The 144,179-nt window shown below is 40.3% G+C and overlaps 1 protein-coding gene across 1 annotated transcript; it reads right to left on the bottom strand.

Annotated features, from left to right (window-relative positions):
* Positions 1-34,124: 34,124 nt before the first annotated feature.
* On the bottom strand, positions 34,125-113,187 carry LOC126956169 (uncharacterized). The gene is given in 15 exon segments (XM_050792998.1): positions 34,125-34,199; positions 34,472-34,512; positions 34,515-34,828; positions 34,830-35,037; positions 35,040-35,370; positions 35,372-35,822; positions 35,861-35,901; positions 35,904-36,628; positions 36,631-36,954; positions 36,957-37,377; positions 41,740-41,759; positions 50,746-50,856; positions 106,130-106,230; positions 110,744-110,867; positions 113,112-113,187. Coding segments are annotated over 15 exon segments (3,363 nt in total).
* Between the last annotated feature and the right edge of the window lie 30,992 nt (positions 113,188-144,179).

The following is a 144,179-nucleotide window of genomic DNA, read 5'->3' as shown; positions in this document are numbered from 1 at the left end:
AACATATATACTTGTCCTACCAGTTTCCTGTATTGTAAGTTTTTGCCATACAGTAAAATTCTTTCATTTTTATTTTTATTATTTATTTATTTTTTTTGAGACGGAGTCTTGCTCTGTAGCCCAGGCTGGAGTGCAGTGGCTGGATCTCAGCTCACTGCAAGCTCTGCCTCCCGGGTTTACGCCATTCTCCTGCCTCAGCCTCCCGAGTAGCTGGGACTACAGGCGCCCGCCACCTCGCCCGGCCAGTTTTTTGTAGTTTTTAGTAGAGACGGGGTTTCACCGTGTTAGCCAGGATGGTCTTGATCTCCTGACCTCGTGATCCGCCCATCTCGGCCTCCCAAAGTGCTGGGATTACAGGCTTGAGCCACCGAGTTCATCTATAATTTATTGTTTACCTGCTAACCTTGTGGCTATTCTGTAGGTCCAGGGTTTCAATGAACAAGATGGGTCTGCCTAAGCCCTGCGTATAGTTAGTGCCCCGAAAACATTTGCTGAATTAAGTTTCTAATGGGTTTTGTTCATATACATATATAAAGCAAATTTTTTGTTGAATTGAATTCTACTTTGTATTCTTTTAAATTGACTTTATGCTAGTCTGATATCTTCAAGAAGGGGGAACCCTGTCTTATTCGTTCTTTGTGATCCTCAGGTCATATGCTACATGTAGGTCTACAATGGATTTTTAATAAATCCATTTTGATTGAATGATGAATGCTTTGTTTCTTCCATATATGTGATGCAGTGTGACCTGAGCCCATCATGCATGATAGGCAAGTGTGACTGACTGTGGAAGTGGGGGAACCTGAGTTTATTATGCACTTTAATACAGGCAGAGCGTTTGATAGTATTTTATTTTTACTTGCTGTTTGAGTTTTCTGAAACCAAAGGAGTATTTAGAGTGAGTTAGCCTGTCACCTGATCCTTTAAATAGCTCAAATATTGGTTTAGTTCTTGTTTTGTTATCAAGACATCCAAATATTGGATGAAGACATATCTAAATGGAAGAAATTATTCCAAAATGCCTGTATACATTTGAATAATGTTCAATATTAACTTAGTTTTTATAAGATTCCTTTATATGATTGTGTATGAATAGAGATGAATTGATACAAATATTTAAAATTGAGATTATATATTCAAGCCAACAGCATTTACCAAGTAGCCAATATGTTAAAATGCTAGATTCAGTGGGAGAATACTGCCCACATGGAGGTCATGTATTAATGCACCAGTCGGGTGTTTTGTTCTTGTGCATTATTGTGAGTATATTCAGGGAAATGTAAATTAAACTGTCTGAAACCAAAGAAATTACAGATTTGTCATAACTGTTGCTAATCCCTACTCCAAATGAAATTATTCCTGTAAAGCACCTTACATGGTGACTACCTCATAGTACATACTGAATAAACATTCATTACCTTTCCCCTATGGGGTTAGAATAGAATTAATCAATTATTTATAATGGAGTGGAGTGCATGAGAAATTCACCATGGAAACTTGCATTTATCCAGAAGGACCCAAATTTTTACTGTGCTTTAATAGAATTTATCAGCTAGCTGTTTAATTCATTACTTCCTCTGCATGAACACAGAACTAGCTATATAATGTGAAAGAAATACAATGAAAGAGAAAGAAAGAAAACTTTAAAATATAAAGTGTTGAAACTATTGTGAAAATTGTAAGGCACCTAAAACAGAAAATAAAATGCTAAAAGAAAGAAGAAAACATAAATGGCCCTCTTCTGAAGATAAACTAAAGCTCCAACCTTGATGTAGACACAGCAGATTCACAGTAAATACGCAGAGGCTGCTCGATATTGTAGTGTAACTCGTTTGCCTACTGAACATGCCGGTAATATTTAATCATAAAGAAATTAGAATGTGCTAAAATTCTAGAAGAAAGCAGGATTGCACAGCATCTTTGCAAGATGACTTGAGCTTTGCCTGATGATCCATGGGGACTCTTCCATTCGGTGCCTTTCAGAGAGGTCGGTTTGTGGGGAGCAGGAGCACAGGCCACAAGCAGTGGTCTGAATGGCTGGAAAATCCACCCCGAGACCTGGCACTCCTGAGCTGCTCCATTCTGCCAGGAAACTGCCCAGCTGGATAGAAACAGACAGGGAGTTGTTCTTCTGGTCCTCAGAGGAAAGGAAGGACAGTGATGTCAGCAATGACCGCCACTGACATCTCTACCTGGTCAAATAGCCAAACTGTCCCACAGGAGAGCCTTGGTAAGCACCCATGGGGAGAAGAAAATTATGTTCAAGCAACAGGGTGGTCCTCAGAATGGTGAGAACACATCACACCGGACATACTCGATTGCTGTTTGTGTTAAAATTACAAAAACACGATCGGTTGTTGGTAAAACCGTAGATATGTGTCTAGATTTATCAAAGTAATAAGGAATCTGCTCTCTAGTCGCATGACATTTTATTGGCAAATTCTGCTGAAACTAGTTTGGATCTGATTGTAATCATTGTGTAGGCTGAAAACTGGCTGGAACATATTAAAAACAGAGCTTCCTGATCCTACAGAAATCAGGCAGGTGCCCTCAGGGTAAATAGCAGGTCTTAATGTGGCTTCTTTTCCAAATCTGCAGCCTCTAAAAGCAGTTCCATAATAACTACAGCTTGGGTTCCTCAACTAACTCTGACCAAGGTACTTAGACAATTACTCCACTAACCCTATATCTGTCCACCTTGATTTTGACAAGAAAGTTCTAGAAAGCAGACATTGTTTCTGTTTTTCCTGCATGTACCGTCTGGACCCTGGGATCTACTGGCAAGGTCTGAGAGGAGTGAGATGATGATGCTGCTTAATTGTTATCTACCAGGCCCTCTGTTAAACACTGTTTATACAGTATCTCATCATATTATCTCATCAGTTATATGTGGTGAGCATTATCCTTTATCATTTTATGAATGAGGAAACAGGTCCAGAGAGGCTTAGAATTTGCCTGAGTTCACAGCAAATGAGTTTGCCTCATTCCAGAACCCAAACTGTCCATCAATCCCATGTCCTGCTGCCTATATAGAACAACGAAGATGTTCTTTGTTGTAAACAGAGCTTTCTGTGTTCTAAACAGAGGAAGGTAATTGTTTTTGTCACCTCCCTAAAGAACTCAGAGTTGGAGTGCACCTAGAGGAGATGTTGCTGCTAATTTGAGAATGGGTTTGGTCTGATGGTGTCTGGGCCTTCCAGAGTTCTGAAACAGGTATAAAGTTTATCTTTCTTATCCCCTCCTATCTTTTTTTTCATTTTAATAAGCTTTAATTTTTAGAACAATTTTAGATTAACAAATTGGGAAAACCGTACAGAGAGTTTCTATAAACAAACCCACATGCAGTTTCCTGTATTATTATCATCAATATTAATGTGGTACGTTTGTCACTGATGAACCAGTGTTGACTTTAGTATTATTATTATTGTTATTATTATTATTATGAGACAGGGTCTTGCTCTGTCATCCAGGCTGGAGTGCAATGGCACAATCTTGGCTCACAGCAACCTCTGTCTCCCTGGTTCAAGTAATTCTTGTGCCTCAGCTTCCTGGGTAGCTGGGAATACAGGCAGGCGCCACTACACCCGGCTAATATTTGTATTTTTAGTAGAGATAGGGTTTCAACATGTTGGCCAGGCTGGTCTCAAACCTGACCTCAAGCGATCCGCCTGCCTCAGCCTCCCAAAGTGCTGGTATTAGAGGCATGAGTCACCACACCCGGCCTTCAATGTTGACATATTATTATTAACTAATGTCAATACTTTATTCAGATTTCCTTAGTTTGTATCTAATGTTCTTTTTTGTCCCAGAATGCCACATTACATTTAGTTATCATTTCTCCTTAGGTTCCTCTTGGCTGTGACAATTTATCAGACTTCTGGTTTTTTATGACCTTGACAGTTTTGAGGAGTATAAGTCAGGACCCAAGAAATACACAAGGTGAACCTTGATGTTCCCTCAATTTGGCTTTGTCTGATGTAATTCTCAAAATTACACTGGCATTATGAATTTTGGGGAGGAAGACCCCAGAAGTAAAGTACCATTTTTATCACATTGTATCAAGGGTACACACCATTAATATGAACTTTATTACTTACCAATTACACTGCTAACGTTGATCTTGATTATCTGGCAAAGGTAGTGTTTTTCATCTTTCTTCACTATAAAGCTACCATTTTTTTCCCTCTTATCATTACTGCTCACTTAGGAATTCACTATTCACAGCCCATACTCCCCTCTCCTTAAGGGTAAAATATCTACATAATTTATCTGGAATTCTTCTGCAGGAGAAATTTGTCTCTTCTCCTCTATTAATTTATTTATTCAATCATTTACTTATATCAGCATGAACTCGTGGAATTTATCTTGTACTTTGAGTTATAATCCAATACTACTTTATTTATTTTGTTGTTCAAATCGTTCCAGCTTTGGTCATTGGAAACTCTTTCAAGTTGGTTCCTGTGTCCCTTTGACATACCCCCATTATTGTAGCCTTTTTTTTTTTTTTTTTTTAGCATTTTATTACTTTCTAGCATTATAAGATGCTCCAGGTTCATCTTGTGTATGTCCCCAGTCCTGGAGTTAGCTATTCCTTCAAGGAGTTCTCCTATCCTTTTTAGGTAAGGAAATCCAAAAGATCTTGAGGGCAAAGGGATATTATGAATAATATTAGGCAGACAAGTAAAATTGTCTGATCAGATTTTCATTTTAGAAGGATCGTCTCTGGCTGGATAAGTCTGGAACTAAAGGCAGAAAGTCAGACCAGAGAGGAGGCTACTGTTGCAGTCCATGTAAAAAGGAAAAAAAAAAAAAAAAAGCAACAGAGAAGGACAGACATTTGGGAAGCACCTTAGCTTACATTCCTGACAGAGCCATGGTAGTCTGGTCCTGGGATTCAGTCTACCCTGCCACAAAGCGCACAGAAACTTTCTCAATGGAGGAGAAGGATAATTAGAGTAATAGCCAATGTTTATTGAGCACTTACTATATTCCAGGCACTGCTCTAAACACTTAATATGTAACAACTCATTTAGTCTTCACAACAACCCTTTATGCTAAGTACTATTATTATTCTAATTTTACAGTTGCAGAAATCGAGCAGTGAGAGAATAAGTGGCCCAGAGTTTCACAGTGAGTAGGCAGCAGCCGGAGACACCAGCCCAGGGGTGCCCAGCCCCACACTCTTTAATACGGTGCTATAGTGCCTCATGCTGAAAGGTGGCTTCGATGTTGAGAGCCCTCACTGCTAGAGCCTCAGCGTGGCTGCCTGGACCAACTGGCAGGATTCTAATCCTCAGCTGCCTGCAACACCTCTGTTCCCTCTGATTCCTAGCTTATCCTCCAAAGCCAATTCAGACTGGCCAACCTTCGTGCCTGGCTTGATGTCTGCATTTGGATCTTCCCAGGCCCTGCTGCCCATTTGATGTGACTCCCTTGCTAATTTTCAATGTCAAAAGCACCTCTATTGCCTGACACTGTCATAGGTGCTGGAATATGGATGGTGTAAGTGATATTCCCGTCTTCAAGGGGCTCACAGTGTGCACATGTGTGTGTGTGTAAAAATAGTGTCATATCTAGCTCTGCTTACTCTGTAACTCCTAACCATGGTGTCTGTGCCTCAGTGCTGAGCTGCCCACTTGACCTTAGACCATCTTCAGACTCACAGCATCCAGGTTTATGCCCAGTCCTATCCCCTCCTAGGTCTGTCACGACTCTGCTTGCTGCTTGTCTGTGGGGCTTCCAGTCCATGCTCTCGCTCACCCACACCTCCGCCACTAGGAGCCACGCGGCCAGCTTCCTCTCTCCCCTGCTGTGAATGGAGTCAGCTGGGGAATGTGCCCGGCCAACCCAGTCTTCCAGACTGCTCTGCTCTGACTCATGCTAATTTTGTTTCCAGAATTTGTTTTCATTCACAGCACTATGAGTGCTTCAGTCTCTTCTTTTGCTCCAGAAGAAGTAGGAGGTGAATTAGAGATGATTAGCAGTCAAATTTCTTCCACTACTCTCCTCAGGGCCATCTGGACTTTTCTATTTGACTATTTGCTGATTTGAGCCTGAGTCATTCTTGCACCAAATAGTGAGACCATTTAAATATTTTTCATTGTTTGATGCTTCAAGTTTCAAAATCCATCTCATACACATTAATGTCTCCCAAAGGGATACTGCTACTGCCTGCTTGGTTTGGGGAAACACCTTTACTAAGTCTGACCTAGTGAGACCATTGCCATGATGGTGCAGGGAGATGCACGAGATAGGTAGTCTCTTGTGAAACTTTTTTAAAAGGATGCTAACAGTTCTCTCTCCATTCTCTCCAAAGATTCCAAAAATATTATGCAGCTAAGTTATGTGACATAATGTTCAGTTAAGTAACACACTTAAGACTCATATTTTCTTCATCAGCTTATTTCTAGACATCTTAAAGACATCTTTTATTTTTATTTTCCCAGTTAGAAACAAAGAGCCTTCTTAATCCTTTCTCTGGCCTTTCTACATTTGTGGAAGGGAAAATCTAGATCAAAGAGTATGGGTGAGGGTGGAAAGGAAGGAAAAGTAGAAAAATTCTATCTTATTCTCTTGTTAGACACATGACTCTCCTTTCACCACCCCCCCACCATGTCACTCACTCTCTGGGACAGTTTCCTCATTGTGCTCCCATAATCCACTGTCAGAAGTTGCTTTGTGAATTATTTGCAGCAAATAAATACCAAAGTGAGAAAATAATGATTTTAATACATGATTGTGAATTCAAAGTTAAAGCTAAGATAGTGTGACTCACATTCTCTTACATAACGATCCACTTTCTTGAGTGGGAAGGAAGGTGGAGGAGTTTCAGTGTGTGCAGCGGTCGCACCTAACCCACTGCAGTGTGTGTCTTGTGCATGCTTCATGGAGACATGATTGACAAACACAGACCAGGGTATCTTTTTCACAAGGGGCATCTATTCACTCCTCCAGGGCAAGAGCTTTCTGATATTTTCAGTGGATTCTGCTGACAGCTGTGAGGTAAGTCCTGACCCCAAATAGAGACCCTCATCCACTTGTCCTGTCTGCAGGGTAGAAGCTCTGTTAGTAGCTTCTGGTCATTTCTGGCTACCCTAAGCCCCCACCAGAAAACTCTCAAAGCCATAGTAAGGTGAGAATTAGCAGGACACTGTGAAGATCAGCTGTGCAATGGGCAGTGAGTGGACAACCGCTGCTTGGACACATTCTGTGGACACGGTCTCTCTGATGGGCATCCCCATGCCTGGGAATGGCTGGATATGGCATGTAGCGAGTGACACATTCAGCTGCTTTGAATGAGTTGAGAAGGAGGAGAGGAAAGAAGAGTTCATTTTCTAATTGGAGGAAGTAGATCAGGTCCATAGCTGCCTGCAGGGACTGGAGATAGTCTTCTAAAGGTCTGTGTTTTTAGCGGTGGAGAGAAGAGTAGCCAAGAGTGTTGTGTTTGTTGCTTGTTTCCTTTTCCTTTCTTTGCTTTTTGAAGAGGAACCGCACCACCTGTTCTTCCCCTGCTTCTACCCATCAAACAAGCCCAAATGGACGTTTCCACGCAGATCCTTTCCATACAGACAATAAGCATCAAAGAAGACTTTGGAACAGCTGAAGCAGAGCCTTTGCAGAAGCCCCTTTGTACCTCAGGCCCTCTGTCGAGTCTCCCGCTCTGCAGTCAGGAAGCCTCTATGTTAGGCCAAAGTGTTCATCAAGAAAGCTGCAACCAGAGACTAAGGCTGGGGAGGACAACAGAATGTTTTTGGCAAATGCTTTGCCTCTGTCCTCCCTTTCTGCCAGTAGCCACAGGAGACCCACAGTCAAGCAAATTCTGCCATTAGTTCCTGTATCTGTTTCAGAAATCAATATTAGCCAGTTCTTCCTCCACACCTTGTAAACTGCAGGCGCGGCTGCCAGCTGCACTCTGTGCTCCCTGAGAGTGAGCCATCAGAGGGCTCCCCCAGGGCTGGGGAAGGGAAGGGAGGCCAGTTCTTCTGTCTTGCTTGCCTTCATTTTTTAAAGTGCATTTTCAAACAGTTTGAAAAGACTGCTGGCTGCTGCTGGGCTCTGTGTCTGGCTGGTTGCATCTGATCTGCTAGATAAATGTTGCCTCTAGCAGGAATCACGGTGTGTGTTCAGAAACATAAAGTTGTTGCTTAATGAGACCAAGGAGGTGGCAGGGCCAGCTTTAGCATGAAAGAATGCTGAGGAGGAATCACACCTATTGGGTGTGATTCAAGTCCCCTGGACAGGACTGGAAGTTCTCATCACCTTAATTCCATGGTGATACATTCTAGCTTCCTGAATGCAGCTCACACAGTAGCATGGAGGAAGTAATAATGATAATAATAACATTATAGTACTTTAAGGCTTAAAAAATGCTTTTATATCATTGTATTTTTGTGGGATGGTCCCCACTTGTTTTTCCTAGAAGCATCCACACAATTTTATCTGAAACTTGCCCTCCCCAGCCTTAGTCTCTGGCTGCAGCTTTCTTGATGAACACTTTGGCCTAACATAGAGGCTTCCTGACTGCAGAGCGGGAGACTCGACAGAGGGCCTGAGGTACAAAGGGGCTTCTGCAAAGGCTCTGCTTAGCTGTTCCAAATTCTTCTTTGATGCTTAGTGTCAAGCTTCAGATAAAATTGTGTGGGTGCTTCTAGGAAAACCTCTCCCTCATTGTCCTACTCTTAAAACTATTTCTCTGAGTGGTTTGCATGGTGAAAAAGGAGCCTATCAGGAGAAAGTATTTGTTATCAATGTCTCTGGGAGGCAAGGCAGGTGACATAGGAGAGGTCAAGATGTTAGAGACGCTGTGACCTGTCACCACCCAGCCCCACAAACCAGTCTTTGGGTCACTGATGGAGGAGATGGGAAGTTGCTATTTTTCTCTGGGGCTGGAACTGGTGGTCCACACAATGCTCTTTGAGATCCAAATGACTTTCCAAATAGCACAGAAGAACTCCAAATAAAACATGTAGATACCCCACTGCAGGGGGTGGAGCTTAACTCCCCTCCCACAGAATGTAGGCTGGACTTACTAAATTGTTTCCAAAACATAAAGTATGGAAAGGCAAAAGAGTGCAGAGTGGAGAAAGCTGGTTAGCACCAGCAGTGATACGCTATGTTGATATCAGGGACCCTCTGATCAGGCCATATCACCTCTAGGTTTTCTTCCCAGCATCTGAAAATCCTATCTTAATCATGAGAAAATATCAAACAAACATAAATTGAGGAACATTCTACAAAATCACTGAAGAGTAGTCTTTGAACTGAAAGGTCACACACACACACACAAATAAACACACACACACACACACACACACGAAAAGAATGAGAAACTGTCACAGATTGGAGAAGACTAAGGAAACATGACGACTAAAGGTAACGTATTATCCTGGACTGGATCTTGGAACAGAAAAATGACATTAGTGGAAAAACTGGTGAAATCCAAATAAAGTCTGTACTCCAGTTAATAGTATTTTACCAACATTAATTTCTTAGTTTTGACAAGGGTACTGTGGTTATGTAAGATGTTAATGTTAGGGAAAGCTGCGTGAAAAATATGCAGGAACACTCTGTTCTATCTTTATAACTTTTCTGAAAATCTAAATTAAAAGTTTTTTAATATTTTAAATTACTAGGAAGCCAGAATACAAAGACAACTGAATAATACACATGTATAATAAATAAGCTGAGAATAATGGAAAGTTGGATGAGAGAATTGACATTCCACAAAGGTTTGACTTCTCCAGACAGTTGTTCAGATCATCTCGGGTCATCTGGATTTTGGCCATTTCGTCACAGAAAAAGCGAGCAAAGAGTAACAGTGATCTGTGTGTGTGTGATGGGGTGGTGGCAGGGCAAAGGGGAGATCAGAAATTCCATCGAAAAGTTTGGTGTTGGGGAGATATGTTTATCCATGCATTGGGGAACTAAGTTTAAAACTAGTTCTTCGGGAATGTCTTAGAAGACCAATCTAGATCAATTTTTTAAAACTGAGTTAATGATGTTTTTATCTACCATTTTTCTCTAAGGTCCTGAGGCTTTGTTATCAGAGAGGTTTGGATTCTCATTTGTTGAAGGCATTTTGCTCTGGCATTGTGCCAACAGTATAGGAAAATCTAGGAACCTTCCTATATATTTTCAAAAGATGATACCCACTTGTACATTTCTGTTGGGGCCAAAGCTAGCCTTTCAAGTATATGTGGGTAATGGCTTAAAGGTTATCTCCATCCCACACTGATCTATTACTTTAAAATCCTCTATTAACAGTTTCTTTTTTATGTTAAGCATACCTCTTGCCAGCCTTTGTATCTTTTCCTCTGTATTTGACGGTGTGAATATGGTGGGTCATATATTGGATGCCCTAGAAAACAGACTTAAAGTCTCTTAGGTTTGCATGCAAAAGGTTTATTTTGGTGTGCTTTTGGAATTAACACCTTTGAGGGGTGAGGAAAGCAGAATTTAGCAGAGAGAAAAGTTGAACCATAATGCAGCTTCAGTAGAGGTCTCAGACAAACCTACTGATAATGTTGGAGCTGAGATAGCCCTTTATATCTGAACATACTGAGGAAAGAGTAGGGACCCAACCCACAACTAATTATTAGTTATATGCCAGGCAGTGGTGTAAACTTGGGTAAGGTATCTCCCTTTGGCAGAGGGAAATTGCTGGAGAGGTATTTGGGTATAAGCTGTCAACAAGCAACATTCTGCAGCTAGAAAAAATAAGTACCTTGATCCTGAAAGGGGATCTCAGAGGCATATCAAAGCATCCCCTACAGTCCTACCATTGCAACACTTGAGTATTCTTCCAGAGGGAGTTAAACACATGTGGAAATAGCCTCTCAGGATTTTGGTTGGTTTATCTTTAAGTGAAAACTTACCATATTAAGGTAATAGAGTGAACTATAGCCCCACCACTATAGCTGATCTCAAAGCCAAAACTAGTATACCTCATCTTCTGTCGTTACCCATTCTAGATCCTTTTCACTCTCTGTGATATCTCTGATAGTCTTGGTGGCTAAGCTGAGAGGGCAATCAGTCTTTATTCTTGAGGGTTGAATGAGGTACTGGTCACCATGCCCATCTCAGGCAATAGCTGCTATTTGAGTACATTTACTGAAGGTTGGCCAGAGGAATACCAAGAGATGCTCCAGTGAATCAACTGTGTGTCATAGTATTCCCTGTCCTCATTGTGTAACTTCCCCAAGATCTGGATCAATTACTACTGCCAACATGGTGACTCCTTTCCTTGCCTGCTAGTTTCTTGGTGTAAGAAGAACAAAGTGACTGGGTCACAATGATAGCTTACAGTTTAATAGGATTCTTGCTTTATCTCCTGGTGAAAATAATCACAACTTTTGGATCCAGCACCTTTAAACCTACAGAGCCTAGAGTTGCCGAAACAGAATGCAGAAATTCCTTCAATCACTGCAAGTAATGCTATCCCCAACCCTGGGTTCTTAGACTTGTTCCTGGGGAATATGTTATTGACTTTGGGTACAAGTTACATCCTGGAGGATGAAATCTGATTCTGTTAGGGTATCTTCTTTAAGATGTCAAAATCAAAAGTTCTTCCCTGTCAAAACGTTGTTACAGAAGTTCATTATATCTGGAAGGTGAGGAATATGATAACACTAGTGAATCCTAGGGTTACAAATTGGTGGCACAGAAGTAAGCTAGCTCCATGCCTCACAACAGAAAACCGAAAACAAATATACAACACTGAGATTATCACCTGCAATATCCCAGAGCTCAAATATGATAAGGGGAAATTTCCTGGGGCCACAGAGAAGTGAAAAAAGTCCAAGAAGATAGAAAAGGAATTGGATGTCCACAAGCCAGAAGAGAGTGGGGTCCACTCCTATTCAACATAGTGTTGGAAGTTCTGGCCAGGGCAATCAGGTAGGTGAAAGAAACAAAGTGCATTCAATTAGGAAAAGAGGAAGTCAAATTGTCCCTCTTTGCAAATGACATGATTGTATATTTAGAAAACCCCATCATCGTAGCCCAAAAGCTCCTTAAGCTGATAAGCAACTTCAGCAAAGTCTCAGGATACAAAATCAATGTGCAAAAATCACTGGCATTCCTATACACCATTAACAGACAAACAGAGAGCAAAATCAGGAGTGAACTCCCATTCACAATTACTTCAAAGAGAATAAAATACCTAGGAATGCAACTTACAAGGGAAGAGAAGGACCTTTTAAAGGAGAACTACAAACCACTGCTCAATGAAATAACAGAGGACACAAACAAATGGAAGAACATTCCATGCTCATGGATAGGTAGAATCAATATCGTGAAAATGGCCATACTGCCCAAGGTAATTTATAGATTCAATGTCATCCCCATCAAGCTACCAATGGGTTTCTTCACAGAATTGGAAAAAACTACTTTAAAGTTCATATGGAACCAAAAAAGAGCCCTCATTGCCAAGACAATGCTAAGCAAAAGAAAAAAGCTGGAGGCATCACACTACCTGACTTCAAACTATACTAGAAGGCTACATTAACCAAAACAGCATGGTACTGGTACCAGAACAGAGATATAGACCAATGGAACAGAACAGAGCCCTCAGAAATAATACCGCACATCTACAGCAATCTGATCTTTGACAAACCTGAGAAAAACAAGAAATGGGGAAAGGATTCTCTATTTAATAAATGGTGCTGGGAAAACTGGCTAGCCATATGTAGAAAGCTGAAACTCGATCCCTTCCTTATACCTTACATGAAAATTAATTCAAGATGGATTAGAGACTTAAATGTTAGACCTAAAACCATAAAAACCCTAGAAGAAAACCTAGGCAATGCCTTTCAGGACATAGGCATGGGCAAGGACTTCATGTCTAAAACACCAAAAGCAATGGCAACAAAAGCCAAAATTGACAAATGGGATCTACTTAAACTAAAGAGCTTCTGCACAGCAAAAGAAACTACCATCAGAGTGAACAGGCAACCCTACAGAATGGGAGAAAATTTTTACAATCTACCCATCTGACAAAGGGCTAATATCCAGAATCTACAAAGAACTTAAACAGATTTACAAGAAAAAATCAAAGAACCCCATCAAAAAGTGGGCAAAGGATATGAACAGACACTTCTCAAAAGATGGCGTTTATGCAGCCAACAGACACATGAAAAAATGTTCATCATCACTCACCATCAGAGAAATGCAAATCAAAACCACGATGAGATACTGCCTCACATTAGTTAGAATGGTGATCATTAAAAAGTCAGGAAGCAACAGATGCTGGACAGGATGTGGAGAAATAGGAACACTTTTACACTGTTGGTGGGACTGTAAACTAGTTCAACCATTGTGGAAGACAGTGTGGCGATTACTCAAGGATCTAGAACTAGAAATACCATTTGACCCAGCCATCCCATTACTGGGTATATACCCAAAGGATTATAAATCATGCTACTATAAAGACACATACACACATATGTTTATTGTGGCACTATTCACAATAGCAAAGACTTGGAACCAAGCCAAATGTCCATCAGTGATAGACTGGATTAAGAAATGTGGCACATATACACCATGAAATACTATGCAGCCATAAAAAAGGATGAGTTCTGAAGCTGGAAACCATCATTCTGAGCAAACTATCGCAAGGACAGAAAACCAAACACTGCATATTCTCACTCATAGGTGGAAATCGAACAATGAGAACACTTGGACATAGGGTGGGGAACTTCACACACCGGGGCCTGTCATGGGGTGGGGGGAGGAGGGAGAGGTAGCATTAGGAGAAATACCTAATGTAAATGACAAGTTAATGGTGCAGCACACCAACATGGCACATGTATACATATGTAACAAACCAGCACATTGTGCACATGTACCCTAGAACTTAAGGTACAATAAAAAAATGTTTTTGCAAGCTTTATATTAACTACAATACTAAAACCTGTAAAAGATTCACTAAAAACAAAAATAAATGAATTAAAACATACTACCAGAGAAAATCAATTAACCACAAAGAAGACAGTAAGAAAGGAAAAGACAGAGAAGTTACACAATAATCAGAAAACCAGCAATGAAATGGCGGTAGCAAGTCCTTACTTATCAATAATAACACTGAATGTAAATGGACTCAATTCTCAAATTAAAAGGCACAGAGTAGCCGAATGAACAAAAAAACAAAACCCAACTATACGCTGCCTACCAGAAATCCACTTTACCTATAAAAACACATAAACTGAAAGTTAAGGGTTAGAAAAAGATGCAACTGGAAACCAAAAATTAGCAGGTGTAGCTATAATTATTATATTAGATAAAATAGACTACAAATAAAAGATTGTAAAAAAATACAAAGAAGCTCACTATATAATAATAAAGGGGTTGTTCAGCAAAAGGACATAACAATTATAAATATCTATGCACCCAACCCTGGAGCTCCCAACAATGTAAAGTTAACGTTAATAGATCTAAATGGAGAGATAGACTGCAATACAATAATAGTAGAGGGCTTCAATATCCCACTCTCAGTAATGAACAGAACACACAGAAAATCAATAAAGGAACATCAGAATTAAACTATACATTAGATCAAACAGACCTGACTGATATTTATAAAACACTTCACCCAATGGTTGCAGGATGCACATTCTTTTCATTAGTACATGGAACAGTCTAGAACAGATGATATCTTAGGTCACAAAATAAGTCTCAATAAATTCAAAAGAGTAAAAATCATATAAAGTAACTTTTCTGATTTTAATGGAATAAAAGTAGAAATCAATAGCAAGAAGAACCTTGGAAAATATACAACACACGGAAATTAGACAACATGCTTCTGAATGACCAATGGGTCAATGAAGAAATTAAGAAAGAATTTTTTTAAAAAGCTCTTTAAACAAATGAAAACGGAAATACAACATACCAAAATCTATGGGATACAGCAAAAGTAATACTAAGAGGGAAGATTATAGCAATAAATGCATATATCAAAAAAAAATAGAAAAACCTCAAATAAACAATCTAATGATGCACCTCAAGGAACTTGAAAACCAAGAACAAACCAAACCCAAAATTAGTAGAAGAAATGAAACAATAAAGATTAGGGCAGAAATCAATGAAATTGATACTAAAAATCAATGAAGACAAAATTTGGTTTTTTGAAAGGATAAACAAAATCAAGAAAATTTTAGCTAGATTAAGACAAAAAAGAGAAAACCCAAATATAATCAGAAACCAAAAAAATAGACAAAACAGTTGAGACCACAGAAATGCGAAGAATCACTAAAGACTATTATGAACAACTATATGCCAACAAGTGGGAAAACCTGGAAGAATTGGATAAATTCCTGGCCGTGAATAACCTACTGAACCTTGAAGAAATAGTAAAACCTCAACAAACTAATAATGAACACTGAGACTGATACTGTAATAAAAAGTCTTCCATCAAAGAAAAGCCCAGGACCTCATGGCTTCATTGCTGAATTCTACCATACACTTAACGAACTAATGTTGCTGGGCGCAGTGGCTCCTGCCTGTAATCCCAGCACTTTGGGAGGCTGAGGTGGGTGGATCATGAGGTCAGGAGATCAAGACCATCCTGGCTAACAAGGTGAAACCCCGTCTCTACTAAAAATACAAAAATTAGCTGGGCATGGTGGTGGGCACCTGTAGTCCCAGCTACTCGGGAGGCTGAGGCAGGAGAATGGCATGAACCCAGGAGGCGGAGCTTGCAGTGAGCTGAGATTGTACCACTACACTCCAGCCTAGGCAACAGAGCAAAACTCCATCTCAAAAAAATAAATAAATAAAATAAAATAAAGTAAAATAAAATAAAATAAAATAAAAAGAACTAATGTCAATCTTACTCAAACTCTTCAAAACAATCGAAGAGGAGGAAATACTCCTAAACTCATGCTACAAGTCCAGCATTACCCTCATGCCAGAATCTGGAAAGGACACAACAACAAAAGAAAACTACAGGCTAATATCGCTGATAAACATAAATGCAAAAAATATCAACAAAATACTAGCAAACCGAATTCAACAATGTATTAAAAAGGTCATTCGCCATGATCAACTGGGATTTATTCCAGGGTGTGAGGAATGGTTCAACATATTCAAATCAATAAACATGATACCTCACATGAACAGAACCAAGAACAAAAACCATATAATCATTTCAATAGATGCTGAAGTTGCATTCAATAAAATTCAACACCCCTTTATGATACAAATCCTCAACAAACTGCATACAGAAGGAACATACCTCAAAATAATAAAGGCCATATATGACAAACACACAGCTAACATGGTACTGAACAGGGAGATATTTAAAGCCTTTCCTCTAAAATGTGGAACAAGACAAAAATGCCCACTTTCACCACTTTATTTGACGTATTTTGATGTTATGATGGAACTCCTGACTAGAGCAATTAAGCAAGAGAAAGAAATAAAGAGCACTGGAAGAAGAAAGGAAGTCAAATTAACCTTGTTTGCAGATGACCTGATCTTATACTTAGAAAATCCTGGCCGGGCGCGGTGGCTCAAGCCTGTAATCCCAGCACTTTGGGAGGCCGAGACGGGTGGATCACGAGGTCAGGAGATCGAGACCATCCTGGCCAACACCGTGAAACCCCGTCTCTACTAAAAAATACAAAAAAAAAACACTAGCCGGGCGAGGTGGCGGGCGCCTGTAGTCCCAGCTACTCGGGAGGCTGAGGCAGGAGAATGGCGTAAACCCGGGAGGCGGAGCTTGCAGTGAGCTGAGATCCGGCCACTGCACTCCAGCCTGGGCTACAGAGCGAGACTCCGTCTCAAAAAAAAAAAAAAAAAAAAAAAAAAAAAAAATAGAAAATCCTAAAGACTCCACCAAAAAACTGGTAGAACTGATAAACAAATTCAGTAAATTTACAGTATGCAAAACAACATACAAAAATCTGTAGCATTTATATACGTGAACAGTGAATAATCTGAGAAAGAAATAAAAAAAGCAATCCCATTTACAATAGCTACAAAAAATAGAAAATACCTAGGAATGAATTTAACCAAAGAAGTGGAAGATATACAAGGAAAACTATAAAACACTCATGAAACAAACAAAAGAGGACACAAAATATGGAAAGACACTACTTGCTCATAGATTAGAAGAATGAGTATTGTTAAAGTGACAATACTATCCAAAGCAATTTATATATTTAATACAATCCCTATCAAAATACCAATGACATTCTTCACAGAAATAGAAAAAATAATCCTAAAATTTACATGAAACAGCAAAAGGCTCCAAATAACCAAGGAAATAGTGAGCAAAAAGAACAAAACTGGAGGCATCACACTACCTGACTTCAAAAATATAATACAAAACCATAGTAACCAAATCAGCACGGTACTGGCATAACAACAGACACATAGACTAATGGAAAAGAATTGAGTACCCGAGTATAAATTCATGCATTTACAGTCAACTCATTTTTGACAAAAGTACCAAGAACATACAATGAGGATAGGACAGTCCCCTCAATAAATGGTGCTGGGAAAGCTGTATGACCAGAAAAAATGAAACTAGGCCCCTCTCTCTCAACACATACAAAAATCAAATAGAAATGGATTAAAAACTTAAATGTAATACCTGAAAATATGAAACTACTAGAAGAAAATACTGGGGAGATGCTCTAAGACATTGGTCTGGGCATAGACAATTTTTGTGTAAGACCTCAAAAGCACAGGCAACCAAGGCAAAAATAGAAAAATTGGATAACATCAAGCTAAGAATCTTCTGAATGGCAAAGGAAATAATCAGAATGAAAAGACTGCTCACAGAGTGGGAGAAAATACTTGCAAATGATCCACCTGACAAGGGATTAATAACCAGACTATATAAGGATCTCAAGCAGCTCAACAGAAACAAAAAGGAAATAAATCAATTAAAAGTTGACAAAAGGTCCGCATAGGCATTTCTTAAAAGAAGACATACAAATGGCCAAGAGGTACATGAAAAAAAAAAGCCCAATATCGCTAATTATCAGATAAATGCAAATTAAAACCACAATAAGAGAGCATCTCACTCCAGTTAAAATGGCTTTTATTTTAAAAAGTAGAAAATAGAGAAAGGGGAACCCTCCTGCACTTTTGGTGGGAACGTAAATTGGTATAACCACTATGGAAAACAGAATGGAGATTCCCCAAAAAACTAAAAATGAACTACCATATAATCCAGCAATTCCATTGCTATGTATATAGCCAAAAGAAAAGAAATCAATATATCAAAGAGATGTCTGCACTCCCGTGTTTATTGCAGCACTATTCACAATAGCCAAAATATGTAAGCAACCAAAGTGCCCATTAATGGATGAATGGATAAAGAAAATGTGATTATATGCACAATGGAATGTTGTACATTTAAATTTAAAAATAAAAAGGATAAAACTCTGTCATTTGCAGCAACATGGATGAAACTAGAGGTCTTTATATTAGGCAAAATAAAACAAGTACAGGAAGACAAATATTATGTATTCTCACTTATATGTGGAAACTAAAAAAGTGGATCTCATGATAGAGAGTAGATTGGTGGTTACCAGGGGCTGGAAAGGGTAGTGGGAAAAGAAGGATTAAGATAGGCTTATTAACAGGTACAAGTATACAGTTTGATAGAAGAAATAAGACCTAGTGTTTGATACATTTGTAGGTTGACTATAGTTCACAATTATATATTGTACATTTCAAAATAACTAAAAGAGAATAACTTGAATGTTTCTCACATAAAGAAGATGCAAATATTTAAGATAATGAATTTCACTGATTTTATCCTGCAAATTATATGAATGTATTAAGTTATTACATGTATCCCCAAAATATGTACAACAATCATGTATCATTTTTTAAAAATGCATCCTATGGTCATGTTCATACCATTGTATCTCCTTTGTAGGAAAGTGGGTCCCATGGTCAAATGTGATGTAATGTACAATCCTGTGTTGGTAAATCAAACACTCTATAAGGTAAACTGATACTCAGAATGTGTGCCAGTTTCAATCAAGATAAACAGTTGCCCCTTCCAAGTTAGAAGGGAGTTCAATTTAATCAACTGTGACCAAGTAGCTGGTTAATTTCTTCATGGCATGGTATCAGAGAATTGTATTATATATCTTAAAATTATCACAGTCTACCTTCAAATGATAGTATATCACTCCATGTATAGTATAAAAGTCTTTCAGCAGTATGCTTCCTTTCTCCCTTTCTGTCCACTGTACTATTGTTGTTATACATTTAATTTCTATAGATGCCATAAAGTGCACACTACACTGTTATTGTTTTTTGTTTAAGCAAGCAATTATGCTTCTAAGAAATTTAGATAAGAAAATGTCTATATTTACCCAATTACCATTCTCAAGTCTTAATTCCAAATTATCTTCTAATATCATTTTACTTCTGCCTTAAGAACTTTATTTACATTTCTTATAATGCAGATCTGCAGGGGATAGATTATTTAAACTTTTGTATATATGAAAAATCCTTTCTTTTGTCTTAATTTTTGAAATCTATTTTTGCTGGGTTATGAATTTCAGGTTTAAAGTTAGGTTTTTAAAAAAAGTTTCCTTTCAATGCATTTTAAATGTTGCTCCATTGTCTTCTTGCTCACATTGTTTCTAGGGAGAAATCTGCTGTCATGCCTGTATGTGTTCCTCTGGACTTACCTTTTTTATCTATCTGCTTTAAAATTTTTATCTTTGTCACTAGTTTTAAGAAATTTTATTATGATGTGCCTTAGAGTTGTTTTCTTTTTCTTTCTTTCTTTTTTTTCTTGGAGTTTTCTGAGCTTCTTGTAGCTGTGAATTTGTGGTGTTCATTAAATTTGGAAAAATTTTGGCCATTATTTACTCAAATGTTTTTTCCATATCTCCCTCACTCATCCAGAGACTCCAATGTGCCATTAATCTCATCCAGCATATTTTTCATCTCAGACATTTTAGAAGTTCTATTTGTGTCTTCTTAATATTTTGCCATGGGTCTATTCAACATGGTCAGTCTTTTCTCTAGCATTCTTCTAGATCTCACCTTATTTGTTTGTTGTCTCTTGGTAATCACCGTCCTTCATTCCCTGGTGTCAAATGTCATGAAAATCATTGGGTCACATTTTTTTCTGGGTTTTCAGATGAGAAAGTAAATCATGTCCCTGTTATTTCATCTTGGCAGCAAATTTAAGATAGTCTAGGTTCTTTTAAAAATCTCTATCTTTTAAATGTAAATTTTGTCATAAAGAATGACCAACTAAATTCCTAGCACCTCATGACAGATATTTATGGTTGCCCACTTAATAACTATTATCCCTCTTTCCTTGCTAACAGAGCCAATTTTGCTTCAATTTGATGATTCCAATCCTCAGGGAATGCAATAGTTTGTTCCATGCCACTGGAAAAAAAGGAGGCAGTTTTATTATTCCTTGTTGGTGATTTGGTCAAGGTGTAGGTATGTGACCCAGTCTGCTGGGGGATTTCTGGAAAAGATTTTCTTCCAGATAAAACTTAGAGCTGAAGATAAAACAAAGCTTTCTCTTGCCCCCTTTCATTCTTTCATTTGAAGATTTTTGTGAGAGGATTTGATGCTTGGATGTGTCAATCAACTTACATCCATATGGCAACAATCTAGAGTAATATTGTCAAACACAGAAAGTAAAGAGAGGAGAATCAGAGAGAGGCTAACCCCTACATTAAACCACAGAACTATCCCTGGGCTCACCTACTTTTAAATTTCCTATTAAGTGAGATAATACACATTCTCAATACGTAAGCCACTATTTTTTCAGGTTTTCTATGGCTTGCAGCCAAATACATCCCACTTGATGTATTTTATCATGGCTCAGTTTCTCAGATTTATCCAGCTGCTTTCTTTGTCCCACAATCAGAAAGATGATGTTCTGAGAATGAAGGCTGCCATCAGAGGAGGTGGAATCTCAATGGCATAAAAACTACTTCACAATTTTTTAAAGGAGTAGCATTGTGTAGCCATAATCCTAGGCAGTCAGAACCCTGTAGGCTTTGCCTCGTAATGTTAGAGTCATTTAACAGACAACGGCTATGCAGAAGTTGCAATGATAGGGAACTTGATGGTGATGTCCCCAGGAGACCTGTATTGATTCTTGAGTGGAATACCAACTTCTAATGACCAAAATCCACAAGAAAAAAAAGCCCTAGCCAAAGATACTTGAAATAATATATATTAATACGGTTCCATCATAAATAATACATACTATTAATATGGTTTTAAATAATGCATAATGCTAGATTTGCATAATAAATAATACATAAATATGTAATCAGCCCGTGAAGTCATATGAAATTAGTAATCATGAAGGAAACAACCTAGTAACATGCTATGAGAGGAAAGGAGGCCTTAATCAGTGCTGCTGTGTCATCTTGTGGCTAAGAGAAACACCAACCTTGTATAAAGAATTTGATCTATATATTTTACTAGTGAAGAACAGTAGCTAGTAACAGACTTCAGTTATAGCTAATAGACTTCCTTTTGGCCTGTAAAGATAACATCACTTTTTATTAGAAAAAAATATCTAATCTATCACTGATTGAAAGGGTATAGAAGAGTTGTTTCCGAAAATGGATGCAACACAAACCATTATCATTGACCCTTTCAAATCCTTCCATTTTTTTTTTCAGGAATTCACTTCTGTTATCTTATTTAATCTGTCTAGTAACCCTATGTGATGAACAATGTTTTTCTCATTTTCCAGCTCAGGAAATGATGGATGAGGGAGGTTAAGTAGTAAGTTACTTAACTTACCCAAGGTTACACAGCTAGTTGATGGCAGAGACAGGTACTCAGCTCTTCTGAAACTAAAGCCTATTGTTTTTCCACTATATTACCCTGTCTATCATTTTTAATGTATCTCTTCTCTGTGGATTAAGATCCTGGATATTTCATAATTCAAATTTAGCAAACCTTTGAAGAATCTCTTCTGTGTGCTTGACATGTTAGACATCTCATGTAGGTGACATCATTTGTCCCCCACAATAACCCTATTGGGTATTTGTATCTTCATGTTACAGAGTAGGAAATAGAGGATTAGAAAAATGAAGAGACTTGTCCAAAGCCTCAGAGTGTGAACCAAAAGTTGAGCCCTGTTTCTCCATACCACACGACACTAAATCTCTGGTGAAAGGTGATGAAATGTGACCCCTTGTTTTAACACCAGGTTCCCAAGGAATTCTCCAAAGAGCAGACCCAAGGTCCAGGCTCCTTTAGAGTGTTGACTCCTGCCCAGCAATATTAATTACTTTCTTCTGGAATAAGAAAGGTAATGTTCTAGGAGTGGAGGTTGCTGCCAAAAGATTGGTGGGGGTGGGTACCAACTGCAAACTTTCTTCACAGATTCATAAAGGGCTGACACTATGAGCAGCCTCAGTCAAGCCCACTCAAGGTACTTTAACAAACACTCAAATTCTTGAGTCCCTCATGTTCATGTTCCACTCCTCCACAATATGTAGTTGGCAAAAATTCCCTACTCTTCTGGTAATAGCATTCTTGGAAATTGTGCTTTGAGATCAGTTCTTCTGGGAAAGACATAACCTGCTGAAGAAGTACTGAGAAAGGTTGAAACTGTAAATGTCAAGTCTACTCAGGAGAGTAAATATAAACTGCTTGCATCTTTCTGGCTGACTTATAGCTTATCAAGCACACATTAAACCTTTAAACCCTTTTTTTTCTTAAGTAAGAATAAATCTAAGTTGACTATTCCAGCGTATGTATTTGTTTTCCCTACACTGTCTATAAACCACGTCCAAGGTGAGTATTTATAAGCCTGAACAAAACTAGACAAACAATTCTGAGAATAAGTGACAACTGTAACAGTTCATGATAAGACAGTCACAACAAAGGAAATGCTATGCATTAAGTGATTTTTCTTGCAAATCCTTTATACATATGTCAAGTTGTGTGCTGGCAGAGTGAAAGAATAAATCAAAGAGAATGCCCATGTAAGAAAGGATTTTTAGGCAAATGCTGTCTTGTATGCATAAATCAAATAGTGATTGTAAAAAATTGGAGGAATAGCATAGGTTTCTATGGAATTTTAAACAATGAAGTTATTTAGCAATTGTACAACAATTTATATTTATGGAGTAGCTTACAAGTATTTGCTTGTTAAATCTTATGCCATTTCTGGCAAGTACACCCACACCATTAGTTAATTTTATAGACAAGATAACTGAAGCAAGGAATTGTTAAGTAACTTTCCCAAGGTCACATACCAGGTATGGGCTGGGCAAGGACTTAACTTCAGAACTCTTGCCTTCACAATCCCAAGTTGCAGGTCAGGGTAGTGGTGCAGCTGCCTCTTAGCTCTCTCTTCAATGAGGGACAGGTCTTTGGAGCATGCCTAGACGTGTGGGGTTGGGTGATAAAGGCAAAGACTTCTGGCAGTAAATCTGGAAGTGCCAATGATTAGTGTTACCATTAGCATTTCAGCTGGACCATGAACCCCATCAGCATGCCTATGAGAGGCAAACACCCATCTATAATACAGCTTAGAGTGAGATGATCATGACAGCAGATCTACAGCTGTAGTTCTCAGTTCAGGCTGCAATACCAGGAGGGGCTTTAAAACCAATGCCCCAGGATCAATTAAATCCAAATCTCTGAGACTGGGGCTTGGACAGGGACATTTTCAAAAAGTTACCCAGGTTTTTCTGACATGTGGTCAGAGTTGAAAACCACTGGTGTAAAGATCCTTCCATGTTTGCTGGATGTGGTTGGGCAGGTTGTTCATTGCACAAGGACACCTAACTAAAGAAGCCAGAGAGGACCGAAATTCAGTCCATACACAGTGTGCCCTAATTTGGGGGTAGCATTTGTTTCAGAAAGATCACTTTTTATCTGATTCCCACAAAGAAGGCCCTGGATCACTCACTCCCTATTCTTAGGTATGCATTGCTGCATATGCTAAAAATTCTATTTTTAGTTTATTTATTATGCATTCATTAAAATTATATTAGCATCTATTATATGCTGGGCACTGGACACATATTGGGGGTGCAACTACAAAATGATCACAGCTCTAGTCTTATTGAATCCCCATTTTTAGGCAGGACAAGTGATTACACAGGGAGTTACACAACAATGTGGAAAGTGCTCCATTGCAGATGACTACAGGAAGCTGGAGAAGATCTAGAAAGGGTGCTCCACCCAGCCACTTTGGGGCTAAGCGACCTCATAGTGGAAGTGGTGTAAAAGCTGAGACTGGAGGAGTCATTGGCAAGATAAAAGGAAGAGGTGGCATTTGAAGCTGAGTGACAGCATTTGAAGAAACTTGGAGTCAAGAGAATGTGGGTTATTGGGGAACTGACAGTGGTTCAGCCTGTCTGCCTGGAGCATGGAGGGAATGAAGGTAGCGGGAAGGGGGCTGGGACTCTGCCCATCTTCCAAGGGTTGGATTGGCCACTTGCAAGCTTAATCTCTGTGCCTTGCTCCTCAGTCCTACAACCCTCATTCCATCTTACCATTCTCTTTCCCTCCCTCCCTTCTTCTTTTCAGATATGGTTATTTATTAAAGCAGAAAACACCTAAAACACTTGTAGTCAACTTCCTAGAATCTATAACTCTAAGCACTAGAAAGAAACAAAAAGTTTGGAAGCAGAAAAGGGACAAACAAGCACGAGATACAGATACAGATGCCACCTCTTTACTTGGTGCCAACTGGTACATCCTCACAATTGGCACAGATTCCTCCTTGCCCACTGCTCTCCTTCCTGGATATGGCTAATTTCACTTTCAAAATTACCATCTCAATCCCAGGCCAGTGGGGATGCAGCAGGGTGGGGAAATGGGGTGGTATAAGTGAAACGAGCTTGGTCATGAGCTAATAAAATTATTGAAGCTGGGTGATCAATCCCTCTATTTCTTATTATAATTGAGATTTTTCCATTATGAAAAGGAGAAAAACAAAAACAAACTTAAGATCCTCTGCTACTTCTTTTCTTCTTTCATTTTGCTTACCATTGCTTCCAGTGATACTCTGTTTTTTTGTTTGTTTGTTTTGTTTTGTCTTAATCTGGTTTGATTTGACTCAGGTTCCTTTTTTTTTTTTTTTTTTTTTTTTTTACTTTAAAATTGTATGTTTTGGTTTTATTCATAGGACTATTTTAATGAGCCAAATTTCCCAGTCCATTAAAATTATGATGTGGCTGATCGACATTCACTTCACTCCCTAAAGTTTAGGAGAGTATTGTACAATATGCTCATCCATTTGCCTCCTATTTGGCCCCTCACAATTCTGATAGATAGCTTTCCTTCCCTTCCTACTGGAGTCATGGCAACTTCCAGCATGAGAGATTCAGTCAGGCCAGTCCTCCGTTTATGTGTTCCTTGTGAGATCAGAAATGTTTCTCCACTTACAGGTGGATAACCTGCAGTGGGAATGGAGAAGATGGACATATTGAGCTTTTAAGGAATTTCAAACCCTGTACCTCCAAGACTCTTGGATCCCATTTCCATACATTAGCCTGCAGCAAATACAGAACACCCAAGTCTCTACTTACTAGAGGGTAAGAACTTATACTTGTAAACTAGAATGGAACTTTATGCAGCCCTCCAAGCCAAAAAGTCATTCACTTTGTTTTATAACATCTGTCCACAGCCACGTCCTAGAGTAATGTAAACATGTTTGCCAAGAACTGTGACCTCTTCTGGACAACTAAGTTACCTTGTACACACATCTACTATCCACAGGTATCACAGTGGGTTCTACACACTTTCTATATGTTCTTCCCCATAGATGGAGCTCCTTGAGGACAGGGCCAGACAGACTTTTCTAAATCCCCAGTACCTGGTGTTCTATTTGACCATAGGTGATCCATGTGTGTTTGCTAAGTGAATGAATTATGCTGAAATTTAAGCCTATTTCCTCTAATTCAGAAGAAAATTATTTGAAAATACTGTATTTGGAAATAAAGAATATGAACATCTCATATTCAAGTTCTGCAGGCAAACATGGCTATGTTATACCCATCTTCTGAGGGCCTCTGCTTCCTATACATGTGAGCTATGGCTTGGCTTCCTGAGGCTGAGTGTGTCTGACAGAACACAGTCATTCTGCCCCAGCTCCTACTTCCTCCAAATCAGTCACTTTAACCAAAAAGAGAGAAAGAAGAAAATCTAACTTTTTGTGCTTTTTTCAAAATTAAACAACCAGCTTATTGATGAAACATTTCTATTATTACAACTAGTGTCTATAGTTTCATATGGCTACAACTAAAGTCTTTATGGCTCTTGTGTATTTACAAAGGCCAGTTAATATCCCTCTGTGCTGTTATTGCCAAGGGACATGATATGTCTTACATCTGTGTCTCTGCCCAAATCTCATGTCAAATTGTAATTCCCAATGTTGGAGGTGGGGTCTGGTGGGAAGTGATTGGATCATGGGGGCAGTTTCTCATGGCTTAACACCATCCCCCTTGGTATTATCGTGGCAAGAGTGAGTTATCACAAGATCTGGTCCCTTAAAAGTATTTAGCCCCTCTCCCTGCTCTTGTTCCTGCTTTGGCCAGGTAAGACGTGCCTGTTTCTCCTTCACCTCTGCCATGATTATAAATTTCCTGAGGCTTTCCCAGAAGCGGAAGCCACTGTGCTTCCTGTATAGCCTGCAGAACCATGAGCTAATTAAACCTCTTTTCTTTATAAATTACCCCGTTTCAGGTATTTCTTTATAGCAGTGCAAAAATGCTATAGGACCCAAGAATGACGTTGATGAGAATATAAAGGAAGAACCTTCTCTACATCGGGGAAATGGGTGTAGGTTTGCTCCACCTCTGCTCATTGGTTTCATCGCCAGAACACATCAGAAATAAATGAAAAACTTGCAACCCATTAGGGAGGCACCCCTACGTTGCACTGCTGTGCACCTAGAGAGAAACAGGATGGAGAATCAGCAGGCTCCACCTTGCCATGCTATTGAAAAGTTACTAGATCACACAGTCATCCAGTTGTACATTTCCTTCCACCACCATAAAACACACAAATATGACAGAACTGAGCATGTGCTAAAGCCAAATGTGTATATTGTGATTCTTTTGTAATCTCCTCAGCCAAATCCTAAAATGAAAATTTCATAGTTTTTCCCCTCATTTGAAACCTTACTGGGCCTGAAAGGTGGGGGAGTCTTGGACAGCTGTAGCGGAAGCATCCCTCTTCTCATTTCCTCTCCCCTTCCTGTGTTCAGTGCCCTCTGACCTCCAGCCAGGTGGAAGGAGCCGCACAGACACTGGCTTTACCACTCCCCAGCCGCTCAGTGGAGTTCACTTTACAGCTGAGAAACTGAGGCATGCAGAAGTTGACACCACTTCCCTCACAGCATTACTTGAGTATCTGATGTGCTCACCAATAAAAAGGCCATTAGCCTAGGCTGCCGTGTGCAAGGCACTCAGTAAACGAGAGGCATTTCCTCCTCCAGGTTGCCCTCGCTGATGTGCTGCTTCTCCAGTATTTTGCAGACACATCTCCACTCTTTTCTCTGCCTCTGTCATTGCCCTAGCTGCTCCTCAAGGCCAGGGCCTGTATCTCCTCTTTGTCTCGTGGCACTCTCTCATTAGACACTCAATAAATGCTGTTGACAGACCGGCTGGCTGCCTGGCTAAGATGCCATCTTTCCACCAAGGGCAAGTGTCCTTCACTGCCTTTATTTATTGCTTGATGTCAAATCAGCATGAATTCATTTTCCTGAAATGCACATCAGGATTAATGAGAGAGTTAAAGAATTCAAAATTATTGGAGGGTATTGGCACTAATTAGTATCATAGCACTGGTAACAGGGCTTGAGTAATGTCTTCCAGGTGTAGAAAGCTTTAGGGTTAAACATGTCAATCTAACCCTGATTTTTATCTAAACATCCCCACTTTTTATGACATCATTTGTATGTATATCAGCAAATTTTCAACTGTGTGGTTACTTCCTATTACTTTAACTTTGGGAGACAAAAATTAAGTATAAGAACCACATTTTATGTTGTTTAACAGTTGTTAAGAATGAACACACCAAATCATTCCTTTTTTAAAAAAAAATTGAAGATCCTCTTTCCTTTCAGCACTTTGTCAGCAGGCCTTGGAATCAAAATGAAGGCATCTTGGTCCCAAGCCATATTCATCAACATTCTTGCTTATGTGATCTGCAAGAAGAGAGAGAAAACATATTGAAGTTCTATTAGGTTCTTGAACATTTTTTTCCTTAGTAAAACATAAAATAAACACTCTTCCCCCCAAGAACATAGAAAATCCAGTTTTATAAGGCTTATGAAATGGTTCTGAATTTTAAAATAGCTCATCCATTTGTCACTTCCCCTTACCTGACATTCTTTTAAAACCTCCATCGCCATTGCTTTCACAAACACTCTCCAAATGCTGTCAGATGGGTTATCATTGCCTTGCACTTTTGTTCTGTTGTTAATTTTGGAGAAAGTCCTAGAATGTAGCACTATTATTGAACTCATTTCTGCTTAGGTCTCAAGTTTCCATAGCTCCTCTGTTACCAAGTGGCAGTGCACCCTATAGGCACAATAAATAAATAATACAACACTGAAGCTATAACAAATCACAAAATGCATTATTAAAAAATTAAGAAATAAATATCCTCCTCTTACTTAAATAGAGATTGATTTTATAATGTGGAATGCTGAGGAGAGCTGCTCCAAGATATATTAAAGCCTGGGGATAGGGAGAATACACTGTAATGGGCATTTTGCTCCCTCAGCCAGAGGAAAAAAATCCTCAGAGTGAATGGATGTATTTGTGAAATGGAAGCTGCTATTCTCTGTTTGTTCACAAGCCAGGTATGATGCACTGCTAGCTTCGTCATGTGAGGGTAGAAAGACCTGCAGGACACATCTGTCTTTCCTAAGCACAAACTGTTAGTCTGGATGAGGGTGATGAAGACAAATGCTTTCCTGGAACTGAAGTTGGAGAAGCACTGTTTCTTTCCTTTAGCTTTAAATCACAATTCTGGCTTCCAAAAAGATGTTCTCAAACCAGGATTCTGCCAAGCATCCTCCAAGGTGTCTTATCTAACGGAGGATATGGCACAGATCTCTCCACAAGGTGTACCCTTCAAGAGGAAATATTACATAGGATCACTTCTCCAGAAACTTGAAGATTTTATTTTCCTTTTTTTCTTTTTCTTTTCTTTTTTTTTTTTTTTCTTTTGGCCACTCTGTGGCCCAGCCTGGACAGCAGTGGCATAATCATAGCTCACTGCAGCCTTGACTTTCTGGGCCCAAGCCATCCTCCCAATTCAGCCTTCCAAGTAGCTAGGAGTACAGGCATGTAACACCACTTCCAGAAAATTTTTATTTTTTGTACATATGGTGCCTCACTACATTACCCAGCCTGGTCTGGGACCCCTGGCCTCATTTCATCTAAATTTTTGACTGGGGAAGGATCTGCTTTCAAGCCCACTCATGTGGTTGTCAGCAGGATTCAGTTCCTCAAGGGCTATTGGACTTGCAGCCTCAATTCCTTGCTGCTGGTTGGCCAGGGGCTGCCCTTAGTTTCTTGCCATATTGGTCTTTCCAGCTTGCTTCACCAGAAACAGCACACATGAAGAACCAGACAGAGGCTAGCAGGATGGAGTCACAGTGACATACCATCACTTTTACATATTCTATTTGTTAGAAGCAAGTCACTTGATCCAGTCCACATCAAAAGTCAAGAGATTACAAAAGGACATGAATACCAGAAGACAAGGATCTTTGGGAGCCACGTCAGAAGCTCCCTACCAGTGTGATAAGAAGTAAACCTCTCTTGTATTAAGCTACGGAGCTTTCAGAGTTGATTTGCCACAGCAGCTAATACCTTGAGTAACACAAGGCAGAAGAGCAGCAGATGGTTCTGGTAAAGTGGAGTCATGGCAGGCCAGGTCCTGCAATGCCTTATAAGCTCTGATTAAAACAAAAACAAACAAACAAACAAAAAAGGGCATTTATTCCAAGTGCAATGAGAGGTCATCAAAAGATTTAAGCATAAGAGAATGAACTGGGGTTTTAGGATTATTCTGGCTACTGCTTTTAAATGCATTGAGAGGAAACAAGTAGAAGCAGAGAGACTTGTCAGGAGGCTATTTTCATCTCTTTCAGGATTGGGTAATAAAGAAAACAGAGGTTGGGTAGTTAATTTTATGTGTCAACTTGACTGGGCCATGGTGCCTAGATATGTTGTAAAACATTGTTGGAGGTGTTTCCATGAGAGTTTTTTTTTTTTTAAATGAGATCAGCATTTAAATATGTAGATTTTGAGTATAGCTGATTGCCTTTAAAGTGTTGATGGGCCTCATCCAATCAGTTGAAGGCCTGAATAGAATAAAAAGAATGATATTCCCCAAGCAAGAGTGATTTATACAGATAACCTTCAGACTTGAACTGCAACATTGGCCTGTCCTTGGGTCTCCAGCCTGATGACCAACCCTGCAGATTTTGCACTTACCAAGCTCCATAATTGTATGAGCCAATTTCTTAAAATAAATCTCCCTCTCTGTCTCCCTCTCCACACAAACACACAAACACACACACACACACACGCATGCACACATATGTGCACATGCACATACACGTACACCCTATTGGTTCCATTTCTCTGGGGAACCCTGACTAATGCAGCTGGCTTAAGCCCACCCAATACCCAGCAGTAGTAGCAGCTGTGCCAATAGATTCTGCTGTTTGTTAAGTACCTATTCTGTGTTCCAGGCACTCTGCTAGATATTTTGTATGCATCATCTCATCCAATCATCTGACAAATATAGATTTTTACCCCCATTTTACCAATGAGGAAATCAAGACTCAGAGAGCTAGGTGAATTACCCAAGGTCACAAACCTTGTGGCACAACTGCCAGATCAATTTGTCAGGAGCCCATTTTTTTCAAATGATTGAATGAAAAAAAATAAAAATAACAAATAAAAAGTTTTGTGCTTGAAATCTGAAATGTCATTTTGCTGATGGTCAAAGCAAATTCATTAAATCCAGTACAATTTCCTTATGTATTAAAATAATATTTGCAATCTGTGAGGGGCCTTTCTTTTCACTAATGCATGGCAATTATATTTTTACACTGCAACTGCAAATCTGGTTTTTAGTTTCCCCATTTGTTTCCATACGCATACTTTTACAGACAATTGTTAACGGATTAACAACTTTGGGTGAAATCCACCAGTCTGCTCTGGTTTGCCTCTATGGCTGGGAAAGTCTGTTGACAAGGACAGAGCACAGAGGAGCTGGCTCTAGCTTGAGCAGGCCAAATAGAACATTAGTTCCCTTGATAAACATTTGTGCTTCTGCTACGTTCCAGAAACTGTGCTGTGTATTCTGGACGCTGCCTCATAAGCAGCAAGGAGTCTTTCTGAATCTTCTGGGTTACCAGAATATAAAAAATGACCTCTTTAGGAAATCAGCACATCTAAATAGCAAAATGTTTAGTCTCAGAAATACACGCCATTTTATGTGTCCAAAATTTCTCCTTTCTATCAGTCTACCTAGTTATCTATCTAGCTATCCATTGAACCATCTACTCATTTATCTTAATAGTTTCTATGCAATGATCTCTCAATGGCTGTATTTTGAAATAATCAACAAAATGGTAACATCTAAAACCCATTCTCTGTAGAACTTTTTTCTGTAACCTATAGATTCCAAGAAAGTCACTCAAGAGCTGCAGTCATTTGAAAGGTGAGAATTGTTAATCCCCAGGATTTAACCCTCTGCCCCGCCAACCCACCTCCTGCATAGCTGCACTCCAGCTTCTGGGGCCAGGAAGTCAGAAACAAATATTCACATTTAGTTTTTTCCCAACTGGGAAGGATGGATGGAGAAAGTCAGATGGTATAAACACAGCAGGTTTTTATTCTTATAGTTCAAATAGATTTAAAAAGCAGAATGTATTGGAAGAAGGAAAACACAAAGACATTTCCCAAAATACAAAGTTAGAATCCTCCTTGAGACCATTAGACCTCCACTATGATACACGCAAGTCACCATCATGACCTAAAAGATGGCATAAAAGAATTCAGTAACAAAAGCCTAAGAAAGCAAAGAGCAAATCATGTTTAACTCCAGCTGCAGAAGCCAGGTAAGGTCGGAAGACTTAGAAAGGACTGAGATTGGATTATAGGAAGCTGCCATAGAGTAGAGGACTTTTGAGTAATCTAGAAGAGAGTACTCTGCAACATTGTTTTCTGTGCATAAAACCTTTCACCCTATACCGTGGTCAGAGTTTTACAGGAGGGTGTATTCACAGACAGTGGCATTTTGGAGGGAGCATGTGTCCCAAGTCATTGGCAGAATACATTTGTCATCTGAAGACAACACATGGAGAGTTTCACCTCCAGCTCTTCAGTGTTGTTAAGAATTGTGCAGTCGCCAACAGGAACAGAAAAGGCTAGAAAAGAAATGCCAATGATGCGGTCTGCATAGTTCAAAAGGGAACTCTTTATTCCAAGACTGAATTTCAAGAATTACAGACAGAAAGACTTGAGATATCCAGGCTAGTGCATCCTCTTTAGTACAAGAAGGTGGCCTTTCAGGTGGGGACCAACACAGATTGACATCAGAGGTAGGCAATGCAGATCAGCAGGCAGAAGTGGAGTCAAGGGCAATGGAGAACCTGGAGATGGCAAAGGCTTGCTTCATCTATAATAAGAGTGTTTGGGGGCATGGGAAACAGACAAGGAACAGAAAAAGTCACTCTACATAGATCTTGCAGGGTGAGCAGGATTTCACCAGACTGATGGAAGAAAGCAGGAAACATTCTAAGCAAAATGCAAAAGCACAGAAATAAAAAACAGTATGGTTCATTCACTAGTGAATAGGGATGAGGGATAGTAATAATAATAATTACACTTATTGAATACTTTTACATTCATTCAGTATCTCATTTAATTCTCCTAACAGATCTAGGAAATCAGCATAATTACTTTCATTTTACAAATGAGAAAACCAAGGCAGGGAAGCCAAGAACTTGTTAAAGGTAATATATTAGTCAGTGATTGAGCTAGAATTCAAACCTAATTCTACTCTATACTGCATATTGTTTCAGTTTACAATAAAAAATTTATGCTTAAACAAACTGTGTATGATCCATTTAATAAACCCTTCCTAGATTTCTCAAAGAACTAAAAATAGAACCACCATTCAACCCAGCAATCCTGCCACTGGGTATCTACCCAAAGGAAAAGAAATTGTTATATCAAAAAGACACCTGCACACATATCTTTATTGCAGCATTATTCACAATAGCAAAATCACAAAATCAACCTAAGTGTCCATCAACAGATGATTGGATAAACAAAATGGAATATATATGGGAGTGTATTAACTATTAACTTACACGATCACAAGGTCCCACAATAGGCTGTCTGCAAGCTTGAAGAGCAAGAAGAGCCAGTCTGAGTCTCAAAACTGAAGAATGTGGAGTCTGACGTTTGAAGGCAGGAAACATCCAGCACGGGAGAAAGATGTAGGCTGGGAGACTAGACCACTCTTTCTTCTTCACGTTTTTCTGCCTGCTTTATATTTGCTGGCAGCTGATTGTGCCCACCAGATTAAGGACGGGTATGCCTTCCCCCAAGCCCACTGACTCAAATGTTAATCTCCTTTGACAACATCCTCACAGACATACCCAGGAACAATAATTGCATCCTCCAATCAAGTTGACACTCAGTATTAGCTATCACAAGTCCACCGCTTGTCAGCTTGAACCCATATACAACTCCTGAGATGATACATAATCTTCAAATAAAGACAATAATGAGGTCATAATTATGCCTAACATAATATAACTATCCTTGGTACAACTGGAAACACAGCAACCCCCAACCCAAATACTATTACACAAAGTTAACAATACTTAAAGGCTGATATGAACTCAATAAATCTTATTTAATATGATAAAGGAAAAGGAAATAAAATGAAGATATTTTTTTCATACAGGTGTACACATACACAAACATGTTTTAAACAAAAGTGGAAGGAAATACTCATGACAGTTACAGTCCTCGTTTCTGCTGTTGGTCACATGGTCATAGCTGGTACTGATGACTACCTTCCTCTATTACCCATTCTGTATTCCCTTTGCCTTTGGCAAGCACCTCAGCAGGTCATGGTTTTATTACTGGTGGAGTGACCTAAGCTTTCATTCCTGAGGGGTCTGGACCATTTGTAGTCCTGCCTCGATTGTGCTGTTGTAGTTTCCCATTGACCTTAATCACAGGACATGGTAATATTAAGAGACGTCCTAATGGATCTCCTGTATTCCATGCATGCCCTTCCTTACCTCTGTCACGGAGTAGTAGACTGATTTCATCTTGATAGTTGGGTCAGTCACTCCAGCCAACACTGTAACTCCCTTCTTACCCTGTTGACTTAAAGGTAAGAGGAGCCCAAAGTGTCCAGGTGGCAATCTTAACTTCCAGTTTAATGGAATCATTGTTGTGTCTCCTGGTGGCAGTGTTCCTCCCTCTGGAACTAAGACCTCTAGGCCAGCAGAACGCAATGTCACGGAAACAGGAAGCAAAATTTTGCTACTGGATAACTAGGGGTAACGGTGAGTGGTGCCACTTTCACTTCCACCCCTTGATTCCTGGACCCGTGAATTCTGGCTATAGGAGAAAGAGTACCATATATTGGACGCTGATTCAGAGCATACATGGCCTTCTGGAGAACTTTAGTGCAGCCCTGCAAAATATTATCACCTAGTTGGCATTGTAATTGTGACTCCAAAAGGCCATTCCACTGTTTTATCAATCCAGCTGCTTCAGCATGATGGGGAACATGGCAACACCAGTGAATTCCATGAGCATGAGCCCACTACTGAACTTCTTTAGCTGTAGTGAGTGCTTTGGTCAGAGGCAATGCTGTGTGGAATACCATGATGGTGGAAAAGGCGTTCTGTGAGTCTACTAATGGTAGTTTTGGCAGAAGCACTGTGTGCTGGATAGGCAAACCCATATCTGGAATAAGCATCTGTTCCAGTGAGGACAAACCTCTGCCCTTTCCATGATGGAAAAGGTCCAATATAATCAACCGGCCACCAGGTAGCTGATCACCCCAAGGAATGGTGCCGTATTGAGGGCTCAGTGTTGGTCTCTGCTGCTGGCAAACTGGGCACTCAGCAGTGGCCATAGCCAGGTCAGCTTTGGTAAGTGGAAGTCCATGTTGCTGAGCCCAGGCATAACTTCTGCCCCTGCCACCATGGTGACCTTGTTCATGGGCCCGTTGGGCAAGGACAGCTGTGGCTGGGGAAAGAGGTTGAGTGGTATTCACAGTACAGGTCATCCTATCGACTTGATTATTAAAATCTTCCTCTGCTGAGGTCACCCATTGGTGAGCACTCACATGGGATACAAATATCTTCACAGTTTTTGACCACTCAAGAGAGGTCCATCCACAAACCTCTTCCGCAAATTTCTGTGTCACCAATTTTCCAATCATGATTCTTCCAAGTCCCTGACCATCCAGCCAAACCATTGGCTACAACCCATGAGTCAGTTCATAATCACACATCTGGCCATTTCTCCTTCCTTGCAAAGTACACAGCCAGGTGCACTGCTTGAAGTTCTGCCCACTGGGAAGATTTCCCTTCACCACAGTCCTTCAGGGATGTCCTAGAAACGGGCTGTAGTACTGCAGCCGTCCACTTTTGGGCGGTGCTTGCATATCATGCAGAATCACCTGTGAACCAGGCCCTAATCTTCTCTTCCTCTGTCAGCTGATCATACGGAATTCCCCATGAGGCCATTGGTGCAGGCTGGGGGAGAGAAGGCGGGGTGGCAGGAGTGGAGTCCTTGGGCATTTGAGCCACTTCCTCATGTAATTACTTGTGCCTTCACGACTTGCTCAAGCCCAGTCACGTACATACCACTTCCATTTGATGATGGAATGCTGCTGTGCATAACCCACTTTATATGACTAGATGGGTCAGAAAGCATCCAGTTCATGATAAGCAATTCAGGTTGCATGGTGACTTGATGACTCATAGTCAAACGTTCAGTTTACACCAAACCCCCATAACAGTCCAAGGGCTGTCTCTCAAAAGGAGAGTACTTATCTGCAGAAGATAGCAGGGCCTTGCTCCAAAATCCTAGAGGCCTCTGCTGTGATTCACCTATGGGGGCCTGCCAAAGGCTCCAAACTGCATCCCTATCTGCCACTGACACCTCAAGCAGCATTGGGTCTGCTGGGTCATATGGCCCAAGTGGCAGAGCAGCTTGCATGGCAGCCTGGACCTGTTGCAGAGCCTTCTCTTATTCTGGACCCCACTCAAAACTGGCAGCCTTTTGGGTAACTGGATAAATAGGCCAGAGTAACACACCCAAATGAGGAATGTGTTGCCTCCAAAATTCAAACAGGTCCGCTAGGCATTGTCCCTCTTTCTTGGTTGTAGGAGGGGCCAAATGCAGCAACTTATCCTTCACCTTAGAAGGAATATCTCAACAGGCCCCACACCACTGGGCCCCTAGAAATTTAACTGAGGTAGAAGGTCCCTGAATTTTAGTAGGATTTATTTCTCATCCTCTGGAACACAAATGTCTCACCAATAAATCCAATGTGTTTGCTACTTCTTGCTTACCAGATCCAATCAGCATAATGTCATCAATGTATTGGACCAGTGTGATATCTTGCAGAAGCAAAATTGATCAAGGTCTCCCTGAATAATATTATGACACAAAGCCAGTGAGTTGATATACCCCTGGGGTAGGACAGTAAAGGTATATTGCTGGCCTTGCCAAGTGAAGACAAATTGCTTCTGGTGGGCCTTGTGGACAGGAATGGAGAAAAAAGCATTTGCCAAGTCAATGACTGCATACCAGGTACCAGGAGATGCGTTAATTTGCTCAAACAATGAAACCACATCTGGTAAAGCAGCTGCAGTTGTAGTCACCACTTGGTTAAGCTTACAAGAATCCACTGCCATTCTCTGAGATCCATCTGTCTTATGCACAGACCAAATGGGGATATGGTGGAAATCACCACCCCTGAGTCTTTCAAGTCCTTGATGGTGACCCTAATCTCCACAATCCCTCCAGGAATGCAATATTGTTTTTGATTTACTATTTTTCTAGGTACAGGCAGCTCTAATGGCTTCCCTTTGGCCTTTACCACCTGAATATCCCTTACCCTACCAGACAGGGAGCCAATGTGGGGGTTCTGCCAGCTGCTAAGTATGTTTATGCCAATTATGCATTCTGGCACTGGAGAAATGACCATAGGATAAGTCCTAGGACCCACTGCACCCACTGTAAGTCAGACCTGAGCTAAACTTCCATCAATTATCTGACCTCTATAAGCCCCTACTTTAACTGGAGAACCACAATGATGTTTTGTGTCTCCTAGAACTAACGTCCACTCAGAGCCAGTGTTCAGTAGCCCCCAAAATGTCTAATAATTTCTCTTTCCCCAATGCACAGTTACCCTGGTAAAAGGCCAGAGGTGTCCTTGGGGAAGGATAGGTGAAAGATTCACCACGTAAATTGTCAGTAATGTAGTAGGGTCCTTCCTCACGGGAACCTGGCTTCCCCTTCATTCAAGGGGTTCTGGGTCTGTAGACAGACTCAAGTCTGGAAATTGATTGACAGGCCATGATTCTCTGTTTTCATAATTCAAATTAGTCTTTTGTCCATTCAACCTAGAAGTTTTGTCCTTATATAAATTAAATAGGAATGCAGTAGGCTTCCTATCAACTTTACTTCTAGGAACACCGTGATTAACTAGCCAATGCCACAGTTCTACACAAATCAGACTATTCTAATTGCTGCTTTGTCTCTGCTGTCCATTACAGTAGCTACGACCACCTTGCCTTTGACTGTTAAGTGCTGTCACTTGGCCCCTGCCACCTCAAGATCCAATTATTCCCATTGTCTTGTAGTTGAGTGACTGCAGTTCCCACTGTTAGATCTGACATACAGAGAACAGCAATTACAGGGTTCTTCAAAGATGCAGGTACTGCCCTCACAAATCTATTTCACAAGTCATTGGTTAAGGGTATATCTTCCGAACACTCCAGCTGGGATGAGTAGGTCTAAAGTGACTAATCCACTCCATCATCCCAATCTCCCTAAGCCTTTGGATCTCTTCCTCTACATTAAACCAAGGGAGATCGGGCATTTCCAGCTCACTCACAAGGGTCATCACCCTGGCACCTGGCTTTCTGAATACTTCAGAGGTCCCCTGAAGTGTCCAGAAAACAGACGTAAACAGGATTAGTTGACATGTTTAGGTACATGGGATTGCTAAAATGATGCTCCATCTTCTTTAGGTTATATGTTTGTGACTAACACTAATATATGTTCCAAAATTGCATGGGATTTTCTGAAATTCTAATGTCTGAATATATGCTATCAATAATAATCAAGGCTTTTATGTTAAGTTATTGTAAACCACGGAGATAACCAGTCTTCTTTGTCAATCGTGTTTCTAACTGGAACTACCTTGGACATTTTGTTATTCACAGGCAATTGTTGTCTTGTTTTAATCCTTTTCAAAGATGGTTTATAATGAGCTATAGAACTTTAGCAGGTGCTCTCAAATACAGGCTTCTGATAACTTTAAAATTGCGACATTGGAATAAAGGAAAATGTGCAGTACTCATAAAGAGCTGGAATGTTCATGATATCAAGCAAAACAAGTTAACTAATGGACTGAACTCAGGAAGCTGAAGCAAATATTTGTGACTTTTGCTTGGAATATTGCTGATCCTTGTTTTGTTTTTCAGAGTCAAGGAAACTTATTTTGAACTATTTATGGCATTTAATAATTAATTAAGGTATACTCCTGGGATCAAAATTTGGAGCATGTTTGTTTCTCTCTGCCTGGTTCCTCCAGAATTTGGAAACTGTCTGTATTCGTAACTTTATGGCAATATAGTTGTTTGCATCAATGCAATAAGCATCCATTTTTCATTTGCAACAGGATACAATTGGAGAAAGTGGTTATTTTACCAAGGCTTTGACTGGAAGGGTATGCTTCCCTTTAAAGAGTCAAGCTTGACTTACAGAGCCGATAGAAGCCCAGTGGGGAAACTGGCCTCATACCCTTGTCTACGCAGTCCCTGTACAGGGTTCCTGACTTGTGGTCAGTAAAGAATGTCACTTTCTAACAGGTCCAGGAGCTCCAAGTTTATTATGGGACCTTAAGAGGAAAAGATCATCCAACTCACAGGTGTTTGAGGATACAAACCCATGGTTGGGCTTGGCTTTAAAAGGTCTTATTTGAAATTCCTTGTGGAACTGAATTCCATCGAAGCCAATCCAAAAGGCCTATGTAGAAATAATTATTCTTGCTATTTGTACTTTATGCAAATAATCAGGTCAAGTATAAAACTACAGTCTATTTTGCAAACTACCAGTCCTATGATGATTTATTTTTTAACAAACATGAGGACTGGAGAGCAAGAAATCATGTTTCAAAACTTATATTTGTCATTAAATTCTAAACTCACCAGTTGTTTTTAAGTTTTCACCTACAGTTTAGACTAACCCTACTTGTTCCTGTGAACCAACCAGCAGTCCCTGCCCGCAGCTCAGAAAGAACAAAAAGGATGGGTTATGTAGAAATCTGGATCAATATTCTAGTTTTGAGCAATTATCCTGCAAATCCTGCCAGGTGATAGAATAAATAAGGTATAAATAAGGTGCCCATCATCCGGAGGTTTCCTTTTGGGGAAATTAAAAACAAGGGAACTAACAAAAGCCAAGCAACATGGAACCAAATCCTAGCAAGCATAACAATAGCTACCAGTTATCTGGATGTGTCACAAGACGTCCTTTCCTCTCCCGTGCTGGAGGAGGACTCAGTTCCACAGTTTCACCTTAGCATTTGGCTTATAAGAAGTCCATGCAACTCTCTCCGCAAGATACATTTTTGTCACAAACTCAATTCCAAGCTTCAAGTCAAAGCCCTAAGAAAAAAAACTGGACAAGAGGGATCCAGAAGCAGATGATAACGGAAGTTAAAAGGCACAGTGCAGGTGAATGTGACTGATTTCTCCCGATTAAGCCAACCCCAAGCTTCCTGTTTCATGGAGGAAGGCCACATAAATATCCATGGCATAAATGAGGTGTAGGGAACTTCAAGACTACTGACAACAGGGGAGATAGGGCATACGTGGATAAGAATGGATGATTCCCACCCCCTAGGACCCCCTGCTTCATGGGTGCAAGTCACTTTAATACTCATGGCCAGTTCTGCCAAGGTCGCCAGAACTCAGGGATGCAAGGACAGAAGATGGAAAGAAGACCTTCCCTCTCTCCCTCACATACCCCGGGTATCTGCTAGGAAGAAAAAGGAACCATGGATGCCTGCTCCCCTCTTTCTAGAGGGGTAGCCATTCATCTTCAGTCTGTACCGCTTTCAAATGCATCCTGAACCCCTGGGACCCTTTTGAAAAAATGGCTTGTTTTTTTCTCTCTCCTCCTCTGTCCTCTCTTCACTGATAGGTAATTGTGTCTCTGTACTATGGGACACTCCTCTCAGATGCATCTTCCAAACTGGGAAGAGTTAATTTCTCAAACCTTAAACTGGTTGGCTTAGGATTGGGCTCAGGGGAAGGGAACTCAGAAGCCCAACATGCTGGCAAAAGGGTGAAGTTTTTTAGCAGTTGGGTTTTTGCCCTCCCTCTCCCCATGCAAACTGGTAAAAGACCTCAGAATTTTTTAGCTATTCTTACCTGCCCCCGCCCTTTGTTTTGTTTTGATACACATTTTCTAATAACCTGGTTTGTCTGTTCTTGACTTCAGGCCATCAAACTCCAAATGGTCATGCAACCAGAGCCTCTGATGACAACCCCTTCTTCTGGGAACCTTAGATTGGCCTCTGAGGGAGCTCTGATTGCCAGTTCCCCAAAACAGTGCCCCATCAGCAGGAAGCAGTTAAGATCGGTCTTCGTCCTTATACTTAACCTAAAGGCAGTTGGATGTACTTCTTTCGAGAGAGGAATGAGACAGCCTGGTGGGACGAGGTCCCTGGTGAAACTCCAACCAGCCTGCCCACTGGGGTGGAGACTTGGGAAGTTCATGCGCTTTGCAGCAGGGAGGATCCTGGCCCTTCCTCCTCCTGTGTCGAACCTGGGATTTGAAAGGCAGGTGGGAAGCACTCTAGCAGGGGACTCTGGCCTTGCAGAGGATCCCTGTTTCCCCGTTTTTTCCCTTTTCACCCAATAAAACCCTGCTTTACTCACCCTTTAAACTGTCTGCGAGCCTAAATTTTGGTGGCCGTGGGACGGACAAGAACCCTGTCTTTAGCTGAACTAAGGAAAGTCCTGCAACACTAGTAGGGTGCTCTTTAACAATTACAAGCAATTTTCTATCTCTATCAGTAAAGACATCAAATTACCTTTGGAAAACACTTCATTTTAGGAAAATAATTGGAAAGGATCCTCTTCTGACCCAAAAGTAAAGCAAATACGCGCATCATTTTTGAAGAAAATTGTCACCAATTAATCTAGATGTAAATGCCTCAAACTGACATATTACACATTTTGTTTATAAGTACAAATTGGTATATATTTAGCAAGATTGTGCCCCTACAAAGATTTTTGTTTCCTAAATTTGGTTTTTAAAATATGTTGTCTCTGCACATCATTCTTTGATCTTGGGATGCATGTATGTATGTATGCATGCGCACACACATACACAAGCGCACACACACACAAACACATGCACAAGTTCCATCTTAAAATTACTCATCAAAGATCAGGAGCAAAAATCAGATGATGAGAGGATGGACAGGGAGATATATCTTTACCATAAGCTGGGGGTAGGGATCTAAAAGAAACCAGATGGGACATGCCAAAGTCTGCCCTGGACCAAAAACCCACATGTGGTGTTATTTCAGGTGGTATACTCTAGACCTTGGGAAATCTACTGTCAGATTTTGATTGCCCTGTCTGAGCTCACAGAGCCAGACCACACACTGTGAGTGAGAGTAGTTTGCTCCTGAAGAAAATGGCTGTAAAGCTGAAGGAGGGAAGTTCTTATCTTTTGAGTGCCAGGAGCCCATCTGTCCTCTTGAGAGGGAGGGACATGGAAAGGCTGAGGAGCCCAAGACAAGGATCAGAGCCAGAAGGAAACCAGCTCTTAAAAGGCAAGACCTAGAAGCACGAGTGGAGCTAACCTCTCAATTCTCCTCTTCTGTGTTGTAGTTCTCTTGCAGTATGCCCAAGCTGTCTGAAGAAATTTTTCAGATACTGCTATCTGGTCTTACGCATGCTCTGTAAGGTTAAAGGAAATCTATGTGTCCATGCCGGAATAGCAGAATGGAATGTAGAGAGCTGATGTAGTTCAGAGAAGTTAAGTGTGAGCTGGCAAGAGCTGGCTTACCTGGTGGTTATGAAGAAGCCATCTGGAGAAAGGAGGGCTGGTAGAGGTGACAAGTGACATCCAGGAGAGAGTGGTACAACAAGTGAGCAAGACTGAGGAATTCCCAGAAATTACTTGGCAAGGAGAATCCAGTAGATAAATGAAATTCCAATGGCCTGTGGAGTGAGGGCTCAGACTTTATTAGCTGCATATTAAATGAGCTAATCCATGAGTAACAGAGACTGGAACATTCAGCAAATATTTCATGCACTCCTCAACATTTGCTAGCACCTGTGTAGACTAGGGCCATGTGACTACTAGTACTGTGTAGGCAGTGGGAGGAATCCAGGCATAATTTTGCAGGCACTCCTCTTATTTGAATGATGAATGTCTGTGATAAAGACAGTCATAGAAAGAACAACATGTCTGTTCTTGACTCTCTTTTACAGGTCTTTATTTGAATAAAACTAGGGAGGAATAATGTTTTAGCTATATCTAAACATAGAGAGAGGACACTGGAAGCTAGAATCTGAAAACCTGAGTTGGTAACTGGTAAAATGGCAACTTCATTTCTGGTGTCACGGGCAAGACCCAAATCTCTCTGAGCCTCCACCTCCTTTTGTAAAGGGAAAAGTAACACATACTTCACAGTGCTGTTCTGAGTATGTCAGTTAGCCTTGTAAATGCATTGCATACAGGTAAGTTACGATTACAAATGAGCAGCCCTTTAAGTCCTCAGCTGGTTTTCTGCCCCAATCAGAATGAAATTGGCATGAAACACAAAGGTGAAGAGGCCTCTTTCACTGCATTCAGCCCTTGCCACTCCATGTTTTTGCCTTGTCTTTCTAAGGATTTATTCATACGCATTTACACCAGTTTAACAATGGAAATTTCCTTTGTAGAGGCCCAAGTGTAGCTAGAAAACCCTCAAACATCAATCAACTTAGCCCATAACACATAGCTTGCTTCTTTTGATCAACATATAGGCAAACAACCAACATATATGTATTTTTTTGAGACGGAGTTTTGCTCTTGTTGCCCAGGCTGGAGTGCAATGGCACGACCTTGGCTTACCACAACCTCCGCCTCCTGGGTTCAAGCAACTCTCTCGCCTGAGTCTCCCAAGTAGCTGGGATTATAGGCATGTGCCACAACGTCCAGCTAATTTTGTATTTTTAGTAGAGACAGATCTTCTCCATGTTGGTCAGTCTGGTCTCAAACTCCCGACCTCAGGAGTTCTGCCCACCTCAGCCTCCCTAAGTGCTGGGATTACAGGCATGAGCCACCATGCCCGGCCTCAAACAACATATTTTAAAATAGGGAAACAGAACCAAATTTTAAACCAATATAATCACCTTGGTTTCCTATAATAGACTAGAATGGACTGGATTTATAACAAGATATAGGTGATCACAGGAATTCTTTGCAATCATGTAACAGTTCCAATGGTGGAAAAGACATTTATTTTTATGGACATCTCTTTTTTCCCTTTCAAAGATGAGAGTGGTGATAATACATTCAGCACTCTGTCTGAGCAAGTGGACTCAGGGCTGCCAGCTTTTCAACACTGTGTGTGTATATATGGCTTCTGTTTTCGGGGTAGCAGTTTCAGCTCCTATTTCAAGGACCTTTCCATGTTGACAGTACTTTGTTACCTGAACTACAAGGCACCTTTGCCCCGAGTGAGTAGGTCTGCTCATTTATCTATTGCTGTAATTTCCCAGCAATCAGCAGTTCCAGCTCCTTCTCTAATGATGACTGTGTTTTTTATTTGCCAGGCAGCAGGCAGTATTTATCAATTTCCCTGCTGCTTGCTTTTAAGTGATCACTGATCTATAATTCCTCTTTAGTTTATCACTCAGATCTACTTTATAAGATGACTATTTATGAGGCAATATGAATGTTGGCTGGCCTTGGACAGTTACAGCAACAGTTCTTTTCAAGTGTCCCATTGTTATAAATACATTTTGCTCTCAACTCAACTCATCACAAAGTGGAAATAAATAGAACAATATATTTTCTCCATAGCTTTTCAGTTCTGTGAGCTTGTCTTATCTGGGTTTTTACTTCCCTGTCAGCCTGCAAGTAAACTCTCACCTTATAAGACACCTTAGAAATCATTACTGGTTCTTTCTGAGATTCCAAACATTAGGATGAAAAGCATTCAGTGGGTATGACTCAAAAACGTATGAAATGTCTAGCGGGCATGTATTCAAATACGAGGATTAAATTTCAGTGCTGCAAAAATAAACATTTATAAGATTTTTCAAATACACTTTGTCTTTTTTCCACCAAATATAATTTGCATTTGCTAAATTTCTTTTGTGTTTTTTTAAACATCTTGACATTTGAATCTCATGAGAGTCTATTAGGTATTCCTTAATAAATTATTCTAAATCTCATTAATTTCTTATCTTCAAGGTGCTTCTTTTAACGAAAGAGCATTGAATTGTAAATCCTTTTCAAGGTATTTATTAGGAGATACTGCTTTGTGACCTTTATGGCCATTATTTTGGCAGAACTGTTAAAAAAATAAACTTAGTTCCAAGAGTGTTTAAACAAGAAGAATGTACTTCGGCTAACTTTCCATCTAAAATTATCCAAAATATACTCCAAGGATAGAGAAGAGCCATTTTGTTTAGAAAGTCAATCTTTTTAATTCTGCTTTTTTTTTTTTTTTTTCTGGGTAGACTAAACAAATAAGTCACCACAGGCACTGTGCATTTTTTTCTATTCCTTTCTCTTGGGATGAAATATGAAATAATCTACAAAGTAATTTGATCCAGCAATTAAAAACAAGGACATGAATTACACTAACAACTGTCACATAGAAAGAATTAATTCCCTCATAACACTGCTTGATGTTACAGACCCTGGGTGATTACAAACAGATTGTAATTGGAAAAGAGCCAAACCAATTCAGGTATCTCCAAAACACAGGCATAAGCCTCAACTCGCAAATAGAGAACATTTTTTACTACCCACAGGAGTATCTTTTTGCAATTGGTGCTCGGATGTTTACCTAGCGATTACTCAAGGCACCCAGTGATGCAGCCGTCCAAGGTACTGTATGTGGCAATGCCACTGATCCTTGCTAGAAAGCGTAACAGCCTTCTGGAGGCTGTGTTTTTAGAAATGATGTCTGCTGAGTGCGGACTGCTGGTTGGTTGTGTTTAGTTGTGCAGTTTGTCATTCTAAATAACGGACATTAGCTGGTAGATGTGTCATTGGACAAAAGAGGTAGAAGATACTGATGCCTGATGATTAGTGGTAGAAATTTCATTTTCTTAATGGCATGCAGGTTTCATGGCCCCTTTCTGATACTTCATCATTTCCGGTTTAAGGCAAGATAGCAAAGCTCCTTACTGAAGAGAACTGTTGTATTCTGGTATTGTGGAAATAACTTAATTTGGGAAGTTAAAAAATCTAGGGTGTTCCTCCCCTATTTATAAAATGGGTACTACGTAATTGGGGTTTTTAAGCATAACAAAAGATAAGGAAGAAAACAAAAATCCTCCATAATTAATCTACCAAGGGCAACCACCATTAAATTTTTAGCGTATATTTTTTCCCAGTCTTTTTCACATTTTTTGAGGTTGGGATTCTTCTTCATAAACAATTTCATATCTTGTTTTACTTTATTGTGTTTGCTTAAAATTTGTCAGATGTATTTTACCATTTCATTGAAAACCCTCCTGACATATAATTTATAACAACTGCATAATGGTCTATCTTTTATGCTCCAAAATTTCTTTAAACAGTCTCCTGGTGTTGTTTTCATTTCTAACCACATATTTGTATACAAATCTTTGTCTACATTTTTGCCTTTTTCTTTGGATGATGTTCTAAATGGGGAATTAGGGGTCAAAGGATATGAGCATTTTTTGCAAATTTCTTCCTTTTGAAAGACAATTTTGTTTTTTTATGGCAATATAAACTCTGCAAAAACAAACAAACTCTGACATTTAAAGAAGAAAACAAAATCACCACTATTTGTCTCTGCATACACACAATTCCTTCTTTCTCTTCTTCCTTCCATCATTCCTTCCTTTCCTTCTTTCTAAAAAATCAGGGATCGTATTATAAAAAATTATTTCACAATTTGCTTTTTCCACCTAGTAACATACTGAGGACCCAATGGACATAATATTTTTAGGGCTCTTGATATAGGTCAAATTGATACACAGGAAGACCACACCCATGCCGACTCTCATCAGTAGGATCTGAAGTATGCATTAACACCGGGCAACCACCATTAACATTTTGGCATGCTTTTTCTAGCCATTTTTACATTTTTTTGAGGTTGGGATCACTTTACTATTGCCATCACCAAATATTGCCTCTATTATAATCTTCGCTATTTAGTGGTAACTTATTATAGCTTTACTTTGTATTTATTTGCACATTTGTGAAGTTAAATCCTTTTTTCACTTTGGACCCTTGAGTTTTCTCTTTTCTAATTTGTCTTCTCCCTTTGCTTATTTATTGCTGTCTTGTTTGCATATTGATTTGAATGAGCTCTTTATATAATAAACAGTTTATACTTTTTCATTATTGTGACAAATGTTTTTGTTTCTTATCTCTTTTAAATCCAATTTAAAATATTAGTCAAATTTATTTTCTTTCTCTATATCATTTTTCTCTTGTTTCCAAATGTAGACAATCCTTTCTCCATACAGAGAATAGCTAAATATTCACCTTTTGTTTTTTATGATTTTTATTTCAATGATTTTTATTTTAATCTATCTGGAATAGATAGCAAAACACAGCAGAAGATTAGAATCTACATTGAACCCTGCTTTCAAATGTTCAATATTTCCTGCTAAATTATTATACTCTTTTATCAGATATAAAGGTCTTATATACACAAAGGTCTATTTCTGAATTGTGTCTTTCCTTCTAGACCATAAGCTACATGCAGGTAGGCAAATTTATTGTAACAACTCATGCTTATCATATACTATTCTCTGTTCAGCCGAAAGCAACTGAAGGGAGAAAAGGAGAATTGAAAATCCTGTAGGGAAATGAAAAGCAGCCCACACTAAACTTGGAAAAACTTATTCTTCCTTCCCTAAAATGCTACAGGTATGAATAAAATCTTATACACCATGTTGGAAAGACAAAGAAGACAGACAGAAATGTCAAATCTATGACATGCAACTGTATATTGAAAAAAAGAAGTCTATTTGAAATCTGATTGAATTTTAAGTACATGATACTTCCCTAATGAATAACCATGACCTTTAAATTTTATGTTAAATGCTTAATCATAGGGTTTTAATTCTCCTTATTATGGTTTAAAAAGAAAATGCAAATGTTACACATACTGGCCATGCAAATAGTTGGGAGAATACATTTAAGGTCACATTTCTCTAGAAAGAGAGGCTGCTTCACTTCGGTTTCCCAAGTAAAAGTTCAAAAGCACTATTTGTTTAAAGGTTTTGATTTCTCAAATCGTAAAGCAATAAAGCAATTTTGGGTTTTAATTCTCTGAGTCTCTCTCCCTTTAATCAAACATTAGAGAGGCTACAATAATATTGGTAGAATATTTAGAGATAGGTCAGAGGTCTGTGAAGAAATAAGCTCTTTCATTTCCAAGGTACTTCTAAGATGACGACGCCTGCTTCGAGGACGGGGAGATGGGTTGTGGGGCAGGAATTTGTCCCAGGAAAAGTACAGTCATGAGCTACCAGGTTTGCTTAAAGAGATTATGTCAGAACTGTGCTGGCAGTCAATATGTGAAAAGAGAAAATAAAAAGTGCTTAAGCCTAGGTCACAACATCATTTGGGGTTAACATATTCTGGTAATTCACAATTCACTCTTGCTTATTATCACAGAGTTAGTAGATTTCTTCTGAAATCTCAACCAGCCATGATAAGACAGTACAGCTAATGCCTTACTCTGATGTTATTAAAACCTCTAATTCATAGTTTGGATTACCTAGCCATGCCACGTGCAGCAGTATTAATGCAGAGTGGGAAACATTTGGACCCAAATTTCCTGCATCATGAAAATTCAAAACAAGAACAACATTGCTGTCGATCAAATCGGCAAAGCCATTCTGATTCAAAGACCAGATTTCCTGATTAAAAATTTGCAATCAGATCAGGTCTTGGAGGATGCAAAGCTACATGGGGCAAGCATTATTAGACATTGCAAAGTTCCAGTATAACCACTCAGGGTTTTCCACTGTGGCTTCTGCTTTCAGTCACCTTTGAAGTGTTTGAAGCTGTGAGTCTCAGTTGCTTATTATTGGGACACATTTGCCTTCATTGAACAGTATAGTACAAAGCTTCTAAAAATATGCATCTGAATGACACTGCAGGTACATGACTGCATGTACTAACTCTCTCCCCAAATTGACACTGGGTCGACGAACAAGTATATTTATAATATGAGTAAAAGATACTGTAAAAGATTATCTAGTTCTAAACACATACTTGAAGCAATACCCTTTTGAAAGTCACCCCAGGAAAAAATGTGGCTATCCCTGTTTAAAACCTTGACCCCCTAGCAGCAATGACAGAAAACACCAAATAATTCTTTATGCAAAATACGTTGGGTTTGTTTTGTTTTGTTTGCAAAAAGCAAAATTTTCTTTTATAACCACAACTGCTTCAACTGAGTTTTCCTTGGGCACCAGACCTAAAGGTGATCTGCTAGTGATGGAAGCATGTCAGTGTATGTTCCCAGTAATAAAAATCTTCCTGGTATCTAACTTAAATCTCCTTTGTTCCTGCAAGGTAAGTTCATTCACCACTTCCCTGAGGCTATTCTATGTCCAGAGATGGCAGTGCTGCTAGAGATGAGAATATGGTCTAGCTTTATCTTTAGAGCATCTTTAAAATATAGATTACAAGAGAGAGGCTGACTACAAAGTGCTGCAGTGTGATATTTAGAGAGCACCCTGCTCTGCAGACCGAAGCCTGCCACTATATTAATTCATCTCACACCATTTTCTGTTCTCATTATAATTTTATCTTAGGAATTAATACATTCTGCCATTTTCTATTCTGGCTACAATCTAGAGAAATCCGTGAGGCTGAATACATTTTGTACCACTTTGTTCTGCTTATAATGTTAAGATGTTTTCAAGAATGGATTAGTTCAATGCCACTTTCCCTACTTTATCTTGAGAATGAGAACTTAAACAGTTAGAAAACTTCATCTAGTACAAAGATTGTACAAAGAAGAGAAAATAGGCAAATAGTTTCATTTGCCTTTGTTTTAAAAGATTCTTTGACCTCCCATAAATTTTAAAGAGACTATACACAGGGCATATGTGAATAGTGTTAGCCATGTAACAAAGGTCTTTAGAAAGAAAGAGAAGTTTTCCACGAGTCGCTCTCCCAATCAAAGCAAATGGAAATCCCTCCATCAGAATTCCATTTAAAAAACTCTAACAATTGAAAAGATACAGAAATTCTAACAAAGATTAAAATTTAGCATAAAATGTGAAAATATCTTCTCAATACAATGATTACCAAAACGGCTAAGTCATTTTGAAGACTCATGGAATAACCGAGTTCCTTTGGTCACCAAAATCAAACCGGTAAAAGTGATTTTTTTACATGGGATTAGGGGTGGTAGCACACAAAATCGTGGAAAAACTGCACAGTTGGGGTAATGTGACAATTTTACCTCGTTAAATTATGGGACGAGTTCTTATTTTGACAGAAAGACAAAGTTTAGTGATGCTGTGCTTCAAATACAAGATGAAACTAATGATTTGCCAGGAGGAGATGTACATATTGAATATCATCTTGAGCCATTTTCCATTCTTTACCTGCTGCCTCTCCCTCCCAAATGCTCTAGAGCCTTCCATAGCTTCTCATCTGCTTCCTTCTTTTGTTCAACAGCACACCTTTGTGACATTAGTTGAGGGTACATGCCATGCTTGGGAAACAAAGTACAGTTAATTGGCTTCAGTATCTTCAGTGCAATTACTTTATTCAGCCACAGACATGACTCAGGTAAAGGCCTTACCTCCACCTATCTAGTCTGTCTAGTTAGTTTCCTCTCCCATTGCCCTTAGTGGTTATTGCAGATTTTGACCTTTTAAGAACATTCCTCATTTCCAGTTCCTCTCTTATTCTCTGCAGAAAACCATAACTTCTCTTTGCTGGAAAAAAAAAAATTGTAGGACTCTCCCTCTTCTATCCTATCCCACAAATGTATGTAAATCAATTCCTACATTTGTTTCCCTCGCACCAACCCAGGCATTGGGGTAGGCATTCCTTCTTGCCTCTGGAGGTCCTCCATCCATCTGGTCACAGGTTCACCACCTCCAGGACCTTGCTCCCTTGGTCCCTGACTCTCTTTCCTATACATTCGATCTCTCCTCCTGATACACAGGCTAGACTCCTTAGAATAAATATAATCAATCTCAGCCCTCTCAATTCTTTAAAACATAAGAAATGGGATTTTAACCTCAAATACCATTCCAATTACCTCCCTTTTCCTTAATTCCCTTCACAGCCAAATTTTCTTTCCTCCCACTAATTTCTAACACTTTGCAGTGTGGCTTCTGCTCCAAGATGCCACAACACTGCTTTCCTGACCCTAGAGTCACAACACATTCACATGCTTATCTTACTTCTCAGTAGTATTGACACTATAGGCCACTTCTTCCTGCTTAAAACGGTTTTTCTGCTTGTTTGTTTGTTTGTTTTGAGACAGAGTCTCGCTCTGTTGCCCAGGCTGGAGTGCACTGGTACTATCTTGGCTCACTGCAACCTCTGCCTCCTGGGTTCAAGCAATTCTCACCTCAGCCTGCCAAGTAGGTGGGATTACAGGCACACACCACCATGTCCAGCTAATTGTTGTATTTTCAGTAGAGACGAGGTTTCACCATGTTGGCCAGGCTTGTCTTGAACTCCTGACCTCAAGTGATCCACCCGCCTCGGCCTCCCAAAATGCTGGGATAACAGCTGTGAGCCACCCCACCTCGCTTGAAACTGTTTCTTTTGATTTAGGGACACTTTGTCTTCCTGGTGGCTGCTCCTTCTCTTCATTCACCCTTTTGCTCTCCCTTGAAATGCAGCTGTGCCCCAGGGAACCACTATCAGTCATCTGATCTTCCTTTCTATGTTCTTCATGGACAAACTTGCCCAAACATATGGCTTCTTTATCTCTCATAACTGTATACCTTCCAAATCCAAGCTTTCCCTCCAACCTTGCCTGCTGAGTTCCTGAATTACTCCCTTCTATGTATCTGTTTGAGTATCTTGGTGTGATGGTTTGTGTGTCAACTTGGACAGGGCTAAGGAATGCTCAGATAGCTGGTAGAACATTGTTTCTGGGTGGTCTGTAAAGGTGTTTCTGGAAGAGACTAGCATTTGGATCAGTAGCCTAAGTAAAGAAGATTCCTCCTCACCAATGTGGGTAGGCATCATCCAATCCACTGAGTAACATCCACCATCTCCTATCCTTGGACATCAGAACTGGTTCTCAGGCCTTAAGACTCTAAAAGTTACAACTGTGTTCTCTCTTCCTCTTGGTTCTCAGGTCTTCAGACTCAGACTGAATTATATCACCAGCTTTCCTGATTCTCCAACCTGCAGATGGCAGATGGTGGAACTTCTCAGTCTACATAAGCATATGAGCCAATTGCCATAATAAATATACTCATAGATAGATAGATAGATAGATAGATAGATAGATAGATAGACAGACAGACAGATAGATAGATAGATAGATAGATAGATAGATAGATAGATAGATAATTATCCTATTAATTCTGTTTCTCTGTAAGACCCTAACTAAAGCACTTAGGATCAGCATAATTTCTCTCATTGAAATCACCACATCTCCCTTAAGTTCCAGCCAGTTTCACCCTGGTTGGATGTGTTGAGGGTAAGATATGGGAGCTCATGTCACTTGTAAACTGTGCTCCAAGTGATGACTTTGCTTTTCGCAACTGACCAATTTCAAAACAAACAAATAAACAAACAAACACCTGAATGACTCAATTGCTACTATTTCTCAAGCTCTTGTACCAGAACACATTGTGATTTACCCAGTTATATCAGGCTGTCTTACAAAATTAATATGATCAACAAGTACGTTACCACATCACAAAATCCCACCCATCCCACTCCTACTACCTGACTACTTTCAAACTCTGCGTCTTTGGTTCTTGGATTCTTGAATTCATAGCCAGAATTTCTCACTGGTAGGAGTTCACTCCAGTAACAGTAGAACAAGAACAGGAGACACAATCAAGGAATGATTCCAAAGATCAGGAGGAAATGGTTAGCATAACAGTAATCTTTTTAAAGAATTTTCCAGTAACACTAGTTTTGCCTGTCAGGAGAGCAAATAATTAAACATCTTAAAATCAACTCTCAAGACACTTAACATCCATTTTATACATAAGGAAGATTTCAACCAGCTACAAGTGTATAATTTAAAAATTCAGCTTATTCAGCAGAGTGAATATGGAGAAGGTAATTGCATGTCACCAATTTAGAAACATCAATCGGAAGAGAAGTTGTCCACAATCTTTCGTGGTGTTTTGCAGGATAAGGTTAAAGTGAAGGAAACATCTTTTATAAATATGTGAAGAAAAGAGGTTAGGATTATTTCTATCCACTATTTATATTTAAATTTGCCTTTTGTTCTTTTTTTTTTTTTTTTTTTTTTTTTTAAGATGGAGTCTTGTTCTGTCACCCAGGCTGGAGTGCAGTGGCACGATCTCAGCTCAACGCAACCTCTGTCTCCAGGGTTCAAGTGATTCTCCTGCCTCAGCCTTCTAAGTAGCTGGATCTACAGGTGCACACCACCACGCTCAGTTAATTTTTTTTTTTTTTTTTTTTTTGTATTTTTAGTAGAAACGGGGTTTCACCATATTGGCCAGGCTGGTCTCAAACTCCTGACCTCACGTGATCTGTCCACCTCAGCCTCCCAAAGTACTGGGATTACAGGCATGAATCCAGCCTGTGTCCAGCCACCCCTTTTATTCTGAAACTACACCACTGTTGCTATTTGAGCCTTAAATATAACCTACAATAAACAAGGAAATGGACAAACCATTTCTCTAAAATGTCCAAATACAGTTTTAAAAGAGTCTCCAGTGAAGGCACTTTTGAAGAGCCAGCATTGATTTCTTGTTGACCAAATAAGTAATTGTTAAAGTAAATCTACCATCTTAAAGAACTCAGACTCAATGGAACCCTTTGAAAAAGATACTTGATTCTCATTAGAAGTAGAATAGCTGATTTTCCATTCCCTCTTTTATGGTTAGAACACAGATGAGACTTTAATCAAACATAATTTGAAATGACACCTGCTATTAAAACATTATTCTATGTGAAAAGCAAGACTTTGTGACTGAACATATGAACAGACACTTTCATGTCTTCCGTTCATTTTTCTCTAAATTTCCAAAACACGTTTTTTATCACCCTGGGAGAAGAACAGTTCTTAGCTGCTCAGGGACTACCTTTAGCAGTACGGGCAAAGTAGTTCACTCTCCCATCTCATTCAATCCCTGTTCTTGGCTGTAATAGTGACAATTAACTTTAATTGTAATGGCAGCCCATCTGATGAAGACTGTGGACTGTTAGGGACAGAGCTGAAACCACTATACACTCATTTCCCCAAAGACCATGGACCTTCAGGGGGTAATGACTTTGTGTCATTATATCCTGAGCCAAAATTCAGCTGATAGACTAAAGGTTAACAGTTCTATTTCTCATTACCCAGAAGCCCAGGCTAGTGGTTCCTATTCATGTTGTGATAGTCTCCAATAAGCTTCTTATTAAATTTCTTACTGCTTGAAGCTTAGAAGACTTTCTCTTTAGTCGTATACTACATTTTATCAGGAAGGTATATTTTAGAAAAGGTAAAAAAAAAAAAAAAGAATATGAAGGGTACATCAGAGCAAGACTAATAGATGGTAAGACACTTCTTTGATATATTTAAATGAGAAAAAGAAAAACATAAATATATGTCAGCTCCAGCAAAGAAACAAAAGCCAACATTCTTGCTTTTTTCTACTATATTACAGCTTATGTCAGTAGCTAGAAAGATTATAATTTTTTTTTTTTTTTGCATTTCAACCACTCTTTCAAACAGTATATGTAAAGCACAGGCATAAACATATTGTTTATTTAAAACTAAGCATTCAGGTATAGTCCAGAGATCACTATAGAAAGTTGGTAAGTGGATCCTGAGGCAATGGAAACCAGATTTTTTCTGTCCCCATAAGACTCACTTCCAAACCCTGTGGGGGTTTATCAAGCCCAGTTTCAAGTGTCCTGATCCTTTCAGACTCCAATTAACTTGTGCTGTTATGCTGGTTTTAATTCAGGCCTGTGTTGCTCATCTCCAGCGAGGAAAAACCAACATAGGAAATGAGGTTAAGCAAAGTAGTGGTTGGGAATTTGCAAGGGAAAAAAAAAAGTCCCCAAGAGAGAGAAAACACATTCTAAGCTACCTTGACTATTATAAACAGAGTCTCTGATAACCTCATACTGCCTGGTCTAAGGGTTGACAACAAAGGTAGGCACCTACCCAATGGCTCTGACAGAATCAGAGATCATGTTTAGCAGGCCTGCTAGAGGCAAACATCTTTTATTTTTAACTTTATTTTTTTTTATTTCAATAGGTTTTGGGGGAATAGGTGGTGTTTGGTTACATGAATAAGTTCAAATTATTTAGTGGTGATTTCTGAGATTTTAGTGCACCCATCACTCAAGCAGTGTCCACTGTACCCAATCTGTAGTTGTTTATCCCTTGCCACCTCCCACCCAGAGTCCCCAAAGTCCAATGTGTCATTCTTATGCCTTTGCATCCTCATAGCTTAGCTCCCACATATGAGTGAGAATATACGATGTTTGTTTTTTCCATTCCTGAGTTACTTCACTTATAATACTAGTCTCCAGATTGGGCGCAGTGGCTCATGCCTGTAATCCCAGCACTTTGGGAAGCTAAGGCAGGTGGATCACTTGAGGTCAGGAGTTCAAGACCAACCTGGTCAATGTGGTGAAACCTGTCTCTACTAAAAATACGAAAATTAGCTGGGTGTGGTGGCATGTGCCTGTAGTCCCAGTTACACAGGAAGCTGAGCCAGAAGAATTGCTTGAACCTGAGAGGCAGAGGTTGCAATGAGCCAAGATCCCGCCACTGCTGCAGTCCAGCCTGAGACTCTGTCTCAATTAAAAAAAATATAGAGAGAGAAAACAATAACAACCTCCAATTCCATCCAGGTTGCTGCGAATGCCATTATTTTGTTCCATTTTATGGTATGTGTGTGTGTGTGTGTGTGTGTGTGTGTATGGTATGTGTGTATGTGTGTGTGTGTGTACATATATATATCATATATATATATATATCACATTTTCTTTATCCACTCGTTGATTGATGGGAATTTGGGCTGGTTCCATATTTTTACAACTGCAAATTGTGCTGCTACAAACATGAGTGTGCAAGTATCTGTTTTGTACAATGACTTCTTTTCCTCTGGGCAGATACCTAGTAGTAGAATTGCTGGGTCAAACGGTAGATCTACTTTTAGTTCTTTAATGAATCTTCACACTATTTTCCATAGTGGTTGTACTAGTTTACATTCCCATCAACAGTGTAAAAGTTTCCCCTTTTTGCCACATCCACACCAACATCTATTATTTATTCATTTTTTGATTATGGCCATTCTTACAAGAATGAGGTGGTATCACATTGCGGTTTTGATTTGCATTTCCCTGATCATTAGTGATGCTGAGCATTTCTCCATATGCTTGTAGGCAATTTGTGTATCTTCTTTGGAGAATTGTCTACTCATGTCCTTAGCCCACTTTTTGATGGGATTGTTTGGTTTCTTTTCTTGCTCACTTGAGTTCCTTGTAGATTCTGGATATTAGTCCTTTGTTTGATGTACAGATTGTGAAGATTTTCTCCCACTTTGTGGGTTGTCTGTTAACTCTGCTGCTGATTATTATTATTTTGCTGTGCAGAAGCTCTTTAGTTTAATTAAGTCCCATCTATTTATCTTTGATTTTGTTGCATTTGCTTTTGGGTTCTCGGTCATAAAGTCTCGAGACAAACAGATATTTACAGCACACATCAGGGACTGGGGAGGGCCTGGGGAGGGCCTGGGGAGGGCCTGGGGAGGGCTGGCTTTCTCTACTGTGCCCCCCTCCTTTTTCCTGTCTTACATACATGTCTCTCTCATTTCATTCCTGTGAGTCAATTCTGAAACTGTTGAAAGAGGATTGGCTATACTTCTCATCAGCGAATTGAAACTGTTGAAAGAGGATTGGCTATACTTCCCATCAGCCACCTGGCAGCCCTCAACCACAACCAGCTTTTCTTAAACTCATGGCTGACTTCAAAAGAGAAAACAAGGAGAAAAAGAGAAAGAGAAAAAGAGAGAGAAAAAAGGTAGACAACATCCAGACAGCAGGGAGGCAGTTCTGAGGCTTTTGCATGGAAGATAGTGATTCCACATCAGCAAGCCAAATAGGCACTTTGAAGAGTGCCTAGACTTGAGTCAGTCATGGGTAACAATCTTTGAATAGGATGACTACAGCTGGTCATATACTTAAGCAAGGTTTAGACTAAACAATGTGGCCTGTGTGCCTTTTATAGTGTTTATTTCATTCCATTTGCAGAAATCCCCATGACATTAAAAAAAAAACTTCTATGGATGCAAATTTGTACTATATTATTTCCATGCATGTAAATGCTTATATGGCAATAATAATATTAGCTAACATATATTCATGCGTGCTGTGGTCACATATTCAGTATTGCACTAAGCACTTTGCTAGTCTTATCTCAGTTTATTTTTACAACAAACCCTATAAGAAAAGGTCCCTTCAGGAGGCTTATCTGTGAAATACTGTACAATCCCCACACTTGACTGATGAGAAGACTGAGGTCACATAGCCAACAAGTAGTAGAATTGTTGGGACTCAAACCAAGGTATTTCTGGCCCCAAAGCCATTTTGTTAATCCTTACCCAACACTGCTCTGAGAGCAAATCTCAGATCTCATTTATCTGAGCCTCAGATTCCCCAGTTTAGTGAGAGGACTGAATGATACTATCTGCCAGTTCTGAAATGCTCTGTTAAATGAAGCCTTGCTAACTTTGCAGGAAAAAAAAGCCATTGAGTCAAGATTTACAATCAGAGCTCTCTTTTGGTCAGAACTTCAGGTATGTTTCTGAATAAGTGTTTCCACAGTTTCCTGCTGTGTGTGGTGAGTCTGAGAATGTCATCCTTTGTTAAAAAATAAATAAATAAAAAAGAGAGAGAGAGAGAATCTTCCCCTAGATTCCACATATCAGTTGTAAACTTTCTCTTTGCCCCTTTTATAACCAACACCTCATAATAGTGGTCCACACTTGCTGTCAACCCTTCTTCATTGTCCATTCTTGCCATCCTGCTCCAGTGGGGCTTTTGCCCAAGAATCCACAGAAACCCCTCTTATCAAGGTCTCCTTCAGCCTCCATAATGATCTTCACATGGAAGGAAACTATAGTTCCATGATACAGAAGAACAGGCAAAAGAAAAAAAAAGGCATCTACAGAACAAAACAACAATTTGTGAACTATCTTCCCTGAAGCTCTTAAGCTAAGTACAAAATGCAAATACACATCATTAGACATACATACATTATTTTGCATAAAATATCTTAGTACCAGAAGAGTTTCTTTTCCTTATTACACTGGTATTGTGTTCAGGAAAACTGTTAAATAGTTTAGATTTTATTTGAACAAATAACCTATTTTGCTATCACTATATATCACCTTAGCATACACTAAGATTATATTTGTTGAGGCTGCCTAAACTAAAGAAAATTTCAATATTTTGTAGCCATAGGAGCTCATCTGAATTGCCTTCCTTAGGCTTAGGTAGGAAAACAGGGTAAAGGTTTCATGACTCGCCTAATGTCACACAACTCATATTGGTAGACCTGGAGCTAGAAGCCAAATCTCAGAATTCAAAACGAGAATCGTGCCGTAATACCATTCTCTCTTGATATATTTCAAAAGAGTAGTGGATTTCACACAGTGAGATATGCTTTTTACTAGTCAATAAGTGATAAGACAGTACTTAAAAAGAAGAATTCTGAATCTCTCCTTTCTAATCTGCCTATTCCCAACCTGTTCTCAATATGTCCGTTGGCCCCTCGGGAAGTGGTCCCAAATCATTGTTTAGTCATGATTAGCTACAGTAATTAGATTTGCAAATGTTTAATCACTTACAAAATTAGATTCAAAGTTATATCAATAACAACACCATTTTTATTCATTTTCACTCCAATATGCTTTTCGGAGTAGAAAATAATATGGGAGGTACAGTTAAACCTAGTGCACCAGGAACTTGGCCTGACATGCAGGCTGTCTTAGGGATGCCTCAGCCTGTCATCTGGGTTCTACCATAGGAATGGGAATGCCTGTGTACAATTGTCGTCGCCATCATGTATGGCAAAGCAGTGGTTTCAAGATGGCCAAAAGCCAGCTCAAATGTTTGGTATGAGACATTCTCCCATTGCTTCACTTTCTTGTTACTAAACATACTACGTATTGGGGAGATAATTCTTTAGAACAGAAAAGTTTGCAAACAAATATTCCTAGATGTTCATGGTTGGAGGACCAGTAGAGGACATAGCTCTCCAACCAAATCCCATTCCATCTGGTCATGAGCCAGATGAACCAGCCACTGGCTAGGCAAATAGCATTGATGAGATGAAAAGATATCCCCTTTAGACTGAAGAGATTGGTTTCATAAGAAACCAACCTTGACAAACTTTTTTGTATTTCTTTAAAACACAATACTACATTTAAAATGGAGTTGGCCTATGTATCTTTGACCAAATCTTGTTTTCACTTCTGAAATTAGCAGCGACAAGGGAGTTGGGGGGAAAAGCCACCCTCCTCCATCTCCCTGAAGGCCAGAACAGCAGGTGTGCCTATTTTCAGAGGTAAGCGAAATATTTGCCAAATCATTTGGCACATTTCAACACAAAATGTGCCAAATTACCTGTCAAGGCTAAACAGTCTTTTTAGAAGAAAGATAAATGGCCTTCCATACACATTTGCATGGACCCACAGTGCCATCCAGTGGCTCATTATATCGGTCACAAGTGTGCAGGGCTCCACTTGTCTCCCAGGGTTTGGTTCCAAGCTGACCATCCTTGTCATGGCATTGGTTTCTTTGGTACCCAGAGCCTCTGGGACTTGGTAAGGTGCAATGCATGCATTTGAAATGAGCTGGGTTGGAGGAGAGTTGGTGTCAAGGCTTGGATGTCTTGCCTATTGTGTCTTGGTGAGAGTGCAAGTTTTAGAGATTTTCCAACTAGCAAACATCCATGTACCTTCTTGCATTGAATCAATACCAAGAACAACTTACTAAACATGTCTAAACATACCAGATCTTTGTGTTTAGTCTCTAGGCATTGTCACCTTATGGAGACTGGGCCAGCCAGAGTATAGCAATCAACTTCCTTTTACTTCCACTTGGTAAACAATTTTTAAATTCTCTACTTGTCCAAATTTTCCTTTACAATGCTTTTCTTAAGGGATTGAATTTCTTTTTACAGAGAATTCCAGGAGTGCTGGGCCATATAAGTTGATGAAAAGTAAGTAAAGAGGAAGGAAGTTAGGAAATAAAAGAGGGAGGAAGGAGAAACAGAGAAGACAGACTTGATTTTCTTCTTTTCAGATAACTGAAGGGTCAAGCTGACACTATCTCTTCAAATGTCAGTTTCTATAAACTGTAGAGCAAACAGGGCTTTTTAAAGGAAAATAGATGGTATGGTAACAGCAGCAGCTGTATGTTCCCATAAAGAGGTAGATTCCTTTTCAGATAGTAGCTGTGCAATGCTTGTAACAAAACACAGAACTGGACCAATCAAAAGAACTGAGAACTGCTTCACACACTCACCAGGTTGGTTCTGAAGGGGTCAGAGTTCTCACTGGGGGAACATTCTGGGAAGGAAACAAGAATCTGAACAGGAATTACAGATCGCTACAAAAAGGTTGATTCTTTTCCCATTGGCTTTCCCAGCATAGCTGGACAGTGACCTGTGACATGGTTTAGCTCTAAATTATCTGAACCTATCAGACTAGATTTATACATTTCAGTTTGTCACTTTTTCATCTTTTTTTAAAAGTCCCATCAAGCAAATCCACTGCTCTGATCAGCAGCCTGTTTCCTTCCCAAATAAATTAAATCCACGTGGTTCTAATCTTGACAGACCTGGGTAGACCATACCCACTGGGGCTATAGCTGCCATTTTCCATTTGCTATTTAATTTAATTTAATTTTAATACATTGTTTGAAGTAATCAGAAATGAAGGAAACATAGAGACTATTAACTAGGTTAATATCACCATTTTACAGACATGAAAACTGAGGCCCATCTTCCAGTCTACCTTTTCTAAATGAATACAAATCTTTGGCCTACAGTAAGAAGATATAACAGAAAAAGAGTCAGTTACTTTCACATTTTTTACATTAAGGAAATATCTCCAAACTTGGTATCATCAACAAATACAATCTAAGAGTTTGGTGAAAAGATTAAGAGAATAGTGTAACTATATTTGTGTCCCCTCCTGCTACATTTCAGGAGAGGATGTGGAATCTTCAGTGATACGTGGAATGACACACCCATTTGTGCTCTGGAAACAGAGATTCTGGGTTGCCCAGTTCTGGTGTCACTAACAGTCGGGCTGACTCATTTGGACTTTGAAGCCTTGTAATGGAGAAATTGTGGTTTTCTGGATTATTCCATCTGAGATGAAAAAAGGCTTAAAAAACAAGTTCTGTAAACACAGTGTCTGATCAAAGACTTGGGAGAATGATATTATATAAATGCCTGTCTGAACAGTAGAAGCTCAATTAGGAAAGGACATGGGAAAAAACTATTTAAAGGAATCATGATTAGGCTACTGGCTGCCAAGAATGTCTTGCTTAACAGATTACAAATGATTCCCTATTGGAAGAAGGCTTCCTAAAGCACTGGCCATAGGACGGAATGATGGAGAACTGCAGGCCAGAGCATTTGCTTAGCTGAGATTCAGAGGAGAGGCCTTAAAGTGAAAATCAGTACTGTGTATTCTCTTTTAGAGTCTCTGTCACATCAAGATTCAAGATCTTCTGGTTACAGTACAGAAATACCCACTCTAACCAGTTCAAGTTAAAAAATAAAAACAATCCCAAAAAGATGAGTCAGTGATTGATAGAGTGCATTTGACAATCAGACACCCATGGGCATAAAGCAAAGTCCAGGTGGATGTCTCATAGGGCCTCAAACTTGGAACTCAAGAGTCTGTAACTGAGTACTGATAGAGATATCTCTCTCCCCTTCCTTCCCTATCAACAGATACTTAGGGACACCTATATTAATAAGTAAAATATACAAAGATTTCATCCTTGTGTAGCTTTGCATTCTAACTTTCCTGCCCCATCCCCATTTCTACACCTCCCTGCCATCTGTCATTTGTTCCATTCTTCTCTTTACAAATGAGCTCTCCTGACTTACTCTTAGTCTCAGCTCCCTTATAACTTCAGCAGGGATTGACTTTTACTATGTTACAGAATCCATCTCTGATTCTCTAATCTTCCATCTGTAGAGTTTTCCAACTAAATGCTTACAGTTAGCCAGCTCAGCCATTGGCTGGCTTTGAGTAAGAAGTCATCCCTGATGAAAGTTACAAGGTATAAACATGGTGGCCTAGGCAAATCTCTTGGTCTCAAGTCACTAATGGATGCTGTCATTGATGGGGTCCTTGATGGACAAAGTTCTCAGAAAAAAAATGAGCTGTTGTTGAGGTAGACATCCTAAAATACATCTACTATTTAATTATATATTTGCCTAAGTTTATATGAATCTTCTTTAATAAATTTTAGAATATGTCCCTGACTATACTAGACTACTAAATCTTCCTTTCATAGCACCAATTTCAAGATGATGTGGTCAATTTATGCCAAAATGTCTATCACTTTCCCATTACTAGCCAGTTCTTCTTTGTTGGTCAGGATTTAGAATCAAGTAGAAATTTGCCTAATTGCTTACTCTAACTTCTAAACTATGAAATTATCAACAAGACAATTCAACAATTTACCAGATGCTCCGCTTTTAGCAGAATGACACTTGCAGCATATGTCCAACTAGAGTAATGAGGTATTTCAGCAATCTTGTTTCTGTGCCAAATTTAAAAAAAGAAATCATCCATTTTATTGTCTAAGATTCTTCAAGTCTATGTCTAGTTTTGAGGCTATGGCAGTGGTTATGACAATCATTATATTACTTTGATGTCTCTTTTCTTTTGTCCTCTAGCAAGTTCTTTGCCAGGTCTTATCCTTAACTCTCAACAGGGTGACTTTGTGGAAAAACTCATGTAAATATCAATATATACATTTAATCATTTAGGAACAAGTAACAGATATGATATTATAAGACCTCAGCAGTGATTTTCTATTTGCTCTTGGAACTGCCCATTTTAAGAGGTTTTGCCTGGACTTGTTATGAGCCATGTAAAATCCTTTCCACTGCATTTCTGCTCCAGAAAGCTATCTTGTGACACCTCAGTGACAGTGATAAAAAGGTCCAAAATTGGGTGAAGCTCAATTGTGCCCTCAGATATATGCAGAAAGTGAGGTAATGTGTTCAGCCTTGGGATACCATGCTCAGGAGTCTCTGTGAGCATCAGTAGTGTGAGCATCTTGTTGGGTATATGAAGGATGAATGGGATCATTCTGAAATGAAACTAGAGCTAATTTGTTGAGCAGAATCACAGACAACTGACAACAAGCTTTACAATATTAAGAGTCTTCCATTTGAACTTCACAAAACAGGTTCGCAGACATCCACCATGACAACCAACTTGTCACATACTGGTACTGCTGTTATACATCTGTCTGGTTCCTGGCAGAATAATTTTCTTCATCAAATTTGTCAAAATGGGAAATCCATATGTTGGCTGATGACAGTAGGAACTTTCTTTGCAAGGTGAAGTATAGGATTATCAGAAGGTTGCCAATAATTTGGGAAAGTTTAGGGCCTTAGAAATAAATGATTTCTGCTGATACTGTCACTCTTGAATGAGCAATACTCTAGAAGACTGAGCTGAGAAGCTTTTTCTATGAGATGTCTTCATCAAAATGCCTGCTTTTACATAATAGGACAAAGTTTATTTTGCCTGTAATTGTATCAGCCATAACCTACTGAGTTTTAAATTGACTTCTGCTTTTTAAATAGCTTCTATGTAAAGATATCACTGAGTCCCCACAATAACCCTCTGAAATAGTTAGAGCACTTCATAATGCTTTCATTTAGTATATGAGGATACCGAAAGGCATGACAAATTATACAGCTTGCTCAAAGTCTCTAGAAATTGCATGGCTTTCTCAAAGTCATATGTCCTTGTTAGTGAGCAAAGTGACTAGAACATTCTAGATATTCTGACTCCTGGCCCAACACTCTTCACCACAACGCTGCATTTTCTTTTCTTTCACATCGAGCAAATCTCATCCAGTGGTTATTCTTTTGGCCCAAAATGGCTGCCTCAGCTCCTACCTTCACTTTGCCTCTCAGCCATAAAAGTAAGATATGAGAAATCTACTTAACTTCCACTGATTGAAATTTAGCCATATGGCCACATACAGCCATAGGTCACCTGTAAAATTTAGTCTTTTTTATGAACAACATGTGCCCTGCAAAAATTCAGGGAAAGTCTATTACTAAAAAAAGAAAGAAAGAATAAATTTGAGGAGACAAGTGCCTGCTACAAGTGTCTAAAGAGAACACCAAGTAAAAATGGCTCCACTTACATCTTGTTTGGGGTGATATAATTTTTTTTTTTTTTTTTTTTTTTTTTTTGAGACGGAGTCTTGCTCTGTCACCCAGGCTGGAGTGCAGTGGCCGGATCTCAGCTCACTGCAAGCTCCGCCTCCCGGGTTTACGCCATTCTCCTGCCTCAGCCTCCCGAGTAGCTGGGACTACAGGCGCCCGCCACCGCGCCCGGCTAGTTTTTTTTTTTTGTATTTTTAGTAGAGACGGGGTTTCACCGTGTTAGCCAGGATGGTCTCGATCTCCTGACCTCGTGATCCGCCCGCCTCGGCCTCCCAAAGTGCTGGGATTACAGGCTTGAGCCACCGCGCCCGGCTTGGGGTGATATAATTTTAAGAGCAATGTTTTCTGGGTTGAAATGGGGCCTTCTAAATGGCTCTCAGAATGTCATCAAGCAATTGCTTTCCTGGACCACTCAGTTCCCAAAGAATTTTAGTATAGGAGACTCAGGCACAGTTGTAGACAGCACTTTGCAATTTACGAAATTATATCACAATCATTTGATCAACATTTTAGCAAAGTACATAATCCAATTTCAATATAGAATGAACAGGCTCACATTAAAATGGAAAGGGTGGGCCATGAGAAGGAGTGGATGTTGTGCTGAAGCCCATCCCTCAAAAAATAATTAAAGAGCCTTAGTTCTATAATGTTTTCTCATACCTCTAATAATGGTTCCCCAAAAGAGTTGTATTTGAGGCCCTTGGTCTTGGTTCTGATTGTGAAATAAGGATGGATTCTAGAGCCTTCATCATTTTTCCACTGGGAGAGCAGTTTCAAAAGAGGAATCCAATAGGCCAAAAGAGAAAGTCTGATGAATAATGAAGCACAAAGAACGGAGAAGCTGAGAAAATGGTTTCATGGAGGAGCTCAGTATAAGAAGGGGAAATGCACAGTAAATGGCGGTGGATGACAGATACAATTATTTCTGTGGCTACTTTCACCTTTCTTTGAGATTTTTGTTTATCTCATTCTACTTACATTTACCCTTCCTCTCATCGTGATTTCTGTCTTATCAGTGGATTTTGAATAATCTAACCATCCATCTCTTAAATATGACTGTATCAGTAGCTCCTCTGTAGCAACTTTGTGTGTGGGTGCATATAAAAGAAAGTCCTATGGCATCTCAAAAGGTAATGACTGGATTCATTCAATTAGAGTCAAGAATATTATGTTTCTCTTTTGGGAATTGCTCTGGCAACCCCAGTGATAAAGCAAAGGGAGCAATGGGTGAGATGAAATTCCTTCTTTTGCTAAACCACAAGAGCCTTAGCTTGCCATTTCACAAGGCATTGCCTTTTCTACTCACCAGAGTAAAGCAACAGCCCCCAGAGCAATCTTGTAATTATACACAGCTTTGCTCTTACAAGGTGATATGCAGATTGAGCTCATTTATCAACTCTTCACTTATCAAGGATGATTATTTTAAAGATAGTAAAATTTGCTACCTTTTAAAAACCTGGGGGATAGTTTATCCACTGATAGTTTCTTCTGAATAAAGTTACATTGGAGTATACAACTCAGCCTCTAGGCAGAAATAAGTGCTTTTCATCAGCCCCGTCTTTGTCATCCTGGAGCATAGCTATCATTTGTTTCTAGTGTGTTCTTGAAGATGAGCCACCCCTGCTTATCATTTCAGCACTGGAATCCTTTGGAATGTTCAATCTCCTGGGTTTCAAATGCACTGGAAAGCCCACTGTTCATCTCCTTACAGGAAAAATGATGCCAAAAACAATGAGCTGTAGAGATTATGGGCTTCCAGATCATATCTGGACTCCTGATGCTTCAGTCCCTCCACAGCTCTCCCCTATGCCCCTGTCTCTTTCAGATGGACTGCGAATTTAAAGCTCCTCCTCTCAGACCTGGGACCTATGCTCAGCCATGGCTGCTGGCTTCCAATATTGGCCTCCTGTGGGGCCCCTTTTTGCAGAACAGCTCAAAATAATGCAGTGTTCTCAAGGAGCTCTGGGTGTCTGGCGTGTTCCGGACTCCTGGTTGCTCACCTTCTACCCCTACCTACCACAATGGTACAGCACCAGCAACAGGCTTCAGGTTGAGGCCTTCTCCTTAGTTTTGACAATTCCCCATCACTGATGCCCTTGTAAGATGAGACCATTATTGAACCCTTCGTTGGCAGGAAACTGGTACTTCATTGGCAGGAAATTGGTATGCTGTGTCATCCTCCTGCCAGTCTTCAGGGCTGGGATCTTGTCACTTAAATACAGATTCTCTAGAGAACAATAGCCCACCCTCTTGGCTACTGAATCTCAATTGCCAAAATAGGAAAAATAGCCATTACTGTTGAATGCACACACCAGGCCCTGAGCTAAGCTGGGATTTGTTCTCTTATGGCAGAGAGTCTCATACATGTTGACTTTAATCTTCAACCTCTTAAAAACATGAATTGCAGTCAAGGGATATCATATATTTATTTAATTTAGATAATTCAAGTATGCATGCTCCCTCAAAAATTAAAAAGTAAAATATTTCTCACACATAATTTTATATACTTTATGTAATCTATATGTTTACTCTATATTATACTTTTATAAATACATATTATGATACAATGCAAATCCCAGGCGCAAGGCCAATCACTGATAAATAGCAGGCAATCTCTTTGGACCGTCAAACCAGCCGTGTCAGAACCTCACTCTACTTCGTTAGCCTGAACCACCAAGCAAATGGGTCCCCAAGTCCCTGCTCAGCCCCCTTCCTACCAAATCCATAGTACTAAGGACGCATGATGCCTGAGTTGCCAGAAGCTTTGTCAGCTGACAGCATACCAGCAGGGCCATCATCTTATTCATTGCACTGAGTAGAGCGAAGCACACTTAGAGCAGTTGGTTTGGACGCCACTTGTTTCTACTGACTCTGGAAAGAGGGAAATATTTAGCATTTTGCAGCTAACCACAAAGAGGCACTATTTGAATGCTGTACTTGGGAGAGGAAGAATATTCATGACTGTCATTTCCCACCCCTTTCTGGATTCTCATCCCAGCTGTACCTATAATTAATTGTCAGGAGCTAGAGCAAATCATTTAACTCTTCCAGGCCTAGGTTTCCTTATCTGCATAATAAGATGGTTGAGCCACTTGTTCTTCCTTGTTCCTTCCACCGCTGACATTTTGTAGTTTCTTTCACACACACACACACACAAAATATTTTTCCCATCAGACACCAGGGTCCTGTGGTTTCCCTAAAACAGAGCTTGAAACTTGCTAAAGAGCCCCAGAGCATGGCTTGATGGAATGTCTTCCAGCCCAGACTTGGTGGTTTGTCCACATCAGAGCCTTAGGTGTTATCTGATATGTACCTGTGAAGTCAGGGGGCTTCCTCACTGTGGGGAGATCCTGTCCAGGATGAAAGCTACTGTGGTCACATTGGGGAAGATGATTTCTTTCCTGTCAAGGGCAATGGCATGGCTATTATTAATATCTTTCATTCATTTATTTCACATCTTTTTGCACAAAGCCAAAATAAAGGAGGAAGGGAGAGAGTAAGGAAGGGAAGGAAAGAAAGGGAAGGGAAGGAAAATGGAGGGGAGAGCAGGGAGAAGAAGGGAGGGAGGGACGGGAGGGGAGGGAAGGGAGAAGAGAGGGTGGGCAAGCAGGCCCAAAAGAAGAGTAAATCTTATTGAAAGTCAACTTGAATTTGTTTCTGGGTGTAAGATGGCTTCACAAATGGAAAAATTATTATCTATGAGTACAGCTTTTCAACTTTAAGAGAGTCAGACAACTTAAGGCCAGAGACTCTGCACAGCAAAGAGCTCTTGCATCCAGGCTTTCTGTCCCAGTAACTTCTATCCAGGTGTTTTGAATGAATCTGAAGGCAAAATTTGATTGGATCATTTACTTGCTTTTCTGCACCCAAGCCACTCTGGGACCTTTCCAACTTCTCTGAATTAACGCATCTCATCAAGCCAACTTGATGTGCTGCTCTGCCCAGCCTTCAGCAGCCCATCTCCTGGGACTACCTAAAAGCAGATTACCCTCTTGCTCCTTTTGAATTTGCATCCAGATGAAATCCAGTTCAAGGAAACAGCAAAGGCAGCCTTAAAAGGGGAAAGCAAAGGAGATTTTGCAAGACAGCAAACAGCTCTCTGAAGAGCAGAGAGAAAAGAGAGGGAATTGATCTCTGCTTTGGTTGACATTAATTGACTTCCCAGGAGTCTATAAGGCCAACTGACCATCTTCTGCCCATATCCAGTCCAGGTGTCATTTCCCCCATCAGTTCTCTTTGGATGCCTACCTTCTTCCCCATCCTCTTGGAGACTAGAAATACTCTTTCTCTCTCCCCTCCTCCACATTCTTAGAGCACTTACTATACCCTACTGTGTAGACTTACTAGTATAATAATATCCCCCTTCTAGATGGTGAGCTCCTTTAAGGGCAGAGATTACTTGAGAATCTAATTTGTAACTAAATATCATTTATATAGTTATATAGCAGTTATAGATATAGAAATACTTTCCACAGTGCCTGGGCACAGCAGGGACTGGATAACTATTTGGCAAAATAAAAATGAAAGAATATATAATAAATTCATTGAGCCTGTTTCTGACCCCCTTGCTGTTCTCTCATCATATGAGCTTTTGTCTTCCTTAAAGAGATAATTTACCAAAGAGGAAAAGAAGAAAGTCTAAAATAAGGGATCTACAACTTCTCAACCCGTTTTTGACCAAGCCTGGGAGCGGTCTCACTGTCAATTCCTTGCTTCTCCTCCTCTGCTCATCTTTGCATTTGAGAAGGCAAATACAACAAGCAGGAGAGGGACAAATTTACCTCCCTCCGTTGCATGCTCTTTGCAGCAATTACCCTCGCGAATATCTCTCCACTGGCAGATTAGAAGTTCAAAAAGCCTCGCCTCATTGCTGACCTGAATAGAATTGTGGCAGCTGATAAGGCCAGGCAGCTCTGGGGTCTGCAGCTGGAGGCTGGCTAGAGAAGGGCCAGGAGCCACCCCTGCTTCCCCAGCATCCCTGGGCACACAGTCTGATGGATTATTGACAATGCTGAGTGATGTGGATGGCATTTATTAGTTTTCAATAGTTGCTATAAAATGAACTTCACGCCATCTGCAAAATTAGGATTCAGAAGCAGCCCTGGATATTAAAATATTTGTAGCTGCTTCTGCTATTATATAAGATTTTACATTTTATGACTCCCTGTGGGACTCAAAGTATAAATTAAGATACATATTTAGAAGGCAGTAAATAAACTTAGGAAAGCAGCAGCACAATTAATAAATGGACAAAAAATTGCATATGGGAGGAGAAATAGTTTTTCTACACAGAGAGTCAAAAGCTAAATGGGATTTAAACATTCTCCTGACACTATCGTTAAGACATAAATATCAAAAATAACATACTAGAATTCATAAGGAAGATTTTTTAGCAAAGTGAATAAACAACTCTATGTATAACAGAGAGATCCAGAGAGTAATCGGCTTCCTCTTCCTTACCATCCCACTGGACTCTGGAACTTGTCTAATTATTCAAAAGCCTTGTATAGTATTATCTCCAACAGAGCAAATGTTTTGATCAAAAGAATTCCATGGAAAGCATTCCAAGGCCTTATTCTAATGCCACCCAATTTTCTAGGATAATTACCATAGTGTGTCACTTTCTCTTTACCCAACATTCCTAATGAAGACACAATCACAGTATGATTCGAAGATGTAATGGCAAATCAGTCAATCACTGTTAGTTCCCTAGGCATTCCAGTTTGACTTGCAGATCCCTCGTGGGCAGAACCATCACCCTTTGGAATGAGGGGTGCTCACTGTGGTGTTGGCCCTGGGGTAAGACTGGCTGCAGAGGGACAAGTCCCTGCCTGTGGTAGGATTTTAAAAAAGAAAAAAGAATAACAGTAGTTTCAGTATTTGTCTAGAAAGTTCTGTTCAACATTCCTTCCATGTGCCCTTTGAGGTAGCACAGGTAACACAGAGGAAAGTTGGTCTCTCATCTTCTCTAGCAATGCAATAATGTGTCGGTCCATGTTCATCCATGATGGCTGTGATCATGTCTGATACCTCAAAACAAATGCATGTTAGGGTGCACATCCCCATGAGACCAGCCTCGCAACAAAGCCTGGGAGCCCAACTGGCAGGGAAACAGGCAACAGTGGGTCACAAGAGAATAACTGACTGCATGGATATTTTCACACTGTGGCTGCCCAGGACAAGGCCACCACCCATGCCCTCACTCTCTCTCCCAATCTGCTCTTTCCTTCCGGTTGCATTTCCATTCCACATCAATCAAGCCCCAGCCTCAGGAGGCTGGCCTCTCCTGATTTGCCTCTGAAATGCTGCTGGTACTAATGGCGGTTGGAGCCTTAGGAAACCATTCCCTGAAGTATCACTCACCTGAAACATAATCCAGAGATGGAAAAGGTTCTGGCCTGCTGCTTTATATTAGAACAAAAATAATCATGGTAATAGCTTGCATTCTCCTTGATACCTTTCATTCAATAATGTCAAGCAATTTGTACGCAAGTAATTAAAAAAACGCTCCTTTGTGGTAAGTTACTAATTTAGCTCCCATTTTAAAGAGAGACAGAAAGACTTAATGATGTTCCCCATGGGAGAGCAGAGTAGGTAGCAGAAGCATTGGGTATGCAGTGATTTGTGGCATAAGATCTCTCATGTTCGACTCTAATCCCCAATATTGGGCTCACAAAATTGCTTCAGAGTGGGAGTTGGTCTTGAGTCTCTAGGGTGGTATTGTGTTCTATTCAAGAGCTGCCTGGTTTTGCTGTGGGGGCAGCTGCATTTCATAGCTCTTGGTGCATATTTCTGTACTCTCCTTTCATCACATGATGTATATCATTCCCCTCACTGGCATTTCCAATCACTGAGAGCAGCAGAACCAAGGAATGAATTGGAGCACTGTAATTTTTCCCCTTCATTGATTTGGCAGGAGGAAGAGAAGTGCTGGGGAGGGGAATGCGTAAGGTGAAATGTTCTTTCAAATCTCCCACCCGCATCACAATTCTGTGTTTCTTGTACCTCAGGACTGTTCATTCAGGCTCCCCTCATCTTCCCATTCCACCAGCCTCTACCAGGCTTCCTACAAGGCCAAAACTGCTTCAGTCCTCAGACCTCTGGGGGTGTTGGCCCAGAGGGTACCATGCAACCCAGGGCCCGGCTGCTGCCTGCCTGCCTGCACCCTTGTCCCCCTCCTTCTCATAAACTTGGCTGTTTGTCAGAAAGAAGTTTAGATTTAGTGTAGGAAATGACATTTCATATTAGAAATAGCATTATTTGATGGTGGTGGTCATTATATGTAATTATCCTTTTCATGTTGATATGCCATGTATTTTGAGGCTGTTGTTACTGGAAGATAGGCCATTAAACTTCTATTTCATTCATATGAAATTTAAGCTGACAAAGGGAAAAAGACAATTATTAGATTGCTTTTAAATGCATGTTTTCACTCCGAGGCCAACCAAGAACTTGGAGAAAATTGGGTGGAGGTATAAAAATCCTTTTGTGAAGTAGACAGAACTTGGAGAGGGAAAATGGGATTTATAGTTGCTATTAAAATGGTTGTTGGTGTTCTTGAAGGTAACTATGAGCTCTCTTCTTAAATAACCTCAATAATTTTAGCACTAATTAGCACAGCTAGGCACACATGAAAGTGTAACATGCAAGTAGATAAATATACTGGCCACTGTATCGATAAAGCACTCTGCAAACATAAACTGCTATATAAAATGGGAATTAATTACATAAGTAGGCATACAGGATGGGATGGTTATTCATATTACTGCAAAGATAAACAGTATCCTCAAACAGGCAAAGCATGCTTTTGAGAACCAAGTTTCTCCACACCTCCCATCTCCCCAGCCTCCCTTAGTAGTAAGTAAACTGTCAGGGAAAATGGAGGCTCTGGCCCTCTGTGGTCCAGTCTGATAGCCACTGGTCACATGTACGTGAAAAGCCCTCCAAATTTTGCAAGTCCCAAATGAAACGTGAAAGAGTGCAAAATAGACACCAGATCTGGGGGTGGCTCTTTGGTGTGAGACAGGGAAGAGAATGTAGGCTACCTCACTGATAATTTTTATATTGATTACAAATGGAAACGATAATATTTTACATATCTTGGGTTAAACAAAGTCTATTATTAAAATAGATTTTACCTGTTTCTTTTTTACTTTTTTAATAAGGCTACTAGAAAATTTAGAAATATGTTTGTGGCTTACAGTACATTTTTGTTGGACAACATGCTCTGGATTCATGAACTTAAGTTTGTGGGAGCTGTAGAAGAAGTCAAAGATAAGGAGCACCACTCAGCTCCCTAGGCTATGTTCTGCCTTGTAACCTCCTGCCTGCGAAATATAAGGGAGGATAAACCAAGGCTGTTTCTCCATGCTGTGAAGGTTGGTGGTGAACAAAATGGTCAGGCAATCCTCATCTGTCTGGGATGTGCAACTTTTGGCACCACACACATACTAAAATAAAGCAGCCAGGGGCATGACTGGCTATTTGGGCTTCTTACCTGGGAAGGTGGAAGAAAGAAAACTTCAGGTTTATCATGCCTGCATTTTGGCAGACTCCTGTCTGACTGTCAGGCATGCCAGCTATTAGTTATTCATAAGCAGAGAACAGGGTTGGGGCAGATGTGAGGGAGACTGACCTGGGAGTGGGAGATGGAAGTGCTGGTTCAGTGTAGCTGCTGGAAGAGGTTTGCCTCAGAAGTCACCACACACTGGCCTTCAGGGCACCTATTTGTGCCAAATGAAGAGGACTTACAAGAATACATTTATGTGTCACCTGACACAGTGTTTAATTGTTAGATAAATGTTGGTAATTGTGAAGCAAACTCTAGTTATGGTGCTAACTATAACTCAGGTTATGGTGCTCTAGTCCTCTTTGAGTGGGTTATTGAAAGCACTTGAATTCTTATTTGCATGTTATTTGTGTAAATGCATGTACTAAGTTCAAAAGGCTGTAACTCCAAGAAAGCACAATTCAAGTAGATTAACTTAATCAGAACAATACCCTACAATTGTGTGCAAATCTCATATTCGAAGACCAATGCATTTGAAGAATATAACAGATTTGTAAACCACTGGATCCCATTCCAACTCATACACCACAATACGCAACCTACACATAGCTGACAACGGGTGCCCTTTTTCTGACATCATGTCTACTGTGGGCCATCAGGCATGGGAGAATATTTTTAAATGGTCTACCTTTCTCAGAAATGTTTACCTTCTAAGGCAGTTAATGTTCATCCAGTCCAATCTCTCCCTGATCCCGAGTGACCAATGAGGGATCTAAGCCCCAGAGAAAAAATGAATTTGTCCAAGATGACATAACCACCAGAGGCTGGCCCAGGACCAGAAAATGTCCCCTGGCCAGGCCCGCTTCTAATAATGGTGATGCAGGGGCTGGAATGGAACACTGGAGGAGGTTCGCACACCCCAGGGATAGCCATCCAAATGTCACAACTCCCATTCTCCTCCCTCAACAATATACCTTCCTAACATCCCAGTAGGTCAGGTTCAATGCTACAAATCTTGCATTTCACGGGGTATTCAGAATGTGATCCAGCCATAGGGGCATTGCAGGTGGCCCTGTAGATTCCTGTCGCCATGTGAGAGACACAGCCAGAAGAGTGCCAGAGTGAGGTCCTCCAAAGTGCAGCCTGAGCAGGGCCCTTGCATCCAGCATTGAAAGGGGTTTCTTCTCTGGTCCTGACTCCCAGTCCTGCACGTCTTTGCTATCTTACAACACACCCTTCCATACAATTCAGTGCACAGATGACTCTGTTTTACTCCGATACTAATTATTATTCCTGACAAGGGAAAGAGTTCTTGGATCTCAGAAAACAGAAAAAAAAAGAGTAAGTTCTGATTCCCTTGGTGCATTCAGGTCTCAGTTCTTCCCTACATCTTCTCCTCTGTCACCGTGCAACCACAGGCACATGCACACAGACACACACACTGAGACACACACATGCACACACCTGGACGACCCTATAAGTAGGGTCAAGAATCCTCCAAGAGGCACAGGAATCACTCTTTCCTGCCATTTGTTTGTTTGTTTGTTTGGATTCCCCAAAACTATACTGATTTGCATGTTGTTTTCATAAATTTGCATAGCACATTCAAGAGGCCCTCTCTCTTCCGCATCCCACACTGCTGTGGAAATGTGGCCAGTTTTCCCTGTGTTGCAAAGGCATACAAAGAAAAGCTTTATTTTTGCAAACATTTATTACAATGAACCTTTTAAATGATACAGAATATAGAAGGATTTTCTTTTAATTAAAGTACCAGTGTGAGGAGTTTTTATAAAGCCATCCTTTTCTTACTGTGGTCATTGGGCAGCTTGGCAGCATGAGAGTGGGTGGCCAAGGGAGGTGCAGAATGTCCTGCTCTGGGAGGGATGCATTTAAATGATCCATCTGGAATAGTCTCTAGAAATCATCTCAGCCTTTTCTGTCCTCTGAGCCTCTGAAATCCTGCCTGCCCTGTGGTTTGTGCCCCAGAACTCCCACGGTAATGTTGCCAGCAATGCTGGGCACCCCTGCCCATCTGGCTTGGCTCGGGGCTCCCTGGTCTACAAGTGAGGCTTGGAAAACTGTGTGAACTGTTGATGTGCCTTTTAGGTTTCATTTTTGGAATAATAAACACACTGTGCAGGACCACCTGATTCCAATCATTCAAAAGAAGTAGGAAAAAGGATTTTTTTCAGCCTCATATATGAATGTGATATTATAACTCTTGTTGAAAATAAGTCATATGTGTACAGCCCTCATAGTCTCTTCCATAACAGCCTTGCATGTGTGCAGTCCTTCCCTCCCTACTCCAGCCTAATAAGTCATCCATTCACCTTTGCTGCATTCCTCTTACCTTTTAACAATGAACCATTCATTGAATAGAAAGTCAAGAGAAAGGGGTAGAGGTTGTACAACCCAATTCCTCATAGTTCTCCAGCTCTTGCACAAGGAATGGCCAAAAAAAGAAATGGAAGAGACCCAGTGCAGTGCCTCACACCTGTAATCCTAGCACTTTGGGAGGCTGAGGCAGGAAGGAAGATCACTTGAGCCCAGGAGTTCAAGACCAGGGAGGCAACATAGGGAGGCGCTGTCTCTACAAATAATACAAGAAAAATGGCTGGGCACAGTGGCACATGCCTGTAGTCCCAACTTCTCCAGAGGCTGAGATGGGAGGACCACTTGAGCCTGGGAGGTAGAGGCTTCAGCAAGCCATGATTGCCACTGCATGCCAGCCTGGGTGACAGAGTGAGAGTCTATCTCAAAAAATAATAATAATAATTGAAGAAATGAAAGGTTTACCCACAGAAAGGGGGAAAGAACTGAAAAGAGAAGAAAACCAAAGAGAGTGACCTTCCCCCAGGCCATGGCTATGAGAGCTGATATGGCTTGAGGTCATGAATCACGGTTTATTTCCAGTGGAGGAGTAGGTAGACCACGGGCCTTCAAGCTGCCCTGGGGAACTCCTGGCACTGCCACTGAGTGGCTGTGTGATCTTGGCCAACTTATTCAGTCTTTCAATCTGAATTTCTGGATCTCTAAAGCTGGCGTGATAATACTGCAACATCTCTGCTCGCTCCACAGAGTAACAGAAAGGATTCGTTTATTTAATGTGTTATTTTTGACAGAAACCTGTGTTGGGCTTTCATGAGACTGCTTCCTTCATCCTTTACACTGCTTGTCACAAATAACTATAAAAGAAGCTTGTATTCCAGTGCATTTTTTGTTTCTTTTTTTTTTAAAGTCAATCCACAAACATTTCTGGACATTCTATTGTGTGTTCAACCTGCACCATGTAAACTATGATATACAAAGGTACCAAATGTTCTCCATTCTAGGTGTCCCCAGGCCCAACTGCCCTCCTCCACAGCCTGCGGCTAAGGTCCCAGCAGGCTTCAAGGTTGAGACCATTGTGAGCAAACGTTAAGAGTGGAACACTCATGTTCAAGTTAGTCACGTGAATTTTTCTTTTTTCTTTTCTTTCTTTTTTTTTTTTTTTTGAGACTGAGTCTCACTCTGTGGCCCAGGCTGGAGTATGGTGGTGCAATCTCGGCTCACTGCAACCTCTGCCTCCCAGGTCCAAGCCATTCTCCTGCCTCAGCCTCCCGAGTAGCTGGGATTACAAGCATGCACCACTACACCCAGCTAATATTTGTATTTTTAGTACAGATAGGGTTTCACCATGTTGGCCAGGCTGGTCTCAAACCTGGCCTCAAGCGATCCGCCTGCCTCCATCTCCCAAAGTGCTGGGATTACAGGCGTAAGTCACCACTCCCCACCTCAAGTCATTCATGTGAATGTTTAAAGTTTGTGAATGCAAGCAAATCCATATACATTTCAACATACCATTTTCAATACCTAGACAATGATTTAAGTGCTCTTGCCTGGTCTCCAACCATCACCGTCCATGTGACCAGATTCAATGAACACTTCTCTGCTCTCATCTTATTTGGCTGCTCAACCAATTTGTCCACTTCCACTTTCGTGGAACACTCTCTTGGCTTTTCTCACACTGCTCTCTCCCTTTCTTCACCTCAATGCATTTTTCCTTTTTCTCTCTCCTCTCTTGTCTTTACCCACCCCCACCCTCAGTTTTCATTGCCTATCACAAAGTGACTGTAAAAGGACCTTGAACTTGAGTCTATCCCCTGAAGAGCTGATACTCCCCAGGGCTTAGTCCTGCCCTCCTTCGTCCCTCCCTCCTTCCCTCCCTCCTTTCCACTCTTTCTCCTTCCCTTCTTTTCCTGTCTATACTTTTCCTCTATGTAATCTCATCATTCCCAATGTTTAATTCCATGATATACTAATGAGTGCCCAGTTTATAACTTCAGCTCATACTTGTCAGAGATCCATATTTACATATCCAATCACGTAGATGACGTTCTTCACCTATCTCAGAAATTTCTCAGATTTAACATTTTCAACATTTTCAAAATAGAGATCTTGGTTTCTGGTTCCCAAACCTGCCTTTGCTCCTCCACGTATCTTCCATATACACCCAGCACCTGGAGCCAAACCATGGGATCACGTTTTATTCTCCATGTCCCTCCATATCCAGCATCTGACCTATCAGCAAGTGCTTTCAAGTCAACCTGAAATACGTGCTGTGAATCTGCCTCTCTCCACCACCACCATGCCGGTGCAAACCACCATCATTTCTCACCTGCTCCACTTTAACACTTCCCAACTTGTGTCTCTACTTCCACTGTGCTCCCCACACAACTCAGTCCACTCTCCACACAGCAGGACAGTAAGTTATAACACAAATCAGATCGACATCAAACATAAATCGGATCGTGCCATTCCCCTGCTTCAAACTTTTAATGGCTTTCTAGTTCATGTGAATAAAATACAGTGTCTTTACCATAAGCCCAGTATGATCTGGTCTCCACCTATCTCCCCAACCTTATCTCATGCCAAGCTTTCCCCTTATTCAATGATTTCTAGTCACACTAATCTTCTCTTAGTTCCCCAAACACATCCGACTCATTCCTGATTCAGGGTCTTTGTATGCAGCAGTTTTTCCTACCTGTAGCACTTCCCCCTTAAATTAGAATGCCATATCCTCAAGAGGCCTTCTCATAGAACCCTACCTAAAGACAATATCCCTCACACTTTCATTACTTTCTGCACTGGCTCATTGTTCCTTCATTAAGCTTGTCATAAATTTAATTGTTTTTATTGAACAAGGTTCTGATAAAACTTGTTTCTTCCGTGTCCTTCAGTAAAATGTGAGCCCCATAGGGGCAAGAATGAATCATGTCTAACTTGTTCCCCATTATGGTATCCTCACTGCTTAGCATGGAGGAAATGAATGAAGTAATGAAGATCAGATAATATTATCAAAGTTTTCATAATCCTGTTCTTCAAGCTACAATACCAGTTTGGGACATACTTTAGCCATCTATTCCTGTGGAAACTTCTAAATAGCTGTCCTTGGTAGACATAAGTCTCTTACAGACCACAGTCTTAAACAGACAAAAATTAGACATCCTGGAAAATGACTAAAGTTGAAATGATACATGATATCTAATTTGACTTTTTCAGGGAAACAGTGTTCTCAAACAGCTTTTCATAGAGATAATCATCAGTCCAACATTTAATTAACTTAAACAGAATAACTATTGTCTAAACCAGGTTGCTTCTAAGAGTGAAAAGGTTTACTTTTCACTTTAAATGATTTAGGAACCATAGGCATAAATTAAGACTATTCTAGACAAATCAGGACAAGATGCCCTAACATTTAAAAATATCCTCATTGACTGTGTGGTTCAAATCTTCCTAGAGCTTGCAATTAAACAAGTTAATATACTGGCTAATGATAAAATTATATTCAGATAATATGGCCTAATAACCTACTCCACAAAGTTCCTGCCGTTTTCTCCACAATGATGATCTATTTTGTATGACAACAAATTACCAGGTAAGGGAATACATTTTTAAATATGTTGGGATCCAAAAGAGTTTCTTTGGGGAGAATTTGATAGGCATCTCTGAGGGAATATTTGAAAGAGATTTGCAGTCTCTTGACAAATGACTTTTTGATAAATCAATAAATATTAAATATTTAGTAATTTTAGTAAATTTAGTCAAAAACCAGAACCACAACACAATTCTCCTGATGCCCCATTCTGTATGCAGTGATGTAGAAATAAAATTCAGAATACAGTATCTTCAGAACAAAAATAATAGTTAATATTTACTGAGCCCTCATCATATGCCATATCTAATGTAAAATACACCTTATATTTCCAGGAAAATGAGTACTCAGAACAATATTCAAGGGTACCTAGTATTAATCTCATTTTGCATTTAAGGACTCCAAGGTTCAGAGGTTTTAACTAATTGCCCAAGATCACAAAATAGCAGCAAAGCCAGGATCACCCCCAGATATGCCCTTCTCCAAAGCCCAGATTCTTAGCCGTTGTTTACCTCTAAGACTGTTTATATTCCTGACTTCCTTTTCCACTGCATTTCAGCGGTCTGGCTCCCATTCACACTGGGGTGCTCTTCTTCCACTTGGCAGGGTGCTCCTTTACATTCTATGATGAAACACTAACAAGGGTGTCTTTGACGAGTGCTCAAGGATTGCTACAGGTTGAGTCCTGCCAGTCTTGTACCTGCCTAGAGGAAATGAACCACACACACAGTGTTACAGTTGAAAGGAATCTTGGATATCCCCTGGTTCCACCTCCTGATTTTACATGTGAGAAAATGAGAGAAGTGAATGGACTTGCCTAAGGTCACATAGGCTTGTTGTCAAAAGCCAGAACCACAACGCAGTACTCCTGATGCGCAGTTCAGTATGCAGTGATGTAGATATAAAATTCAGAATACAGTATCTTTAGAACAATCATCTCATGTAAATATTTTATAGACTGTATAGTACATAATATATATTTAGAAAAACGTATAAATATTTTATAGACTGTGACATAATTGTCAAGTTTGGGATTAAAACTATGATTCCAAAGCAATGCCGCACATGTATGGTACAAAACAATATGCTGAGGTCTGAGCAGCTATCCCTAAACTGTGTCTGCATTTTCCTAGAGTGGCAGAATTCAGACTGCATAGCCAGCTCCAAATTTGCACAACTGCCAGGGGAGTGCAGCCTGTGGAAAAAGAGCTGAGCAAAGGGATTGCACATCCCTAGGAGTTTGGGGCTACCAAGAGGGTGAAGCTGTGGTCACACTAAAGGACCCAGAGTGAAAAGTAAGCTGTGGCCAGATCTCCCAGGCCACTCTGGGATGCTATAGTCTCACCAGTGGCCAACTAGAAGCTGCTCCTTTAACCCAGAGTGAAGGTAAAGGTAACCATGCTGCAGCATTGGAGAAAGACCTGATGGCTCAGAACTGCTTGGGAGTATTCTTTTTTTTAATCTTTTTTAAAATTTTTGTGGGTACATACTAGTTGTATATATTTACAGAGTACATGAGATATTTTGATACAGGCATGTAATGAGAAACAATGACATCACGGAAACTGGGGTATCCAACCCCTCAAGCATTTATCCTTTGCATTATAAACAATCCATTTACATTCTTTTAGTTATTTTTAAATGTATGTTTCAGTTATTATTGACTGTAGTTGCCCTGTTGTGCTATTAATTAGGTCTTATTCATTATTTTTATCTTTTTGCACCTATTAAGCATCCCCACCTCCCCACCAGTCCTCTACTCCCCTTTCAGCCTGTGATAACTATCAGAAATTTTTGTCTAGACCAATGTCCTGGAGATTTTCCACAATGTTTATTGTAGAAGTTTCATAGTTTGAAGTCTTAGCTTTAAGTCTTCAATCCATTTTGATTTGAGTTTACTACATGTCAAGAGATAGAGGTCTAGTTTCATTCTTCTGCATGTGGATATCCAGTTTTCCAAGTACCGTTTATTGAAGAGACTGTCTTTTCCCCAGTTAATGCTCTTGGCACTTTTATCGAAAATGGATTCACTGTAGGTGTGTGCTTTTGTTCCAGGGTTCTCTATACTGTTCTGTTGATATATGTGTCTGTTTTTATGCCTAATGCCATGCTGTTTTGGTTACTATAGCTCTGTAGTATAATTTGAAGTCAGGTAGTGTGATTCCTCCCATTCTGTTCTTTTTGCTCAGGATAGTTTCAGCTATTCTAGGTCTTTTATGGTTCCATATGAATTTTAGGATTTTTTTTCTACTTCTGTGAAGAATGCCATTAGTATTTTGATAGGGATTACATCAAATCTGTAATAAAACCCATATATGACAGACCTACAGCTAGTATCATATCAAACGGGGAAAAATTGAAAGCTTTTCCTTTAAGATCTGGAACACGACAAGGATGCTCACTGTTACCACTGCTATTCAACATAGTACTGGAAGTCCTATGCTTTGGGTAGTATGTGTTTCCTCAACACAGATATTTTGAATTCTGAAAGGTCACATATCTCTGTTTCTACACGATTAGTCACTGGCACCTTATTTAATTCATTTGGGGAGGTCATGTTTTCCCTGGATAGTGTTGATGCTTGTGATGTTCTTCAGTATCTAGGCATTGAAGAGTTAAGTATTCAGTGTAGTCGTCACTGTCTGGAATTGTTTGTACCCAGATCTCTTGGGAAGGCTTTCCAGGTATTTGAAAACACTTCGGCGTTGTGATCTAAGCTGTGTTTGCCTTAGGTGGAACCCCAAGTCCAGTAATGCTGTGGTTCTTGCAGACTCATAGAGGCACCTCCTTGGTGGTCTTAGACAAGATCTGGAGAATTCTCTGGATTACCAGACTCTTGTTCTCTTCCCTTACTTTCTCTTAAATAAATGAGGTCTCCTTTTTTCTAAGCCACCTGAAGCTGGGGGTGGAGTAACACAAGCACCCCTATGGCCATCAGCACTATGACTGTGCTGGGTCAGACCTGAAGCCAGCACAGCACTGGGACTCACCCAAGGCCTGCTATAACCACTGCCTGGCTATTGCCTTTGTTTGCTCCAGGCCCTAGGACTCTCCAATTGGCAGGTGGCAAAGCCAGCCAGGCTTGCATTCTTCCCTTCATGGCAGCAAAGTCCTGTAAGCTCTGGGTGGGTCCAGAGTGCTGTCTGGAAGTCAGGGTCTACAGTCAAAAATCTTAGACATGTACCTGGTGTCCCAAAAGCAATGGCAACAAAAGCCAGAACTGACAAATGGGATCTAATTAAACTAAAGAGCTTCTGCACTGCAAAATAGTGAACAGGCAACCTACAGAATGGGAGAAAATTTTTGCAATCTATCCATTTGACAAAGGGCTAATATCCAGAACCTACAAAGAACTTAAACAAATTTACAAAAAATAAAAATAAAAACAACCCCATCAAAAAGTGGGCAAAGGATATGAACAGACACCTCTCAAAAGAAGAAATTTATGCAGCCAACAGACACATGAAAAAATGCTCATCATCACTGGTCATTAGAGAAATGCAAACCAAAACCACAATGAGATACCATCTCACACCAGTTAGAATGGCAATCATTAAAAAATCAGGAAACAACAGGTGCTGGATAGGATGTGGAGAAATAGGAACACTTTTACACTGTTGGTGGGATTGTAAACTAGTTCAACCATTGTGGAAGACAGTGTGGTGATTCCTCAAGGATCTAGAACTAGAAGTACCATTTGACCCAGCCATCCCATTACTGGGTATATACCCAAAGGATTATAAAACATGCTGCTATAAAGACACATGCACACGTATGTTTATGGCAGCACTATTCACAATAGCAAAGACTTGGAACCAACCCAAATGTCCATCAATGATAGACTGGATTAAGAAAATGTTGCACATATACACCATGGAATACTATGCAGTCATAAAAAAGGATGAGTTCATGTTCTTTGTAGGGACATGGATGAAGCTGGAAACCATCATTCTCAGCAAACTATCGCAAAGACAGAAAACCAAACACCGCATGTTCTCACTCATAGGTGGGAATTGAACAATGAGAACACTTGGACACAGGGTGGGGAACGTTACACATTGGGGCCTGTCATGGAATGGGGGAATGGGGGAGGGATAGCATTAGGAGAAATACCTAATGTAAATGACAAGTTAATGGGTGAAGCACACCAACATGGCACACGTATACATATGTAACAAACCTGCACATTGTGCACGTGTACCCTAGAACTTAAAGTATAATAAAAAAAAAACATAAAAAAAAGAAAATGTGGCGATATACACCATGGAATACTACGCAGCCATAAAAAAGGATGAGTTCATGTCCTTTGCAGGACATGATAAAGCCAGAAACCATCATTCTTAGCAAACTAACACAAGAACAGAAAACCAAACACCACATGTTCTCACTCATAAGTGGGAGTTGAACAATGAGAACACATGGACACAGGGAGGGGAATATCACATACCGGGGCCTGTCTTGGGGTGGGGGTCTAGGGGAGGGAGAGTATTAGGACAAATACCTAATGTAGGTGACGGATTGATGGATTCAGCAAACCACCATGGCACGTGTATACCTATGTAACAAAACTGCACATTCTGCACATGTACCCCAGAACTTAAAGTATAATTAAAAAATAAAAAAGAGGTGTACCTGGTATTCTATTGTATTGCAGCTGAGCTGGCACTCAAACCACAAGACACAGTCCTTCCCACTCTTCCCTCCTCTTTCCAAAGGCAGAGGAGCCTCACCCCATAGCCACCACCGCCACAGGCCACAGGGAGTACTGCCAGACTACCGCTGATGTTCCCTTAAGGCCCAAGGGCTCTTCAGTCAGCTTGTGGTGAATGCTACCTAGCCTGGGACTCACCCTTCAGGGCAGTGACTCCCCTCTGGTCCAGGGCAGGTCCAGAAATGCCATCTAAGAGCCAATCCTGGAATCAGGGACCCCAAAAAACTACTTAGTACTCTACTCCCCTGTGCTTGTGTTGGTACCTAAGGTGTAAGGCAAAGTTGCCTTTACTTTTCCTTGTACTTTTCTCAAGCATAAGAAGTTTCACCCCATAGTCACCAAAGCTGGTAATGTGCTGAGTCTCACCTGAAGCCAGCAAGTCTCAGAGGCTCACCCAAGGCCTTCAACATAGTACCTGGGTATCGCTGCTGGCTATTCAGGAGCCAAGGGTTCTTCAGTTAGCAAGTGATGGATGTTGCCAGGACTGGGTCCTTTCCTTCAAGGCAGCACATTTCCTTCTGGCTCAGGGTGTGTCTAGAAATGTCATCCATGAGCTAGGTCCTGGAACGGGGGCCTCATGACTCTGACCAGTGCCCTATCCTGCTGTGGCTGAGCTGGTATCCAAGATGCAGGACAAAGTCCTCCCCACTATTCCCTCTTGTCTCCTCAACCAGAAGGAAGGGGCCTCTTTTGGAGTCACAAGCTGTGCAGCCTGGGGTTAGGGGAGGGGTAATGCCAGCATTCCCTTAGCCACCCAAGCTGGTGTCTCAATAGATTGTTTGCCCCCACCACCCCCCATTCTACTGTCTCTGGGCCTAGTTCAGCACTAGGACTTACTTAAGAGTTACAGTCCTTGTGGGCCAGACTGCTTTCAAGTTTACTTAAAGACCCAGAGTACTTTAGCCCTTGGTGGCAAGGTTTGTGGGAAATGAAATTCTGACCGCTGGGATCCACAATTCCCTTCCTGCTAGGGCTGGTTTAAATGCTCCCCCCGTGGGTGGGCATCAGCTGAGTTTGGTCCAGTTTTCCTTTCTGCTGTAACAGGGCTGCACTAACTTCAGTGCCTCACGATTGCTTTGCTCCCCCTCCGCTAACGTCCAGAGATGTTCTCTGAACCACTCTGTCACTGCTGAGTGCGGGGGGGGAGGGGGCGGTATCAGAGATTCAGGACTGTGTTTTCTACCATTTCAGTGCCTCTTTCAATGATATGAACTTAAAACAGGTACTATGAGGGCTCACCTGATTTTTGGTTCTTATGAAGGTAATTTTTCACGTAGGTAGTTGTTAACTTGGTGTCCTTGCTGTGGGGATGATCAGTGGAGCTTTCTATTCTGCCATCTTGCTCTGCCTGGCTCCTTCTGGGTGTATTCTTACTCGGGAAGAAATTCCTTTTCCTTTCTTGTCCTTTACACAGATCTTCTTTCTCTCTCATTCCTACTGTACTGATCATTTCTCCACTGTTATAATGTTGGAGGGAAGTGGCCAACAGGCACAGAGAAATGGCCTTCAACAAAGAAAACAGTGTTTTATTGCTATTAACAATTTGCAACTGAGTTCACCCTAGAATGGTAAAATGTATATCAAAAGTAACAGTAGAAACTTTTAATGACTGACAACCAGTCTGTCTCCTCCCCAAGTCCATATCACACTTCCTTCCTTGGCTTTCACATTATTTCATCTTTTAACCATTGAAAGGGTATTCCTGTGGCCTGTACCCCTACCCAGCTCCTGGTTCCCCATCTCCTTCTACTCTCAGCTGAGTCTTCAAACCACTCCCCTAAGAAACACCAGGCAATCTCAGGCTGTGAAACAAGCTGGTCCCTTCCCATCAGACATGGGAAGTCCAGGTAGAACGCACAGAGCCCAATGACATAAGCCCTGCTAATCCCCAAGTTTTAAGCCCAGTCCATGCTGGTGGCTTGGCCTCTGCCCTCTTCCTGAGACCAAGATCTTGCCTCCTACTCCTACTTCAGGAACCAAGCCCCTGTCTTGATCTTCATGGCTGGGTCTCTCTTGATAAACCATCATTAGGAACAGACCTAGGAATTTTTAGAGGCCTTAAGCACTCTAAATAGCATGTAATTCCCTTACTTCCCCATCCAATTTAAAATTCAAAATAAAAAATACTATATCATAAAGTTTTTGAAATGACAGAAAATTTACATATATACTAAAAATTTACATATATACTGATGTTATGTGTGTGTGTGTGTGTATGTGTGTATATATATACTTCTTCCTAGAGTTTCTGTCTTTCTCTCTCTCTCTGTGTAAGTATGTGTGTGCATGCACCCAGATACTTTGCTGTATGCTTTGCTGGGCCAGACTGGGGCCCATCTCACCGGTCCTTACCCCTAAACCAGTTTTCTTTCTAAACCCCAGAAACAAGGTCAAGCATTGTGACAGTGACAGTATGCATGCTTCCTGATCTGCCTCCTGCCTCCTGTGACAGAGATTGGGCTATTCAAAACATATGCTTCCCAAAGTTGTAAGTGGAAAGTGGCTGCTTGTTCCAGGATGCTTGCATACAGCTGTGGCCATGTAACTAGTTCTCCCCATCAGAATATGTGAATGCCATGTGTCTCTTCCAGGCCAAATACATAAAAACAGGTGCACTTTCTCTGTTCTCTCTTTCTTCTTCCATTGGTTACATAAAGACAATAATAAGGCCTTGGAGAGTAAGGGAGCCATAGATGGAGTGTCTTGGTCCCCAAATCACCCAATATAGGAAAGCTTTAGCTGATGGGGAGAACCCAGTTTGCTCTGAGGTGTGGGATGTGAATATCTATTGTGTTTGAGCCATTACCTATTTGAGGGTGCATTAGTTACAACACTTTAGCCTACCCTTACACTGTCTAAACCTACACCTATCACCTGCTTTTAGACTTCTTTTTGCTTTGCTCCACAGTAATTACTTCTCAGAATGTTGTGCAAGCAGTACCACCTTTGGAATCAGGCAAATCTGGTGCTAGTACCTTCCCATTAAATGCTTCCCCAGCTATTTCAGAGACTATTTCCCTATAAGTGATGTGGTCTAGGCATCTCCCCTTAGAGGATTTAGCCCAGAATCCTGCAGAGTAGCTTTGCCATGAGTTCTGAGGCACAGTGCCTCAGTGAACTTCTATACCATTCAATGAACCTGAGCTCTGCCCTCACCAATGAAGTCTGGATATCAGCTTTATGGGGAAGGAGTGCCTCTCTCTGGGGCACTGTATCCCAGCTCTAGAAATAGTAGTACTTCATATATGTTACCCTTATATTCCTTAGCATTCTTTTTACCTCTTATTAAATAGACCCTCATTTCTCCAATCCCCTCTTGGTAATTCTTTATATTGAACTTTCATTATTCAAATTACTGTATGTTTTCTGTCTCATGATTAGACCCTGATGGATATAAAATTGGTTCTAGGAAAAGTTCCAACATATAGGCCAGAAAAGATGGGATGTGGGTATTTATTTGGTCATGTCCTCAGACTTGAGTGTAGTAGTGAGCTCCTTGCCAAGGGAAATGGAATGTTAAGTAAAATGCAGCATGAAGTGAAATCATAACCAGTTAAATTAACACCTGTGGTTGACTGGGATGGAGTGCCAATTAAAACAAGTGCCTTGGGAGCTCAGCTGGCTGCTACATTTGATCACAATGGCAGCAATGATGACTACAAGGACTGTGGTGCAGGAAGAGTATTTTTAAGTGTGCTTGAGCAGTTACAGAAAGAAAACAACAAGCTCAGATTCTTTAAGCCCCAGTTCAAGTTACAATCTGAGAACTAGAAAGCCTTCATGATATAATCCTTGAAGCCATGGGACCAACAGTGCTGAATGGCAAACAAAATTTAGTTGTTCATATTTCTTAATTACAACAATAATTCATAGTCTCATCAAGTATCTCGTGAAAGTCAGGGAATCTAATGAGAAAGATGGGACATGGAACTTGGAATAGGGATATCTGGTTGGACCCAGATGAAACTGACAATCCTGAACTCCCAAGTTCCTTGAGCCACCCTTATCAGTGGAAGTAGCTTGCCCTCTGGTGTTTGAGAAAACTGGCCTTTCTTTGCTTAAAATCATGTGCTAACTTCACTTGAGGCAGACACCTTGAAAAGGGATCCTCATTCTCTTCAAGACCCACCACGGACCCCCTCAGTTGTCATTAGAGCCACAACTGGGGTTAAATCTCAGCATGTTCCAGAGGTACAGATCCACACTGTGACCCATGAAGAAATAGTTTGCATATAAAAATAATTACAATAATGTTCAATCATATATGGGAATGTATTTAAAAACATGTGTGGGTATGCATTACAAGGATGTTTGACCAGAAGGATGGCATACCTCACTAGGACAGGTTAAATTCATTGATATGACTGAATTTGCTAAAGATTCCAGATTTGTAACGTATGTTTTTGTGCTGAAAGTAGGTATAACACCTTGCTTCATTGGTCAACCGAAATATCGGTTCAGCAGTGCCCTACAGTTGATAATATTGAGATGCCAGAGCTGCCCTAGCATGATGTAGAAGACGGAATTCAAACACTTCAGGAGATAAGAATGTTAGGTAGCATTTATCATGCATACCTACTCCCAACTGTATTCCACAAGAAGGCCAAGGAAGCACTTTCTTCACTAACAATGAGAAATAAATTAGTAAAGGGAGCATCCACATCATTGAAAAGCTGTATGGTTTCTGTTCTGTAGGCCAGGTAGGACTGTGTAGATGCCATCACTGAGATGAGTTCCTTGATTTCAATAGGGATGATGAGATCCTGGAGTAGCAATTGCCAAAGACAAATTGGGTCCATCTTCCATAAAGGGCTGCAGGGACACAATGGTACTCAGAATGTTTTGACCCACAGAGATCTTTGGAGATAGCTAGTTATCACAATGTCCCGAGGAAGGAAATAGGTGAGAAGTCCATTAGATTATTGCTTGAGCTATGTAACTGGAAAAAAATCTAAGTCTGGCACCCAAAATCTTGATTGTGATGCCAAAATGGTGAGCCACAGCCTTACTCCCAGATCACATAGCTAATTCAGCTCACAAATCCACAGCCCCTTGATTGAAGGAGAAGTTAGATCCCCTTGAAGGACTCTGTGCTATTACCACAAATATATACCATAAATCTTCATACAAGCCTTCCCCCGAAAGATTGCTGCCATTTGCCAGAGTGATTACTCACAGGGAAAAGTCAATACCCAGACCTTTTAGGGACTGCTAGATACTAGCTAGCAGTATCTGATGCTAATTCTTGGTGACTCAAAATGCCACCATGTCCCTGTAAGTTAAGCCTTGCAGCAGTCAGGTGACAGATGGAGTCTAAGCTCCAATCTGACCCACTTGTGGGCCCCACACTGTGGTTATTTTTCCACGTCTTAAGTGCATAATTAGGGAAGGCGTATTTGTCAACTATGAAAAACTCTACCTAGGTTCTCTTATCCATGACATGAAGGCCATAATACTGAAGGGCTAAGGGGAAGCCCTTGAAACTTCTCCTTCCTACCAAGATAGTAAACCAGAAGTAATACTGCATCCCTGGGAAAGGTGCAGAGATAAATACCACCATTAAAAACTTGAAAGAGGCAGAAGTGGTGGTACCCAACATATCCCCACACTTTGGCCCTTGGAAGTCTAACAGAACATGAAGAAAGACTGTGGACTATTGTTCACTTAACCAGGTGATGACCCTAATTGCAACTGTTATCTAAAACATCCTTTTTATTATTAATATAAAAATATTATTATTATTCAAAATGTGATATATTTGCTTGAACAAACCAATTCAGACTCTGGCACTTGATACACAGCTATTGGCCTTTCTATTTTTTCCTCAAATGTTGCATGTGATGCCTGGAGGTATGGCAGCTATTTTGAAATCCTGAAGATAAAAGCAACAGTAAGGAAAGCAGAACAGGAAGGTTAACAGAGCCTGGGTTTTTGATCATGCCATTTATCCACCATACTAGCCCTGATTGGCTCAACCCCTCAACTTCTCGTTGCATTAAGCAAATAAACCTATTACTTGCATATAGTTGTTTTCTATTACTTGATGGTGAATGCAATTATAACTGACACAAAACTTCAAGAACACAAGGTGAAGAGAGATTTATCAAACTAAAAGGAAGATGGCATGACAATTTGCAGGTTCTATCAGTATCAGATACACACACTTAGCTCTTTCCCACAGCTCCAGAAAGATAGAAAGATCTCTGGAGGAATACTTCCCATATTAATCCCAAACATGACAAGGATTCAAGTGCTTAACACAGAAGCAGATAAGCTATTTGCCTTTAAGAGGCTATGAGGTTTAGACAAGGAATACATTAGCTAGATGACAATTATTTATGGAATACTTAGGTGGCCAGTATAGACTAAGGACCAGAAGACCTTCGCTGATGTTCCACACTGCCTGGGACCCATGGGGTCTTAAATGTCCACTGAGAAGGAAGGAGGGAGCTCCAATGGGGATGGAATTTTCTCAGAGGAGTAGGATGAGGGCTCAAATTCAGAATTAGAAAACTAAAGACATGTTATGTTTATTGCACAGCTGAACATGTGGAATAAAATTCATAACTATTATGCCCATAAAGTAAAAATATAAATTCCTATTTATCTTTAATTCCCATTTCTGATGAAATACTTCTAGTTTTTTTCTGTTTGACAGGATCAAGAAATCATTAAAATATAGTCCTCAGAATCCTAGAAATTAAGCTTTATGTGGAGCACTTGAAACTATCAAGCCTTATAGAAATTTTAAGTTTCAAAAAGATCTTTGCTGCAGCCTCCTATATCCCTGAAACTTGTCACTCAGCACAAGCTGCAAGGAGATAAGTTATGAGATCTTAGTATTCTACTCTTCACCTATAATAATTCTGAAATAAACCATAACACAGTTGCATCTTACTTTTACATATCAGTATAATTTAAATATGTATTTATGCCAACAAACTACATGTTATTCAGAAGTCACTCAAATACACTTCAGAGTTGAGAGGAATTCCACAGGTCTTGGCAGCTTCATCTTTTGGGGGTCACCATTCCCTCCCCTTCCTTGGGTGAGTAATGCCTTTTCTGGTCTCTGTAGTGCAGTCAACTCTTGGTTTGTATCCAGAATTAACTAGTTTGTAGATTAATGATGGGAAAAAAAATTACAACTAGTAGATTAATTTTTAAAATGCAGCAATGTATGTCAACAAAAATATCTACATTTCAGAAGAGGTCAACTGTTTGACACTACATACTAACAACGCAGGGCCACTCCTATCCCAGCCAACTGTAAACAGTCTCATCTGCTTGAAACCCCATGTTTACATCCTGCACCTGGGAGGAAGAAGTACAAAGTCCTACCAGCAATCTTGAGAGTTCTGGTCAGTTTTAAACACATTGGTGCACAGTCCCTTTCTTTTGACTTTTTAGGGCAGCCAGAGGGTTCTTAACCTGCTCCTCAAATTTTATATGATTTTACTCTAGGATTAGAGACAAAGGGTGGGGGGGCATGCTTTTCAGAACAAAACTCAAAGTTTTTTGCAAAAAATCCAGGACCTGAAGCTTTTAATTTAGTGCAGGCACATGGAGGGACCAACGTTGCAAAGAGCGAGGGGGCACATGAAGAATGGGAAGGAAAAGCCGTTGAAGGAGCTGACATTAAGAAGGTGGGTAATTTAACTTCAGAGCTGTGTGGCTTGACGGTGATGCATGTGACCTGGGGTGTGAGACACTGAGGAATGACAAGACGGTGAGGTCGCCTGGTGGAGAGGAGGTGAGTGATTGCAGCAGTGCAGGGTAGAGGCTGCTAGCAAAACACTAACACGCTAGGGCTGCACTTTATCACCTAGACCATCTGCTGGATGCTTTAGAAAGCAGAGGACCATTTGCTAAATGACAAACTGATGTCACTTTATTCTAATATTCAACAAAAGAAGAACTCCGCCAAGCAGCAGACAGTAACAACAGACTATTTTGCCACTTTTCATCAAGCAATTTGTGTGATGTTTTGAGTCCCTTAAGTATTATTCTTGCATTATGTTTATACTTTGATAACATCTGTAGAACAGGAAATGTGTCCCTAAATATTAGATGTCATTTTAAGCAAATTGTCGTTCATTAAATCCATTGTTGGCACTATTTTGCCTGAATTTGCTTTAGCTGCTTCTGAGGCTTCTCCACAACTCCTCCCACCTCTCTTGTTCTTATCCTCTCATGCACGTTATCATAAACACCCGACAACTGACAGACCATGAGTACATCTCACGGCAGTGCCCGTGACTTTGACTTCACATTACAGCTGGGCACCTGGAGCTTCAGACTGGTGGTCTGCACACCTCAAAACAGAAGCCAAGTCCTTAGTAATTCCACAGGACTTGTACATGCCTGTATTTTTTGTCTTGGAGAAATAAATATATGCTGACTCTGCTATAAATGAAGAATATTGCTTCAGGAGAGGACGGCTTTTCCTCAGTATTCTGATTGATATTGCTGTTGATCACACATATTTTTACACCACACACACACATACACTTCCGCATTTCTAAATGGTAATTTCTTATGCAAGATTCTTTGCCCTGACCTTCTCTACTTTTACTATTGTCTTTGTCACTGAAACATCTATGTGTAGCTTATAATAGCAGATTTATAACTGATTTAAAGATAAAATGTTATGTTTAAGCAAACGCACACGTCTTTTCTTAAAATTTAGATTTCTAGTTCTCAAGCAAATTGGTACAACTGTTAGATCTTGTTGAGATTAATGCAATTAACAACTTCCTGCAGACAGACTATTCAAACATTATACTGCTTTGAGACAGACTCCTGGCTGTGTGGACTATTGGACACTTGTGCTTTCTTATGGAAAGCTCCATGATGGGGCCACACTGCACCTGCACCACACAGCCCAGCAACATCATGGTAACACCATGGTGAAGACAGCAGAGATTGGCCTTGGAAAAAGTGCTGCAAAAACTATATTTACTGATTATTGAGAAAGGACACCCAGAGCCAACTCCCACCAAGCACACCAAGCACAGGCTGAGAATCCCTGCAAATGCCACCCAGTCCCAAGACAGCCTTCTCTGACCTGCTGAGAAAACCACAGCTCTAGGAACACAGGACTTATTGATTTCTGAATGATCAATCAAGTTCCTTGATTTTAGGAGATATATTGTTTTAACAGTTCCTGGACTTCATTCTAGTGGGTTGTGGCAAGCCTACTTTTTCAAAGATAGCCCTTTTAACTTAACCAATACCTTATACCCTTGTATCTATAGGTCTTCTACAACCTGGCCAGGCCAGAGCCTGGGGTCTGAACAGATCTACAGAAAATTCCTGTGTTCTACTGACTGCGCACTAGACTGTGAGTTCCATGAGTTCAAGGACTGGTTTATTCATCTTTGTATTCAGACACAAATATAGTATATGTGTATACTACAAAATACAGTATATGTATATGGTATATAGTAAATTCTCAGTAAGTATTTGCACAAGTTAAATGTTGGCTCTCTTGGCAAGAACTTTATACCTGGGAATTACTGTTGAGCAATTAAGTTAGAAGTGACTTGTAACAATATATCAATTTTAATTCACCCAACGTCAGTTATGTTCAAATTTGTGTGTTAGAACCTGGTTATACAGTATGATTAAAATTAGCTCTGGTCCTAAACACTATGATTCACTTGAGGAATGTGTCATCTTACCTAGTCAAATTCATGGGCATCGTAGTAAGTAGCAAATATGAGTACCACAAGTGTGAGCAACATGAGGGAGGGACACTTAGCTATTGAGGCCAAATAGATGCCATTTCGGTGAGTCAGAAAGTGCTGGTGAAGTGTGCTTCATTATGAATACCATTTGCGTGAAGATCTTGCAATATGTCATCTAAAATTCCCCAATTCCGATTTTGAAACGCTAACAATAGCTAATATTCTTTGAGCCCATTCTGCAAGTCAGGTATCATGCTAGGCTGCTTTTGGGGCACATGTTACTAACCCCCCAGAGAATCCCTATGAGGGAGATATTATCATGATTTTCATTTTACAGATGGAGAAGGTAGATAACGGAGGGATTAATGAACATGCCCAGTGTTACATAGCTAGCAAGTGGCTGAACTGGAATTTAAATTTAGTGACCTAACTTCCGTACCAATGTGCTCACAGTTACTAGGCAGGCCTCCTACAGAGCTCTGCAATATCCTTGAATAGCCTGGCTTCATCAGGCTTTTGATTTCATTTACAAGATTTAGATTATTGAGTGATGAGTTTTAGGACTGGTAAAAAGCTGAATTCCAACAACCTTACTTATGCAGTGTCTTAGCTTTAGAAGAAGTAGGAATATGGGAAGATAGGATGATGGTAACTTCTACAAAGTGCTGTCAGCTGAAAGCCTGAATAGGTCTCCTACTCCCTCTGCTTCTGCCTACTTCCAGAGAAACCTCTTAGCTTAAGAACTACAGGGATCAGTAAAAAGATAAAACTGTTCCAACTGCCACAAGTGTGGGTCTGTTTCAGGACCAAGGTCTGGTCTGTATTCCGTTGCTTACCAGTAATCCTCTAAAGTGGATTTACCCTAACTGTGGTTGTTTGGTTCCTCATTCTCTGTGCTAGATACTTATCTGGGGGAAGAGATCCTCAACAAAACTATTCTTTATTGCACAGGTCAGCAAACTTTCCTATAAAGAAGCATATAGTAAATATTCTAGGCATTGTAGTCCATGAGGTCTCTGTTGTAACTACTCAACTCTGCAGTTATAAAGCAAAAGCAGCCATAGACAATTTGTAAACAGATGAGCTTGAGGGCTGGTTCTAATGAAACTTCATGTATGAAAACTGCATTTTGAATATCATACACTTTTCAGGTGTTCTGAATTACTACTCTTTTTTTGGATTTTTCTCCAGCCATTCAAAAATGTAAAAGTCATTCTTAGCATGTTGGCCATACCAACCATCCCAAGGTTTCAGAATACCAGCAATTTATTTATGCACATGGGAACCCCCCTTTGCAAAGTCTATTCAGCTCTCCCAAAGACCATATAACCCATCTTGAGGCATAATGTTTGGCACATAGGGCATGCTGGAGGAGGAGGAACTTATCATCACTCTTCTTTCTGTGTTACAATGAGCATCTCTTTATAAGAGGGGACATCCTGGACTGAGGTGAGCAGAGTAGAGTTTGTGGTAGGAAGAAATGCTCCCCCCACCAATCACTGTAGTTAGTATCCCTGACAGTAGGAATCACAGGGTTACTCATCTGTCAGACTAGGTTTCCATGAATCACAGATGATATTAACGAGCATCTTTGCAAAAGCTCCCTGTACTATTTGCCAAGAAATAACCTTCACCCTGACAATAGTAATTAGCAATAAATATTCTTTCTCCTTCCTTTTAAAAAATTGGGGTTTGAAACTTATGTTTTATAGGTTAGCTATCTTTTTCTGAAAACAAAGGTAGATGTGGGTGATCTATATGTTCATCTCAAGTTTTTCTTTACAGTCTCTGAGAACTCCACCCTATGTTTTCAGGTGGTTGTTTCTCCCTTCTTAGTAAGAGCCAAAGAGATAAGGTTCAAAAGCATTAGAGAGAGGCTATTAACTGTTGGTGCCCACACATAGGCCCATCCTTACCAACTTAGGGCATGAAACCAGCTGATTTTCAACTGCCAGGACTGACCTCTCTTTTTCTGAGGGGTCTCCTTGGTACCCTGGCACTGAAGCATTTTGTCCACCATTGCAGCAGACTGGAAATGCTAGAGAATCATTGCCCTCCCAGAAACAGCCTTCGACCAACTAGCAGGGATTGATGTATAAATATCCCAACTTCCTCATTCCTTGGATGGGATAATGCTGAGGCCAATGTCCTACACTGGCACCCAGGGTAAAGTTTCCATTGCCCCGGATGATAACTGGATTGATGGTGCACCCTTTATTGGCTGTCTTCCCTCTCCTCTTCCCTTCCCCAGTCCCCTACATTGCCTTCTTCATCTCCCCAGTTAATTACTGGTATTCAAATCCCTGAATCAGGATCTGGTTCTGGGGTACCAAATCTGAGATAGACTCTAACACTATAATCAGCCTACTTGTTGGTTGTGAAATGTGGCCAAGGACAGGCTTCCTGAGTCCACTTCACGACATCCCAACATATGAGGGGAAGGAGTAACAAAGAAATCCTAAATGTCCAGAAAACCTTCTAGAGAAGGATGTATATTCTGCACAAAACCCACAAGGCCCAACACAATCTGAGCCTCCATATCCTCTCTAACCTCATCTCCTCTGGCTCTTTACTTGGATGTCTCCATTCCAGCCATTCTGTCTTTCTGGCTGTTCCCAAAATACGCATGGCACAGTCCTGACCCAGGGCTTTTGTTCTTGCTGTTGCCCTGTCTAGAACACCCTATCCCAGATATCAGCGTGGCTACCTCCCTCACCTCCTTCCACAAGGCTTTGTTCCAATGTGGCCCTCTTACTGAGGCCTTCCTGGATCACCTACATAAAATTGCTACCATCCCAACCTACCCTAACACCCCCATTCTTCCGCTCAGCTTCATTTTTCTCCACGGCACTTACTGCTGTCCAGTGTGGCCTGCCCCAGGCTTGTCTCAGAAATTTGCTGGACAGTGAGAAGAGCTTATATTTAGTGGGTTTCCATTGGCTTTTTGTTTTTAACTTTCACTAATTCTACACTATTTTAGCTTCAGGCTTTTAATTGCCTGTTTAATTCAATACATTTATACACAGAGAAACTACCTTGAAATTGTTCTAGGAGATTCTTTACAGGAAAGTTTAGACTCTAGTAGAACCATTTACATTTGTAACCTGTGTTTGAGTCCCAGACACTTAGTAATGTGTGGACTTGAGCAAGTTCCTGACTCTCAGTTTCTGTATCTTTAAAATGGGGGCACTAATACTCACTTTGCAGTATTTTGTAAAGATTAAATGAGATACAATAGTAAAGTGTGCTTAGCAAGTGGGCACATAGCAGGCGCCCACTCAACAGCAGCTATTTTTGTTATTGTCTAAAGTCATTTTGAAAAGGTGGCCCTGGCCTTTGAAACTCTGCTGTCTCTTGAAGATCACCTTGGGACACAGCAGAGAGTTCAAATCTCTTCTCAAATCCTAAAGTCTTGGCAAGAACCACTGAGCATTCTTTTACTTCTAAAAAACTATCAACCTAGGTGTCCAATAACAGATGAATGTATAAAAAACTGTGGGATAAATACACAATGGAATACTCTTCAGCTATTTAAAAAAAAAAAAGGAATGCACTTTGGGAGGCCGAGACAGGCAGATCACAAGGTCAGAAAATCGAGACCATCCTGGCTAACACGGTGAAACCCCATCTCTACTAAAAATACAAAAAATTAGCCAGGTGTGGTGGTGGGCGCCTGTAGTCCCAGCTACTTGGGAGGCTGAGGCAGAAGAATGGCGTGAACCCGGGAGGAAGAGCTTGCAGTGAGCTGAGATCGTGCCACTGCACTCCAGCCTGGGCGACAGAGCAAGACTCCGTCTCAAAAAAAAAAAAAAAAAAAGAATGAAATCCTGTCATTCACAGCAACATGGATGGAACTGGAAGACATTATGTTAAGTGAAATAAGCCAGGAACAGAAAGTTAAACACTGCATGTTCTCACTCATATGTGGAAACTGAAAAAAGTTGATCTCATACAAGTGAAAAGTAGAACAGAGGATGCTAGGGGCTGGGAAGAGTGGAGGGAGGAAGGGATAGGGAGAGACTTATTTAAAGGACACAAAATTATAGATAGGAAGAGTAAGTTTCAGGGTTCCATAGCACTGTAGGATGACTATAGTTAACAATAATATATTAGATGGTTTCTAATAGCTAAAAGGAGGATATCGAATGTCCCCAACACAAAGAAACGATAAATGTTTGAGATGATAGATATGCTAATTACTCTGATCTGATCACTATACATTATATGATCAAACCATCACTATACTATGTACCCCATGAATAATAGTACAATTGTATTTCAATTAAAAAATTAAAAAAAATTTAAAGACTATCAATACAATTGTGATAAAGAGAGTCACGCAAAATAGGGCAACATCCAGGGTTAAACTCTGTGGTGTGGATCCTCATGGGCTGCCTGGTAGCTCAGCAGAGAGGAAGCTTGAGAGAGCTGGAGCACCCACAGAAGATATTAAACAAGAGGGAGGATTTGCTTTGGGTCTTAAAAGATGGGCCAGACTTCATGGCAAAGAACAGTGTAGATGACATCCCAGCTGAGGCAGGAGTGAGCATAATGAACTCAGGACAGGCAGTGTGGGGGTCAAGGATGCAGGGACCCCAAGGTTGAATCCATAGGACTGGAGAGGACCCAGGTGGTCAGAAATAGGAGTTTGTGACCAACTGAGTGGTGATTTGAGGTCAAAATCCATTTGAATAATGCAAATCAGATAGCTGAAATGGACCCAATTTGCCATCTGCCATTGTATCAAGGAATTTTTGGCCTTTCAAGCACCAAATTCTCCCTCTTTTGCCACTTCCTTCCCACGTCCACTTTCTCTTTCTCTCTCCCACCCCCAGCCACCATGAAGCCTATAGTTGAAACAATGTGTACTGATTTGGTAAGATTCATTTATTTCCCCGTTTTTACTCATCAGAAATGCTGAGTTGTCCATTATGGCTTTGGGTAAACATGAGATGATCAGTGTTTTTGTATCAAGGTAATATACTTGTAACCAGGAGCCTCTAGGAGGCTGCACGGAACCCACCTCAGAGTTGTCCCACCCCAAAGGGTGAGGAAATTGGAATATTTATCTACCTGCTTTCCTCTGTCATTCATGAGGGCTGTTTCTAGGGGTGTTCACTTCTGGTCTTTTCCAGGTGGGCTGAGAAAGTTCCCAACCTGTGAATGCTCAATGGCAGTTGCAGGCGCCTGCAAAAGAAAGCTGCTGCTGTGCAAGGGAGTGGTGAAGGCCAAGCAATATGAACAGGACGTCAGAAGCTCCTACTATTCCTGGCATCTCTAACAGTTTGACTTTTCCCAGCATTGTCACCTTGGAGCCATAGTAATGTCCCATCAGAAGAGCCCAATCAAAGGAACACCAGTGCAAAGCTCACAAGCAGTACTGCCAAGCTCAGAAGGAACGTTTAAGTCTGGACTGCTCCCGGCTCCATGTTCCTGCTCAACCTTCAGGTCTTCCTGATGCTTGCTTTCTGTGGCTTCTTGTTTGTTGCCACTCCTGAAGCCATGCTTCCTTTTTAAATGGCATTTTAACACCAATGTCCCAAGATAGCCATGGTACGCCCCTCTGCTGGAAAATGCAGGGTATATGGGGTGGAAAATGGTTGCAACTTAAATTAGAAGCATGAAAACAATGCAGGAATATTCCATCTGAGGCTGTGTCTCTTGCTTGGTAGAAATTTCAGCTTTCAGAAGAACTGATGCTCGTTTTGGTGAGCCAGTGGTGGCAAAGGTTTCACTCTGATTTCACTTTCATTGCCTCTGGAAGGTCTTAGTTAGCATCTCACCTCTGCTCGAAGACTCAAACCAAGAGTAAGTGTGATGAGGGTTAACTGCCGAGGGTCATATTTGTGTCACAACAGATCAATGAGCTTATGGTTAATTCGTTGACTATCTGTTTCAAGCAGCCCTTTGGTTCATCTGTTCCACTCTACCAGCCAGGCTCTGCCTTGCTTCTCCTACGACAGTTACTTAGACTCTGGTTTCGACTGCAGATCATGATGAGGAGTCTAGTACAGATGATTCTCTGGCTGTTCCATATGCATTTGTTATTATTATTCAATCACATTACTGTTTACTTTTACTCTCCATTTACTTAACTCAGGTGAATTGGGAGAGGTTAATAGGGCATCCACAAAGTTATTGCCATCCCCACCTATCGCCCTTTCTTGGCTAGGCAAGTGATCTTTGATATCTAATTTATACCATTAAATACATGAAAGTAGAAAAATGAAATAAAACCAGTATTTATATATTCCATTCAATATTCTACCTACAAGAATTTTAAAAGTCTGAAACACAAATATATCTAAGAGACAACGATACTATTTTGAAATGTCTTTATAATTTAATAAATTATGGGCTTCAATAGCTTACCTGAGATATGCACTCCTCCCTAATTCCTTCTATTTTCTATATGTCCTGTCCCAGAAATGCCACCCCAGTGATACTACTATGTTCGATTCCTCCCATGCTTTGCCTGCATGTTACCGAGGTCTTTAAGTCACCTCTTCTAACTTGAATACCTACTCCCAACTTGACTCCTCAGTGTGGCCTCCTGATTCACAACACTTCTATCTAATCTCTAGGCAGGCAACAGTTCTAATTTTTTCATCTTTGGCATTAAATCAAAGATCTTACTTATTTTAGTTGTGAATGTAAACAAAAAGTTAATATCATAAAATAGGTGCTCTGCCAGGCATCACTTGAGAGGAATTTGTATACTTCATGCTAAAAAGAATCAGTTTCCAGAGCAAGTGTTGGTCTTACTGATCATGTGCCTTGTCTTTACTTATTCCCGAAATCCCAATCAATTGACGGTTTAAGAATAAAAGGTTATACAACTTACATGGAATATATATACACACATATATATACACACACACACACATACACATACATACACATATATGTATGTGTATATAAATATATATATATAAATATATATACATATATACATATATATGGGCATAACTAGTCTGGACAGAACTAGTCTAGACCACAAGAGGTTCAGTATCTACAAGCAATACTAGAAAAACTTGGGTAGGCTAGGCCACTCACTAGGATACCATACAGCCAGCAAAGGAGGAAGAGACCTGTTTGCTTCAGAAACTCCTGCTCCCTAAGGAACTACCAAGCCGAGGTGAAGAAAACCACAGGTGTGTGTAGCAATAGCATGGTAATGAATCTAGCCTTTGACACTGACCTCAGATTTGTGGAATAGCTGAGGTTATGAGCCCCTCTGGGTTCCTTCTTGAGCCTGGTTCTGGGTTTTCCTACCATAAAGGTCTTCAGAGCATCCATTGCACCACCTGACACTATTTTTCATGGAGGCCCTAATCTGTAGTCAGAGATGCAACAACTCCACCATCTATTGAGGCCCTATTGGTTGCAATGAATTGTACAGGTGCTTATGTAAAATTATGGTTCTTATCATTTTCACATCATGATCTAAGTAGAAAGTGGTCATATTTTCACAGCACTCTGATATAAATGGATGAAGCTGCCTGGCTGGAGGAGACTGGCTCAGAGTTCCAGCCAGTCTAGGTAGGAGTTTTGAAGGCTGAAAGGACATCTCAACTCACCTTCTTCCCTTGTACAATAAAAAAGTATGTCATGGTTCTGATAGAGTACCTTATTTACTCCCCACAGTAACACTTGGAGGCAAATGTTATTATCTATGAGTTGCTTCTCAAGTTCACATATTTAGTAAATGGTAAAGCCAGGATATGAATCCGATTTGCTTGATTCCAGGCTGCATTGCCTCTATCACGAATTGACCTGCTTTTATAGCTGCCAATGCTGACCCAGGCAGTCTTGGAGATGTGGATGATAGTCTGAATAAATTGGGGGAGGACATGGGTTTTGAGAGCCAGGATAGTTTCTAGGTCAGGCATCAACGAGACCTTAGCCAAAAAGTAAATGCCACTGCTTTTTATGGAGGGCCACGGTCTTTCAGGGGCAGAAAGAAAACAAATAAAAGAACAGATATCCAGTGTTAAAATTATTTGTCCCTAATTACTCAATATTGCCCAGAAGTCATTAGAGTGACTTCATCTAATGCCCATGTCAAAACAGCATGTGCCATCACCTGTCAATCAGCATCCTAATATCCCAGTGTCCCAGACACCTTGATAATCTTGTAGCTCAGAATGACTGAAAAAAAAAAAAAAAAGTGTATTGGTAAAAACTTGCAGCCATTCGTGTGTTTAACCTTGGATGTGTTTGGGAATAATCTGGTATGCTTCTGGTTTTATAATTTTTTAACCCAAAGTATAAATATACAGTTTTAATTGGCAACAAAAAAGTAATGAACCTCATCCACATTCTCCCCCAGCCAGCTGAAAAGAGAATACCAAATATTAGATCTTTTTATTTGACTTCTGGGATTATTTATGCATGGCATAATTACCATGATGTATGATTCTGAGTCTTTTAAGGGCACCTCTCCCATAGCCATAATTTCTTTCCTCCTTGTGGCTGGGGTACAGCTAACACAATTAACTGGGCACTGACTGGTGCTCCCTAGGGCGATTTCAATCCCTGCCTGGCTTCATTCTCTGTTGGAGAGCTTGTCAGGGCCATTCATATCTGACTTGGGGTGAGCCTCTCTTCACTTACACTTCTTCAGGGGGAAATTGAATTTCTTCTGGAGCAGGTTTGCTGGTTGTGTAGAGAGATATGGGTAAGGCACAAGCAAGTGCACATTTCTCCCTGAACTTTAAAAAAAGCCATAGATTTCAAAAGAAAATGTGCTATTATTATTAATTTTTAGATGGAGTCCCACTCTTTCACCCAGGCTGGAGTGCACTGGTGCGATCTTGCCTCACTGCAAACTCTGACTCCAGGGTTCAAGCAATTCTCCTGCCTCAGCCTCCCAAGTAGCTTGGATTACAGGCTTGCACCACCATGCCCGGCTAATTTTTTTTTTTTTTTTTTTGTATTTTTAGTAGAGATGGGGTTTCACTATGTTGGCCAGGCTGGTCTCAAACTCCTGACCTCAGGTGATCTGCCCACCTTGGCCTCCCAAAGTGCTAAGATTACAGGTGTGAGCCACCGCGCCTGGCCGAAAATGTGTCTTTTAATCCCTCTACAGCTAGTCTCCCTTTTAGTAAATAACTGGCATTTAAAAGAAACCATTATTGGACATGCCTTTGAAACCCTTTTGTAATTGTTAACAAGACCTTCTCCTCAGAAGATAAGTTCCATTGTGAGTATTTAAGCAGAAGTAAGTTTTAGTCAAAATAGGCAATTATTTTTATTTCCTCTTAAGCTTTGCTCACCAGAAGAAAATTCGACATTATGCCAAAATGCATTGAGAAGCACCAGTCAGTTTCAGGCTTTGAGCACTCCTGTCAGAATCCGTTTACGGGAAAGTGGTCCAGAGAGCATTAGAGAGACCACCCGTCAGCACCTGCCAGTGCAGAGAGCAGGAGATGAAGTTCAAAGGATCCCAGCACTCATCTTCACCATAACCAGTTAGTTGGCACCAAAGGGAAAATTATATCAGTAACAAAACTGAACCAGAGAAAGGAAAATACAGGTACTGATGAATAACTCAAAAAGAAATATATCAAGAAAACTATCAAAGTTTACTGAGAAATATAAACAAAGGCTTAAATATAAATACCGCACATAGTACTTCTAAGTGGTAAGCCTGAATAGAGCAAAAATGTCAATTCTTTCTTCTTTCATATTTACATTTATGTGATTTTAATTAAAATAGCAATAATGTGATAGAATTAAGAGGTAAAAAATAAAAATAGCAATAAGATTGATGGGGTAGGGGTTTACAGGAGAGAGAGAGTTTAACAAAACTACACCAAAGTTTATTCAGAGAAATAGCTGAGAAAATGTGAAAGTGAACTATTCTGTCTCATCCAGTATCAAATCAGCTAACGAAGTCACAACAATCAAAACTGTGTGGGGCCAACACAAGATGCAACAGAGAGAGTAGACTTGAATAGACAGCCCTAAAACTGAAGTCAATGTAAGACAACTTTTCAATAATGGTGTTGTGAGAATTGGCTATTTTTTTAAAAATTCCAATGCTATCTTCACATCTTACCATACACCAGAATAAATTTCACCTGTAAAAACATTAAAAAGAAAATATACATGAGCATTTGGCTGATAGATTCAGGACTTCTGATGCAAAAACAAAAACAAAAAAAAAGTATAAACAAGCATATTATTTTGACTATATACAAATTTTAAAATTTTACAGGTCAAAGTCTCCTCATTACCATGCTCCTGTACCTAAAGTTCTATTCTTTATTTCAGAATAAGGCATATTTTAAAATAAGAACAAGAATGCAGGAGTGTTCTGTTAAAATATAAAACCTTCAAGAGTTAGAGAAGCAGCACCATGAGGTGGTATCAGTCGTCGATGTATTGAAGCACTTCTAACTCACAAAGAGCAACCTACTCCGAGACCCCTCCAGCACCTTCTCTATGCCATCTAACCCACACCAGTCCTTCCCACAACTCCCCCTGACTACCCCAAGAGCCAGCAACTAAACGAGTAACACCTGGTACAAAAGGGCCATCCAAACACAGAGCCTCCACCAGTGTCCATTCCGATTCGTCCATGCCTGTGCCAAGTCAATTATTAGACCTTTGGACTACTACCTCTGCTAAGAGGTATTCCAAATGGAGCCACTCTCAAGGTTTGGTTAATGTAGTAACTGCCATGTTGGAAAGAAGGTAGGGTCCTGAGAGCAGAGGTAAAAAGTAGACACATTTTGGCCAGGTGCGGTGGCTCACACCTGTAATCCTAGCACTTTGGGAGGCTGAGGCGGGTGGATTGCCTGAGTTCAGGAGTTCGAGACCAGCCTGGGCAACACAGTGAAACCCTGTCTCTACTAAAAATACAAAAAATTAACCAGGCGTGGTTGTGTGCGCCTGTAGTCCCAGCTACTCAGGAGGCTGAGGCAGGTGAGTTGCTTGAACCTGGGAGGTGAAGGTTGCAATGAGCTGAGATCGCACCACTGCACTCCAGCCTAGGCTAAAGAGCAAGGTTGCCAAAAAAAAAAAAGTAGATACATTTTGATGAGTGCCTGGAGAAAAAGCAGATCTCAGCCAGAGACTTCTAGGAGTGCGGGGGGCATCCAAAGAGCAACCAGGTAGTTCAGGATTTGTAGGAAAGCCTGCAGAAAAGGAAAAAATTGTGAAAAAGGAATGCTAAAGACTCCTGAAGATAGACTCCTCAATGTCATCATTTTACCAATGGCTAACAAGGTAACTGGGTCAACTTATAGCCTCCCTACTCCAGCATTTCATTCTGGGTCAATTAAAATTTCAACAAGTCTGGAGGCCATAGTCTTTTTGGAAAATACGCCTTTGGAAAAAGATACAAAGTGTGGAGCCTGACCTTACCCCAGTTTGTGGGGGGAGGAGAGAGGGCAGGTAACAGGTGCATGGGCACCAGGAATGCTAAATGTATGCCATGCTTGGCACAGGGCACCCTGCACAGAGAAAACTGTCCCACCAAAATGTCATTATCACTCCCACTGAGAAGCATGGAGACGGAAGTTTAATACTATTTTGCCTTTATACACCTCGATGGCTGAGGTTTGGCATTTCTTTTCTGTTGGGGTAAGGGAGAAGCATCCCTTTCATACAAAATAATAGAGTTTGAAAAGTTGGGGTTTTTTTTTTAAGTAAAAGCATTTTTTTTTTTACTTTCTTTGATGTTGAAAGAAAAAGATTCTAATAATGACATTTTGTGCCAAGAGTCATTAGACTAAAGTATCTGCTTGAAGCAAAATTTTACGGCCAAGTTATGAACCTGCAAACAGAACTTTAACTATTGTGATAGGAGCTGACTGTGGTCATAAAAATGAATTTGTTAAATAAAATATGTTTATAATTCACTAGGCTCAGAATCAGGTAAGTGGGAAGAAACCTCCAGTGAGTCGTTATGATTTTGCAAAATAGTCAAAAGAGCAGTTCACTCTGTAGGTAGGTAGAGGAGTGCACGCCCTATTGTCATTATTGTGGTGTATGATTTCATTTATTCATGGGGTGCCAGGGATGCATGGCCCTTCTGAGCAGCTAAAACACAGTGGGCAAGAGCAAGAAAATGAAATGAAATCCTGGTCTTAAAGAGACTGCAATTGAAATGTGTGAGCCAGTCCAGTTTGGTGGATGACAAGAAACATTGGGAGAACATTAATGTAATTAGCTTTTGCAGATCCTAGTGAGGTTTAGCAACAAGTTTGAAGGAGGACAGAAAGGAGAGGACATAGATTCATTTGGAATGTGAAAGAAAACAAGCCTGGCCAGGAAATAAGAATCTCACTGGGGCATAAAGACTAGAACCAAACAAAAGAAGGGAAAAGGCTTCACCTTGCACACAGAGCATAGAATCTAAATGTTATTTTACTACAGAAAAAAAATCTTGGCTAGTGTAGAAGAAAAGCTAGCTCTGGCTTTTCCTGGAAATGGATGGCCCGTATAATCACCATCAATAAGTGAAATGAGGATCAAACTCAGGGGAAAAGGGCATAGAAAAGAGAATCAAAACTTAGGCAAGCTTGTGCTCCAAACAAGCCCAGATATTTCTACTTTCAGCATGTTTAATATCAAAGCAGATATAAAAAAGGAAAGAGAAAGTTATGGACTGATGGTATCCCCCCAGATTCATATGTTGAAGCATTAAGTCCGAGACCTCAGAATGTGACTGTATTCAGAGATAGGACCTTTAAAGAGGTGGCTAAGTTAAAATTAGGAAGTTAAGATGGGCTCTACTTCGACTACTGGTGTCCTTCTAAGTAAAGGAGACTAGGTCATGCAAAGAGACACCGGGAATGGGGAAGACCATGTGAGGACGCGGTGAGAGGGCAGCCGTCTCCCAGCAAAGGAGAGAGGTCTCAGGAGAAACCAGCCCTGTGGATGCCTTGATCTCAGGCTTCTAGCTTTAAGAACTTTGAGAAAATAAATATCTGTTGTTTAGGTCACCCAGTCTGTGGTATTTTGTTAGGGCAATCCTAGCAAACTAAGAGAGAGAGAGAAATTTGTAAAAAGAAATTCATACTAATAGTAGGGCTAACAACAGAGAAACAGAGCTCTCTGACCTTAGAAACCACCATTTTACAAGAGGGAAAACTGAAGGCCAAATTACTAGGCAAAGTCATCATCAGGTGTTTGTTGTAACACCAACATTAGAACTCAGGTCTCCTGACAGTGAATCCTGAGCTCTTGTCACTCACCCTCATGGCCTTGGCCCGTCATGGACTTGATGGGGCCAGGGTTGTCAGCTGCTACACTCTGGGTCTCCTCCACCTCTCCTGCTATGACCAGGGCAGTTTTTCTAAAACCCAAATATCATCTTGAAATATTCTCACTCACAGCAGCCCCCCTTTGCCCTGAAGTTCAAGTCCAAATTCCTCCACAGACCTACACCTCTTCCCAGAAGTCATTATTTTGGGTCCCCAAGCAGGGCAGTGCTGACTCTTCCATCTAGACCTCTTAATGCCATTCTTTGCTCTGGAACACTCCTCACCCTCCCTTACCCCTCAACCTGTCACTCTTGAGATGATAAGCTCCATTTATTTTTCAACCTTCAGCCCTTCTGTAGAGATTACTCCTTCCAGGTGCCCTAACGCTGGATTCGCTGCTCTTCTAAAATTCTCCCTGAATTTCCCCCAGGTAGTGCTTATCCCATACTGCAGTTGAGACTCCAGTAGACAATAGGCTGGACAAGGGCAAACCCAGGCTTGTTTCATGCTTAATATAAGTTGAGAGAATTATGTGTTATACATGTTTTGGAGATGTCAGACTTGCACTGCCTCAAGTTTTGGCAGGCATTTGTTAATCTGGCTAACCCTTGTATCCTTATGGATGCTTACTAAATACGATTTGAATGAATGAAAAACGAGTTAATGCAATATGTTTTATCAGAGGTGGAGTGCAGGTGGGAGGATAGTGCAGCATATTCTAGCAGCTTCACACTTCATCAATAATTTGTCAACCTGACCCATTTTGCCCATCCTCATCCAAAAAACTGTGAGGCCACAGAACATAGGATGATGAGGGTCCTTGAAGGTCGTCCAAGACATGGGCCTGCTCAGAAGGGGGTTGAAAACTCCAAGGAGAAGGGGGAGACAAACTTAGCCTCTGGAAGAGATATTTAAGGACATGTCTAGCCCCTGGCCATGTCAAGCTGTACTGACAACATCCTCTGGAGGCTCAGGGACAGGGAGCAGCAGCAGAGGTGGCCATTCACAAACAGGCTTCAAATCTAGCCAAGCCCTGAGGCACAGAAAAGTTAGGTGACTTGCTGAAGGTCATGAAGTTGCAAGGTAAGAGGGTGGGGACTGGGATTTGAACCCAGAAAGTGTGACTCCAGGGTCCATGCTACTAACTGCTATGGTACATGGTAGGATGGATTTCCTGAATTATTGCTGCCAGTAGGAAATGGTGGTTGTGGGTCCTAGACTCAGACTTCCCCACTGGAGCTGCTGAGCTCTTGCCCTGCCTTCTTGCACACTGGACATGCTGGAAAAGTCCAGCAGGCCCTTTCAGAAGGAAAGATTTTTCTCTCTGCAGGTCTGGATTCCTACCAGTGGAATGTCACCCGTCAGAATAGGCAGGTGGCAAATTTAAGCAATTAGTGAAAATCAGGACTCACAGTCTTGAGAATAATTAATGTTGTCTTCTAATCTCTTTCCTCTGGGGAAACTTTGCATGTTGCTTAAAAGAAATGTCATCTACGCCTCACTGTTTCCAGAACCTGACTGTGAATAGCAGCACTTTCATTTCAGAGCTCTGCAAAAGCAACGTTTAAAGGGTCTTTCCCTCAATTACCAGCCAAGTCCACACATTTCCCAGCAGATGGGATACTAGATAGGCCACTGTAGTGGTAGAACAGCCAGGAATGGTCAGATGAGTGCTTTCAAAGTGACAGGAAGCTTCCTGTTCCTATCACCCCATAGTCCCCCCACAGCCAGATGATACATAAAGGACAGTGATGGGACCCAACAGAAGAATGTAGCACAAATGTCTTGAGGAAACACAAAGAACTTCATGGAAAGACAGCTCATGGCATGTAGCAAAGGGTGGGAAGAATTTCACAGATGAAGAGGGGCAGAGATTGTGGAAAAAGGAAACAGCAAGAGCAAAGGAAAAGAGGTAGAAATGCAGGGAATGGACAAGGAAGAGACTATTTGCTGTAGTGTTGGGTTTTCCAAGTTGAGAGTAGGGGGAAAATAACTGCAAAAGCAACCTGTAGCTATTTTTCAATAAACTTTAAGATGAGCCAAAGAAATGGGTTTAATTTGGAAGACATTAGAGAACCACTGAAAGTTTTAGAGGAGAGACTGGACAGAATGTTATCATCTCAAAACTAGAACGCATCTTAGAGATGATCCAACTCCCTCATTTTACTGTTGAGGAAACACAGAAGAGAGAAACCTTAGCCAAGGCACACCCAGAATTAGAAGCAAGGCCTCTTGATTAGTCTAGCAGTGTCTATACTAACTACTTCCTCTTTGCCAATCCTTTAATCTGATTGTGTGAGGTCTAAGTGGTGTTAGCTGAGATGACTTTCTATTTGTTTGTTTGTTTGTTTTTGAGACACAGTCTCCCTCTCTCGCCCAGGCTGAAGTTCAGTGGCACAATCTCGGCTCACTACAGCCTCGACCTCTCAGGCTCAAGCGATCCTCCCACCTCAGCCTCCTAAGTAGCTGGAACCACAGACATGCCACCACGCCCAGCTAATTTTTGTATTTTTTGTAAAGATGGGGTTTATGCTATGTTGCCCAGGCTGGTCTCAAATTCTTGAACTCAAGTGATCTTCCCACCTCGGCCTCCCAAAGTGCTAGAATTACAGGAGTGAGCCACTATGCCTGGCCTGTTTTTTTGTTTGTTTGTTTTTGTTGTACTCCTGCCTCCATCCATCACCATACCTCATGAAAAGGGCTTGTCACACGTTTGGAGACAGTGAGAAAATCTCCACATCTTGAGTGCTTAGCATGTCCCAGGCCTTGAGCTAAATGCCTTGCATAAATGTTAATCCTCGTGGCATCCCTATAATATATTATTATTTACATAATCATTGCTCACACATTTTGCCAGATATCTCACAGCCAGAAAGATGTGAGGCCAGGATTCTACCCTAGAGTGAGGCCAGGATTCCACTCTAGTTCTTTCTCCCCATACCAAGCTCCTTCCACTATGCTAAACGAACGTCCCACATCAGCATGTGGTTATGCCCAGGGCTCCTTGAAAACCCTTGAAATCAAAATCAGTAGACATAAATCTATGTTTCCCACAACTGAACACCAGTTGTGCCCATCTCTGACCAGAGTGGCTGTGGCAGAGTGGTGATCTGTGGCTCACTCTCCCCTACAACATCCTGGTGAGTACACCCTGGTGATCTGAGCCTTACTCTGATCCATTCAAGCAGCAAGGCTTTTGCCAGATACAATTTACCTCCCACACTTTTGGGTATAAAGAGATTTCATCATAGGTGCAATTTAACTTGAGGGATATCAACTATGCATGCTGGGCCAAACAAAAAAATTGAATGAGGAAGGGAAGGAAGGAGAGACAGAGAGAGAAAATGAGATTTCTTTCTATAATTCTACTCACTGGTGGGACTGAGAGGGAAGGTAGAAAATTACAATCCTTCAGGAAGTCTTGGTCCTGGGGTGCTTTTCACAGTGACAGCATGTCACCATATGGAGTTAATTTGAGCATTTAAAAAGATCTTTTTCATACAATATAACCCCTCAATTCAAGCCAACTTCAACCGATGCTGAACAGAAGTAGGCTGTTCCAATGCTGGAAGAAACATCAGTTATGCTTTACATTATCTATAACATGGTACCTTTCGAAACAATTTTCAAGGGTAATTTGTGCTATATGACATTTGTTTTGCATTCTGCCTTTAAACCTAACTTAAGTTCACTCTGTGTTTAAATGATCATGGAGAACTCCATCCTGCTTCTCTCATCCCTCCATATAAATTCTCACTTTTTGCTCTCAAAGTCCAAAGCTACAAGGTGTGTGTGGTGGTAGGAAAGTGAGGGTTGGTGAAGGGTTGGCCAGGGTTCAGGATATATGGGTTTTTAAATGGGAAGATGGAAGGAATACCATTCTAGCACCATTCTTCATTTATTCTACCAGCATTTTTTAGCAATCTATTTATTTAAGAGCCAGATTCTCTGCTAGCAACTAGATGGAAAGCTGTGACCTTCTGAAAGAATTAGTAAGTTTTATCATAGAGGGAAGTACAAAGTACTTGTTTATCTACCTCAAATAATGGGGTGCCACAGGCCACATTAGCATTTTTCTCACAATACTCTTCATCATGCAATTAAATCCATTTTAATCTTAAGTACATTAAAACCATGGAAGATATTACTGAAAAACATGAACTTTGCTCTATGGTATTGTAAGTGCCATCTTAAGTAACTCTAGTGTTGAAATAGCTTTAGAAAAAAAGAAAAAACTCTTGCATTCTTCACATGCTCATTTGTAAGAACTGAATGTGTTCTTCCAAATGCATATGTTGAAGACCTAACCTCCATGTGATGTTATTTGGAGATAGGGCCTTTGGGAGGCAATTAGGTTTAAATGAGGTCATGAGGATGGGACTCCCATGATGGGATTAGTGCCCTTATGAGAAGAGGAAGAGACTTAAGTATACTGATGTTCGTTCTCTCTCTCTGTCATGTGAAGACACAGTGAGAAGACGGTTGTCTGCAAGTCAGGAAGAGGGTCCTCACCAGGAAATGAATCTGCCAGCACTTTTATCTTAAACTTCCTAGCCTCCAGAACTGTTAGAAATAAATGTCTGTTGCTTAAGCTACCCAGTCTACGGGATCTTGTTACAGCAACCTGAGCTGACTAAGATATCACTAAATTGAGGGTCTTCCAAAATCTTATGTACTGTGGGGACTGAAGGAGATTGGATCTTAAACTGTTGTTGCCGGAAACGGGCATCTGAGGGTTATAAGTAGGATTTGAGGGTAGAAATTGAAATTCGTCTTCCGACAAATGATGCTTTGTTTGAAAAGAACCAACTGGATGGTCTGTGGACTAGTCAGTTTCCCTAGAGAAGAGAGGTGACACGTAGACTCACATTACCAATCTCTCCACTGAAATTCCCTTCCTGATATCTAGCTCTGAATGTCTTTCCTGCCCTCTCCAACTTCTCTTACAGACTGAATGTGACTAGTCAACTAAGTCACAAGGGGGTTTTTGTCCACCTTCCCTGAAAGTTCTCCTTGAGTGGGTCATCATCTTACTTTGGAAGCTTGGGATAAATTTTTATTTTGTACTTACTACAGTACAGAGAGGTCCCATCACCCAGCTAACCCCAATAGTAGGATATTACACAACAGTGGCATATGAACAAATCCAGGACATTAATACTATTGGCATAATATACTTTACTAGAGTACAGATTGGGTTCTTACTCAACTAGTTATTTCAGCTTAAATATTTGAGGCCAAGATAGTTTTGGTGGCGACCTTCTACCTCATCATGAGCCTGACAGGAGGTAGGAGCCTCCAAGGCCTGGGCAAGTCAGCAGAGATTTGCCACTAAGGCCACAGAGACAGCATGAAGGATTCAGGGTCTGAGGACATACACAGGATAAGATGATCCCACACAGCAGTAGAACAGATAGGGCATTTCTGCAATGACATTATGCCTCCACTTCAGGAGAGCACTGCAAAGGAATTATGAGGCACAGACAACAATCACAATTATGGCCTCTTCCCTCCTTCATAAGGTGCATCTGAATCTGCTTCAGAGACATGAAGAACTTAACAGCTGACCAGAAGATGGGCACAAACCTTCCTAGGAGTTCTCTGACAAGCCATGGGAAAAGAAGGAGGTGTAACAAAATGAAGCATCTTGTTGAAATCAGAATAATATCTTCATACTGCTCCTGAGGTCCCCTCATCCTCTCTCCCCATCAAAATGTCAGAAATCTGAATTTGAGGAAAACACACAGCTTTTCCACTTCCTCCTCTTCTACCCCATGCATGAAATGAGATGATTTCTCCTCTCTGGGGAAACTGATGAGCCCTTAAAGAAAGATGTATATTTACTGGCATTTGGTGCCTCCAATAAAATGGCTGGGTCTCTTTCCCTATCATCCTGGAGAAGCCATCACTTTGTAAGTCCCACATTCACAACCAAAACTTCTAATCGCCTTTTAAATTCCTTGTTGCATACAAATATCCAAGGACCTTTCAATATTTAAGGAAAGCTTCTAATGTGAAAGATAGAACCTAAAACAACCAGAATCGTCTTGTGACTCTCACAAAAAAGTCAAGGTGGGCAGAAAAGGAAAGTTCGCAGAAGCTGCAATCAATATATTTGAGACAAAGAGAAGATAACACGTTCATGAAATGGGATACTCAAAAATCTGAGAATAAGAAAGAGTTTGGGGAAGTTAAAAATGTTACAGAAGAAATTAAAAATCTGTGGATGGACTGAAAAACAAAGTTGAGAAAATCTCCAAAAAATAGTACAAAAAAAAAGCAAGAGTTGGCAAATAAGTGACAAGATAAGAAAATTAAATCAATTCAAGTCCAAAATTCTCCATGTTACTCTCTTGCCCCAAACCCTCCAATGGTTTCCCATCTTACTAATGCAAAAGCCAAACTCTTGCACACACAATGTCGCACATGATTTGGTACCCATCACTTTCTGAGCTCACCTGGTGACTCTGTCCCCGCTCACTTCACTGCAGCCTCACTCAAGAGCCCCTGTTAGGTGTGCTCCCACCTCAAGGCACTTGCCACTGAGTGTTTCCTCTGGGTGAAATATTCTTCTAATAGCCAGGAAAAAGGAGGAGAGGTCCTTGGGAATCCACAATTCTGCTGCAAGGAGACCATCAGAGCTAAACACCCCAGGCTGACACCTCAGCTGGAGGACCATAAGCAAAGTGACCTGGGCATAAACTCCATCTCTCAGAGGCTCCTGGATGTTTCACCTGGGAATAAAAAAGTAAGCTGCAATCAAGAGGACAAGACAAATAACTAAAAGTGAACTTAAACTCTGAGTAAGTGACAGACAGCACCCCCTCTCTTATTTTGCTGTCTGTTCTTTAACTTTTCACCTAAGAAAATATTAGGCTTCCTATTCTCCAAGTCAGAAAGCATTGATGGCCTATGTCTACAAAAATAATTGTATAAACTCTTCTGTTTAGCACTCAATGTCCTCATAAAGTACGCTCAATCTCCTTTTCTTGACTTTTTGCCAACAGCTCTCCTGCCTTACACTTGTCTAGTTCCTGCATTCGGAGCATCCCTGCACACTTGCGTTTTTCTACCTCATACCTCCACTCTCCTGGAAAGTTTTTTCCTGGAAAGTTCTCCTGCCCACATCTACCACAATCCTACATTCATTGTCAAGGCTTATCTCAATGCCATTAATCCTTCCCTGGTCTCACCAATCAGACGTGACTTCTCCCTCCTTTGAATTTCACTTGAATATCCCTTTTGGAAGTTATATGACTTCACCCTACATTTTAGTTATATTTGTCATGTCTGAGACTTCCCTCTAGACTATGAGTTATTTGAAAAATGAGGGTACAGCTTGACCACTTTTACCACTTCAGAATGATACCACACAATGCTTTGCCCTGAGTGGGCAATTGAAGATTCCTAGAACAAGGTTCTGTTTGTCTGGGTCATTTGAAAGACAATGTCCAACCACGCCTTTCCTTCTTGACTGTTTGGAAGCATCACCCTTTCACTGTGAACATAGTACATGTGTCCAGTTGTATGCTGGACCAGAAATAGCTAGAGTTAAAAGTCAGAATATTTCATTCAAACATCCCTATTCCCATATTCCCTTGAAATAACAAAAAAGCTGAATGAGGCTGGACTTTCCCTCATAGTGACCATCAGAAAGGGCAAATGTACAGCTATCATCTGTGAATGGGCAAGCCTTCCACAGACTCTGGGCTTGCCTCTGTGACTCAGGTCACCCACTGAGCCCTCCAGGTGTTTGAATTTTGCAAGTCCTGGTCTAAATCATGTTTGGCCTCTGCCATTTTAAAAGAATCTAGCGCTAGATGTTGCTCAGAACAGAAATCCTACATGTAAAGCTTTGCAAGTTGTTAAAAAAAAAAAAAAATACACTCCTCTGAACACTAACACTGAGGATCCTGAATGATTTCCTGATGTACTTCTTCTTTCTGAAAAGGTGTCTCCAAGCACCTTTAGAAATTGTAAATCAGCAGCACACAATGGCAGCATGAAAGTCACTTCAAGGAATATAAATATAAAACAAAACTGTAACGTGAAAATGTCAAACCCTCATTAAAATACTAGAAATGTCATTTAATAAAGGAGGCTTGGAGGTTCACATGGTTAAACTGAGATACTGAGGAAACTTACGCATGAATTTTTAACACATAATCAGGAGAAAAAACTGAACTGGGAACTGTAAGGAAAATTATTTTGCCATACGTACCCCCAAAATGTAGTAAATAAACAATGAGCAGAGATATGTTTTTATTCTTGCATACAACAGCAGGTCCCCAGAGCTGTGCTACAATTCAGCAGTGTGTATTGTATTGAAAAAAAGAACTCACTTTATTAAGCATCAAGAACAAAATCCTCCACAAATGTCTTCTCTAATAGAAATCACCTTCACTGCTAATTTGGAATTTGGAGCAATAGCCTTTTATTAAACTATTTACAAACAGCATTTTATACGTCAGCATACATCATCATAAATCAAGCACACACTATTGCATTAGCCTCAAATAGACTCAGTTAGAGAACCTCAATAGAGATTCTAAATGCCCGTCCTTCCAATTTTACCCATAGTACCTTGCAATGCAACTTAATTTTGATATTGAGGCTTTCATAAAAGTTCTATCTTTACTAACTCAAATAACACTATTATAAAATTTAAATGAAAAACAAACCATGACAAGGGGAAAAAATTAATAGGGATAGTCAAGGGACTCCAGATACATCTTCAAGCGAAAATAGATGAAAAGTCAATAAAGAAGTGAGACAGAAAAGCAGGTTTCTGAGTTTAAGCAGCATAGCAAGTGAATTTTCACCACCATGGCCTACCAGCTTGAATAAACAGAACAGAGATTATGAAAGAAGCATAAACATGAAGGAGTAGCAGGAAGGCATTCAAAACAAAATAGGCATGTATTATTGAATTTTGCAACTATCTTTGAGTGCATATTTCTATCCAGGTGGTGTGACTTAATGGATGAGAGCATAGCCTTTGGAGTGGGGTATCCCTGCGAAAGAGGACAAGTTACCCTTTGCTCCTCTGTATCCTTATCCGTAAATTGAGCATAGCTGCACCTACACCACAGAGCTGTTGTGGAGTTAAAGGAGCTAATGCACCCAACACACTTAGGGGGATGTGGTTACACTACAACCTTTGGATTGAACCAAGTCACAAAATAAAAATTCAGTATTGTTGAACAAGGACATAAAAAGATCTTCCAAGAAAAAAAACAAAAACAAAAAACCACTAAATGAACTACTTTAAGCCATAATTAAATTGATCTAAAACTATTAGCTCAGAATAAAACCAGAAACTTCAAAATGTTCTCCAAACGAACGTAGCACAATTGTTTCATTAGGACCAGTCCCTGGGAGAGAAATGAGATGGAGAAAGGAGCAAAGTCAAATGATTCATTCGTTATGAATGACAAACTGCTAGTCCCATTTCAGTGTCTCCACTTTTCACATTCCTAAGTGTTGTTCTCAGCCTCCACATTCTGGCTTTTCCATTCAGCGTCTGCCATAGTCATTCTCACTAGGACTATTTTTACCTTTTGCTCACCTTGAATGACGATGGCTCATAGGTGACAGCGAAACTTTGTGATCTGAGGAGATGGGACTTGAAGGCCAAAGCAGTTTTCATAAACCACTTACTGGGGATGAAGACATCAGGCCAGGCTTGTCAAGCAAAGACTAGAGGTTTCTGATCAGAAGCAAGAGGATCAACCAAATCTAACACCCACACGGACAACAAAGATCAGAGACAGCTGAGTCAGTTGTCAGACAGACAACAGCCAGAAGCGAAGCAAAACAGGTGCCAAAAATTCCAGGCAATCCCGGCACGATGGTGCATACCTGTGGTCCTGGCTATGCAGAAGGCTTAGGCAGGAGGATTGCTTGAGCCCAGGAGTTCAAGGCCTGCCTCGGCAACATGGTGATACTTCCATCTCTTAAAATAAATAATTAATTAATTAAATGAAATAATCCTTTTTTAAAAAGTTCCAGGCAGTCAGTCAAGAATCAGGATGTTCAGAATAGGGCTGGCGTATAGCAGTGGTTCAATAAACAATAAATTAATGACCATTAATAAATGAACAAGAAAAAGACTCATCATGGAAAAGCAAGCAGTAGGACAGGTATAAGGGTAGAGGGGTGCGGTGAGGAGAAAAGACCTTGACAGCAAACACCTTTTTCTCTATCTGAGAGCTGCAAGGAGACTTCTTTGAGACTAGAGAGGGTAATCCAGTGTGGCTAGCTACATGCCAGCGTGAGCACACACAGGTGCACCTTGCTTGCTTCAGTAAGGAGTAATGAGCGGAAGAAATGAACTGCAGCTTATGACCTACAACCCTTCTTAAACCAAACAGCTCCTTTCTGGCTCCTTTTCTTCTTCTCTTTTTCAAGTGCTCTTTCGTTCATGGGACTCTAAGCAGACTTCAGTGACTCCACCTCTGATGTTTCCAGCCTGGTCTCACAGGAATCACACGCCACAGTTTGATATTTTTCAGGGCCAAAATTCTTCTAGAGTTTACCTGATTGCATTCCTGGGCTTGTTTAGGACAAAGGAAGGAGAGAAGGGAAAGGGAAAAGAAGGGTAACACTGTATGTTTTTACAGATTTAAGTTGAGCTTTGTTGAGGGAGAAGAACCGAGACTGTGTATATAAGAAACATTGCTGTTCCTCCTCATCTAATCTGTCAGTATACCTCACCAGGTATTTTTTAGAATGGGGTAGTGGTGGCGCTCCAAGATCTCCCCTTAGCACTGAGCTACTCGCTTCTCCAGCTTCTGGGAATATTGACTGCTGACAGCTTGCTGGATGTGAGGATAAAAAGGCCCAACCCTCTTGTTTCAATTCAAGACATTTGTGGATGCTGTCCCATCTCCAGCATGAACCAGACAACTGGCTGAGCCTCAGTGGCAATGGCATTGCAACTGCACTTGAGCTTGTCCCTCTACCAATCCTGACTTCCTCAAATCCCCACAGGAAGTGTACAATTCTCTGCCTCTGAGTCTGTTCTGAGGAAACCTAGTCTAAGGCAAAGCACACCCTGTTTGGGGACACATGTCATATAAATTACATTCAAGAAGGAAAATATACTGGCCATATGTGTTTCTTCCACCAGCCACTGACTGGCTAGGAATGATGTCAAGAGATGGTTAGCCATCTCTTGGAATGCTTCTCAGCAGTAGTCTTACATTTGGAAAAAATAGACTCGTTCCTTTCCCCATGGGCAAAAATAGATAACAAAAGAAAATATGCTGTGAAAACAAGGGCAAAGTTGTTACCTAGAAATATTTTATGATTTCCCACACTGCTATGTAATTGGGATGTTCTCTCATTAAACACAGAATAACATATAGACCCTTATTGAATCCAAACAATTTCAGTAACATTATACCCTCAAAAACTCAGCATAAGTGGTTTATGTAAAGCAGTGGAAAGCTGGGATTTAACGACTATCTTGGGGCTTGGTAAAACTGTGTGGTGTTATTTGGATGATTGTGTCCAGGAATAATTGTTTCATTCATATTGAATACCAGGAAGGCTTCAGGAATTAAATAATTTATATTGAATTAAGTTAAATAATCTAGCCAACAAACCTAATGAATCATGAACTGCATTCTGATTGGTGGAGAAGAGACATTAGCCCACAGAGAGTTGCTGCTTTCTCTACATAACCATCCAGGCATACTACACATAAATTTGCAAGTTGGCCAATATAGTTGCAAAAGATGAACTGAGTGTACGAAATAGATACTGAATTCCCTGGAGCCTGAGCTGACCAGTGCAGACTTGGTGGTGAATACTAAAAAATTATTATAGAAACAATTTAAAGTTAGCCCTCAAATTTATGAAATCAATGCAAGTTATGCTGCTTGAGAAATTAACTGTGCTTCTCATTGTAAGACCACTAATTGCTATTAGGGAAAAGTGTGCTTTCAAAGCAATATATGTAACGTAGGAATGTTAGATTGGCTTTTGTCAAAATATTGAGCATCTGTTTAAAATACATAGTCAAGAATAAGAGTAGGGAACATTTTACAAAATATACATGTGTAAAGTCCCCTTTGATTTGCTGTAGCCATGTTAAATAGGAAATACGGGGTTATTTATCTTCAGGGAATCTTGAAGAACACCTCACAAAAGCTCAAGAATGAATAATGAAACATGTTAAGAATCAGGTTCTTAATATGTTTTCAATTAAAAACTAAGTGTTTACATGAGCTCTGCATGATGCGTAAGTGGAGATATGATCATTGTCATTATTTTATAAGTTGCAGTTTCCAAGATTTGTCCTTCTGAAGCTTTTTATTTATTCTTGGAGGTTGTTTTCTCCTAGGAAAATAGAGCAACTGTACCACTGAGTTTGTGGCTGTGTGGTCTGGGGACACCTTCCTTGGCACAAACAACCAAGACCTATAAAGAAGCACTCTCCCTTATATTTCATTCTATTTTTTTTCTAGAGAGTTGAAGTCATGAATAAAACAATCAGGCATAATATCTACTAATTACTATGTTTACTAAAAGAATATATAATTTGAACAAAGTTTTAAGACATAAAAAGTATTTGGGCCTTTCTAATCTTTATCTAATGGTACCAATCACTAGATTTTCTAACCCCGATTTTTTTCTTGAGGGCAGAACATGACTTTTCACATTTTTTAGTGTCAAAAAGTTATTACTGTGCATGTCCACAGACTAGACCCTAGGCTTATAGGCCACTTTTTTTACTGCTTTTTTTTTTTTCTTTTTCAATAGAAGCCTTTACCTACTTCTCTACCATTTATCCACAGAATGACTGTAAACACGCTTCCAAATGTCTGGCCCAAAGTCCTGGCTATTTCATGTTTAACAATATCTACATCTGTTTTCAGCAAACATTTTTCTAATTTCATAGAGTGGATTTGTTTATCAGAAGTTTGGTATGACAGATACATTGCCACAGGGGAAAAAATTTGAGGATGTTTCTGAAAACCACACTTAAGAAATCGGAAAAGCATTTAATATTATTTACTTAGAAAAACATTCTAATAAATGTTAGTGATATTACATACTAAAATACTGCACAGTACAGAACCAGGAACTGTTGTAATTACCAGTATCATGTGGGCAAAGAGAAAAAAACTTCCTCTGGCAGGAATGCAAAGAAAAAAAGGCATTCATTAATAGTTGCTTTGAACAGCTCTTTCTCCTGAGCTTTTCATTCCCACATTCTGGCATCTTTCTAGACAGCCTTAGAAGAGGCAACTACCTTGCAATTCTAATATTTCTGTAGTGCAGCCAAAAAGCGATGTCTATGTTCAAATGGAACCTCCACTTTGGGCAAGTCTGAGTGGCTCACTTGCTTCACGAAGTCTTCTGCAACCTGACGTCTTATTTATTGGTTAATTTGCTTTATTACCTCTCTCTTTTACTGAAATGTGTGTCATTTTTGTTCCCAGCTTTATTCCAAACACCTATAATGCACAGAGTAGGCACTAAAATCTTTGTTGAATGAATGAAGTTAGTAAACCTCCCTAGGCCTCAGTATCTTCATCTGTGAAATGAAGAAAAATAATACCAGCTACCATAGATGGAGGAGGCAAGAATTAAGTGAGATAGCTGTACAGAAAAAAAGCACAGTGCCTGGTTGACTATTATTTGGGAAAGGCAAAGCATTCTTTTCCCTAGCTTGCTTTCTCTCCCACTGCAGTGCAAGCTGACCTCAGGGTGTGTTTATAATAGTGATCCTCACCCACACCAGACCCTTGTTATGAAAGATATTTTATATAACATCCCCTGTACTATTCCACTATGTCGGTTTATCCTTAGATGGCAGAGTCATAAAGAATAAGAGCTAAACAAGGTGAAAGGAAGGACATCAGAACCAGAAAATAACATCAGAAAAAACAATAACATCCCATGGGAGGATTGCAGCACGGAACTCCGAACCAGGGAAAGTTATCACAGCCCGGTGACCAGGAGGTTAGCTACTGAATTTTCTTGCTGCCTGGGATGCCTACAGCATAAGCTGTCATCAAACCTAACACCTCCAAATTCAGTGTGTACTCACTGACTCACAAAATGTTAGATATAAAAGGAAATTTACAGATCATTTGGTTTAAACCCTTTGTTTTATCCACGAAGAAATGGAGCCCCAGTGAGGACAGATAAGAAGCGCAAGGCTTCCATTCACCAGCTCTCATCTTAGCAATACAATTAATGATGAATCCATTGAACCAGGGATACTGTATTTTACCTGCACATAATTATTGAAATGAAATTTTGTGTTTGTGTTTTTAAACGGTGGTATCCTCATTATTTAAAACACGATACCTCCACACCAATGAAGCACACCAAGCAGAATGGTTCTTGAGAATCTACAAACTGCTGATAAATAAGAGTATTTCAAGAATGTTAGGTGACTTAGCCCTAGAGGGAAATTTCATTAAACAAAAACCAGAGGGCTTCTTCTAAAACAGAACAATCTACCTATAGAAGATATAATGCTCCATAGAAGATGTAATGCTCTTTGTTGAACAAAATATACATTTCTTGGAAAAATATTTTCTCCCCCTACATTCTTTCTTGCAGCCTCCCATTTTGTGCTGTAACAGATGTACTTTAATCTTGTAAAAGGATACAAGTGGTGAAGTCCTCGACAACATTGTAAAATGATCATTTATTTGCTGTGTACCATGTAGCAGGCACGCTGCTAACATGCTCATTATATACCAGAGCTTCTCTATCCTGGTTACATGTTAGAATCACCTGGGAACTTAGCTTAACAGCAACAAAAAGCACCCTAATATGTAGCCAACGATTGAGAAATGCTGATATACGCTATCTCAGAAAAGGTATACTATTATTATACTCGTTTTTCAGATAAGAAAACTGAGATACAGAGTCTCGCTATCTTGCCAAAGGTTACACATTAAGTGCCTAAGGTGCAGTCTTAACCCAGAGCAGCTGAGCAGATACCACTATTTATTTAATAGATACTGCTATTCACCATCACTATGATTAATGAATGAAGACAGAGCCTAGATTGAATAGACACTTGTTCAATTAAGTCTGTTTTTAATATATATATAAATTCCCAGCCCCTCCAAAAAAGGTCTTTCAACCTGTGTTTTAAAAACAATTTATATTACTTCATCTTCCAAATAGCTTTGCACAGCATATATATATATATATATACACACACACACATATATATATAATATAAAATGTATTTTTGCATTTAATTTTTTAAATTGAGGTTAAAAATTACATAACATAAAATTCACCATTTTAAAGTGTATAATTCAGTGGCTTTTAGTACCTTCATAATGTTGTGCAACCATCATTACTAATTCCAAAACGTTTTCATCACCCCAAAAAGAAACCCCATACCCATTAGGCCATCACTCTCCATTGTTCCTATTCTCCAAGCCCTTGGTAACTAATAATCTGCTTTTGTCTCTATAGATTTGCCTATTGTGGACATTTCATATGAATGGAATCGTACAGTGTATGGACTTTTACATCTGGCTTCGTTCACTTAGCATAATGTCTTCAAGGTTCATCCATGTTGTAGCATATATCAGTACTTCGTTGTATAGCTGAAGAGTATTACATACCCAATGAATGAAATACCACATTTTGTCTATCCTTTCATCAGCTGGTGGACATTGGAAGTGTTTTCACTTTTTGGCTATAATGAATAATCCTGATATGAACACTAGTATACAAGTTTTTATTGGAACAAAATGATGTTTTCAACAATAACTTTTCTGGTCTGTGCTTTAATCAATACCCATTCCAGCAAGGCCCAGCATTTAGTACAGGACTATTTTATTAAGTCATTGGGTTCTATTTGTAAACTTACCTCTAGTATTCCTAGTTAAACCATAGTCTGTTTTACAAAATAAAATGATGTTTGAGCTAAAACAGTTTGTTATTAATGATCTTATTTTCATTTAGAGAGAAAGGCTGCATTTAACTTAGGACTTTTATTCTTAGTCCCTTTCACAACCACCCCTCCACTTCCCTTCAGCTATTGATTCTGTGTATCCTTGAGCAGATCACTCTCTTCCCTTCGTTCATTCACTGATGCAACCAATAATCTTTGGCCACGTTTCAACATTCAGGACCTAGGCTCAATGATGGGCATATAGCATGTACTACACAGACAGACTCTGCACTTGTAGAATGTACACTCTAATAGGAGACAGACACCGAGCATTTAATTATACACCTAGTTATCTAGTTATAATTACAATAAATGGTAGAAAGAAAAATTGAGGGTACTAAGAACGTGTATAACAGATATAAACTCCCTATGCCTCAATTTCCTCAAATCAGTGTTATAAAGAAACTAAATGAGATTTTTTTAAAATGTCAAATAAAGGAGTTTCACAGGCAAACCTACTTGTGGTCATGGGACACTGCCATATGGTGATATTGCTCCCCCAAAATATTTTCAGCAACCCAAAGCCTGAAAACTCACTGCAAAAAATTCATAGTTTAGAATCTTAAAGGTAATTATGGTTTCAAGAATATCTATTAACATTGAGAATACTTATATAGCTATTTGCTGTTAGCAGATCTAATCTTAAGGAAGCCTGTCTTTTGATAACAACCCTCTAGGTTCTGCCAGTTTCCATAAATCTTAAGGACAACTAAATAAGAATGGTGAGGCAAAAAGGCACTTTCAAAATAGTGGTCCATACAATCAGAAAGGTATATGTATATATGTGTAGTGATGTGATTTGTTTATCAATAAGTTGATTATGTATAAACTTATTTTGTGGGTCCTATGTCTACACCAAGCAACATAAGCCTCTACACTTGCCTTCTATTTCCACACATCCCATAAACTGTCAGTGATTAAACACATGATCCTGAGAAATATTAAAAGTTTGATCACTTCTTGGTCCATGCCATGTAGCAAACTTAAAAGTTCCCTGCCCACATTCTCCTTATTTTCTTTTTTTTTTTTTTTTTTTTTTTTTTTTTGAGACGGAGTCTTGCTCTATTGCCCAGGCTAGAGTGCAGTGGCGCGATCTCCACTCACTGCAAGCTCTGCCGCCTCCCGGGTTCACGCCATTCTCCTGCCTCAGCCTCCCTAGAGGCTGGGACTACAGGCGCCGGCCACCATGCCCGGCTAATTTTTTTGTATTTTCAGTAGAGACGGGGTTTCACCGTGTTCGCCAGGATGGTCTTGATCTCCTGACCTCGTGATCCGCCCGCCTCGCATTCTCCTTATTTTCTTCATGGAAGGTGCTAGGGAAAAATTCCTTCTCTTCAGTCTTGAATAAAAACTGGTTAGGTGTTTTTCCTATCTATTACATGTGTCCCATGGTCTGTGGCAAGTAGACGCAGTTCTTCCAAGTATAGTCTAAATTTCTTATGTAGACCCATACAATTACCATATGCTAGTTAATGTGGTCATGTTTTCCCTAAAAACATCATGTCAGTGACATGTGCCCCACTTGCATCTTAGACTTACCCAGCATCACAGCATGGGCATCAGTTTGGAGTTAAGCAGAATCAAGTTTGAATTCCAGTTTCTCCATTCATTAGTTGAATGACCTTAGGAAAATGATCTTTGTGTAAGCCTCAGACTTCTCACCTTAAAAGGGGATTGTAATTTCTACTTTATTCAGTTATTGGAAAAATTGAGTTAATTTTTGGAAATTGGAAAAATTGACTTAATATATATTTGTTATGTACTTTTAAGGTTAACTTTTTTACACCTTTGTCAACTAACACTTTTTAAGAATTTTAAAATTTTTAGTTAAAAAATGTCCGAAGTTGAGAGGAAATGGGTGTGGTTGTGAGTGTCTCATTTATTGGTCTTTCAAAATACATTTCCCCCTTGCTAACCCCATCCAGATTCCCATTTGTAGAACTGCTTCTCTGGTATTGTGCAAGGGGTTGCTGAGTTGGTAAATGATGATGCTATCCCCCACTCGGAATCTATAGAGGCCAGATCCTGCCAGGCACCCAGAAACTGGGCTGGTTAACTTTCAACATGACCAAGGAGATATTCTACTAGAGAATTTAATTTCTGAGCATGAATGGAAAAGATAACTGAATTTACCTATTCCTCATGGTAACAAAATTCCTGCCTGTTGCAACTAAAATTATAGGTTTCTCCATTTATATGCCAGGAAAGAGTGTTGGACCTACAATCATCAAAAAAAAAATTATTTGGTTTAGAATGGCCTGAAGCTATCTCTGAACAATCCTGTGGGAAGAAAGACAGGATGGTTTTTATTGGTTTAGATTAATCAGAGCCCTTTTCTGATGCTGGGGGAGGGGTCCATCTCTCCTAATACAAGATTATTCATCACGGTGAAGGGATAAAATAATTGTTGAGGAACTCTCACAGTATCTACCATAGTACACCTTTGCTATCCAACATGCATAAAGACACCCCTTCTCATGCAAAAACTTTTTAAAGTGCTTGTGCATAGCTGAAACACTGTCACTCCTTGTCTAAAAGAAGACAATCCAAAAATCTAATCCAGTTATTATATTCAGTTCCCATGTCCCACACCTCTGGATGTCATAACATCTGTCAATCCAGATGTGACTTCAATGTGGATTGAAGACGTTGTCCACCCTCAACACATGCAATATAAAGTGGTGGAGAAGAATAAAAACTCACATTTGGAGTGGGGGAAGATATTAGAAAGCAATTTTAGTGGCCATTAATTCATAGCACATATAGAATCCTGCTAGGACTCCTTGCATGGACAGTAAAGTGAGAACCTAATACATGCCTTCTACATCCGTAATTAATGGAGTTTACAAGATCACCTAATCTTGACACTCATATCTGCTAAGACGAACTCCCTTGGCGATCATCTTTCATGGCCACATCAAAGAGAGTACCTATTTTGGAAGTTACACCATTCTGGCAGCTTATTTCTTATTGGTTACATTTCTGGGGCCCAAGGAAAAAGTTAAAATGGTCACTAGCTATTGTTAGCCAAGTTTGAGATTTCTTTGGCAATATGGCTTTCTTAAAAATTTAGTAGGCTTCTGTCTTTTTGTTCCCAGTAAATTCTATGAATCTATATACAAAGAGGTCATATTTCAAGTCTGGGAAGCCTGTCTCTTGATAACAACCCTCTAGATTCTGCCAGTTCCCATAAACCAGATTGTAATGGCACCAGCCATTGTGCAGCCATAATGACCATTAAATAACCTAAAACAATCAGATAATGAAAATCAGAAGGCCAAGGGCCACACTTGACCCTTCCACCTATGGTCAACTCTGCTCATTGCTTTTGTTTCTTTACATTGGCCCACAATTGCCTGGAATACATGGGATGTGAGTAGAACTGGAGCCCAGACTAGACAGAATGGTAGAATAAAAGACTGAGACTATCCCCCTCTATCAGTCAGTTTGTGGGTACATCTTTGTCACTGCAGTTTATTTTTCTACCATGTACTTGGGCATTTGGGGGAATGCTTTTCACAGAAATGTGGTCAGATAAAGCATGTAGAACCAGGCAGCTAATGAAAATGACTACACAGTTCAGTAGGCCAACAAATGTATATGTAGAAATACTCGAGAATTATTCAGTCTTTTAAAAATTTGCTCTTAAAAAGCCTCCTCAACAACAAAGTAAGTTTTCTATACTTTCAATGTATTCTCCTGGAATACTTAGAGAAACCTCAGGAAGCTAGGCATGCAACTTTTTTAAAAGTTATTAATATCTGGTGCTTAAGATGGATAAGCAACGAGTCAGTGATCATTTGAGGGACTGTATATTCTAAATATTAATATTACTTGGGAAGGTTACTTTGTGTAGGTGATAGAAGAAAGAACAAATCAGTTTGCCTTTTGGAAAAAGGAAGGTAAGGGAAGATATGTCTTGTGTATCTGTAATTAATGGAGTTTACAAATGGCTCAATCTGCTTCCTACCTGAGTCCAGGCTTGGGGTGCATAATGATAAATGGCTGAGAGGACAATTTTAGCCAAAGGCAATCTCAACATGATACAGAGGCCTATTATTGCTTTTTTAAAATCTGCAAAGAATTTAACACATATCTGGCTTTGAGTGCTATTTCTTGGTGGATGGAGGAAGAAGATCCTGAGCAATGAGCATATCTATTACTTTCTTATCATGAAAGCTCTAGGCGCCTATTCGATGGTGATGAAATGCCTCTGCCATAATTAAGACTGTAGAATTATTAAACCACCCTGAGTCACAAAGATGATTTAGAAATGAGCCTAGGAAGAGTTGTCTAACTAGATGTTTCACAGAGGCAGTGAGATCCAGCCAGGTACACACTTACCCAGCCTTGACCTCTTTGGAATCGGCATCACTTCCCCATTAAACAAATCCTTTCACTCTCTTATTGATTTGCTTTCCAAAATACTTTCTTTATATTTTTAACTTAGTTCTCATTTTTCATGAAGCACATACACACAGAGTTTAAAGACACACGTTTCTACAAGACAACCATTATGATCACTCTTCCAGGATTTTTCACCCTCATTACCAAAGAACATGCTTATATTATACTACTATTTCTTAATTTTTCCATTTTAGACATTATCTATTCACTTCCCCTGTTTCTCACCACCTCCCTCCTCCTTCCCTCTCACCCATGTGCCTTTTTCATGCCTCAACCCTCCCATCAGTGCTACAGAGCTGTACCACTATTTTTGTTGAAACAGTTTTAACATTCACATTTTGAAAACATTCACATTATTATAACTATAAAACTTCTGAGCCTTGATTTCTTTATTCTGCATGACTTTCTAACCTCCAGGAAATCAGTAACTATCTGTGTGTGTGTGCATGTGTGCTTACTAAGTTTTTTATGTATTTACCACTAAATCAACCCCAAACTCTCCTCAGGAATCTGAGCCTCTCCCAGAATGTTCAAATGCAGCAGACAGTCTACCAATTTCATCTCGGAAAGGTCTCTCCCAGCACCTCCTGACCTGCTGCTACCCTAACTTGTCCTCTTATTCCTGGGGCAGTTTTCCTTGGAATTTCGCTCCATGGCAATTGTGAAGATTTCCTTTGTCTCTCTTTCATGTTGGTCTTCTGTTTCTTGAATTCTATCTCTTCTATCTTAACTTGCTCCCTCATTTTAGTGTTATGCCTTCTCTAGTACCCTCTTAGAAAATTGATGCATGTGAGGAAAATGCAGCCCTTGCACATCCAAAAATATCTTTATCCTACCTTCATCCTTGATCAATGGTTTGTCTGGATATATAATTTTCTATCTGGAATTCTTTCCCCTTTGAATTTTAAAGGTATTTCTTCATTTTCTGCTAGTTTCCAGTGTGACTATTGAGAATTCTGAAGCAAATCTAATTCTTAATCTTTTGTAAATAATTATTTTCCTTTCCTGAAAGCTTTTATCTGTTTTTATCCTCAGTGTTCTGAAATTTTGCAAAAACATGCTTTACTATGGGTCTCGTGTTAGGCAATAGATGTATTCTTTTGATTTGGAAAATTATGTCCTCAATTCTTGGAAATATTCTAAAATTAAAAAAAAACAACTTCCCTTTATTTTACTTCTTTCTTTCTAGAATTCCTGTTATTGGGATTTGGAAGAGAAACTTCAATCTTTTTTCTATTTTTGAAAACTTTCTGGGAGACCTAATTTTATCTCTTAGCCTTCTATTGAGTTTTTATTCCTATTGTCATATTTTTATTTTCAAGAATTCTTTTTTTCTTTAATTTTTCATTTTTTTTACCATGTTATTCTAGTTTCATAGACACAATATGTTCTTTTAATTTTCTGAAGAGATTAGATATTGTTTCAGGTTTTCAAAACTATGGATGGTCTCTATCCTACAAGTTTCTTTTCTCTAGTGATTTTTGGCCTCTGTCATTCACATTACAGACAATTCCCCTTATGCTCCTTGTGTGTCCTTACATTTAGGTTGAGCACAAAAGAGGGATTTAAAGGCACAGTGCATGCAAGTAGGCCTTCTTATGTGTAGGCTGTTCTGACTCTGCATTTATTGGTGAGCTCTCATGTCAGTCTCTTTTCCCTGGACTGGCTGGATTTCCCAGAGAACAATGTTCCAGCGTATAAACTCAGTGTTGCCAGTTTGCAATCTCAAGTCTGTATAAAAGTCTCTAGCACAGTGTCAGGCACAAAGCAAACACACAACCAAACATTTTAGACCAGTCTTTTCCCTCACTACCTTAGCACTGTTTTGAAGATGGGACAGTTCCACCAGGTACAGAGAGGCGACAACCAGAAACTGGGACTCTTCCAGACCCTTGCAGAGTTAGATTTCTTCTCTATGGAGCAGGAATGCTGAAGGAATTATTCTTCCCTTTTGAGTTGAATTCTGTAATATCAGAAATACGGATTCAAAAGGATTCCGGGTTTTGAGCATATTCTATGCTAGAACAGCATCATATGTGTTTTTTATTTTACAAACATGATCCGTATCTTATACCATCCTCTCCATATACTATTTTTTAACAACCTTTTCCCCTTTTGGCCTTTACTGTGATGATCTTTTGGTATTTGCCTTCTTCCATCTCTTGAGTTTGTGATTTCCATTTGAAAAACTCTATAGCCTTCTTTGGGGAGAACACCACAAAAATAGAGTTATAAGAAGTAAATAAATGATAGGTCCCACTGACAATGTCTGTCTGATCTAAAACATCAATCCATTTAACAGATGCATTCAGCTATTATACATCCAGAAGATTTCAACAGTGTCAAAGTTTCTGGGGCTAATCTTACTTTTCAGAGCAAGTGTGAAAGTTGGAGTAAAGGATTATCTGGGGGCTGGGTGCAGTGGCTCATGCCTATAATCCCAGCACTTTGGGAGGCTGAGGTGGGCAGATCATGAGGTCAGGAGATCGAGATCAGCCTGGCCAATATGGTGAAACCCTGTCTCTACTAAAAATATAAAAATTAGCCAGGCGTGTTGTGGCATGTGCCTGTAGTCCCAGCTACTTGGGAGGCTGAAGCAGAAGAATTGCTTGAACCTGGGAGGCGGAGGTTGCAGTGAGCCAAGATCATGCCACTGCACTCCAGCCTGGGTGACAGAGCAAGACTCTGTCTAAAACCAAAAAAGAAAAGAGAGAGAGAAAAAAAGGATTATCTGGGGAATTCAGCAAGCCCTGTAAAGCCTTTATAATAAACTGGATTAATATTATTTTGAGAGAAATGGCCCAACAAAATGAAATTCAACATCAGACTCTATAAACCAAAGGGCATCATTATCCTAAATATTCTAACGCTGAGTGAAATCTAAAGATTTCTTAATCAAGATTACCTTTCTTTTTAAGTCTCCCATTCACCTGTCATTGAGAAGTCAACTCAAGTTTAAAATTATATACCTGGGTACGAAGTTTGTGTACACTTAATGGTTGTGCTGCAAAGTTATAATTATGCTGTTCTACCAGCCTTAAATATCTAGCTAGTGACCTTACAACCCCAATTTACTTTGCCTGACAACCCCAGTGTCTGTCTCTGCTAAACCTACTCTGATTTCTCTGTCTGAAGAAGTTCAGATGAAATTGTTCTTTCAACAGCATGTTTCACACAATGTGCATTGTCATCCAATAAACATACATTCAACAAACACTTATTGAGTGCCTCCACAGGCCAAGCACTGTGACAGATACTATAGCTCCAACAGTGAGCAAAAAAGGAAGAACCAAAATTGCTGTCTTTACAAGCTATCCAGTCTAGGGAAAGACGAGCTTTAGTCAAACACTCACAAAACAAAACATATCATTACAAAAAGCATGTAGGTGCTCAAGGGTGTATCGTAAAGGAACCTGACTTAGGTTAGTAGAAGATCAGAAAGGCAGAATTGGGGATGTCATCTAAGGAGATATAGGTGTTTATTAGGCTAAGGGAAGGGGAGGGGACTGAAGGAAAAACTAGTTCAGAGCCAAATATCATACCGTGCTGGAGGCAAGCTTGGCAGTTTCAAAGAACTAAAGAAAGAACAGTGTAGCTATAACACAGAGTCAGAAAGAAAGTCCTATGAGACAGGACTCTAGTGGTGGTCAGGTGTCACCAAGCAGGACTTTCTGAGTCAAAGAAAGGATTTGGGTCCTATCCTAAAGGCAACAGGAAGTCATTGAATAGTTTTTGCCGGTAGTGGCGCAACATTAAAGCATGCATTTTGCAGATGTTCCTTTGGCTTGTTGAGATAAGATTGAAGAGTGAATGCAAAGAGGTTGGTTAGTGAGCTACTGCTGTACTCCAGGGAAAAATGCTAAGTGATGATAGGAGCTGGTGGCAACCCGATGGCAAGGATAGAGCCAATGAAGAGGGTGAAAGGGAGGAGACATCTGTGTTATTGTGTTGGAGAACCAAATGGGTGCCATTCCCATTCCTGAGGCAGGAAACACAAAAAGACAACATTTGCTTTTGGACAGGCTGAGTTTGAAGTATCTTTAAGACATTCATTGGTTTTGATTGTTGTTTTGATAGATGAATCCAGAGCTCAGATACATTTGGGACATAGAAATTTGAGAAACATGCCATCATGGGCAAGGAAGAGATTGGTTAATTCAATGTTTCTCCAGGCATAAGAAATACCTGCATCAGAATCTCCTAGTGCTCTCTGGTTTAAATGCAGATTTCGGAGAATATCTCAGAATTATGGAATTGTTGTTGGAAGTAGAGCCCAAGAAACCTTTATTTTTAAACAAGTGCCCCAAAGTGATTTCTCAGATACTCTATATTCAAGATCCACTGGCCAGGAAGAGAAATGGACCCTGAGGAGCTCCAACATTTACTGACTCAGTAAAAGAAGATGCCCCTGTGAAGAAGTATTTACTGGGTTTTATCCTCCTTACTTATTTTTCTTTTTAAAAGTAAAACATGGCTTTCTCTTTAGAGCTGATTAACTGTCTAGATTAATCTCACAATTCACATAAAATTAAAACTCCATCTCCCTGAAGTCCACACAAAAGTCAGTTCTGTCTTGGGTAACTTGTGCTGGTCACCTCAGCTCAGGCTCTTGTCCTTGGTCTCACATACTCCCTCCCCTCCCTCTCTTGGGCGCTGACCTTTGGGCTCATCCCTTTTCCTAGAAAGACAGCATTTCCAGTGAGCAAAATGTCACATTACCTTTGCTGAACAGGACATTTCAAATAAAATATTAGCAATAACAATTACCTCTAAGCCACTAATCCCTCTGAAGCTACTTTAAACCACCAAAGGATTTAAGGCAATTCCCTGAAAATATCTCAGGCTTAATAGATTATGGTGCTGGGCAATGAAATATATTGGCTCACATGGCCTTAACTTGCATTCTGTGGCATTTTCAACTATAAAAGAAAGTCAAGACACAAACTGTTTCAACTATTATTTAATATAAAAAAAATCAGGTCATGGAAATACAAATAATAGTAATAATCCCACAGCACACATCACATTGTGGGTAAGGATATTTCCATGACTGGAGTAACGTTGGCAAGAGAAGCCACTGGAAAACAAAATAAGTATTCAAATATTTATTTCCCCAGGCAGGCTGGCAGTTTGCTGTGGCCCACATATGCAAGAGAACTCCAAAAGAATGCTTTCCCTAGCGGTGCTGCAGGGACAGAGATTAGAGTAGGGTATTATTGCAAATGATATGCTTTCTTGGGAAAAAAATGTGGTATGGGAGATACTTCTTATAGAGTGAATTTTGTGTATTCATTTTTTTACTCATTTACAAATATGTATTGCATGCCCACTATTAGCAGGAACTGCGCTGGGAACTGGAAATTAAAAGGGAAACAAGAAACAGTGCCTGACTTCCAGAAGCCCACGTTCTAGAAGAGGAGGCCGACAAGTGAACAGAAAACAGTGCAACAGGAAAAGGGTGATGAAAAGTCGAAGAAGAGGGACATGACACCATGGAAGAGGGACATGGGGAGGTCAGGACAGGCTTCCTACAGAAAGGGAAATCTAGACCAAGGTTTCTCAATCTCAACACCATTGCTACATGGGGAAAGATAATTCTTTGTCGTGGGAGTCTTTGATGTGAGGGACATTATAAGATGTTTAGCAACATCCCTGGCCTCTACCCACTAGATGCCAGTAGCAATCCCCACCCCCACTCAGTTGTGACCACCCAGAATGTCTCTGGACACAGCCAAATGTCCTCTGAGGGGTGACGTCAGCCCCAGTTAAGAAAAACTAATCTAGACCAAGACTAAAGAGGAAAAGAGGAAACTAGAGTTATCTATGAAAATTAGGTTATGGAGAGGATGGTTAGGGAGGCACATCAAACAGAGACAAGAGCAAACATAAAATCCAGAAGCAGAGACGACGTGGTGAGACCATAGAACTGGAAGACACTCGCCAGGGAAGAGCAGCAAAAAATGGAGCTGAAAGGGTTGGGGAGCCCTGTCCTGCTATGGAGCTTGACTTTACCTTGACAGCAATGGGCGCCAATGAAGAATTGTAAGTGAAGAGGATTAAGGAGGGTTTGACTGGTTGTCAGAGGTGAGAGAGGGAGAAGTCAAGAAGGACACCTTGGTTTTTACTTTAGCAATACTGTGGACAAGGGGTTATCTGTTGAGATGATGACTGTAGGAGAAGGAGCAACAGCACGGGATGGGCAGAGGAGACAAGGTCAAGCTCATGAGAGGGACTCAGGCCATCCAAATGGAGATCCTCAGATACACAGGTTGTTGCTTCAGAGCAAAGTATGCCCATAGATAGAGCTTATAAAAGGCAAGTGGGTGGGACACGGTGGCACATGCCTGTAATCCTAGCACTTTGGGAGGCTGAAACAGGTGGATTACTTGAGGTCAGGAGTTCGAGACCAGCCTGACCAACATGGTGAAACCCATCTCCATTAAAAATACAAAAAAAAAAAAAAATAGCTGGGCATGGTGGTGGGTGCCTGTAGTCCCAGCTACTCAGGAGGCTGAGGCAGGAGAATTGCTTGAATCTGGGAGGCAGAGGTTGCAGTGAGCCGAGATCACACCAATGGATGAAACATCCCAGGGAGGGTGGGTGCAGGGTGAGAAAAGAAGAGGGTCAGGACACAACCCTGAAAAGTGTCCACAATGGAAGGACTCTCAGTCCTCACACACAGTTTCTTAGACCCAAAGGAGCCTTGGACCAAGCTGGGAAGTTGGTCAATCTTGCCTCTGGCGTCTAAAGGCTCCTCTTCCCAACCCACTTCATCCTCATTAACACATCCTGACAGTCTTCCTCGTGCCTAGCACAGTCATGCCTACACCCTTCTGTGCAGCTCAGCTGAAAGCCCACCCAACAGCCATATTCTAGTCTATAACAAGTCTACGGTCTCTGTTATTTTGGTGTTCAGGAAGCCTAAGTACACGACATAGCAATAGAATGTTAGAGATAGCGATTAATCCCAGTTCTGTCTTTTTGGAGATGAGTAAACCAAGGCTGATAAAGTGAAGAGATTTGCTTTTGGTTCCTAGGCCGTCCTGACTAGTGTCCTTGTCCAGATCTCCTGGCTGCACATCCACCATGCTACCCAGTGTCCTAGGAAAGTCTCTTTCTATCCACCAAGCCAGGCATAAAACAATGAAACATTTGTATGCTTAGACTTTCAAAAAAAGAGGCTAAAGGCATTGCAAAAGCCCAGAACCACATCCCCTTGCAGAAGTGCTTCTGCAATCCATTGATCATGCCTCACCTGATGTTCATTTTCTTGGCAGCATAACATACAAATTAGTATCTCTTGCTACATTCTCCAAGGAGAAACTGAACCCAGCGCTTTGTGTTCTCATCACTCACCGTGTAGTAAGAGACAGGGTAGATGGTTTAGCTACATTATGTCCTTACATGACAGATGGGCAGCATACATCTTTCCTTGTGTAAAAATGTCACTGCAGCTACAGATATAGTTGGTGGCTGAAAATGGAAAGTGATGCAGATTAGCTTTAACCCAAGAGGACAGACAGGGTATCGAGTGAAATACACGGACCCACATTCGAAGAGCAAAGTTCTTCCATCCTGACAAGCAACTGATAAGCAACAGGGGGAAAGTCAGAGCTAAGAATCAGGAGTATTTCCAGGTGGCTGATGTTCAATTTACTCTAATTTTTATTTACCCTAAAGAAATGGGCTTGAAAAGGGAAAGGAGTACAACTTTTGTAACTTTATATTTGAAACAGATGGGAGACCACAAATGGTTAAAAAAACAATTTGACAATAAACCCAAATATATTCCTTAATGATTTTCTAATGTAATTTTAAAATATTATAAAGTCCCAAGAAATTTCCCTTCCCCACCAACATAAAAGTAGATGCACAGTGCTTTCATATAGTTGGGGACATATTTTGAGTGATAATAACAATGAAGTATTAGTTTTATTCTACTGCTAACAATTAAGGAAATGTAAAAGAAAATTGCACAGACTGTGGCACTCTCTGGGAAATAACAGGATCTGAATGGAGCAAAAAAGACAGGAGGAATGAAGCCAGCTTTAAAAAAAATGTTCTAGTTTCCTTTGTAAGTACCTGCCTTTTGGTCATTTTCAGTGTTATTTTAAAACAATAATAATTCACATTCATGCTAATATGATTAAGCATTAACATCCTAAAGACAAGGGTTACTCACCTTATGCAGGTAATTTCTAGAGAAAACTCCACCCAGGGGTGACATTTAATGGCTTGGCAGTGTTATTTCACAATTTTTACTCACATTTTATTGCTTCTTAAAATAACTTGACATATAAAAAGAAGTACTAAATAAATTGCTTCTAAAAAGAACTTGAAATATGAATAAGATATTATTAAATAAAATATAAAAAGCACTAACCCTCCAAGTTTTGAAAGGGACATGAACAGAGAGGGAGAAATAAATAGGGTGCCTAAACAAGAAGGAAATATTTAATCGTACTAGAAAAGAAAACCTGAAAACTAAAGCAAGAGGCTAGCAATACACTTTGTTGTGTATTGGTAGAACACATTTATTTGGACATGGTTTAAAGATGACGATAGTCACTGCTGATGTGGGTTGGGCAATAGGAGCACTCCAGTACACCGCTGGAGAAAGACTCAGACACCAAGAGGCAGAGCCAGGTTTCAACCCAGGCAGTCTGACCTAAAAGCCCACACTCACAACTACTACAGTAGGATGGAAAGATCTGCAAGATACTTGGGAATTCAGGTTAATAGGACTGCGTGAAGGATTAAATAGCGGTGATGAAGAAAGATAGTAATGGAAGAAGACAGAGGAGGCTGCAGTGATTTCCAGATTCACGATTTAGATTGCAGAGTGGATGGTGGTGTCATTAGGCAAGAAAGGAAGTATATGTTCTAATTTCCAAAGGCTTTCAGGTATCTTAATAAATACAACCACAATTTTTTAAAAAGATTGCTTTTAAGATGCCAGTGACTTACCCCTTGAAGTTTGCACCTGTATTGCTTAGTCACTCATGACTGTTGACAATGGTTTCACTTTTTGCAATCTCCAATGTATTTTTGCCATATTTTTGCTCTGTAATGAGAGTCTCCCATTACCCAGCTACTGGGGAAGTCAGCTTCAGATCACTGTGATGATGAGGCAGCTCTCCCTCCCTCCTATGAAGCCAGACTGCCTCCGACATTTCTAGATGACCAACGGAGGTGGATAACAGGAGTATACACAGGGAAGCAGGCGGGAGCAGGGATGTGGGAATGGAAATAATCTTCTTTGTCCTGCTCCCATCAACTGGAACAATTGGCTTAACCTTTCTAAACAGGAGTTTCCTCTTCAGTAAAACAGGGATCTTAATCCTTTCCCCCCAGGGAGTTGTGAGAGAGAACAGCACAGTAGAGAACCATTCGGTATGTGCTCTGTTCCAGGGTCAGGGATGACATTTGCCAGAGAAGGTAAGCCAGTGGTTCCCAACGTGTGCTGTGTCATATCTGTAAGCTTTAAATCTTCCCTGGTGCTCTGCCAACTCTTAATCCGGGTATAAAATTGCCTTTTGCTGCAACTCACTATCCGAGCAGACATTCAGTTAAGTGCCTGATGGGGCATTTTGCTGAGTGGGTTGTGATGCAAGATGTAGAACTGGGAACAATTTTGCTGTACGTGAGACTAGGTATGATGGAAGGCAAAAAGGCGAGTCAGCACCAAAAGGAAGATGATGTCCTGGAAGATGTAAAAGCATGGTTCCGTGAATGCAGAGGTATATATAATTATCAGGGCGCTTCTACTCAAAGAGTAACATTCTGCTCAGGAGAAAACTTTCAAATTAAAGGCACAAAATTTTGGATGCCAAAAAACAAAAAAACACCTCTGGGTGTCTTACGGACTTTGGGAAATACTGTTATACATTAGCAACTACTGCATTTTAAATATTACCAACTTTTTCCATTTCATTTTGAGTCTTTCCTCTCTTCCGTTCATTGCCCCAGATTCCAACATTTGTAAGTGTACCTTCAACAAAGAGATGGGGCATCACTGTAGGAAGTACTTGCCCCCAGTCACACAGCCCTTAAGTAGCAGAAAAGCCATCCCAGCTGTGTCCGTCTGACTCTTAACCAGAGTTGTTTTTGTTTGTGTGTTTGTTTTTCTCAGCAATCCCACATGTAAAAAGGGCTAGACCGTTTCTCTTGCTGCCCAGTGCCTGGAGTTGAGATCCCCTGGAATCTTGGTTCATTCTCTCTAGAGGGCGAATCTGTTTTTTTCTGGGCTGTACCTTTAGGATCTAGCCATGGTATGGAGGGAAGATGTGAAATCTGAACAAAACACGTGTTCTGCCATTTGCTCAGTTTCCTGCCTTAGGTTCCTGGGCTACATGCGACGTTTTTCTGCTTTCTTTTCTCCCAATACACATAAAACTCTGTGTGCATTTTCTACAGGTAAATCCTTCCTTGTACCTTCAGAAGGTGCCTCTTCATTCTTTACAATATATTTCATATATTTATATTTTTGCTATATTTATTTATAATGTTTTGTAGTACATTAAACAGATTCCATTATAACACAGAAGCTCCACAAATTATCAACGGTCCCATTAGTTACTTGAATGTCATGACCAAATATTAAAGGAATAGATAACAATTGGCTTCTGTCTGGATTGTTTGTACAATTATTTTCTTTTACCCAGCTTATATATATGTGTGTGTGTGTGTGTGTGTGCATGTGTATGTGTTTTAAAAAATCAAATACCTCCAAAAAGTTTATGAAAAACAGCAGTTCTCTGCCCTACCCTATCTTGCTTTCCATCCATCCTCCAGAGAAAGCTCCTTCAATTTCTTCCTATGCTAGGCACCTTCACATTTCCAAAATGTATATTTACCACTTTTATAAAGGTTAGTTGTTATTTTTTCATCTCCCGTTACAGTGGAGGAGGTTTAGCACGTGCGCTGTCTCTCCAGTCACCACCTTGCCTGTCTCCCATTTTCCCAAAATAAGTATCTACCAATTTAGAATAAATCAAGCATCAGTGTTGACAGGATTTTGCCCATGTATATATTATTCACTACAGAGTCAAGTATGCTATGACCACATTTACTTTCCTGATCATCTTTTTGTTCTTCCTGAAAATTCTAATTGCCCTATTTGTTCACTGCACTACCTGGCATCTACATTTTCATTATGGAATTCTAATCCTGGAGTGCTCCATCCTCCCTGTTTATTTTGAGTTAGTTGCTCTTTAGACGGGGGCTTTCCAGTCGAATTTTCTGAGATGATGGAAATTTCTGTATCTGTACTGTCTGATGTGATAGCCACTAGCCATGTGTAGCTATCAAGCACTTGAAATGTAACAACTACAAGTAGCCATTGGATTTTTTAATTTTTTAAAACTTTAATTGGAACATTTAATTCATTTACATTTGATTTAGTTTTTAAATGGTTGGGTTAAAGTACTTTCTCTCAGTATTTGTTTTCTATTTATCCCATTTATTCTTTGCTTCCCTGTTTTTTTCTTTGCTGGCTTCTTTGAGGTGAATTGATTATGTTTTAGTATCCATTGCATTTTTTCTATTGATTTATTTTATAGAGCTTTTCCTAATTTTATATTTTAGTGGATGATCCAGAAGTTACAATATGTATCTTTAAGTCATCAAAGTCTACCTTCAAACAGTATTGTCCTGCTTCATGAACAGTGTAGAACGTTAACAACAGTATGGCCCTCCACAAAGCATATTATTTATTTTTGCTTTAAGCAATCAAAAGTCTTTTAAAGCAATTTACAATTTTATGCAAATACACACACACACACACACACACACAAAGTTCTTAAAAAAAAAAAAAAAAAAAAAAGCCTTTATGGGTATCCTAAATAGTTCCTTTCAGTGATCTTCATTCATTCCTAGAGGTTTGGGGTTCCATCTCTGAGACACTAGATTTTCCCAGTCTTGTATGTATGCAGTGGGGAGAGATGATGAACACCTGACTGTGGTATTCTTTGCATGAACTGGGGTAGAGATTGTGAGGACTGACCCTCTATAAACTAAATTTGAACCTGTCTCCCTATTTTTGGCCTTATACCCGATGATGTACTGAAGCCAGTGCTTGCCAGCCCATGTGAGCCAATCCTGCACGTTTCTTCCCAGTCCCTCATGCTGTGGTACCATGTTGGTAGCTCAAAACAGGACATGGTGGTTGTACTTCCACCATGGAAATCAGTAAATACCATACATAAAGCCTTCCTTCCTTCCTTCCCTCCTCCGAGCTGGTTATAAAACATTTACCAGTGGCTGGGCACAGTGGCTCACGTCTGTAATCCCAACACACTTTGAGAGGCCAGGAGTTCGAGACCAAACTGACCAACATGGTGAAATCCCATCTCTACTAAAAATACAAAAATTATCCAGACATGGTGGTGCATGCCTGTAATCCCAGCTACTCAGGAGACTGAGGCAGGAGAATCGCTTGAACCCGGGAGGCAAAGATTGCCGAGATCTCGCCATTGCACTCCAGCCTGGGTGACAGAGCGAGACTTTGTCTCAAAAAAAAAAAAGAAAGAAAGAAAAGAAATTAAATGTTTACCAGCACACCACTGCCTACACCTCACACTCCCCTCTCTACTGTGCCTAATATGACCACACTGTGAGGAGGGAGAATGAGTACCTCTGGCTTGTGACTCCCTTGCGATCCAAAACACGCTCCAGACTCTGACTTCCCTTGCTCTACCACATCTGGCCCCCTCCTCTGTGTGCTGGGGGCTCATGCTCCCTTTTTCTTTGTCCTTGTGGGTTTATATACTTTTTATTGCCTTGAGAGGGGCAAGTGGAGTACATGTAGCTAATCTATCATCTTTAACCAAAAGCCCTATCTCTGTCTTTAAAAGTGGGCATTTCAAAGAAATCAAGCAACTTTAAGAACCCAAAACGGCTTAATAATAGAATCAGTCCTAACAAAAATTCTAATAATCTCCACATTGGTCTAGATTACCTTTTAATCTTATTCTTAAGCAAAAAAAAATGAAAACTATAGCTATTTCTTGTCCCTAATGAAAAACAAATTAAGAAGAAAACTGGTGTTTCCCTATGGAATGAGCCATTTAGTTGGCAACAATTTGATTCAAGGCAACATTTATTGAGTGATGACCATGTGCTGTACAATATGCCAGATGCAAGAGGGAAAGGAAGGAACAAGACAGAGACAGACACCCCAGCACTCAGAGAACTTACAGTGCAGCAAGGGAGGTAATCGAGTCATCTAAAACACTTAAACACTTGTGACACATGCTAGAAGAGGAGAAGTACTGTCTATCCTAAGAGTGTACAGCAATGAGATGTAACGTCATCTCTAGGTCAAAGAAGACTACACAAAGAAAATGCTGTTTCTCCTGAGACTCGAGGGATGAGGAACTGCACATCATTCGTGGCTGCAAACAACAGGCACCACAGTTTGTTTAAACAAAGATACAATTGATTAAAGAATATTAAGTATCCTACACAATATGCAGGAAGGTCAGAGAACCAGGCTGAAGGCTTTGAAGCCATAAATAATGCCCAAATTAAGCCATCAGATCACTCCAGTAAGGACCTTCTGCTGCAGTGGCTGCTGCTTGCCTAGGCTCTCTGCACGAACACTGAGCAGGGCTGTGGTGCTGCTTGCTAAGCTGCTGCCAATGCTGCTTCTAAAAGATGATGCCCCCCTTGCCAGAATGGCCTTTTTTTTTCTTCACATTATCTTCTTGCAAATTTAAATGCCAGAAAAGGTGCTTTTCTTGTCAGATTTGAATTACCAAGAGTGTGCCCTAGTTTCACTGGAGGCCAAGAAATTGAGTTTGTCCTCCATCTGTTTTGAATTCTAGAAATCATAAGATGGGAAACTCTAAAACATAGAATATTGAAAGGTGCTTAGTGTTCCAAAAGCATGAAAAATGTCAGTCTAAAAATGCTACCATCCCTGGTTTTGTATACTGCTTGGATTTGATCAATGTGTGGCTAGTTGTTATTTCATTGTGTCAATATATTTGAGGTCTTACACAGAAGCACAGATCTTAAAACTGGGAGGACCTTCCAGCTGTCTGAGCACCCAACTTCTAGAAGACAAATTGTTATTTATTCCTATAGCAACAAGGGAGGCGAGTGAATCTGTAGGAGGTCATGTGTCCTGTCTAAGCTCACATACCAGTAAGTAGCAGAGCCAAGACCAGAACTCATCTCCTGGATGTTCATTCTCTTCTATCTGGTGGTTTTCACCCTTGGGTGATAGGCAGTTGATGTACATAGGGTTATAAGGACAGCTGGAGCAGGCAAAGTGCAAAACCAGTAGCTTAGAATAGGGTGGTTTCAGTGGTGATGAATCAAGGCACACAGATGCGAGAGAGATGTAGGAGATCAAATTGGCAGGACTTCACAATGTGACAAGTGATGGACAGGAAAGAGTAAAGGTTGGCCCTAGTATTGGGTCAAGTGGGTGGTGATGCCCTTTACTCTGATAGGTAATAGAAGTCTGGAGTGGGAGTGGAGGTTGGGCAGAGCAGGTAAAGATGAAGAAAATGATGTGTTCAGTTTGAGACATGTCAAATTTGAGGGACCAAATGTACGGTCACATGGAGATGTGAAGGCAAGAGGCTTGGGCTGGTGATACTGACATTTTGGTATTGTAACTAAAGCAGGAGAGTGGATAAAGTCACCCAGGGAGACAGCGTCACTGGAAATGAGAAGAGGAACCAGGATATAACCCCGAGGACTAGTGAATATAAAGGATTGGTGAAGAAAAAAAAAATGAACATGAAGGAGACAGAGAGGAGTGATCACAGGAGGAGGAAAAGGAGTAGAAATCAAAGAGTAGGCAGAGCAACAAAGAGCATGGCTACATCCCCTTTTCTTGAGATTTTTAACAAGTCTTCGGGATGGGATATGATGTGTCTTCTTACAGTAAGTGATTATGGTGTATGGGACTGGATATTCTCATGAGGCTGTGCTTTAGGTCTTCAGAGCTGTATTTTTAAACCTAATGTTGACATATGACCTAATGACCATGTGGTGGTTTGTTTAGCTTCGTTTGGCTTTGCTTTGGGTTTCAGTTTTTATTTCAGTTCAGTCAGTTTATCGGTTTCCCCCCCAGAAAATAAATTTTATCCCCATGGCACAAGTTGGTGCTGGCTGTTTCTGATGAATACCAACTAATAGACAAGAAAAATGACACTTAGAGAAGGTATGTGGCTCTGGGGCTCTGTAGGGGCAGAATTAAACTTTGAAAGGGTTTTACACTTTTTGAAAGATTGGAAAGGCCAACAAATCAGCAGGATTGGCTTGATTCCCAGTTTTATCCATGGCTTACGTGAACTCAGAAGAATTGCTCAACTTTTGTGTCACTCAGTGCCTCACTTTGCAAAATGAAAATAATAGAACTATGTTCTCTCAGTTTAATGAGAGAATGTCCACAAATATGAGTTCCTTATAGCCAAATGGAAAGATGTAACAACAAAGTTTTATGATTGCTATCCTTGGATCTGGCGTCTTTATTACAGATCTGTATAAAATACAAAAGTAATAATCCCATGTTATTAGGTTATGTGAGCCAAAGGCTGGATATTCAGGGTCAGAGTGAGCTATTTCCCATCTGTCAGACACATTAGGAAGTTCAATTAGAATACGGTCTATACACTAGGAGTATAAGAACTCTGACCTTTTTAAGCAGTTGCACATAGAGCACAGAATGTGATATAGCTTATATTCTGACTGTATAATTACCTGAAATTTAACATCTCTCACTGTTTTCATGATTGAAGAGGGTGCTAGAATTTTCCAAGCCATAATTTCAACCTAACACAAACATTAGAGTTGCATGTTTTACTGCACTTTTGGGGATCGTTTCTAGGCTGAGTATTTGGTAAGAAGCATTGGGAAGTGTCTGGTCTTGCAGATCCCAGAGGAGTTTACAGTGTTCTTTCCTGACTTTCTCACCCTGGCACACTATTGCATTTCAAATTGATTAATATTAGTAATATCTTATTAATACAATTTTCTTTTACATTATGCCTTTATCCAAAGGGTCATACACACTAGATCAGCAAGTCTCATAACAGTTGGAAGAAAGAGAAACTATATTTTTTATTTATTTGGATAAAGAAAATGAGACAGTGTGAAGACAAGTTCCTAGGGTATGTCCTTTGAATAAGCATCATCTTGCTGGTTTCTTTACAAAGGAGAAGGCATTTCCTAGTGAGAAAAGGGTTCAGTAATAGGAGTCTAGAGACTTGACCCCTCACTCTGGCTTGGCCACTGTCTGGCCAAGTTCCAAAGGGTACCAAGCAAGACAGATTCATGTAAGTGCTGTGGACAGGTGAAAAAAGGTGACACCCTTTCAAACCTAGACCCTTTAAATTATTGCCCAAAAGACTGAGCACTAGGTATGGGAAAAGGAAGAAGAAAAATGCACATACTCTAGTGATCATAATAAGATTGTACAGTTTTCTGGTTCCATTCTCCCAGAAGGTGGTTTTGTTACCCTCTGCTTGATCTCACATGTGCCTCTCGAGGTTATCAGACGCCAAACTCATCTCCACATTCCTTCACGCCCATAAACCATGCAGAGATCTGGCCAGCGTGATTCCCTACACTGGGATAGGAGGGCAGTGTAGTCTCTCATGGTCTGCAAGGAAAGTTGGAAACCACCAAACTCAACTATCTCTACGTGAATCCAGCTCTCACATTTTAGAATTCTGCTTGAGTATGTTAAGGAACTCAGGGTGGACAGAAGGAGGACAGGAAATACGTGGAAAGCTACCTAGTGGGTAATACATTTCCCCAATCTTTAGTGTGTCTTGGTTGGTGATTGCTTGGAGTCATCCCCTGGCAGGGATGGGTGAGAAGTGGGTGATGCCCCTCCTCTAAGTCAAGGGAAGAAGGAAAACAGAAAGAAAATTACTCAGACCATCTGAGAGCCTGGGCTTGACCTACATTAGGACTATTCATCTCCACCTGAAACCTGTGGGGCTGCAGAACACTCTAAGCTGCTGGGGGAGGAAATGAAAAGGCCAGAGGATGAATGGCAGCACTTCCATGACCCAGCATGGCAAGGATACATGAGTTTCCCCTGCACAGTGTAGACACTGTGGAAGGTGCCTGGGCTTGGGCCGTTTTATTGGCGCTGTGCCCTGAATGCATACGTCCCAAAATTCCTATGTGGAAACTTAATCCCCAGTGCAATGGTAGTAAAAGGTAGGCCTTTAGGAAGTGATTATATCTTGAGGGCCCTTCTCTCATGAATGGGATTAGTGCATGATATGGTTTGAACATTTGTCTCCTCCAAATCTCATGCTGAAATGTAATCCTCAGTGTTGGAGGTGGAGCCTGAGCAGAGGTGTCTGGGTCACAGGGGCAGATCCTTCATGAATGGCTTAGTGCCATCTTCTTGGTGATGAGTGAGTTCACATGAGGTCTGGTTGTTTAAAACTGTGTGGCACCTCCCCCCCTCCCCCCTGCTTTCTCCTGCTCTCCCCATGTGATACGCTGGCTCCCCTTTTCCTTCCACCGTGATTGTAAGTTTTCTGAGAAGCAGGAGGCAGATTATAAGTTTCCTGAGAACCAGAAGCAGATGCTGGTGCCTAGCTTCCTATACAGCCTGCAGCATCATGAGTCAATTAAACCTCTTTTCTTTATGAATTACCCAGCCTCACATACTTCTTTAGAGTAGTACAAGAACAGCCCAGCACAGTGCCCTTA

Source organism: Macaca thibetana, chromosome 6 (genome assembly GCF_024542745.1).
Source record: "Macaca thibetana thibetana isolate TM-01 chromosome 6, ASM2454274v1, whole genome shotgun sequence".
In the NCBI taxonomy this organism is placed as follows: Eukaryota; Metazoa; Chordata; class Mammalia; order Primates; family Cercopithecidae; genus Macaca; species Macaca thibetana.
The sequence above is the reverse complement of the archived record's forward strand: the minus strand, read 5'-3'. Positions and strand labels throughout refer to the sequence as shown.